Source organism: Camelus bactrianus, chromosome 10 (assembly GCF_048773025.1).
Source record: "Camelus bactrianus isolate YW-2024 breed Bactrian camel chromosome 10, ASM4877302v1, whole genome shotgun sequence".
Lineage (NCBI taxonomy): Eukaryota > Metazoa > Chordata > Mammalia > Artiodactyla > Camelidae > Camelus > Camelus bactrianus.
Window position 1 is genome coordinate 10,539,860 of NC_133548.1, and position 143,164 is coordinate 10,683,023.

General features: G+C 43.3%; 6 protein-coding genes, 2 long non-coding RNA genes and 1 pseudogene across 16 annotated transcripts; 5 read left to right on the top strand and 4 right to left on the bottom strand.

Annotated features, from left to right (window-relative positions):
- Positions 1-1,188: 1,188 nt before the first annotated feature.
- LOC123617241 (uncharacterized) lies at positions 1,189-48,062 on the bottom strand. The gene is made up of 4 exons (XR_006725375.2): positions 47,906-48,062; positions 47,573-47,696; positions 9,342-9,475; positions 1,189-7,737 (listed from the first exon to the last, which is right to left on the bottom strand). It is a non-coding gene; the product is annotated as an uncharacterized LOC123617241 (long non-coding RNA).
- TCN1 (transcobalamin 1) lies at positions 5,783-18,278 on the top strand. Of its 2 annotated transcripts, none has more exons than XM_010956361.3 (9): positions 5,783-5,916; positions 8,173-8,352; positions 9,372-9,512; positions 9,884-10,039; positions 11,460-11,647; positions 14,466-14,652; positions 15,871-16,051; positions 17,427-17,545; positions 18,198-18,278. In XM_010956361.3, the coding sequence occupies exons 1-9, from the start codon at positions 5,838-5,840 to the stop codon at positions 18,257-18,259; spliced, it is 1,293 nt and encodes a 430-aa protein (XP_010954663.2). In that variant the 5' UTR covers positions 5,783-5,837; the 3' UTR covers positions 18,260-18,278. The 2 variants fall into 2 exon arrangements, with proteins under 2 accessions (XP_010954663.2, XP_010954664.2); XM_010956362.3 differs by lacking the exon at positions 5,783-5,916 and adding an exon at positions 6,990-7,137.
- On the top strand, positions 23,659-39,002 carry CBLIF (cobalamin binding intrinsic factor). Its single transcript, XM_074373009.1, has 9 exons — positions 23,659-23,780; positions 24,967-25,143; positions 25,837-25,950; positions 26,380-26,520; positions 28,076-28,257; positions 32,357-32,534; positions 33,924-34,125; positions 36,280-36,398; positions 38,781-39,002. The coding sequence occupies exons 1-9, from the start codon at positions 23,702-23,704 to the stop codon at positions 38,840-38,842; spliced, it is 1,254 nt and encodes a 417-aa protein (XP_074229110.1). The 5' UTR covers positions 23,659-23,701; the 3' UTR covers positions 38,843-39,002.
- A 68-nt stretch (positions 48,063-48,130) lies between the features above and the next one.
- MRPL16 (mitochondrial ribosomal protein L16) lies at positions 48,131-52,006 on the top strand. 2 transcript variants are annotated; one of them, XM_074371969.1, is made up of 4 exons: positions 48,131-48,318; positions 48,648-48,713; positions 50,382-50,530; positions 51,336-52,006. In XM_074371969.1, the coding sequence occupies exons 1-4, from the start codon at positions 48,264-48,266 to the stop codon at positions 51,819-51,821; spliced, it is 756 nt and encodes a 251-aa protein (XP_074228070.1). In that variant the 5' UTR covers positions 48,131-48,263; the 3' UTR covers positions 51,822-52,006. The 2 variants fall into 2 exon arrangements, with proteins under 2 accessions (XP_074228070.1, XP_074228071.1); XM_074371970.1 differs by lacking the exons at positions 48,131-48,318; positions 48,648-48,713 and adding an exon at positions 50,914-51,212 and having other exon boundaries at positions 50,394-50,530.
- Positions 52,007-55,052: 3,046 nt separating this feature from the next.
- On the bottom strand, positions 55,053-89,646 carry STX3 (syntaxin 3). 6 transcript variants are annotated; one of them, XM_074371968.1, is made up of 11 exons: positions 89,335-89,639; positions 73,963-74,046; positions 67,423-67,522; positions 66,783-66,857; positions 65,599-65,666; positions 63,851-63,959; positions 62,924-62,997; positions 62,676-62,810; positions 60,590-60,700; positions 59,212-59,325; positions 55,053-56,851 (listed from the first exon to the last, which is right to left on the bottom strand). In XM_074371968.1, the coding sequence occupies exons 1-10, from the start codon at positions 89,362-89,364 to the stop codon at positions 59,242-59,244; spliced, it is 870 nt and encodes a 289-aa protein (XP_074228069.1). In that variant the 5' UTR covers positions 89,365-89,639; the 3' UTR covers positions 55,053-56,851; positions 59,212-59,241. The 6 variants fall into 6 exon arrangements, 4 of the variants coding, with proteins under 4 accessions (XP_074228069.1, XP_074228068.1, XP_074228067.1 ...); XM_074371967.1 differs by having other exon boundaries at positions 55,053-56,928; positions 89,335-89,632; XM_074371966.1 differs by lacking the exon at positions 60,590-60,700 and adding an exon at positions 60,820-60,930 and having other exon boundaries at positions 89,335-89,574.
- On the top strand, positions 89,047-102,398 carry LOC123617240 (uncharacterized). Of its 2 annotated transcripts, XR_012509579.1 has the most exons (5): positions 89,047-89,390; positions 89,803-90,071; positions 94,284-94,487; positions 96,824-97,042; positions 101,407-102,398. It is a non-coding gene; the product is annotated as an uncharacterized LOC123617240 (long non-coding RNA). The 2 variants fall into 2 exon arrangements; XR_012509578.1 differs by lacking the exons at positions 96,824-97,042; positions 101,407-102,398 and having other exon boundaries at positions 89,060-89,390; positions 94,284-94,560.
- Positions 97,036-98,658, bottom strand: LOC105070172 (olfactory receptor 10V1-like). The gene has a single exon (XM_010956486.3). The coding sequence runs from the start codon at positions 98,656-98,658 to the stop codon at positions 97,720-97,722; it is 939 nt and encodes a 312-aa protein (XP_010954788.1). The 3' UTR covers positions 97,036-97,719.
- Positions 102,399-112,404: 10,006 nt separating the features above from the next.
- Positions 112,405-113,633, bottom strand: LOC105070171 (olfactory receptor 10V1-like; annotated as a pseudogene).
- A 14,279-nt stretch (positions 113,634-127,912) lies between these two features.
- On the top strand, positions 127,913-128,884 carry LOC105070169 (olfactory receptor 10V1). Its single transcript, XM_010956485.1, has one exon. The coding sequence runs from the start codon at positions 127,913-127,915 to the stop codon at positions 128,882-128,884; it is 972 nt and encodes a 323-aa protein (XP_010954787.1).
- Positions 128,885-143,164: the final 14,280 nt, after the last annotated feature.

The following is a 143,164-nucleotide window of genomic DNA, read 5'->3' on the forward strand; positions in this document are numbered from 1 at the left end:
ATAAGAGTGTTTTGACTGATAGAGGTCTGTGACATCAGCTAATAAGTCATCATGTATCTAGGAATGAAATAGATGTTCCGCTTGCAACTGCTTAAACTATGTTAGTAGAAGAAATTCTAAGGATGGTATATCAGTTATCTACTGATGCATTACTAATCACTCCAAAACCTACTGGATTAAAACAATCATTTTCTCACAAATCAGCAATTTGGGCTGGGTTTAGCTACGTAGTTATTCTCTTAATCTTGCCTGGGGTTATTTTATTCATCTGGTAGCTCAACTCATGTGTAATGATCTAAAACTACCTCACTCAGTGTCGGGGGTTGGCAGGCTGACAGCTAGACTGTCTCAGTTCTGCACTGTATGGCTTTTCCAGCAGGCTAGCTCATGTTCATACACATGGTGAGTCTCCGGATTCAAACCACAGAGCTTTTTCAACCTTCTACTTACATCGTATTTGCTAACTTCCTATGGATCCAAGAAAGTCACAATGCCAAGCCCAAGTTCAAGTCTAGAATTAAGATCTCCCGTATGGAGATACAAATTTAAGGAATATCTAGGGGTCACTTAAAGGAGATTTAATGAGATCACAAAAACTCAAGGAGAGTTCCAGGAACTGAACCTTAGAATATTACGATTTTCAGAAGATTCAGGCACATTAGGACGAACCGGCAAGAGGAAACCAAAAAGGATCAGTCGGAAAGGTAGAGAGAAAAAACTCCATAAATATAGTGCTCCAGCCAAGTAAAGTAAGTATTCAAGGAGAAAAGAGTAATCAACTGTCAGTTGAGATAAAGGAGAATTTTAAATCAACATTGAGAGCAGCAACATGGACACGACTTGGGATCTTGATAAGACCAGTTTCAGTGGAGCTGTGGAGGATATTTAAGTATAAACGAAATAGTTTTAGGACAAATGAGAAAGTAGTTTGTAGCTGCAGGATGTTGCTTCTGATGCAAATAACTAGGAAAAATGACAAAATTTTTAAATCATATTTTGAAGAGGCTGGAGAACTGTGGAAGTGATGAAGACCAAATGAATTAGACGTAATAAAATGTGACCAATAAATGGATCTGTCCACTATAATAGACAACAGAGACAAACCCATAGGTGATCAACATATTATCATGACCAGAAGAAGAAAATGCAGGAAAAGACGTCATAATTAAGTCCAGAGCTAAGCTGATATATTCTTTTTCCCCAACTTTATTGAGATATAATTAACAAACAAAAACTGTATATATATGTGTGTGTATATATATATATATATATATACACACACACATACACTACGGTGAACAACAAGGTGATTTAATATACATACATACTGTGAAATGATTATGACAATCAAGCTAATTAACACATCCATCAAATCACATAATTACCATTTTTATATGTGAGGAGGAGAACACTTATGATCTACTCTTAGCAAACTGCAAGCCTACAATACACTATTATTAACTACAGGCACTATGCTATACCTTAGATCCCCAGAATATATTCATCTTATAGCTGAAAATTTGTACCCTTTATCCAGCATTTCCTGCTTCCCCACCAAGTCCCAGCCCCGGCAACCACCATTCTACCATCTGCTTCTATGGGTTTGACTTTTTTCAGATGCCACGTGTAAGGGATATCATACAGTATCTGTCTTTCCCTAATTTATTTCATTGAGCACAATGCCTTCAAGGTCATCAATTTTTTTGTTGCAGATGGCAGGATTTCCTTCTTTCTCGTGGCTGAGTAATATCACATTATATATCACATTTTCTTTATCGATTCATCAGTTGACACTTAGGTTGACAACATAATCCCGGCTATTGTCAACAATGCTGCAAAGATCATGAGAGGACAGTGTCTCTGAGAAATTGTAACCTTGCTTGTTTTACAGTCAAAGGCTTATTAATAGTCAAAGCTCTGCGGTTTGATGCACTGGTTCCTGTTTCACTTTGGCCATTTTGCTCTGTTTCTGCCTTTGTTCTTGTTTTTCCAGAACTGTATAACCACTGAGCCCTAGAACAGATGTGCTGATCTGGACAGTGTAATGACCACACTCAAGCTCTAATGTCAGCAAAACACCTCATGATTAATGAACACATTCTCTGAAAATAGGAGAGCCGCCTACCCCCAGCCCTTAGCCTGCAGCTGTTTCCTCATTCACTTTTTTATGTAAATCCTGGCTAAAATGTGCAGAGTTGGGAGCTGCTTCTTAAGGACAGCAGTCCATCTTCTCCCCAGGTTGACGGCTTCCTTAAAATAAAGCTACTTTTCCTTTACTGAGCGCTTGTCTCTCAGTATTGTTTTCTTGAGTTCGGCAACAATACTGATTTCATTTCCTTTGGATATATACCCAGAATTGAGGTTGCTGAATCAAATGATAGTTCTGCTTTTAACTTCTTGAGAAAACGCCATACTGTTTTTCATAATGACTATACCAATTTACATCCCCACCAACAGAGCACAAGGGTTCCCTTTTCTTCACATCCTCTCCAACACTCGTTATCTCTTTTCATTTAACCATCCTAACAGGTGTGAAGTGATAGCTCACTGTGATTTCGATTTTCATTTCCCTGATGACAGTGACACTGAGCACCTTTCTGTGTACCCGTTGGCCATTTGTGTGTCTTCTTTGGAAAAATGTCTATTCAGGTCCTTTGCCAATTAATGGAATTATTTGGGTTTTTTGTTATTGACTTGTAAGGAGTTCCTTATATATTTTAATTGTTAATATCTTATCAGATATATGGTTACTGATAAATGTATTTTTTCTCCCATTCCCTAGGTTGCCTCTTTATTCTACTGATGGTTTCCTTTGCTATGCAGAAGATTTTCACTTTTATATAGTCCCAATTGTTTATTTTTGCTTTTGTTATTTATGCTCTTGGTGCCATATCAAAAAAAAAAAAAAAAATCACTGCCTGATGGCCAATAAGCAAATGAAAAGATGCTCAACATCACTAATTATTAGAGAAATGTAAGTCAAAACTACAGTGAGGTAACACCTCACACCAGTCAGAATGGCCATCATTAAAAAGTTCACAAACAATAAATGCTGGAGAGGGAGTAGAGAAAAGGGAACCCTCTGCACTGTTGGTGGGAATGTAGTTTAGTGCAGCCATTATGGAAAACAGTATGGAGACTCCTTTAAAAACAAAAATAGAGTTACCATATGATCGAGCAATCCCACTCCTTGGCATATATCTGGAGGAAACTCTTAATTCAAAAAGATACATGCACTACAATGTTTATAGCAGCAGTATTTACAATAGTCAAGACATGGAAATAACCTAAATGTCCACCAACAGATGAATAAATTAAGAAAATGTGGTGTGTCCATATATACAACAGAATACTACCCAGCCATAAAAAAAGGATAAAGTAATGTCATTTGCAGCAACACAGATGGACCTGGAGATCATCATACTAAGTGAAGTAAGTCAGAAAGAGAAAGGCAGTTATCATAGGATATCACTTATATGTGGAATCTAAAAAAAAAAAAACCAGAATGATACAAATGAACTTATTTACAAAACAAAAATAGACTCACAGACATAGAAAACAAACTTAGAGTTACCAAAGGGGAAAGAGGGGAGGAATAAATTTGGAATTTGGGATTAATAGATACATACTACTATATATAAAGTAAACAACAATGACCTACTATATAGCACATGGAACTATATTTAATATCTTATAATAATTTATAATAGGAAAGAATCTGAAAAAAAATACATGTATATATATAACTGAATCACTTTGCTGTACACCTGAAACATTGTAAATCAGCTATACTTCAATTTAAAATATATATATAGCTTATATATAGGGAATATAGTCAATATTTTATAATAACTATAAATAGAGTATAATATTTAAAAATTATGAATCACTATGTTGTACACATGTAACTTATATAATATTGTACATCAACTATACATCAATAAAAAGATAAATTTAAAAAATCATTGCCAAGACCAATGTCAAGGAGCTTCTTCCCTATGTTTTTTGTATGTGTCTGTTCAATCTATTGATTAGTAAGTTTCCTTCGGTGGTGTCGTGTTTGCCTGCTTCTTTGGGATCTCTGTGGCCTCACACTGGTGTCTGTACATTTGAAGGAGCAAACATGTCCTCGTCTTTACATATTGTTTCTGATATGTAACGATTTTCTCTTGTCAGGCCCCTGAGCTGATGCGATTACCTCTGGGATCAGTCAAACAAGGTTAGAACTAGTCACCTGGCTGCTGCTGGGTTCTCAGTTGGGTCTGCAGACAGCAGGCTTGTTACCAGGCACACAAATGATCATGGCTCCTGCTGGGTCACTGGGCAGGTCTCTGCGTGGACAGAACTGGCCCTGAACCACAGCTGAGAGGGGCTGGAGCCAAGTCTCAGGGTCCCTTCAGGATCCACAGCTGAATCAAAGTCAGGGAGCCTGCCTCCTAACTTTGATGGGCACGCCTCCTGCCACATCCCTGGGCTGGCAGGACTGCTCCCAGACCATGGCTGAGGCTAGATCCAGGTCACAGGCTGCTTTGGGGTCCAAAGACCCAACCAAGATGGGCAGGCTTATTACCCAAGGCTCAGGTGGGCATGACTTCTCCGACATCCCTTGGCTGATGGTACTGTTCACAGGACCAAGGCCAAACTGAGCTGTAGCCAGGTCCCCTAGGGGAGGAGGCTGTTTTCGGGTCTGCAGCCAGGACCATGGCCAGTGAGCCTTCCTTGTCAGGAAACAACAGGGGAAATAACAGGCCGGGAAGAAAAATTAGAGTTGGCAGATCTGTGCTTTCGCTCGTATGAATGCAAGTCTGTCTTCTTTGGTTTGCCTTTTTTTTTTTTCTTAAGGATCATATACTTTTTTTTTTTTCACTTTTCTTTTCTTTTTTTAAATTTTTTTCCCCTTAACAGGGACTCTGGGAACCAAACCAAGGACCTCCTGCATGCCAAGCCCGTGCTCTTCCACTGAGCTAGAACCCCCACTCTCAGGTTTGCTTTCTCAATACAGCCTCCTTGATGGCTCCACTGGGGTTTCACAACCTCCTACCTGGAACCCAAAGCTTCCACACAGGAAGTTCTGTCCATGAACGGCTGCTAAAATTATTATTGCTTGGGTAGGATATAACAGGGGACCTCCTATTCTGCCATCTTGCTGACCCAGAGCAAACATTTTAAAACCAAACTGAGAGTATTCTCTAATAGTTCTTGGAAGAACTATGATAGACTACATTTCTCACAGGTAGCATCCTTCCTGGCACACCGAAAGTCCAGCTTTGATGTATATCCTCATGGGTTTCCTCCTGGGCTGGAAAACTCTCGGGGCATCTATCTTAGGGAAGAAAAATCATACGTCATAAACCACTATGCCAGAGATCTTCCTGTGTGCCAGGCTCCCCACCCTCCCTGCCCCAACTTCAGACTTAAAACTTCTACTTCCATTTTTATGTGTTATAAGCCCTTTCCCTTCATCAAATCTAATCTCTCAAGAGACATAAATAAAATATAACAAAGTGGAATGGGAAAGGAGGAAACATTGCTGACAACAGTCATTCACAGAATTTATTCTCACTGGGCTGAAGTAAGAAGTGTGGATCCTGAAGGTTTGGGATAGGAAATAAAGAAAAACTATTGCTTCATTCTCCCTGACCATACCTTTCAAGACTTCTTCCTGGTTTATTACATTATTTGGACAAGCACACTTGACCACACCTCCTGACATTGCTCAATATTTGCCTGAGTGAAAGAGGCTGAGGCAAACTGAAGGAGGAGCCCTCACTACCCTCTGTCCATCATCCAGTAAAAAGCCAGCCAAGCCCTGCGCATTCTCGTACACTGTCAGAGAGATGAGACCATCATACCAGCTGCCCCTAGTGGGGCTCCTACTGTCTTCCCTTATCCCAGGCCAACTATGCAAGATCTGCGGTGAGTACGCTTTGAGCTAAAATTGCTCTAGGGTGACAGTCTCCTAAAGGCTACTGACATGGGACTTTGTGTAGAGTCACCTGAAAAAAGCCTATTCCAGTTCTTTCTGCATTGGACTCTATGAGTAACGTGAAGAGTGGCAGGAGATGGTGAGGCAAGTTCCACAACGTACGTTGTCTTGAGAGGGATCATAGATTCGATGTTAACTTGCCTGACTCCTCTTCCTATGCTAAGAGCCTCTCGGCCACAACAGCCCTACCAAGTGACTTCCTACCCTTGATCACTGTCAGTGATAGAAAACTCACGATCCCAAAAATTTTTCAAGATCATGGAAAGGAATCTTCTGATTTTGAGGTGCAAACTTTCTTTCTGAAGTTCAACCCATGGGTTTTGGGTTAACTCCTTGTAACTACACAGAAAAAAAAATGTTAATCATCTCTCAAATAATGGAGACAGCTCTCTTGTCCTTACTGAGTTTAGATATTCCAAGCTACACACCTCTCTCTTTTCAGCTCTTCCCCACAGGACATGGGCAGAAGCCCCATCATCTCTCCTCGGGGTATAGGCTCCAGAGAGTGTGTGATTCTATTTTTAAAAAATACTAAGTGAGAGAAAGAAAAACTGGGTTCAGGTCTAGTCTGACCCCTTAGTAGCCAAATGATCTACTATTTCTGATGTTTTCTAGCTTCTTAAATGGAGAATAATCAAGGAAGTGTGTTGAAGCAGATGATTGCCTAAAGTCTGGTCCAGCTTGCAGGTGCATGATTTCTCTTTTCCAAGTATTTGCCCTGGATCTGAGCTTCAAACCACTCTGCGGTGCCATCTGTGGCTACATCTTCCTGGCACTCTCTAGCCTACAAGAAGAGATCAGCACCGCAGCAGAAGGGCTAATGCTCAGAAGTGGTCAACTCCAATTTTTTTTTCCTGGCCTTTCATTTCTTCTGTTGTATCCGAAGAATAGAGGGTCTCTCTGGAGGCTTTGAAGTTTAATTCATTGCACAAAATAATTAACTTTGTCTTTAATGGTTAAGGAAGCTGATTTGAGTTGTTGACTAGGAACTAAAAAGTCTATTTCAGTGCCAGAAAATCTGCTGAACTGGATGCTTCCACCAAATCTCAGAGATGACTCACAATTGTCCCATTGTGCCTGTAAGAAAGCATGACCTGTCTACAATCACTCCATTCAGATCCTCCTGACTCTCTCCTCTAAAGTGAAGAAAGGTGGGCAAGGGAAATACCATTTCCTAGAATCTCTACATATATTGATAGAAACTCGAGTTGAGCTGGGGTAATAATAAGTACAGTATTCTTATCCAATATCTATGAAGTAAGCATTAATATTCACAATTTTAATGGAGGTCAAGAAAGTTACATAACTTACCCCCAGTTATGAATTAAGTAGCAAAGAATCCAGCCTGAACCCAGAGTTTGTGTTCTCACTATTCCACAAACCTATGAGATAATCCGGAGATGGACAGGATTTTCTTGGGATTATGGTCAAAGTCTATTTAGAAGTGTTTGAAGTGATAGTTAACTCTTCCGACTCTCCTCCAGTTCCTGGTGGTGGGGAATGGCTTTGGATTCCCTTCTTATTTCCACAGTGTAATGTGACTCCCTCCGTCCTTGCTGCTGGGATTCTGGCTTGTTGTAGGCTGAAACTGGAAGTTTTCCAGAGGGTGTGTGCTGCTGAATAATAATCCTGGTGTCTGGCCAGTTGAACAGTGAGACATGCAGCTTGGGAGTCAGTCGTTACCAATGACACATAGCATTTTTGCCTCCTTCTTCTTCTCTCTTCTTCTCTTCAGTATGAATCCAGTTGAACTAGAAGAAGACAGAGAAGGAAATCATGGAATCCAGAAAGCAGACTGGGCTAGGGGCTGGGAGCCAGGAGACGTGTACTGTAGTCTCAGTTATGGCTCCGATTACCAAGGTCCCTTTAAGGAGACCCTCTCTGGGCCTCAAATTAGGTGATGGTTCTAGATCTACCAGGCAGGACTGATACTCTGCCAGGACACAAGGGTGAGGCTGAAACACTTGTTAAAACATGCAATGCTTCCATGCTGGTTAGCAAAAAAGCAATACCTGGCAGAGTGGGGCCCCAGGCCCACCTACGTGTTGTTTCAGCAACAATGCCAGGGGCCTCTGGCTGGGTCTAGGTCTGTGCTGTATCTGTGACTAAGCCTTTTAATATCGTCCCAGTTCCTAGCCCTAATATTTTATGAGTGTGTTTCTTATTTCCTCCCTCCCTGGCCACAGAGGTAAGCAAAGAAAACTACTCTGACCTGAAGCCTCTGCTAAGCACAATGGTCAATTCAAAATATACCAGAGGAATCCAAGCTGCCAATACCCTGCTGTCCCTCAGACTTGTTGGGATTCAGAACCAAAGCCTAGAACATCAGCTGACCCAGGGAATCCAAGAAGATATGAAAAGGAAAGGTGAGTGCCCATATTCCCCAGAAGACTTAGGGAAAAATTTACCTATCGATAAAGATTGTCTCCAGTGAGTCCTAAAAAATTGTGTGTCCAGAGCATCCACAATACATCCATCTTAGTTGTAGAAAACTCGAGGTGAACAGAAACCGTGAGGCAAACAGAAGCAGAAATAAAACACTGGACACATAAAACTTATATAATGTTATATACCCATGTTACCTAATTTTTTAAAAAATCTAATACACATGTGTATTTTTTTAGATAAAGTTCACATGAAATTAAAAAAAAAAGTGAGGTGACAAAAAAGATAGCTCCAAACATCAGTGCCCTGCCACTTGCTCTAGAGCTAAGCTTTCCCTCTCTCTGGGCCCCGAAAATCATTTTCCCTAAGAAGGAAAAGCAAAAGAAAGTATAGACTCTCATCCATTTCGATTATTGTATAATCTAGCTGAGTTCACCTCCAGACAGGGGTGTGGACCACACTCAGGAAAGCTGACAGCAGAGAGGCAACCACAGAGCGATGGAGATGTGGGCTGGATCGGAGACCAGGCTCCCCTTTGAGCCTTTCATGTCCACACTGAGCCTCAGCCTTCTAACGTGTAGGAGGGGAAATAAAGCCACTTCCACCTGCCTAACCCTATTATTGTGAGATTTAGGAGAGTTCTGGTACTCCATACGGCAGAGCATACAAGCCAAAATTATTCCCATCCCGGCAAGATGGTACCCACGAGGAGAGAAAATCCCAAGGTGTTGCTATTTATCTATTCTCATTCTTTGTTCACTTTTATAAGGATGGCATGCTTCCAAAAAGAGCCCATAATTTCATGGGGAAAAGTAAGATCTAACTTGCATTTACTGCTAAAAAAAAAAATATGCCTCTGCTCTGGGGATAAAGAACAGAACAATAAAACACACGGTGGCACTGGAGAAAGAAGGGGCAGGCATGTAAGCACAAGGAAGACAGGAGCTCCATAAAAATCATGAGCATGTACCTTGGTTAACTTGAGTGCTTTTCTTTTCAGGGTCCGACTTAACCTCAGGACAGCTTGCCTTGATTATTCTGGCTCTGGGAGCATGTAAAAACACCGATGAAGTGTTTATAAGTGATGCCCATCTGGTCAGAAAACTAGAAGAGAAATTCCAAGCAGAAATTGAGAATATGGGTGAGAATCAAAAGTTCAGAGACCCTGGACAACCTTGTTTTTCTCTTCTGCTGATTTAGAACTGTGTGCCGTTTCCCTCCACTCTTCTCTGCTCCTCTTCATTTCAATCATCCCCCTACACCTTGGAAGATCACTCTCCCTTCTTCCTCCTTTCAACATGCGTCTTGAATTTTCTTTTCAAGTATGTTCAACAGAGTGTGGACCCTACGTCAAGCACTACCTTCTATAGGCTGATGAATACACACACACTCACACACAATATACCTCTTTTTAAATGTAGAGAAATGGAAATAAAGGAAGTAGAAATGAACTGAAAATGTACTATTCCGGTACCACTTTCCTGAGTAAGGTGTGTCTTTTCTCTCTGCCAGAAATACACAATGGCAATCCGCTGACTAACTATTACCAGCTCAGCCTGGACGTCTTGGCCTTGTGTCTGTTCAGTGGGGACTACTCAGTCACTGAAATTGTTGACCGCTTCACTCCTGACAATAAAAACTATTATTTTGGTGGCCATTTCTCAGTAGGTGAGTCATTAAACCCAATTCCCAGGGAAAGGATATAGTTCGGTGGTGGAGTGGGGGCTTAGCATGCATGAGATTCTGCATTCAATCCCCAGTACCTCCCTTAAGATAAATAAGTAAGTAAATAAACCTAATCCCACCCCTTTAAAAAAAAAAAAACCCAACTCCCTTGGTTTAGAGGAAATGGGCACCAGTAGGTCTTGTCCTTTGAATCTTTCTACCAGTAAGTACTTGAATTTTTTTCTCTCCTCTTGACCCTGGTCTCCTTAGAAGAGAATGTTTTTTAGAATAGATACTGACTTCTATTTAAGCCTCTTTCCAAATATGCAGTCTGGTAGAAAGATCTGGCTCCTACTCCTCCTTTTCTTTGAGTAACCAATGGATGTTAACTCTTGACTTTGATTTTCCCATCTGTAAAATGAGGATAGATCATGAGAATCGTCATAAAAGACGTCTGGGAAGTATAAGCGTTTGAGAAAAGGAATGCAGTGGAATTCATTTATCTTAACCCTTCATCTTTCTCTAATCTACTGGGACCATTTGGATATGTGGGTTTACTTGAACAGTGCAACCTCTCCAGTGGTAAAGCCCAATATGATGATCAATAGTGTGTTCACCATAGAGAAGGACCAGAAAATTTCCACTGGATCAGCTTACACATCCAAAAAGAAGTCCCCTTCAGACAGATAGAACTGGGGTTCAGCCCCTAGGGAACTAGATACCCAAGCTCACTTCTCTCCAACACACTCAAAGAAGATCACCATTCAGTATTTCAAGGTAGTAAGGAGAACTTGAGATTTCTTGTACTCCTTTTTCTCTGAGAGAGAGAAGGTGCCATGCCTGAAGAACATGGAGTGGACAAAGTAATGAGGCAGAAAAACAGACCTTATCATCCCTTCTTCCAACACCTTGTCTCATCCTAACCCCTTAAGGAGGCTGATTGAACAACAATTCTCTTAAATGCTATTTTTAAATCAGTCTGATGGAAACCTTGGAACCTCACAAAGACATATTTGTCTGGTGCCTCTTTCTGGATTTTCTTAATTTCTTCACCAATATGGCTGAAAGATGAAAAAAAATAAAAAAGAGAGAGAGAACAACCAGGATGTAAAAGCAGAAGACTGTCCATGTATTTGCACCTACAAATCCATATGTGTTTCTATGACCAAGATGTGAGTACCAGGTACATGGCTTCTCAACATAAGGAAGGATTGCGGAAAATTGCAGAGGTTAGTGCTGGAGGCATGATTGCTATATCATGAAATTCTTCTCTCCCATCATTAACTAGCATGACCAACCATGCCAGTTTGCCAGGATCTGTCCTTCTGTTAGTACTGAAAATCCCAGATACCAGGAAATTGCTCAGTCCAGGGCGAAGTGGGACGGTTAGTCACTCTATCACGAATGTTTTGTTTCCTGGCAGATACTGGAGCAATGGCTGTTCTTGCTCTGACCTGTGTGCAGAGGAGTATAACGAGTGGGAAGATTGAAGCAGATGAAAAGGATTTAAACAAAATCAATCATTACAGAGAGTCGCTGGTAAATAAGACTCTGTCTGAGGAAAAAGATGGTCTCTTTGGAAACACATATAGTACAGGAGAAGCCATGCAGGTAAGTCAAAGGGTAAAACGGGAGTCAGAGAAGAAGTGATGGAGGAAAGCAACATCTTTATCCTTCTTTATTGGCCTTTTATAATCTTATTATCCATTCTGTTTCCTATGGTAACTTTGATTTTATTCATGTGATTCCCCTCCCCTGCCTGAAATGAAATTCTCCTCACCTTCAATACCTACATTTCCACATCCATTGCTTCTGTGAAGGTTTCCCCGACTACAATTTTTTAAAGAAATTCTAGCACCTGCTACAATCTAGACTTTTGTTCTAACAAATGCATTTTCACAACTTACCATATACCATTATTTTATGCTTTCATCTTACCTCTCAGAGTAGGTTATTATTACAGAAATAATAAATGTTAGCGGCAGTAACAGCAATTAGTATTTATTTTATTTTTTTTATTGTTTTTGGAGGGGAGGTAATTAAGTTTACTTGTTTATTTTTAGAGGAGGTACTGGGGATTGAACCCAGGACCTTACGTATGCTAAGCATGCGCTCTACCACTTGAGCTATACCTTCCCCGCAATTAGTATTTATTGACATGAACTCATTAACACACATACCAATCCAGTGAGGGGAGAATTATTACCCCCATTTCCTAGAAAAGGAGGATGAGTCACAGAGTACCAGTAACTTGCCTAATAGTACCGAGCCAGAGAGCGATGCAGACAGGGATGGGGTCCAAATGGTTGGTTTCAAATCTCACACCCAACACCTAGACTCTGCTGTGTGGGTTCCTTGAAGTCTGAGACTTTATTCCAGCATCCACTCGCTGATCTACTCAACTCTAAGAGGTAGATACAAGAAGAGATCAAAGAAGGTTTACAGGGGAAAAAAAAATTCACTGGAGCTTTCGTATGCTTTGAGGTCTGTTTAGCTGACTCAGGATGAGAGGACTTTCAAAGAGAGAGAAGAGGCAAGAACAAAGGCCAAACGCATGAAAGAACATTACATATTTTAGGATGATCAAGGTATTCAGCCCAGCCAGCACAGGGTCCTTGGGAAAAATCACAGGATGAGGCTGATGGTGTAAGCACGGATCCAATCATATAGGCTGTCTGTATTCTTAACAGCTTACACTCTTGTCTGCCTTGCTAAGTTTGAAATTAATATCACACTGTGGTTTCCCGTTCTGGCTGCACATTTGAATCACCTGGAGGAGCTCTGAGACAGCACTAATGTGTCCACCCCCGCAAGCCAGTTAACACAGAAAGTTAGGGGTGGAACGTGGGCCTTGGTCTTGTTTAAAACCCTACAAGTGGCATGAATTCACATGAGTATCAAGAGCTGCTCGTCTACCAGACAGTTTGTAAGTGGAGATGTAATATGATCGTGGGTTTTTTTGTTAAATATCATGCAAATTCTGGGTGACTGCTTGGTTAACTTTAAGGGTCTCTAATAAAAGATAAAAAGGGAGATTGCTCTTCCCTAAGAAACTACAGAGCAACATCTTCAAGTTCAGCCCATTTTAGTCCTTGTCTTACTCTGATACCCTCCTGACTTTCCCTGCCCCATAAGTGTACGCCTTCAGTTCAGTTTACATCTGCTGCCTGGATAGTTTCTGTTCAAGACCCTACTGGACTCCCGACTGTCGAGCAAATAATGGCAGACACCTCCCGGTGAAATTCAAGGGTCTATCAACCTGGCCACAACCTCCTCCTCCAGGCTGTTCTTCCACCGTGGCCCTCGGAGTTCCCTCTACACCGGTCCTCCTAAACCAGGAGGAATCCTCTGGAGATTTTACTAAACTGCGGAAACTCTCATTATGGGCAGGCCATCCCTTTGGTCATGGTGTTGCCCCTGCTGCTCCCTCCTCACATCACCTCCTGAAATGCCGTCATGTCATCAAAGCCTGTTCAAGTATCACCTTCTCCACCAGGACTTTCCTCTGTCTCACTGAACGTTTATGAGCTCTTCCTCTTTGGAAAGGCTGTGCCACTAGACATTTCTCTTAGGGCATTCATTGCAGGGACTCGTTCACAATAATCTTGGTTTTTTTCCTCTTGAAATAATTTTTTTTTAATTTTAAAATCATAGTCAGTTACAATGTGTCAGTTTCTGGTGTACAGCACAATGTTTCAGTCATACAGATATACACATAGATTCCTTTTCATATTCTTTTTCATTATCGGTTACTGCAAGATATTGAATATAGTTCCCTGTGCTGTACAGAAGAAATTTGTTTTTTACCTATTTTATATACAGTAGTTAGTATTTGCAAATACAATAATCTGTTAACAATATTTATGGAGTGCCCTCTATGTGACAGCTACTGTTCCCGTGTAGGTGATACAAGAGTGAATACGGTAGAGAAGGTCTGTTTTCATCGATGCTATGATAACTTGTGTTATTAAGCAATTTCCACCTCCCCACCCAAACTAGCTTATAAGCTTCTTTTTAAATTTTTTTTCTATTTTTCTCATCAAAGTTCTTTGTCTTTTGGTTTTGGGGTTTTTTGTTTTGTTTTGTTTTAAATTGAAGTATAGTCAATTTACAATGTTGTGTTGGTTTCTGGTGTACAGCATAGTGATTCAGTTATATACTTTTTTCCAATTTATTCTTTTTCATTATAGACTATCACAAAATATTGACTATTGCTCCCTGTGCTACACAGTAGGACCTTGTTGTTTATGCTTATAAGCTTCTTGATGGCAGGAAAAGTATCTTAGTAGGTCTAAGGGGGTTCCTATGTAGCCAATGTCTAATAAATATTTACTGAATTAGTTAGATGTAGGCTTTCCCCTTATCTGAAATTTCATTTATTCTCATTCTCTCCCTCCCTCCCTCTCTCTTTCTCTCTCTCTCCCATTAGGCTCTCTTTGTCTCATCGAACTATTTCGAAAATGAACAGAATTGCCAAAAAACTCTTCACACAGTGCTTCGCAATGTTTCTCAGGGAGCATTCCGTACGCCAACTGCCGCAGCCCAGATCCTACCTGCCCTGATGGGAAAGACCTACCTGGACGTTAACAAAGACTCTGCCTGTGCCCACAGTCCAGGTATAGCACTGAAAAGCAAACTGCTTTGCCTTCCACCATAACAATTCCCAGATAGAACTCAGTCCTTCTGGGTCATCAGGGATTATAACCCTCTGAGGATTTGTTCTTGATGGGGCAGTATATGACGTTCTTGGTTCAAACACTGACAGATAAGGTAGACTTGATTCAAGGATGTCTCTCTACAAAGAGATGTTTTCTGATTGCTGGATGCAGAGAGATTTCTGAGCATTACTCCTATCCTAAACAAAGTATGGTGCCTCTGACTTGTCATTATGCTCGATGAGTGAACATAAGCTATCTATGTGGAAAGAATACGGCAGTATTGTAAGAAAACGGCAGCATGAATCGTAATCAAACAACCAATCTTCCAACAATGTATAAAGAAAGGGGACATTTCCTTCTATCTAATTCAGTTCTGGTTCAGCCATTTATAAGTTTAGGGACCTTGGACAAATGTTCAACCTCCAAGCTTCAGATTTCTACTGTAAGAAGTGCAAATGATACTAGTATGTAACATAGGTATCTGTAAGGACTGAATGAGATAATCCATGTAAAAATGATTAGTACAGGGCCTGGCACTTAATATTTTCGTTAAATGTTAATAAATAAAAAGGCAGGGGATTGGGCAAAATAGGGGAAGGGGACTAAGAGGTACAAACTTCCAGTTTATAAAAACAAATGTCATGGGAGTCTAAAGAACAGCATAGAGAGTATAGTCAATAACATTGTCATCACTTTGTATGGTGACAGATATTACTAGACTTCCCGTGGTGATCAGTTCGTAATGTATATAAATGTCAGACCACTGTGTTTTACACCTGAAACAAAAATAATGTCGTAGATCAACTATACTTTAATGAAAAAATTAAAAGGCAAAAAAAAAAGAAAAAAGAGGGAAGCATTATTGTATGTTGCACCAAGCAAAGGAAAAAAAAAATAGAACAGGAGCCCCTGTGAGAAGTGGAGATGGGGCAATTGTACTGCTGAAACAGCTGGAAGTTGAGGCAAACACAAGCCTTCACAAGCTGGTGAGTATCTGGCTTTAATCTGTGCTTTAGTCATCTGAGAGATCTGCCTCTCGATTGCTCCTGGTACAGACCCTCTTGCGCATCAAGGAAAGGGGTCTTCGGATAGAGCTTGGAGAGGTGTGCAGACGCTAACATCATGTGTATTATTCTGAATATTAATTCTTCTCACCTTTTCTGTCTTTGCTGGTAGACTTCAACATCTCCTCTGATGACCCTGTATCTGTGACACCGACTGCCTCACCCTCGAAGATCACAGTCAACTACTCCGTGCAAATCAATAAAACATATTCCACCAGTGTCACCGTGAAAAATGGTTCTGTCTTCCTCGATGTGATGGAGGCAGCTCAGAAGAAAAATAGGACTCTATTTTGGTATGTCTGTATCTAACCTAAGGTTAAGGAATTTAATGTGATTATGAAAGACACAGCAGGAAGACCTCTGCACCTGAATATAAAGTACACTTAAAACATTTCTTGGGGGTTGAGGGGAGACTTAGTGGTACAGCACATGCTTAGCATGCACAAGGTCCTGTGTTCAATCCCCAGTACCTCTATTTAAAACATATATATATATATATATATATATATATATAAAATAAAAAAATAAATAAACCAAATTACCTCCCCACCCCCCACCAAAAAAGAAAAGAAAGAAAGATTTCTCGGTCAGTGCCTTTGTTGTCCATTCACATCTCACAGCAGGGGTTAAAAAAACGGTGAAATGTTTCATCTTCTAGCACACAGCAGATATTAAATTACTGCTCCCTTAGTAGATAAGTAAGTACCAGGCTCTCTCTTCTGTCAGTAAACCTTCTCCAATAAATAGAACCTCTTAAGTCAGACATTTTGTCCTGGAACAGTGGTTTTTCACTATTTTTGAATCACTGACCCCTTTGAAAATCAGTTGAGTGGGATTCTCATCCCAGGAAAATGAATATGTGCACAAAACTTGTCCTCTAAACCAGAAGTCACACAAATGCCCAGAAGCTCCTCCACGCCGCCCCCCACCTTTCAGGAGATTCGTAGACTTTAGATTAAGGTTCCCTAGCCTAGAGAGGTCAAATATTAACATTAAGATATTGACTTTGCCTCTAAAAAAATATGGCTTATTTGGCTCCTTAAACCTGACAGTAGTTTATTGTGTCTAATAACATGACATAAGATGCTACAGAGAATCTTATACACACGAAAATACATGTCTGTGTGAATATATAATTATAAAGGCTGCTTTCAAGTGTCCCCAGGAAGGCAGAGAAATGTGGACTAAAGAATATGAAACAGACATTGACAATACCACTTTTTAACAAACAGACATGAAGTATAAATTATCCTTTTCTGTTCCCCTTTCTTAAGTACCTCCAGGACAACAGGCTAACACTTTCTTGTGCTGCTTTAGTATCTTCAACAATTACTGTCTTGGGTAGAAGATTAGAAATGGTTGATGGCAAAGTGTCTACTGTGGTGGGAGGGAGGGGCAGAAACCATGGGCATCACTTCTCTAACTTTTGCACGGATTGTGGAGTGAGTGCCTGCAACAGAATCACTTGGTATGTTTATGAAACGTCCAAATTCCTGGTCCCAGCCCAGATCTACGGAGTCAGGGTATCTGGGGATAGGGCCAGGAGGTCTGCATTTTTTTTAAAATATCTTCAAGTGATTCTTAGGTACATTGAAGTTTGAGAAACACTCATGCAGAGTTGCCTTTGAACATTCTAAGTTCCTAGAACCCATTCACTTTCCCCCACAGTTTCACAACGGAGGAGAGCTCATGGGGCCCCTACGTCACCTCTGTCCAGGGCATACAGGCCAACAATAATGACAGAACCTACTGGGAACTTCTGAGTAATGGCAAATCCCTGAGCCAAGGTAAGGGCAGACGTGCCAAACAACCCCGCAGAGTGAGATGCCCAGAGCATTCAAGTCTGAGGGTGTATGTTTTGGTGGGGAATGTGCCAAGGAGTTGGGAGAGTCATACCTATTATTTGATGATTTGGTGGCCAGATCATTTGATTCACTTCTTTTTTTTTTAATTTAAGTATAGTCGGTTTACAGTGTTGTGTTAATTTCTGGTGTACAGCATAGTGATTCAGTTATACTATATATTCCTTTTCATATTCTGTTCATTATGGGCTATTACAAGGTATTGAATATAGTTCCCTGTGCTCTACAGTAGGACCTTGCTGTTTATCTATTTTATATATGGTAATTAGTTCCTACAAGTTCCAAACTCCAAATTTATCTCTCGAAACCCCCCTTCCTCACCAGTAACCACAAGTTTGTTTTCTATGTCTGTGAATCTGTTTCTGTTTTATAAATAAGTTCATTTGTCTCATTCCACATATAAGTGATATCATATGGTATTTTTCTTTCTCTTTTTGGCTTATTTCACTTAGTATGACAATCTCCAGGTTCGTCCATGTCTGCAAATGGCATTATTTTATTCCTTTTTATGGCTGAGTAGAATTCCATTGTATATACATTTACCATCATTTGACCCACTTCTCTTCTTCCTTTTCAGGAGTTGGGAGTTATGTTGTCAAAGATGGAGACAATTTGGAGGTTCGTTGGGCCAAATATTAATAAACTGAAACCTTCCTTATCTGGGTCTAATCTTTTTGTAGTGGAATTCCACATGAAAATTGGTCTCACGCCTTCCTTCTGATTTATCTCAGTCTCAGTAGACAGTCAATAACCCCTGCTTCTCTCTTTGCATGTTCAATCAAAGATCAACAACAATATAGAAAGAGTATGTTCTAATCATTTTCCATTAGAAGGGGTTGATTATTAGACAGAAACCCACCTCAGGAAGAAGTGCAGTGAAAGAGATCAGATCAGCATGTCTAAGAAGCTGAGTTCTACTCAAGGTTCCCCAGCTAACTGTCTGGGTGACCTTGGGCAACTGGGGAAAAGAGACCAAGTTCTGGGTCTGATGTTGTAGCAGCAGCCAATGAAATCAAGGAGTAGTTGGCAGGGAGACTGGGCTCTCTGAAACCCAGATGCAAAGGAAGACCCAAGTGGATACATTGGCTTCATACAGGCAGTTGGTAGGGAGGAAAAGATAGCTCTGGAGAAGGAGTAAAATGTAAGGTTTACACATAAAAAGTCAGTCGAGGGTGGGGGGTATAGCTCAGTGGTAAAGCACAGGCTTAGCATGCACGAGGTCCTGGGTTCAATCCCCAGTACCTCCACTAGAATTAAAAAAAAAATAGTCCATAAAGTTTAAGGAACAGTATCACCCCCTCTTCCAGCTGCCTCCCCTGGGTCCCACCTGTTCTTTTCCCACATTTATTTTCCTTTTATTTCACTACCCATGCACGAGGTCCTGGGTTCAATCCCCAGTACCTCCATTAAACAAACAAACAAACAAACCTAATTACCCTCAAAAAAGTTTTTAAAAATACACATGCAAAAAAAAAAAAATCACTCCAGTGTTCATTTCAGCAGAATTCTCTCTCTTTTTTTTTTTTTTTTTAAGTTAAATCATGTCTGAGCAGCACGGGCTGGGTTACACTGTTAACCAAGCACCTGAGCTACGTGCACATGCAGTCAGGAACCAGAAGGGCCTTTAAGTTGCCAAAGGGCAAAAGGTGCTTCAGATAAAGCATAAAGTAACCCATTCAAAATAACCTCCAAAAAGAAGAGGCCTTTACGGAGAATTAGTTAAAATATTTTGGCAATGTCTCCCTTATTTCTCCCTGTGCTTTTATGATAATCTTAGCTTCCTCCCCTCCACCAACAACCCTGCTTCTCGGGGTTTGAACCCTCTTCCTACACAGTGCTTTCTGGTATGGAGCCTCAACTCTCAGTTCAGCTCTGCCCTGGCCTTCAGTAACTGGGTGAGACAGGTGACTTCACAACTGGGCATCAAGGGATTCTATCCTTTTGGGTCTGTGTCGCATCTTGAAAGCTAAGTTAGAGATGAGGGACCTCCACGGTGCTGTTAGCAAGGGGTACCAGCTGTCAGATCTGTTTGTTACCTATACAATCTACGTGAAATTGAAGGATAATGGTTTGAGGTCATGAATATGCAAAATCTTATACCCGGCCTTACTGTCCATCATAAATAGTGTGACCATGCAGTTTATCATCCACCACAACACTATTAAGAGGGAAACTGAACGCCATTAATAATTACACTCAGGGAAAAAAAATTAAGAACTAGGACTATCTCGGGAAAATCAGCACCTATAGTCAATGTTGTCCATAAGGAAAAATAAGAAAGCTCAGGCAAAAAAACAGAAATGCAAATATGTCAAAATAACAGAAAGTATCGACACCAAAATTAACCTATGAAACTGAATCCCCATAGAACAAAATTGGAATCGGTCTCTCTGAAATCCCTAACTCTCTCCACGATTCTAGCCAATTGTCAACAATATTCCATCAATATCAGCAAAGACACCAATTTGTATTAGACCTATTTTCCCAAATGTGATACAAGAAATTAGTCTAATTGGTACACCGACATGGAATCAAATAACATGCCATCACAGCATTAAAGTTATTTTCTTTGCGATTCTCATATAATTCTGATTGGATCGAATATCAACTCTCACTTTAGGCCACTATGTTTTCCAACACTCTCCTCCAGTTACTAGCCTCCATTTTTGACAGAGAGATGAGAGTCTCCCAGCCAGTGGTCTCTAAGCAGAAGGTAGTAACACTGCTGTCTGATAGAAATGCCTTTAATCCCAGAGATGGACTTGAAGATCAGTGGAATACCTCTGCTGTGGCATTCCACTAACATTGGCCAGTGAACCTAGCTCTGGCCGCACTTGCATTCTGAGACATCCCTACCGATATGTACAAGCCCAGTCAAGAGTTAGCCAAGGACTGTCAAAACCTATTAGTTAAGAAATGTAGGGTATCTGTGGTTCCTGTTCTGGAAGTTGTTTGCTAATGGAAACAACTGTGTCAACATTAGTCTTGAAGCAACTAGGGCCGTAAGTGATCATTTACAAGAAAATGTCTGTTTAAAGAGAAGGCACACCAAGGGTGCATGGGTCATCTCAGGATGGTTATGAGCGGGCTCTGGAACCCACGGTCAGTGCTATACTGGTTCCCGATCCTGTATGAGATTCTTACTACTGCTGTAACAAATTACAGCAGGTGTACTGGCTTAAAACAAAGGCAAATGTATTCTCATACACTGTTGGAAGTCAGAAGTCTGAACTGGGACTCACTGGGCTAAAGTCAAAGTGTTGAAAGGGCTATGTTCCTCTGGAGCTTCTAGGAGAGAATCTACGTCCTTGCGTGTTCTAGCTTCTGGAGGAATCCTGCGTTCCAAGGCTCACAACTGACGCCATCTTCAAAGCCAGCAATTGTATCCCTCTGACCTCTCCTTCCATCATCATATCGACTTCTCAGACTCTAACTTTCCTGCCTCTCTCTCCCACATATAAGGACCCCCGTGATGACCTTGGGCCCATCCAGATAATCCAAGATAACCTTCTGATCTTAAAGTTGGTTTAACAGCAAACTTAATTCCCATTACCATGTAACCTAACATGTTCACAGACTCCGGAGATTAGGACACAGACCTCTCGGAGGGGAGTGGGAGTGGGGATTCATGTACTGCTGACAGTTTACATATTTCAGATTTAAGCATCATCCTGGGGGGTCATGAGACCTCTTACAAGATCAAGAAGGAGATTGTCATTCTAAGTAAAGGAAGCCAGAAAGAGAAAGAAAAATACCATATGTCACTCATATGTGGAATCTAAAAAAGAAAAAAGAAACTAAAAATAGGACACTAATGAACTCATTTACAAAACAGAAACAGACTTGCAGACATAGTAAACAATCTTATGGCTACCAGGGGAAAGGGGGCAGAAAGGGATAAATTTGGGAGTTTGTGATTTGCAAACATTAACCACTATATATAAAAGATAGATTAAAAAAACCAAATTTCTTCTGTATACACAGGGAACTATATTCAATATCTTGTAATAACCTTTAATGAAAAACAATATGAAAATGAATATATGTATATATATGCATGACTGGGACATTGTGCTGTGTACCAGAAATGGATACATTGTAACTAACTATATTTCAATAAAATTTTTAAAAATTTTTTTAATTTAAAAAGAAAAGAAGAAATGTTATCTTCTAAGGAGCTGTCAGTGTCAGGAGAATGTTGCTCCTTATGGCTGAGCAGGTATCTCTGCTGACTGGGGAGGTTTAGTTGAAGTACAGCGCAGATACACAAGGCACAGTGGTGGGAGGGAGGAGGTCAAAGCACAGAGAAAAATTTTTATGCTTAAATTTTTTTTGTCTTGCTATAAAATAAGAATTTTATTTCATCTATGCAATGATCTGGGAAGGCATCTGTCAGCTGAGGGAGGCTGAAGTGGGATTCGAGGAGGTGAGCAGCCCAACCAAAAAAATGCACCAGGAGCTGCCATGCCGCAAAACAGACTTCACCCGGAGCAAACATGGAGTTTACAGCACTTTATTTTATTGCCATAAGGGGGTGCGCGTGCTCTATGGTGCAGCTGTCCTGCTTTTATCTATTTTCTGCCAACACATGAGCAATGTCAATTTCTTTGTTCGTGAAGCTTACAGAATATCTCTAGCGCATGCGTACTTCTATTTTCTTTGTTCTAAATCTTGTATAATTGACACATGCGTACAATCATTATCTGCTGCGTACTACAAACATGCTGTGATCGTGGCCTTGGGTCCCACGGCCTTAACTCATCTCAAGGACACTGACAGCGTCTCTAAAAACTGACCTTTGAGCAGAGACGTGAAAGAAGTGAGGGAGCCACCGTGAGAATATTTGGAATAAGGATGTCCCAGGCAGAGGGGACAGCAAGGGCAAAGGTGGCTGATAGGGTCAGGGAACAACCAGAGACACTAGACTGCGGAGCCGAATGAGCAAGGATAATAGGGAAGAGCAAATCTGACCCCATATTAGATCTGTCCCTTTAGCCCTAACCCTGTTCTCTGTCTCCTGTGCTCAGTCATGCTGGTTCTGCACCTTTTGTAAAAGAATGTTGCCTAGAGCCTGAAATATACAGGACAGCCCATTCTCAAGGCTCTGACCTTTAAGGGCCTAACATTTTCCCATTTATATAAAGATTAAAAGTTGCAGAATAGAAAATAACCTTTGTCTTATTGGAAGTTTGCAGGGACACCATGACCTGACCTATGCGGACAGCTGCAAGAACAAAGGATTCTGACACCAAGAAGTTTACAACAACCAACCACCCCCCAATCCCCATTTTAGTATAGAAAGAGCCTGAATTCTGACTTGAATGAATGAATGAATGAACAAACGAATGAAAGGTGAGAATTGATCCTACTTTTTCTAATTTACATACTTTAAAAGATAGTATCTGAAAGCCCTGGGAGTTTGAAACTGCTTTCATCCTCAGATAAGGAAGGAGAAACAAAATAATATCTGGAAAACTGCTCCATTGCTTGCCTGACATCAAACAACTTCAAAGAGCCTAGGCTGGACCCCAGGTCATGTCAACTAAATTAACTGTAGAAAGCCAGGCCTCACCTGGCCAATGCTCACCTGAGAGCCTAAAAGGGCGTATTGTAAAGAAAGTGTCTCAGATCGTAAGTGAGGTGCTGCCTCAGGAATCACCCAAAGTTTAGTGACGTGATTGCCAATAAACCATCTGAAGGCTGTCTGGGTGTGAAAAGGCTTAGGAGGAAGTCTCCTTTGTACTCACACATTAGCCAACCTCCCAGGGTTTGGGTAAAGGACACTTTGTCACCATGGCCTTCATCACATACGAAGCCCCAAGTGTCTCATATGACCGTGCTGCCTACAGGTCACCTTCAGACACCTTGGAGGGTCTGTAGGAGGTAAACTTAGATAAGCAAATGGCGATTTGTTCTATCAGGGAGAGAGAGGTCAGCATAAGTGGTTAGGAGTGGCTGGGGGTGGGGAGGAGGGCGGACCATTTCACAAAGAGAAACACATATAAGAAAAAGTAGAGAAAAACTCATAAACACTGGGTCTTGTGAACTGGAGGCGGGTACCGGACAGCAGGACAGAGTGGCATGGCCTGGAGTGCCTTCCAGCTCCTGACCCTTCTCTGGGCTCTGGTTGGGGCCAGCACCCAGACCCGAAGTTCATGCTGTAAGTAGGATGTTTTTTCCGAGAAGGTCAGGGAAGCAGTGACACTGCGGACAGGCAGAAGCCTCAGACACTGATGTCTGCTGATGAGAAAGTGCCCGAAATTAGCAACCACTATAGGAGTTTCAAAATGGGTGAGTCAGGGCGTGAGTGTGTGGGGTTCATCTTTCCTGACTGCAGAGCATAAGTTCTTTGAGAGGCAAGTCTGTGCATTTTGAGAGACTGAAATATTGTTGCAGGAACAATGGTAATTAATGGCTGATGGTACAAGGAGAGACATTCAGTGGCCGTTGTGACCAGGTACCACTATGAGTGGGGATGCTGGGTACCTGCTGAAGATATGTCATATTGCAGATCTTTCGTTCTTTTCATATAGGAGTGAGGAAGGAAAAATGGATGCAAGGATATTAATGGAACCTACTCAGAACAGGATGAAATGCCTGTGAGTTGTTGACTGAAATAAATGCGCAGCCTAAAAGTTGAGTTATGTTTATTTCGCGGGAGGACTCGAGCTGAGATGACAGTCTCTCAGATCGCTCTGAGGGACTGCTCCGAAGAGGTAGGGGAGGAGCTAGGATATACAGGAGCTTCATAGTAAAGACCAGGTAGTTGGAACAATAAAAGATTGCTTGTTATCTAAAGAAAACCAGGCATCTCAAGTTAAAGAATTTAGTGCTTTTCTATGTATGGGAGGAAGCAAACACTTGGGCTCATTGAATTCGTTCCTTTGACAAGCACCTAGCTATCTAGGGCCAGTGTCCTGTCTTTTCTTACTCTGAGTCCCCTCAGGGGGCACCACTGTGAGTGGCTGCAGGCTGCAGAGGCCGGGCTACAGGCTTGTCTTCACGGGGGGGGGGGGGCAGCTGCTGATGATTTGATGGCTTCAGCATTCTTTGTTTACTGATGTGGTTTGCAGTATTTTTCGGTCACAGAGTCTTATTGTTTGACATTACTAAGTGAAAAATCACTTTCTTAAAGATAAGGTTTATTTGGGAAGAGGTAGGGACTAACTGGCCTCAAAAGAAAATCTCAGTGTTTTCTCCATGTCTCTTTAATAATCACCCCTAATGTGGGCATCCTTGGGGATGCCAATGCTAATCCTATCATCTCCTAAAAGAGTCAGAAAACATGTCTTCTGGGAAGAGGGAGTGAGGGTGAGAGGTTTAGTAAATGGCTTTGCTCTTCCCAGCTGTCCCCTCGGAAGATCAGCCCTTGGTTAATGACATCCAGGTGCTCATGGAGAGTTCGGTGACTGACTCAGCCTTCCCAAACCCCAGCGTCCTGATTGCCATGAACCTGGCCGGAGCCTACAACTTGGAGGCCCAGAAGCTCCTGACTTACAAGCTCATGGCCAGTGACACAGCCGGTGAGAAGCCAGAGTCCCCTCTGCATGCTCTCTGAATCTCCACCCCCAGACCCAACTCCATGGCCCCCCACCCCAGCGCTACCTGTGATTGAACCTAAATCACCCAAACACCTTTCCGTACGCACCTGGAAGGACATACGTGTGAAGTCAGGGCGTTCACAGAAAGCGTTCTAGAGTAGATGTAAAAGACAGGCTTCCGGGTCTGGCTCCACCACTTATTCACCCTGTGACCTTGAACAGGTCCCAGATCCTGAGCAACCTCACTTTCCTCGTTTGCAAAATGCAGACGATTCTAATAACAGTAACACTGATAGCAATAATAACAATGATGAAAACAAAAGCCTTGTTCTGCCTACCTCTCAGGAGCTGCCTTGAGGCTCAAGTTAGACAATAAAGTTAAAATTATTTTGTAACCACACATTTTTCTACATGAATTTGTATGGGCATTCTTGCTACTTTTGTAAACAGATACCAGGGATTCCCGAAGGAGTCGTCAAGTTACACAGAGGCCACAAGATTAAACATTCCTTCTGTATTTTCCCATACTTCTTTCCTCAAGAAAGATCAAAAATTACCTAATCACATTATTGTAAAAAATCAAAATGATCTGGAAAGAAACAGAGAGCTCAGCCCTGGCCCCTGGTGCTCTCCTAAGAACAGCTTTGTTTAACAATGCTGTCCTCTCCTTTACAGACCTGACCGCTGGTCAGCTCGCCCTCACCATCATGGCCCTCACCTCCTCCTGTCGAGACCCCGGGGACAGAGTATCCATCCTACAGGAACAAATGGAGAACTGGGCACCTTCAAGTAAGACCTCATCAGAAGGGAAGGGGAAGTGAGGCAAATGGTCCTTCCTGAGAATTTTAAATCTATAAAGAAAAGGATGGGAGAGTGGAAGTCTAGGAAGAGACACAATGTACCTCCACTCAGTTCCACTCTGCTAGTCCCATGAGTGAGACATCCACTTCCAAGCCAGTGGACTGGAAAAGACCTCTATCCCAGGGACACAGACTTACGACATCACCTGAAGACAGCCACACCCCTTTTACTCTATTGTCAAACCGCATGACATTCTCATTCTAAGACCATGGAAGTTCTCTCTGACCAATATGGTATCTTTCTTTTGGGACAGGTTTTCTGACAACTTCAATGTAAACGCTTTGGCTTTTCCTTTTTCACAAATACATTCCCTGTGGGGAACATTAGTCTTCTGAAAGCCCTCTCTCCCCTTCCAAGGCACCGATGACCATGCGTCAACCTTCTATGGACCCAGTCTGGCCATCCTGGCGCTGTGCCAGAACAACCCGGAGGCGGCCTTACCGACAGCAGCCCGCTTCGCCAAGACCCTGCTGGCCAATTCCTCTCCCTTCAATATGGGTGAGTAGGTCACCACTTTCAAACACTGCCCTGAGCCAGGACCATCAAGGGCACCGAAGCACTGAGATGGAGGGGAAAGTGGGAGAGGGGAGCTTTCCACGGAGGAGGAGCTGAGGACCATGAAAATGTCTATAGATAAGAGATACTTAGCAAATATTTCTTGGACCAGTGAATTAAGGAATAGATGAACAAAAGAAAGTGAAACACAGAAACCAGGACAATGCTTGACACATCTGGCAGGTACAGAATCTCCACTAGGAATCATAAACATGTTGCCGAACTCGGGAGCCATCCCCAGATAAATGATTAAATTATTAAATCAGTGTCTAGATTCAGCCCCACCCTGAACGCTTCCACACTCTATTCTTCTCAGTGCTTCCCCTTACAACATCCAGACATTCTCTTTCTATTAAACAGCTGCTCTCTGAACCCTAAACCCATGATGCACCCCTCCCAGGCTACACTAGAAGCATCTTGTTCCTTTCTTCTGCAAGCCCTTGGCTGCTTGCGAATGGAAGCTTTATCCTCTACAACACCATCCTTCTGTCCACTCTCCTGCGCCTAACGATCCCTTCTGTGTATGACACCCTCTCTGAGGGCCACCGCATCCCCCCATTCGCGGTCATCTTTTCTCCCCTGCCACTCTCTAAGCAACCGCATGGCTATTTCACCCCTTATGCGTGCCTCATCAGCAACCTGGCGCATTTCAGGCTCTATCAGACCAACAGGAGGGTACATATTTACTCAAGTACCTTCAAACAGACTGGCCTCTGTTTCCCAGCTGGGACCTCAGGCATCCCTGCGGCATCTCTGCCAGTTCAGGAAATATGGACTTCCTTGAAACACCGTCAGCCTTAATGAGGTTATGCAACTTTCAGTTGGAGATTAGGGTGGGGAGGAAAAGATCAATGAAAAAAAAAAAAAGCCATCTGGCACATCTTTGATTTGTTCTGGTCTCATCAGGCAAGAGTTTGCTCATTCAGTTCACACATAATAAAAATGAAATAGCCAGAAAAGCCCCTGTGCTGGGTCCCACGGGGGATGCAGAGCCCCCCACCATCCAAGAGCTCACGTTGCACAGTAACAGCCGGGAGTGCCGAGACTGGAACCCAGGTACAGACAGCAAAGGCTAAAGGAATCCAGGAAAGAGACCACGCCCACTGCGCTGGGATGACCGAGGAGGCTTCACTGAAAGGTGGTGATGGCTGGGCGTTCAAGAACTGCTGCCATCTTGAAAGATAAACACTGGGCCAAGAGAAGTGGGAGTGAATATACTGCTAGTCTCTTTAATTCAGAGCCCAAGCTGTGGAGTCATACAGACTGCATTCAGGCCCCAGTGCTGCTACTTACTAGCTGTGTGCCTTTGGGCAGTTACCTAACCTCTCTGAGCCTCCATTTCCTTATTCCTTAAATGGAGATAATTATAGGTCTTCTTTCACAAACTGTCCTGAAGGGTAAAGGGGATAATGTACCAGGAACACAATAAGCACACAATGGATGTTACTTGTTCCCCGCTGTGCTTGTGGTGGTCTGATTCCCCCGCTGTGATCCACAGACACAGGAGCAGTGGCTACCTTGGCTCTGACCTGCATGTACAACAAGATCCCTGTAGGTTCAGAGGAAGGTTACAGAGCCCTGTTCGCTCAGGTGCTGAAGAACATCGTGGAGGACATCAGCACGAGGATCCAGGACGATGGCATCATCGGAGACATCTACAGCACTGGCCTGGCCATGCAGGTGAGCGCGCCGCCGGGGCTCCTCGCGGGGTCCACGCCGGTGAGCCTGGGCTGCGGGACGGAGAGACCAGGCTTCTGCCAGTGTCTCCGGGGAAGGCCAGCCAGTGTGACTCGGGCTAGATTCCTTATGGCACCTGTGCATCAGTTCCTCTAGCAGCAAAATGCAGGTAAGTGTTAATTTCCCCCCTACCTCATAGACAAAGTATAAAAACTAATAAACATGAACTCTTCTCCCTTACGAAAAAAAGAGAAATAAATAAATCCAAGAAACGTATTGGTCTATTATTAATAATGATCAATTTGTTCAAAATAATTATAGACTATTGAGAAGTTGAACATATAAAAAATAAGGATATTAAATTAGGTTCTCAAAAAATTTTAAATCTTCTGACTCCATCTTGCCAATCAAGTGTTCTTTTATTAGCCAGTTATCTTGATCCAAAAAAGGCGGGACTGTGGTCAAAATGATTAATGAAAATAATCTAAAGCTGACTGGACAGCTAATCTTTGTCAAGCTCTTTTATGTCTCAATCTCATTTCAGCCTCACAAAGAGCCCTAACATGGCAGAGCCAGGCGTGTCTGGTCATCAAGTCCGCACTCAGTCCTGTGAGTCCCTAGTGTAGATTCTCGGGCTTGGATTCTATAAGATGCTGCTTGGTATCACTCCAAATACAACCACACACACAGATACACACAGACACACAGACACACACCCCTCCCCCTCTGTTGATTAGGGTAGCCTCCTCCCATGGAAGACACACCTATAATACTGGGGAGAGAGAACCAACTAGAATGAGAAATTAAAGGCCAAATCCTTCAGTCCAAACTAAGAAATCTGTGCTCCAAAGGCTCAAAATGCCCTATGGGATTAGTAGAAAAAAAAAAAATACATCATGACCTTCCCAACTTGTAAAGCCCAAGAAACAAAGAATCATAATATTATTTTTAGTAAACTAAATCAGACTGAGAAAGACAAATGCTGTGTGATGCCACTGAGACGTGGAGTCTAAAAAATAATACAAATGAATGAATACGCAAACCAGAAACAGACTCCTAGATGGAGAAAACAAACCTGTGGTCACCAAAGGGGAGAGGGAAGGGAGGAGGGACAAACCAGGGCATGGGAATAACAGATACAAACTGCTGTGCACAAAATAGATCAGCAACAAGGATACACTGTATAGCCAGGGAGTTATAGCCATTGTCTTGTAATAGTCTATAACGGAGTAAAAGCTGCAAAAATACTGAATCACTCCACTGTTCATCTGGAACTAATATAATATTGTAAATCAACTATACACACATCAGGTTGAAAATAAAGAAGAAAAGAAACATAGTCATGGAGTTACAATGCCAGCTCTACACCTAATTTGGCTCTGGACAGTGCAGACGGATGGAGACTGGTTTGATGTTGCATACGTTAAAAATTAGCAATACCATGTACAGTGTGGTGACTACAGTTAATAATTTTTACATTTGAAAGTTTCTAAGAGAGTAAATCTTAAAAGTTCTTACCACAAGAAACTATGTGGTGATGGATGTTAACTAGATTTATTGTGATCATTTCACAACAGGCACAAATATCAAATCATTACGTGAAACAAGTATGTTGTATGTCAATTTTATCTCAATTAAAAATACTTTTTAAAATTCAAATTTAAAAATTAGCAAAGGGCATAAACAGACTAAGAAATTAGCTCATGTTAAACACACGAAGTCCCCTGCTCCAACGTTCCATAGGAACAACTCATGAACACAAAGCCACTTTCTACATCATGTCGTGGTCAATGAAAGTTTGCCATAGAACAAAAAAAAACACCGTTTCTATGGCTGAGTCATACAGGAGCATTCCCAGGGCTCAGGTCTAGAATGCTCTGTGGAGGAACAAAGGCAGTCTGGAAGGAATAGAAGACAAGCTTTATTTATGACTCTCTTAAAATAACCTTAAAATAACCTCAGTGCCAGACAGAGAAGTGTTTGCTTTTGCTAATTTGCTTTCTGAACTGTGTTTGGGGTGTTATCACCTGCGGGGTGCACCCTGATAAGCTGTACCTGGGAATTAAAGCTGTTCTTTGGAAAAAGGCAGGACCACAGCCAGATAGCAAAGACCACGTGGATGTCATGTCAGTTAGAATACAGAACCTCTCCCTCCCCCTCATGGCTCACAGCCACAGTTCACCCAGGCAGTCTGAAGTCTGAAATCACCAGATGTCTCACATATAACCCTTATCTAATCTAAAATGTTCTGTTGTAGAAACACAAAAGCTTCTAAGGCTGTGACAACTTGGGTTTGAATCCCAGATTGGCCATCATCTTAGGCAAATAATGAATTTCCCTGAATTGCATTTTCCCTATAATAGCAAAGGCATAAAAAAAAAAAAATCAGGCTCAGGGAGGGGTTTAATAATTGTCTGTGGTCTCTCCCAGGAAGAGAGGTGACATTAAGCTTCCTTTTCAGCCTTCACTCACCCTCTCCCAGCTGGCAGTGCCCTTCAAGTGGCCTAGGCCACTCACATTGCTTCCCAGATGCACTTAGGGGCAACTTCCCCTGTTCTGGAATTCCTCCTCTTTCTTCCATCAATATTCCAATGCTTTCAAGGTTCTTCTTCTGACAGTAACTCAGCTTGGAGAGATAAACTTCTTAATGCAAAGTTATTAATGACTTCTAACAGTTAATGCATTACTCCTCTCCAGAGGGTTGGTGTGGGTAATGTTTTATCCCAATGGGATCCATCTTGCTTGGTGGGATTTGGAAGGTGACTGTATGGCAAGTGGACAAGATATGGTAGCTGAGTACCTACCTGATGCCCTGTGACCAAACTGCCCTGTAAAGTGACTCTGGGAAGAGCCATCATCATGGTTACCGAGGTGAACAGTGCCTGTCAAAAACCTCCTGGTTGCTCATACCACCGCCTCTAGCTTACAGAGCCATTTCTAGATCCCCTCTCTCCTCTACCACATCCGATGTGAAGCTTCAGGTGAATCAGTCATCAGCAGTTAACGCTGATCCATTAACACGCCCTTGTGGCTGTGCTCAGCACAACCCTAGAGGGAGGGAGGTGGTGAGGACAGCTTCCACATCACACGGGACCAAATGCTTCTGCATAGCATCCCATCTGAATCCCCAGGGACCACCCCAAAGGTAGGCAGGAATTATGATGTCTATTTTACCCATGAGATACAAAATTCAGCAAAGTAGGATGACTTGCTAGGGGTATTAATCAAGACTCTGCAAATAACAGAAACCCAAATAACTTTTGGTTAAGAAAAAGATGAGGCTTCATTATTTCACATTAACTGGGGGAACCCAGGGCTGGATTAGGTGATTTCAGGATTAATCAGAATAAAGGGCTCAAATCATGATATCAGCAATCACTCTTTTATCATCTCTCAGCCCTGGTTTTGCTCATTCTCTTCTGCTGGATGGCTTCTTCCAAGTGACTGAGAAAGATGGTCACCAGCAGCTCAGTGATTACTAACCCCAGCAGCGGGACAAGTGCTCCCCTCTTCCAGTGTCTGTGTGTCAGGGAAGGACTCTGATTAGTGCGTGTGCCCCCCTAGTCACTGTCAACAAGAAGATGGCCCTCTGTGATCAGCCCTGCCCAGACAGTCAGTCCGCCCTTGTAGCCAGGGTTGTGGAGCTTCTGGCTGACAGTCCTGACATGGCCACCAAATGTGGGAAGAGTCCACCAAAGGGCATGCAGTACAACAAAAACCCACAGACGTCTACTGCCGGTGGGCGGCCAGGGTGTCCTGGACTGGGGCTTCCCCGAGAGCTGGCTTGTCTCAGCTCTTGCCCTCATTCTGCGTCCAAGAACTGTCAGTAAACACAGCCGTCCCAGTAGCACTCCCTGAATCTGAATGTTGCCCAGACATCTGTTGTGTGACTACTACGTGATGGGCACTGACAGACACACGCGATGGGGACACATCTGTAGAGAAGACAGATGTTGTCCCCAACTTTGTGCAGCTTTGGTTTTGGACTCTGGTGGATCTCAAAGGTTAGTGATCAAGTCTATCCCTTAGGAAGGCCAGCTCTCAGCTATGCCTAATCTTTCTCTCTCTCTCTCTCTCTCTCTCTCTCTCCCCCCTCTCCTAGGCGCTCTCTGTGTCACCTGAGCAGCCTAGTAATGAGTGGGACTGCGAGAAGACCATGGATGCTGTACTCACGGAGATTAAGGAGGGGGTGTTCTACAACCCCATGTCCATTGCCCAAATCCTCCCTTCCTTGAAAGGCAAGACGTACCTAGATGTGCCCCATGTGTCTTGCAGCCCCGGTAAGAACTCTTAACCTCTGCCTCTCCCTTTGTCATAAAGTGGCAACTTACACCAGGAATGATATGGGGGGCCAATTTTAAGTGGCATAAGGGCTTTCTGTATCCATGACTCCCAGGTAGGCAGAGCCACATCTGATTTCTCATCCCCAGGAGCTGTGTGCCAGCACGCAGCCATGCTGCCCTGCCCTCAGACTTCAGCCCCCACGCACACATTTACTGAGCGCTTCTACACAAAGCATTTCATGGGATGCTGGTGGAGAGAGAAGGTCTATGAGCCTAACAATCAAATTATATACAACTGCATTTATTTGACAAAGCTACTAAACTTAATGCAGTGTCTTATCATATCTTCTCTTTACAAAGTCAGGAGACAGTAGGTAGACATAAACTACACTATTTGAGAGAATGAAATAGGAATAGAAGTCACACACAGTGCAAAAGCAAAGAAAGCGTGACCAATTATTGAGTTTGTCTGGGAGGCTTAGGAGAAGAACAGAGCTGACCTGGAGATCTCAGTATGAAGCCTGTGTGCTCACAGCACATCAGAGAAATGGAGTGGAAACCTGGCATTTTACCTTTTTACTTGAAATACCTATATTTTATCCAATTACAAATATAATACAGAAATACTTAAAATTCAAACACCACAGAAATGCACATTTAGAAAGTAGGGTCCTGCATGAAAATTTTATCATTCCAGAGATAGCTAGCCTTTGGTACAGATTTCTCAGACTCTTCTTTCCAAGCAAATACTAACATAAAGTGTTATTCATTGTATGTTGCATGGACTTCCTAAGATGAGCAGAGATTAGTAAGCTCCTCGTCTGTCTCAGGACAGAATCCACCGAGACCACAGTTAAGCAACCTGACCCCAGTCATACCACACACAGTCATATTCACCTAACTCCCTGGGCTGCTTCCCAACTTTAACAAGGTGGCCATGAATTTCCTCCTAGGATTCTACACTAGTTCCCCAGGTATTCTGTTACATGGTCTGAAACTTACTACCTCTGCTCCCAGATTCTTCGGGTTAACAAAAGTGAAAGAATTAACAAAAGTTAATTCTTCGGTTAACCACAAGTGAACAGTGAGTACCGTGTAAAATACAGGACTAAAGGCTCGCAATTCTCCCTTCGGGTTACAAATTCTTTTAACAAAATTAGTGTTTGTTATAAAGCCAGCTGTCAGCCGCCAGCTCTGATCAGCTCTCCAGAATGGAAATGAGAGCTTCCTAGATCAAACTAGTTCCTCAGAACAATCCACAAAGGACACAAAATCATGATCGTTTCTTGACATGTTTTCTGGGATGAGTTGCCAATAACAGAGATTTTGCACCTGAACTACAAACCCCGTAATCTTTAACAAATTTGGCCTCTCTGCTCTCCACAGATCACGAGGTGCAACCAACTCTATCCAACCACCCCAGCACTGTCCCCACCTCAGCTTCCAACATCACCGTCATATACACCATAAACAACCAGCTGAGGGGCGTGGAGCTGCTCTTCAATGAGACCATCAGTGTCAGCGTGAGAAAAGGATCAGTGCTGCTCGTGGTTCTAGAGGAGGCACAGCGTGAGAATCCCAAGTTCAAGTGAGTGCTACAGGTGACAGTCGCCCTGTCCCCGAGACCAGCCTGAATTCCATTCTCTCTCTTTCCTTCCTTCAATTTCTTACTTTTTTCCTTCTGATGACTTAACAGATCTTTACTTAATAGTCCCTTGAGGAGTCTGCAATCTAGTAACTAGGCAAGGCTCTCATAGAAATTAAATCCTACAAGTCAATGTATGATGGAATTTTCAAAACAGGAACTCAAAGGAGAGAGAGCCCTTGGTGGCTCAGGATAGTCAAGGAAGGTTCGTGGCTTTGGACCACATGCAAAGAATAGCTACTATACCAGAAGATATGGGAGGATGGGATTCTAGGAAGAGGGGATGGTGAGAACAAAGCATTGGAGGCAGGAGTGAGCAAGGAATTTAGGGTCAATGAGTAGACCAGCTTGACTAGAGAAGAGAATACAGGACCGAATTAAGTGAGGGATGTCTGGAAGGATAGGCTGTGTGATATTGTAAAAAGCCTGAAATGCCAGGCTAAGGAGGTTGGACTTTATGTTGCATTGCAAGTTTTGAGTGAGGAAAGTCATGTTGCAAAATGTTAATTGGGTTGGAGAATGAGAGACAAGGAGGAAAGTGAGGGCGTGACTACAGGAGTGAAGCTGTGAAGTGATGAGGACCCCATCGAGGATAAATGGACTCATCCCAGGGAAGACTCCCCAGGGCTCATGTGTGACTGGATGTGGGGGTCCAGAGAAAGAAGCTTCAAAGCTATTGATAGGAGTGTCAGAAAGAGAGAATGTCCTTCAGGCAAAAACACAATTCATCCAAACACGTTTAAATGTCAGTACTTGAAACAGACAGAGAAGGCAGCTTTGTAGGATATAAGGGAAGTTCTAGAAAAAGAGGGCAGGACAAGCAAAAGAGATTGTGTAATCGTCTAATAGAGGGGGTGGCTGAAGTTAAGGACCATGTAGTAGGTGGCAGATAGGATGCTTCCAACCAAACCATGAGACATACAATTATGCCCATTTTACAGCTCCAACCACTTAGACCCAAAGAGGTTAAGTAATATTCTGAAGATCACATAACGTGTAACTAGCAGAGTTGAGATCTGAACCCAGATTTCACTGACTCTGAAGCTCGTGCTCTCCTGTCCGATCAGGAAAGGCAAGAATATAGAAATAAATCACAGAGGAGCACATTAAACTTTGAGGAAAGTTTATCGTCTGTAAAAAGAGGAAGCAGGAGAGAAATATGGAGAGGACCAAGCTAGAGGAGGAGGAGAGGGGAGATGCCAGGTTTTGGGAAAGAAAAGAGGCGATACTTTCAAAGGCAAGATGGCACTATCCAAATTCTTCAGAGACGTCCAGGAGAAAGACTGACAAAGGCCAAGGAATTGACGATTGAGCGACATGGGATCTATTCCCCAGGGGTAGGGTAAGTATGTGCGTCTGTTGCTCCTGGCCACCTCCAGAACTTCCTTGACTTCTGTACAACAGGCCAGGATGAAGATCGCATTTCAAGAATACTTCATTTTCTACAAACCCTCGGAATATACTTTACTTCTTCTCTAAGCTTAGCTTTAATTTTGCCTGACTTTTCTTTTTCTAATTATAAATGTAATAAAAATATACATAGTAGGAATTTTGAGGGGGAAAAACATAAAGAAAACAGCATCTCTATAGTGTAGCTACCATATAATCACTGTCAATATCTTTTTATAATTTTGTTGATGTTTTCAATAATTTTTTAATAATTTTTTCTCCATGTGTATTACAAATAGTTGTGGTTCATAATATACACAGGATAGATATTTCTTACACAATGCATGTACCACATTTCATTTAAAATTATTATTGCATGCATTTTGCATTTTCCCATGTCACTGAAAGGTATCATTTTCATAACTGCAAAATATTCAATCTTGGATATTCATCCCATCACTCACCTAATTTTTTGCCCATTGTTTGACATTTACATGTTTTAAATTTGCTTATTGATTTTTTTGAATCCATTTATTTTTATTTAACTCCAAGTGAAGTAACTTCATGCGTATTGGTTATTTACATTTTCTCTTTAAACATGACTTTTCTGATCTTTAAAGCATTTAGAATGTCTCTGTCCCTTCGTCTTAACTTCTTATTGCCTGATTTAAGATGAGGTATTAATTATATCTGATTTTATTCTTACAGATTTGAAACCACAATGACATCCTGGGGACCTATTGTCTCTTCTATTAACGGTATCACTGAAAATGTTAATCATAAGACATATTGGCAGTTCCTGAGTGGCACAACACCTTTAAATGAAGGTGAGAGACAGGAAGGACTGAGGGCAATTTGACTGTAGCCTCCACAATTTGAAGGCTACAGTCTTTCAACTCCTTATTTAACTCATTCATTCATTTAATCAATAAATAATTATGAGGTTGTGTGTGTATACACTGTAATTGCATGTACAGTGGCTACATATGTATGTACATATGCAAATAGACTATGAATATATATACAGTCATGATAGGTAGATGATAGATAGATGATAGACTGCGTGGGTGAATATCTAAAATAATTTTTTTTAAATCAAGAATCCTGGGGTGAGAAAGAATAAATTGGGAGTTTGAGATTTGCAGATACTACACTACTATACATAAAATAAATAAACAACATGTTCCTTCTGTCTAGCACAGGGAACTACATTCAATATCTTGTAGTAACCTATAATGAAAAAGAATATGAAAAGGAATATATGCGTAGATAGATAGATAGATAGATGATTGAAATATTATGCTGCACACTAGAAATTGACACAACATTGAAAACTGACTATACTGAAACGTGAAAAAAAAAAAAAAGAAAGAAAGAAAAATTGACACTGAAAAATAAAAAAGAATCCTAGCTCTGCTCTGAGCCAGTGGGAAAATATCCAGGAAACAAGTGGCCAGACCTACTTAAAGCAATAAGAGTTAAAGAAGGAAAAAGCAGATAGTGTGAGAAAGACCAAAAACAAACAAGCAAAAACAACAAAAAAAAGTAGTATGTGATCTAAGAAGATCACATTGGGATTAAAAAATTAAACATGTGTGTGTAAAACAAGAGAACAGGGAATTCATAGCCAATGGGAAATAAATGTGAGGGATAAGAGTAACAGCCGTTTATGTAGTAACCTTATCTTACTTCACACTCGCATCACCTCTGTAGGTGTCAGTGACGGTCTTTTTGCAAAGACACTAAGTCTGAGACGCATGAGGGGCTTGCACGAGTCACTGCTGTGGCCTGTGACAGAGCAGACAATCACGCTCCAGATGAGTGTGCTCGGGACCACAGCTTCCTCCAAATCCATTCTTCGCCTTCTTTTGTGGTATTTTTTGTTTCGTTTTGTTTTGTTTTTAAATTTCCAAAAGGAGGAATGTTTGTGGGGGAAGTGGGAAGAATAAATCCAACTTCAGCAAAACCTTAACATTCTTTAAAATTTTTGCACAAATCCTGAAAGATCCTCTGACTTAGAAGCAGCACCGGTCTCTGGTTTTGTCTAAGGATGGTGCTGCTGGTCAACCTGATGCTAATTCCCACTGTGCGCAGTGATGTGAGGTCCATTTAGTCATAGCAGAGCCGAGACTGGGGCTCTGTCAAGATGCTTCACTATCCAAGATTACAGAGGCATTTTTTCTTAGAGCCCATCATGGATTGAACGAAATCTGGCCAGTCAGAATCTGTGGAATTGCAGCAAAGCATGTAGTAAACATCTCTGAGTCACAGAGGCTTCAGTTAGAAGCCCCTCCTTGTGTTTTCTAGCTTCATTAGGGAAACAGTGAATCTTCTCTGAGCCACAGTTTCCACAGCTATCACATGGAAATAGCGAAAACCATTTCATACGTTATGGTGAGGATTAGAAATGATGTGTTTGAAGTGAGTAAGTACAGTGTCTCTCGCACAGCATTTGTTTTAAAATGCTGATCATTACGGTTATTAGCTCTTCTATCGCCTTCATCTCCAGAATTGCCCCGGGAACTCCAATCAGGCGGATTCTCAGGTCTGCCAGTTACTTTTCTTCTCTGTCATTGTGGCTACTTCAGAGTTAAGCATGGATATTGTCATCATCTGTCTTTCCTGCCCAGAAAGAAGAATTCTCAACCCACCAATCTTCTTTATTTCTTACAAAAATCTTCCAGAGTGAACACGAGTTCCTGCCTTGGATGCTCTAAATTTGGCTTAAATAAGCCATTTTAATAATAACCACCGTTTACTGCACATTTATTATGTGTCAAGTACTGACTTAGACACTTTGCAGTCATTGTTTCTAATCTTGAAGATAACTGTTCAGCGTAAACGCCAGTAGTACAATTTTATGTATGAGGGAAGGAGTCTCGTGCAATCTTTTTTTTTTTAATGGAGGTACTGGGGATTGAACCCAGGACTCATGCATGCTAAGACTGTGCTCTGCAACTGAGCTATACCCTCCCCTCATTGCATGATCTAAGGGGCTTGCCCAAAGCCGTGCTCCACATGACAACTGAGAGCCTGCAACCAAGGACCCCCTGAATCTCAATTCCATGCTCCTTCCATACAAATTAAGCTGCCCATTTCACTCTACGGAGGTTTTGCTCCTCCAGCCAATCTAATGGGCTGATCCTATGGGAGGTGGGAGTGGTTATAGGCACCACAGTCACCTCATGTTCTTCTCTGCTCATTTCCAGGAGTTGCTGACTACATACCCTTCAACCACGAGCACATCACAGCCAACTTCACACAGTACTAAGGAGGAGGCGGGGTCAGCTTTGATTGAATGTCTCCAGAGGACAACTGGAAATTTTTTTCACATCATTTCAAATCTATGAAAAAAAGTGGATCTCTACAACACTACCATATTCCTGGTTAAAATATAGGAACTTCTATGTAAAATAAAGGATGCAAACTTCCCTGGAGTCTCAACATCCATGAGCCATGAAAGAAAAAGTCCAGCCTCTCGCAGCAATGACCATTTAAAACCAGGGTGAGGTGAGAGGAGGGAGCCTGGCTAAAATTTTTGGAGGTCATTCTGACTTTTTTGATTAATTTACGACCACCATCTTTTATTCTATAAATGAAATGATATTTTTTTAAAATTCCTATTTTTATTGCTTATACCAAGTACTCCTTTTCAGATCACCTAGTGTAAACATATATACAGACATACATACATGAAATGACCCAAATTATCTCATATGGAACTCCCAGGTGGTAAATGATGAACTAGGTAAATGATCTTATATCATAACTTTCCCCTTCCATTTCCAACATTTGTTCTGGGTAAAATATATATGTTATATAATTTATATATATATGTTTAATATATAAACATAATGTACATTTAATATATAATATAAAGTTAACATATATTTTATATATTAAATGTAGTTATATTCCTATAACTGTACCCCATAATTAATACATATAATATTTTAGATATTAAATATAGATCTGTGATCTCACCCTATCCTATCTATATATATAGTGAAGTTATAGATCTTTGAAAGAAAAATTTAAGACACTCAAACTAAACTCTGCTTGTTGGAGTCAACATTGGTACAAACTTTCTAGAGAAGAATATGAAATTTTGTTATCAAAAGACCTGAGATATACTCACATATCCCATCTCCCCGCCCCTAGAAAAATCCCAATTCTGAAAGTTATAGAAAGGGGGAAGTCGAAGGGGATACAGATATACAAGAATCAAAATGTCACCTGGGACGATTAGAGAATAAATCTTGGATGTGCAGCCACAACATACTTCCTAACATTGATCCCCGTAAGTGGACAGACTTAACTGCCCACTCACATGACTCCCTTCCTGGCATCTCAGAGCAAGAACCTGCTTTCTGGCAACAATCTGGTTCCCAGGAGAAAGAGGTGTGAACCACACCAGGTCCTCATCCCCATCACAGCTATTAGGTAAAGGCCAGGACTGTCACTGTCATGGAAGGAACACTCAGAGTGTGCTGGATAAGTGCTTTCTCATAATATATCAATGTAAGCTGTGGGAAACAACGGAAAAAATCTGTATGTCCAACAATACAGCAATGCATAGGTAAACCCTGGTGGGTCTTAAAAGTCACTAAAATTCACCTGGAAGATAAATACTTGCTGATGTGAAAAGACAGCATGATGCATAGCCCAAGGAAGGAAGCCAAGGACACAACGTTACAGGGCCATCCATGCTGGAGCTGGATGGCGGCCATCCATGCATAATGGCGACTGATTTTTGTTTGTTTCTCTCTTTTCTAAGTTTTGTCCACTCAATACATAATAATTGAGCAACTGGAAAATGGAGAAACAAAATATTTTACACAAAGATGACGTTTTCTTGTTTAACAATAAACTGGGCAATCAAAGGAAGGTGTTGGGGGTGTGGGGGGGATGTGAGTCCCACACTCAGCTTTTGCTCTAATGATAGAAATTAAAGGAACAATGGATCTGCTATGACGAGTTGCAATCCCGCTTTGAGGAAGTGTCTTAATAAAACGTAGTCTGTGAGCGCTTCCACCGCCCCGCGCGCTCTCACCGAATGCTTGACTGCATTCAGTTAGGGTTTCAGTGATTATAATAAGCGCTTTTATGACCTCTAGTGGTCATGGCTGGTAAAGGCGAAGATACACAGATCAAAGGAACAGAATAGAGTCCAGAAATAAACCACACTTATGTGGTCAATTAATCTATGATAAAGGAGACAAGAATATACAATAGGAAAAAGATAGTTCCTTCAATAAATGGTGTTGGGGAAACTGGAGAATTACCTGCAAAAGAATCAAACTGGACTACCCTCTTCTACCATATACAAAGATAAACTCAAAATGGATTAAAGACTTAAATGTAAGACCTGACATCAGCTTTAACAATAAATTTTTTTTGACTATGTCTCCTTCTGCATGGGAAACAACAGCAAAAATAAACAAATGGGTCTACATCAAACTAAAAAGCTTTTGCATAGCAAAGGAAAGTATCAACAAAATGAAAAGGCAGCCTACTAAAAGGGAGAAGATATTTGCAAACGATGTATCTGTTTAATATTCAAAATACAGAAAGAACTCGTACAACTCAACATCAAAAAAAAAAAAAAACCTGATTAAAAATAGCCAGAGGACCTGAGTAGACATTTTCCCAAAGAAAATATACAGAAACCAACAGGTACACGAAAAGATGCTCAACATCATTAATCATCAAGGAAATGTAAATCAAAAGCACAATGAGATATGACCCCGCACCTGTCAGAATGACCATCATCAAACAGACAACAAATAACAATCGTTGGCAAGGATGTGGAGAAAATATAACCCACATGCACTGTTGGTGGGATTGTAAATCGATGCAACCACTATGGAAAACAGTATGGCGCTTCCTAAAAAAATCTAAAATAGAATTGCCATCTGATCCAGCAATTTCACTTCTGGGTATTGACCCAAAGAGAACAAAAACACTAATTCAAAAAGATATAAACACTCTGATGTTTACTGCAGCATTATTTACAATAGCCAAGATATGGAAGCAACCTAAGTGCCCATCAATAAATAAATGGATAAAGAAAATGTGATATATATATATATATATATATATATATATATATATATATATATATATATATATATATATAAACTGGACTATTATGGGATAATGGAATATTACTCAGCCATAAAAAATGAAATCTCGCCATTTGTGACAACCTAGATGGGTCTAGAGGGTATTACAGTAAGTGAAATGAGTCATAAAAGAAAGACAAATACCACACTTGTCTGTGGAATCTAAAAAACAAAACTAACAAAGAAAACAAAATGGAAACAGACTCATAGATACAGAAAATAAACAGGTGGTTGCTAGAAGGGAGGGGTGAAATAGGCAAAAGGAATTAGGAAGTACAAACCTCAGATATACAATAAATAAGTCATGGGGATGTAATATACAGCATAAGGAATGTGGTCAATAATATCATAATAACTTTGTATGGGTCCAGATGGTTACTAGACTTACAGTGGTGATTATTTCATACTGTATGTAAACATCAGGTCATTATGTAGTATACCTGAAACTAACATAATACTGTATGTTAACTACAGCTCAATTAAAACAGTTTTCAATACAAAATAAAATTAAGAGTATGCAATTGTATTTGCCTTTAATCAGCTATATGAATGACCCGTTGTAAGTTCATGATGGAAGATAACACACTGATAAGAAGGTAGAACTAAGTACTTGACTCTTCCAGCCCTTTCCAACTGGAAGCCTATAGTTCTTTGAAATAGAAAAAGCCTTGAATCTTGCTCAGAAGTGCAAAAGATTCTGAGATTAAAATGAAAAAAAAAAAAAAAGAAGAAGAACAAGACTTCTGGCCAAGAAAATAAAACTGGAAAGAGAGAGAAAATGGAACTTAACAAAAACAATTTTGTCTTGAAGACCAAAAAAGCAAAACATATCACAATGTTTTTTGCAAAGTGCAAAAATGAAGAACTTGATCAGATATATATAAAAATGTATAATAAAGTAAAGATAATTAAAACAGTGTAGCACTGGTTTCAGAACAGAGAGAACATGTGGATGGAATAAAATATAAAAAGGAACCCCCTAAAAATTATGTGGGAATTTAGTACATGATAAAGTCACATATTAAATGAGGATTTTTCAATTTGGAAAAGAATTATGTTAGATCTCTACCTCTGGCCCTTCTCAGCATATCTGATTTGAGTCAAAAACTCTTAAGAAAATTACTGGCAGATTTTACTGCCCCTCCCCCAAAATGTAAAGGACATAGTGGAAAATGAAAAAAATAATAATTGAAACATATACAGCCAAACAGGAGCTAACATACTTATACATAACAAGCAGTTTTGAATTGATAAGAAAAAAATGAACAGTATGACTGAAAAATAGAGCAAGTACACAGGGGGAGCAAATCACAAAAACAGAAAAAGAGATGAAAACAGGTAAAAATATATGAAACAAAGACATGAGAAAAGGTTCAACATCACTAGTTATTTTTTAAAATGCAAACTAAGTATAACCAGCATGTAAGTTAAATTACTATGTAGAACTCAGAGAATGCGATCAGAAATCAACTTTAGTTCCCCCTGCTACTCCTTACCCAAACCAACTCTGTAAAGCTGCATCTTCTCATTACTCTACAATTAAAAAAAAAAAAGTTGTGTTGTGTTGTACTCCTAGTCAGGAAATATATTGCTTTCAGTAACTAAAGTGTCCAAAACTGTGTAATAATCAAAAATTTGAATTTCATTTTTTAATTGAAGTATAGTTGATTTACAGTATTAGTTTCTGATGCGTAGCATAAAGATTCAGCTATACAGTTTTATATATACATATTCTTTTCATATTCTTTTTCATTATAGGTTATTACGAGCTACTGAATGTAGTTCCCCATGCTCTGCAGTAGGACCTTGCTGTTTGAATTGCATTTAAAGGTACAGCTGCTCCCCTCTCCCAGCTCAGCCCTGCTCCAGCTAGAGAGAGAGTCATGAAAACAAAATGGAGGCATGGCAAGGGGTATCTGTTTCCTCACTTCCGCATTTACCAATCACTTAAGGTCTTTTCTGCCCCGACTTCTCACCTCTGACCCCTTTGCAATGGCTTACTGTCACAGCACCTGTTATGGGTTGACCTGTATCCTTCTCTCCCCCCAAAAAGTGTGACTTGGAGTCCTAATCCCCAGCTCCACAAAATGCAGCCATATTTGGAGAAAGGATCTTTACAGGGGATGTTAAGTTAAAATGAGGTCATCAAGGTGGGCCCTAATCCAACAGGACTAGCGTCCTAATGAGAAAGGAGGAATTTGGACACACGACAGATACACACAGAGAGAAAATAATAATGGAGAGACACAGGGAGAGGACGGCCATTTACCGGCCAAGCAGAGAGACCCGAACAGGTCCTTCCTCACAGCCCTCAGGAGAAACCAGCCCTGATGACACCCTTCATTTCACGCTTCTAACCTCCTGAACTGGGAGGCAATAAACTTCGGTTTATTGCAATAAACCCACTCCGGGTTGCTTTGTTACAGCACCCAACAGTATTGACTCGGATCCGGGTATAGTTTAAAGTATACTCTCCACCTGAAACTAACACTGTAAATTGACTACAATTCAATTTTTTTAAAAAATAAGAATTAAAAACATTTCAATTGTGCAAAATATCTGACCAAAACAAAGTATCTCTTCATTGCAGATAGACTCGCCGCAGCCCCCTACTCTGATCCACAGGATGCTTTGATCAGCCTCTGAACACAGACTTCCCCAAGCATGTATCGACACCAGCCTCCTTCCAAGTGCAGCGAGCCCACACCAAGCTCTCTAAGTGGCCCTGACATGTCTCTCACTAAGACTGAAGGCGCATCCCATCCCTAGCTGGTGGATAGAGGAGGTGAAACTCACAGTACACCAACTCTGTCCAAAGAAGTCTTTCTGCATTTTTCCAAGGCTTTTTACAGGATGAGAGTAGGTGGCTGAGAATTGCAAAGCCAGTTCCTACCAGCTCCTTTGGAAGTCCTGCCTGGGAGGCCCAGCACCTCACTCTGTCGTATGGGGATTACCACATACCTTGGGGCCTCAGGCAAAACTGAGTCAGAAGCAATTCTATTTTAAAATCCTGGCATAAACATAACATTGGAGGTGGAGAGGGTATAGCTCAGTGGTAGGGTACATGGTTAGCATACATGAGGTCCTGGGTTCAATCCCTAGCACCTCCACTTAAAAGTAAATAAAACTAATTACCTCCTCCCCACTAAATAAATAAAAATTAAGTGATGTTATTCAAAAACAACATAACATTGGGTGTGGTTTTTCACCTTTTGTACTGGCAGAGCTCTAAAAGAATGACACCCTTTCTCAAAAAGGGTGTAGACAAACAGGCACTCTGACACAGTTGGTGAGGGCCAATTTTGCACAACCGTATAAAGCAAGATGATTTTAAATGAATGTCCCTTTGATCTGGTAATTTTTCTTTGGAATATGCCCAAAAGAAATATAGAAACAGTACCAAAACGGTATGTATAATGATGTTTATTACAGCGTGGTCTATAATAATAGACTTGTCAATAACTTGACTAAGTCACAGTTGGTAATCATTTATTATAGTGAAACCATTCATATGGATACCAGGGGTCTAGTCTGTGAATGCCAAGACAAAAGCATGAGCAACAGCTGGCATTGTTCCCTCTTCTTGGTCAAACAATTAGGAGTTGATCCATTCCTCGTGCCTGTTGAGTTACACCATGTGAAATGCTGGGCATAGCTCTCTTGTGAAACTTTAGTAACTCTCTAAGTTGGGACTGACTCTAGTTTAGCTTTAAAGCTCTGGAATATGGGGGGGGGAGTAAATTGGGGGTTCAGGATTTGCAGATACTAACTACTAAATATAAAATAGATAAACAACAAGGTCCTACTGTATAGCACAGGGAACTATATTCAATATCTTGTAATAGCCTATAATGAAAAAGAACATGAAAAGGAAAGATAGATAGATAGAGAGACAGACAGACAGACAGAAAGAAATATATATCTGAATCACTATGCTGTACACCAGAAACTAACAAAACAATGTAAATCAACTATACTTCAGTTAAAAAGAATAAAAATAAAGATCTGGATTATGTGCAGACACATGAGTTTTTCTTATGGCAAAAAGGTAGATGCTCAATAGACATTTGTGGAAAGAATGAAGACTTCTCTATGCCTTGTTTCCACCACTCTCATCTACAAAATAGGATTCTAATAAGATAATCTATGTGTAGATGAAAGCCCTTTGTAAACAGCAGATGACTCCAATATTTCATTATGGAGTTATCGATACAAACGTATATAACGTACATTGTTTTCCATTGTGGCAAAAAAAGACGGTACTACTGCTCTCTTACAAGAGCTCTACACATCTGAAAGCTAAATTGATAAAGAAGCTAACATTAACTAGCCCCTCGAGAAGTTTCTGTGGGATTCCTGAAGTGAGGAAAATCTTTAGTCATTTATTGCATTTTGATATTATGGTTAGAATCTGATACGTAAAAATCCATTCTTTTTATTAAAATGAGAGTGCGTGCATGCACACACACACGTGTGTGTGTATGTGCCATTTAGTCAACAACTAGAACTGGGACTGGGCTACAGTTTTCTGTTATCTCTTCATTTTAAAATAAGAAGATTAAAAACTGAGGTGCTAGATAATTTTTATACAGATGAGGAAAAAATATAAATATCCCAGTAGACAGAAGCCTGGATAATCCAGAAACAATGCCTCGTACCTGTGCTCTACTTTTTAAATTTTCAAAGTACTCATAGAGCACTGATTCCCAAACTTGAGTAGGCATTAGAATCACTGGTGGAGATAGTTCACAATAGAATTCCTGAAAACCCCACCTTTAGAGTTACTTAGTAAGTGAAAATCAGCTATTTACATTTTTAACAAAGTCCTCAGGAAAATCTGAAGACAAGCTTTTAGGAGATTTTAGCAAACTCATGCCAATAAAAGTCCATCAATGTTCTTATCCCAACTTTGCACCATACTAGCCATGTAGCAAATTATTTAATCCCTGAACTTCAGTTTCCTACAAATAGCTACCACTGAATTATCAGAAGATACATGTAAATAAAGAGCTGTGAGAAACTGAAGGAGGGGAAAATCATTTTCCATGATCAGGGAAGACCTCAGGTCCATCCTTCGATTTTTCCAAACCCTTTATTTATACTTCTTATATCTCAGCGTTAGTTATTTGTATTCTCAAATATTGTCCCTACATAAATTTAAATTCATTAAGAATGGAATCACTGGTTTTTTATATTTGTATCCTCCATTGTACTTAACACAACTCTTACACAGAAAAATAGACATTGTAGTTACTACTTAAATGTAAAACTCTGGTCTAATTTTTAGTTCTTTTACAATCAACAATGAGGTAGAAGTTTTAGGGCACCAAAAGACTTAGAGACCAATCAAAGAGTGATTATACTGCAGTTTTATTCTCCTTCCAAAACAGTAGTATACAATATTCATCTTGAGGTTTTTAAATGCCTGAGCATATTTGAATCTCTCACTTTTGATGGCGGGGAGTAGGGAGCACAGAAGAGCCAAGAATCTGACACAGTCTGACGGGGTGGGGGCAGTTTAACTTTAGAACTGCTCTTGGTACAGAAATGATTGGCTGCAATAAAATCCACTAACTCTTCTGATAGTGATTCAGTGCGCAACTAATCAAGAGGCACGTGAAACTGTGGACAGGGAGAGTTCTCCCAGTAGCTTTGCGAGCAGGTTTTATTTGTTGCCATTTAGGAAATTAATCCTTGGGGAAAGACCACGCACGGATTCAGCATGATTTAGCATGATTTAAGTACAACAGACATCGGCCTCAATTGGTAAGCCCATTTGTGTCCTAGAATCTTGGGAAAAGATCCTCTCTCAGTCTAAAATATTAAAAAGGCCCATCAAAAACGAGCTGCCCAACATTCCCCCAGAATAAGTATACCTTTTTTCATTTTAACTTGAGATCGCTTACGATGTTGTCCATTCACTGGGGCCTCTGGAATCACACAGGCTGCGCTCAAATTCTGTTGTACTGTTTTCCTGCTGTGTGGCCCTCGGGATGGAACCTGGAAAGCGGGTGTAATGACTTAGTTATTGCACGAATTTGTTGGGAGGACTAAACCCACTGATGAGGTACTCAACGCCTGACACACTGCAAGCACCCAGTAAATGTTACGGCAATGATAAGTCGGTCCTATTTCCCTAACGTCTTGGCGGGGTTGGGGAGTGGGAGGGTAGAGAAGCAGCTTAATGTAGTTAATAGTAAGAAACTAACTTGTCATGTGAACTCAGGCTTTCTCAGAGTGGTATTCCGCAGAGAAAACTCCTCGCCCTGCCTCTCTCATGTCTGGAAAGACCCCATATTGGACCGAGACCCCTCGACCGCCGAAGGGGCTACCGGGCGTGACGCGTAGGCACCAGGCCGGAACCCAGGCCCCGAGGCTCCAGTTTCCTGCCCTCCCACCCGGACGCTCTGCGGGGTGGACCGGCGCAAACGCAATTTCCGGCCTGACCGAGCGGCGGCTGAAGCCGGTTTCGGGGTGGTTCCGGCACGCAGCGCTCGCTCCCTTCCCGGGTCGAGGTGTCCGCTGCGGTCGCCGTAGGGAGCCCCGCGCGGCCGCACGCGCGTGACCATGTGGCGGCTGCTGGCTCGCGCCGGCGCGCCCCTCCTGCGAGCACCCTTGTCAGGTCAGGAGTCCCCTTGGGCCCTCCAGGCCTCGCCTGCTTCCCTCCCCAGCCCCCATCTGCAGACGGTTGCTGAAGCATCGCGGCGGGGGGCTGCGCTTTGCTGCCGCCCCTCCCGCTGTAAGATTCGTGCAGAAGGGTCACAGCGCTCCTGCATTGTGCGGGTCGGCGCCCAGAGCCCCCAGCTGGTCTCTTTGGAGGGCCAGAGCCTGTGAGCCCCTGCAACCCGCGTCCCAAGCCCACAAGACACCTCGGTCAGGAGCGTCCTTGGCCCACAGCGTACCAGGCCCTGGACTTGTCGCCTTCATCGTTTAACTTATCTGTCTTTGTAGATTGTTGGGCAGCCCCGCCCGCCAGTGCTGGCCTAAAGACGCTGCTCCCGGTGCCAACTTTTGAAGGTGAGAGCTTACCTGCTGTTTTCGTATTTGTAAGCCTTTTCAGTGATGAAGCCCAGCAGAGGGCAGTTGAAAAGTAGGAGTGTTTTTGTGCCCCCGGTCCCCATTCACTCATTCAATAAATATATATTGAGGGCATACTATATGCCTAGCAGTGTTCTAAACGCTAGAGAAAAATCAAAGAACAAGAGACCCCAAAAGGCCCCTGATTTTAAGGAGCAGACGTGTAATGGAATATCTCCCCTATACCCTACCACTGGTGTGTGGCCCACAGCCCACCTCAAATTTAGACTTTTGATGTTTTCTCCAAATGAGGTTACAGATACGCAGTCATTTAACAGTATTACGTGAAAAGCATTAATTTGTTAGATATAAACGTTTAAAGCAAGCTACAGTTTGGGGAATCTAATTCACCATTTCCTTTTTTAATATATTGGAAATCTCAAAAGGGGGAGGTGCGGCTGGACCTCCGAGGGCTTATCTTCTGCACTTAATTGTGAAACTGCTTCATGCTCTGGGGTCCATACAGACTTGAAGGCAAGAGAAAACATTACTAGGTTTCTCTGTAGCTACATATAGAAATGGGGAGGGGGAGGCGGTTTCTGTAACCCTTAAAGTCTCCTGTTTTATATTTGACTCCATCATAGAGTCATGCTTGTTTCACTATCAAAAATATTTAAATGACTTAAGATAATTTTTTCCCCAAAATGTCCGATTAGATAAAGATGGAGCATTTGTAGCCTACTCTCACCCAGCAAGCTGTTGCACATTGCAGGATATGGGCAAGTCTCAGAATGAAAAGCCCCTGAATATTTAAAGGAAAGAGCATTGATCAGAGGAGTACTGGGTTGTAAGTTCCCAACAAGAATGTGGCATTAAATATTTTCATGTACAATATATTTTCGTGTGTAATATATAATTCTTTCCACTAACCCTATTAACATCCGGAGAGGCAGTGTGGTGTCTTCTCTTAAGTGTCATACTGTCTGTCTTTGCTGTTTCAACTTGATGGCCCAGACCGAATTATAAAATGTCTCTAGGCCTGCAGTTCTTCTTCTATAAAATGCAGATTAAAAATACTGCCTGCCTAATGTCCTGTTTCTCGGTCTGGATGATAGTTATGTGGGTGTGTTTATGGGTTCGTTTTGTGATAATTCACATTTTTTTATTGGACCCTGTGATACATGGATGTTAAACTTTTAAACGTTTGAACATTTTTAAAAGGAAGCCCAAAAAGAAATACCCAGGCAAAAAGTTGTTTTAAAGATTAAGTGAGATAATGCGCGTAAGGCATCCAGCTCAGTTCCAGCACTTAGGAGACATTTCACCAGAAACATGTTACCTAGTGTTATTTTGTGACAGTCATATCTCACTGTCTTCCCTAACAGCCCCTTTTGTAGTGTTAAGCACAGAGTAGGCATTTCATAAAAGCATTTTGGCTTGAAGGTTAAAACTTTGCTAAGATTCAGAAACATTTGCATCAGCTACTGTCACAGCCAGAAACTTCCAGTGTCAATGAAAGTATCCACCCTATAAACCTAATGTACATTTGGAATTTTTGAGTAGTAACTTTGAGACTTTGACCTGATTATGAAAAATATTTCTAGGAAGAAAATGAACCCTTTGAGGTGCATAGTTGGACTTACTCTTGGTTGTCTGTGCTCCTTTTAGATGTTTCCATTCCTGAAAAGCCCAAGCTTAGATTTGTTGAAAGGGTCCCACTTGTGCCAAAAGTGAGAAGAGAACGTAAGAACTTGAGTGACATACGGGGACCTTCCACCGAAGCCACCGAGTTCACAGAAGGCAATTTTGCGATCTTGGTGAGTTCAGCGTCCAGCAGATGAAAGCCAGGGACTAACAAAATAGACTCCTTGGGTTAATTCTAGGCTCTTCCTCCACGGGTTTTACTAAGACTGCCACCAGCTGCTCTTCAAACTGATGTGCAGTACCCAGTAAGCATTTGGAGTCATAAATGGCTTTTGTTTTCTGCGGAGTGAAAATAATGTAAAAGCAAGAGAAGAAAAAGGCTACCTAATGTCTCCCATAAGCAGACCATGAGGTCTTCTCAAGCCTCCGGTCAAAATAAAACTATCCAGATTCAGTATGTGGAACACATACTTCCTCACTCAGCAGATAGCTCCTACAAAGACTTGATGTCAGTCATGACACAAGGGGCTATGGACTACTTTTTCTTTCCCATCAGGCAGCCAGAGGAACGTTTTCAAGCCCTCATCTCACAGCCTGCATGATTAGCCCCTGCCGACCTCTCAGAACCACAGCCTGTCCCCCATTCCTCTCCCTCCACTGCAGCCACACTGGCTTCTTCTCAGACTCATCAAGCCATTTGCTGCGCCAAGGCCTTCGCGTATGCCGCTCCTCCGCCTGGAACACTCACCTCTTCCGTCTTGGCTAGCCCCTACCTTCCTCCTCAGAGAGGTCTTCCAGCGAAGCGGGTCCACCCCTTGTCCCATTTATTACTGTACGCGAGGCTTTTCCTCCATGGTACTTATTAGAACTTGTATTTTCAATGTCATGTGTATCACCGAGGCCTCAGTTGCTATGAAAGAATATAGCCCACCAGGATGTGTACATCCCCGTGTTTCTAATTTTTCCATTTACTTTCAGGCACTGGGCGGTGGGTACCTCCACTGGGGCCATTTTGAAATGATACGCCTGACAGTCAACCGCGGCATGGACCCCAAGAACATGTTTGCCTTGTGGCGAGTGCCAGCCCCCTTCAAGCCCATCACCCGCAAGGGTATGGGGCAGCGCATGGGGGGCGGCAAAGGCGCCATCGATCACTACGTGACTCCCGTGCAGGCGGGCCGCCTCATAGTAGAGGTGGGTGGCCGCTGCGAATTCCAGGAGGTGCAAGGCTTCCTCGACCAGGTCGCCCACAAGCTGCCCTTCTCAGCGAAGGCCGTGAGCCGTGAGACTCTGGAGAAGATGCGGAAGGATCAAGAGGAACGGGAACGGAACAACCAGAACCCCTGGACCTTCGAGCGCGTCGCCACGGCCAACATGCTGGGGATACGGAGAGTGCTGAGCGCTTACGACCTGACCCACAAGGGGCGGTATTGGGGCAAGTTCTACATGCCCGAACGCGTGTAGCCCGGACGTGAGGCGTCTTCGTCTTTCCTCCCCGGGGCCAGTCCCTGCAGTCTTTGGGTAGCTCCCATGTCGCAACCATGGAGAAGCATACGGGTTTTCTGAAAAATATCACCTTATACTATGTGTTGATTTTTTTCTTAAGTGAATTATATTTATATAATAAATAAATGAGCATCGCCTCAGGATGTAGCTTCTCTTTGGTCCCTCACTCCCTTCAGTAAGAATCAGGCCTGCCTGACTGTTGGGAGCTCTGGCTCTCCCCTGCTGTAAGATGTCTTCAAGGCTGAAGCAGACGTTTGCATCTCCCACCTCTTACACAAGTCAGACTTACTAATGTTTTTGGAAAAGCAAAGAAAAAAAAACAACAGTACAGAGGTTAACTGATTTACTGGATATTTATTTATGCCCAGCTACCCATCTTCTCTTCTCTTAATCCTGGAAGGGGGGGTGTTGGACAACATGGCAAGAAACATGCGCTTCCTTGCCTTTTAGCGAAAGGAACTGATAAAAACAAAGCTGAAATTGATCTTTCCTAGGCCTGAAACCCTCTGCGGAGGGGTTGTTTTTGACTCATCTTTGCGTCCCTGCAGGTCCTAGCCCGGTGCAGCACGCCACATGACACTCTTAGTAATTGCTGAATGAACAAGGACCCTGCGTGATTCAAATCCCTGTGGTTCCAGCTCTCTGTCTTCCTTTCACAAAATTAGTCTGTTTTTCAGAGCTAGCCAGCAATGGTTTCTATCCTGTATTTAAACTAAAGGAAGTACAGATTGATAGAAATATTAAACATTTGCTTTGAAAGTGGGTAGAAAACAGCACACTGACTAAAATGTCTTTTTAAAAATCCCACTTTCTTAAAAAGTAAGATTTCCAGCAAAGGAAGTAGCTTACTTTCAAAAGGACAAGTTTATCCTGAGCAGTTATGCGGCCCTCAAGAACTGTATACTGTGCTTTTTAATATATTTCTAGTGAACCTCTTGTAATATGAATAACCACTGAATTGAATTAGAACACATTTGAGCCTTGGGGACAGTTAGGAACAGTTTCTTGTGCACACGTTGCTGGCCAACAAAGGCAGTTTCAGCTGGCAACGTGAATCGGCAAGAAGTGACGCGTGACAGCCTTGTTTCACCTTCTGACCTACCACTGTGACCTCTTGTTAGGGCTCACGGAGCATGGACGCTACTGACTGGGGCATTCATTCAATCACGTCATAAAACATTCTTTTGTTTTGGGGCCACATTTTGTTATTGAGCCACAATCCTGGGTCTGGCCATCTTCGCAGAGTAAGAGGCTGTTGACAGAACTCTGTTATCATTAGCTCCCACAGAAAAAGGACTTGGAAGTGTATGTTGTGGTTTAGGGGGCCTGTTGTATTTTTGTATGGGTGGATCAACCCCTTCCCAGGCATTTTTACACGGCCTCTGACACTAACAAACCATTTCCCACTGACGCCTTTAAAGGTTTAAGAGTCAAATCCAAGGACTCATCCATAGCAGAAATCAGAGCTTAATTACAAATAATTAAGTGAGCAGATAGTTGAGCGGCGGTAAGTGGCAGGCGCTGCGCTGAGCACCCGGGACACAGCAGTGAGGGAGACAGCATGGTGCCCACCTTAGACATCTACCATAGAGGCGTGGACCCTGAATGAAGAAGATGTCGGGCTGGTCAGAGGAGACCTAGAACTGCAAGAGGAAGGAACGAGTGCCCTGACCTTGACCCTGACCCTGACCTGGGCCCGAGAAACCGCGGGTGCTCCAGTCCCTGCCTCCTCCCAGCAGTGATGGCAGTGTGGGCTTGTGTGTTTCCTAAACAGGAACCTGTAAAGCTTCCTCTGCCCTGCCGCCTCCTCCTCCAACCATCTTCCCAACCAGCCAGAGCGCTGTACCCCTGTTCCTTCACCCCCACCTGCACCCAAGTCCGGGTTTCACAAAGCTCCCTTTGCGTAACTGAGTTGGTAGATGGCTGGTGTCCTGTGTCATAAGAGGTTTCAGAGCGGAAAGAAGAGAAGCTGTTGAGCAGTCTGCAGTGGAGAGGCGATGGCACCAGAAGTGGGAGGAGGGTACAAGTGCCAGCTGAGGATCCACCTGCGAGGGCTGAAGGGTGACACAAACGGAGAGAGTCACAGATTATTCAGCAAAATGCTGGCGGCCAGGACCACCACGCCCTTCTACAGGGGGAGAGGGGCCGCTCACAGGGCTGCAGAAACGTGTCCTCGCCTCGTAAGGGAAGAAACGATTTACTCGGGTTCACCGTGGCCCTCTTCCAAAGAGTTCAGGGTGCTTCTAAGGCAATAACTAACTTTCTCCTTCAGCCGCTCCCCACGTGACAAGCCCCAGGTTTTGCTGCAGGAAATTGACACCCTTACACAAAGCTTTCTGAAAAACTCCTTCTGCCACCAGACCTAGTTATGGGACAGGTCTCCACCTTCCGTCTCCCCACCTACCTACTACCGACTCAGTCTTCACTCATTCTTCTCTCTGTGAAACACCTCTTTGCTTGCTTTTCCCCAACCTTTATCAATCGCAGCACAACCCACCCAGATGAGGGCACCAAGTGACAAACACTACCCTCGGGACGCAAGAGTCCTCAGGGCGTGGAAACGGGCCCGACCCTCCCCACAGATGGCTCACCTTTCGTTTTTTCAGGCAAATATGCCCCCAATAGTGGAAGCTAAGATGATGGCAAGGATAACACAGCAGATCATGATCATGATCTTCTTCTGCTCATCCAGACAAGGAGAGAAAAAGCAGGTGAGAAACGACATCACTGCAGAGTGTCCCAAAGGGAGGGAGACAGAGCTGGGTCTGGACATGGACGAGGGTGTGATGGGAACAGGAGATGGATCTGGCTTCTAGAACCCAGAATGCTAACAGAAGTTCATTTCTCGGTGAGAGAATCAAACATCAGACCGACAGCAATCTCAGGACGTTTGGTACGCCGTTTCGCCTTCCAGATAGCTTCACATCAGACTGACCCCCATCTCCCTCGGGGTCCGGGTATTCTCAGTGAGTAAGCCAAAGTCTTTGGGGGCCAGCCCTTGAAATCTAAAACTCAGACACAGTCACACTGCATTCTTTGAGAGTTAAACCACCTTCAAAAATCAGAATTTTTGATCCCTCTGATCTAAACGCATGGTTAAAAAAATGTAACCCCTTTCCAAAACCTAAACAAAACCCACCGCAGGGTGGCAGCCAATCACTGTGTCACAGGGAAATAGAGCCAGAACTGTTTCACGATCAATATAAAGTCATTTATTTTTAAATTAGCAATAAAATAATCAAGTTTACATTTAAAAAAATACAAACAACAAAAAAAACCTTCACTTGTATTCCAATCTAGAAGCCAGGCCTCCATCTCCGGAGAGCAAAGGTCTGTGATTGGAGCTTGTCTGCCCTCACTGCTGGAGCCAGGCCTGTGTCCGACATCATAGCCGTGGGCAAGAGGGGGTGCCCTTGGCTCTGTCCGAGTGCTGGCAGTGGCTGAGAGTCAGTGGCCTTTGCAAAGGAAGCCGATGGGCTGTGCATGGACTAGGGTGCTCACCCTCACCCTATCCTAGAAAGCATGTGAGTCAGAGATGAAATATCAATCAGGAGGCAGAGAGCAGCAGAATCAAAGGGGCTCACCACTGGCTCCACACAGTCACTACACTTGAAAACTTCCTGGCTGCTGTCTCCTGCATGGCAAGAACTGGGGGCAACAAAATCGGCCGAGTTCAGTAATCTGGCAGCAGGAAGAGCTACTGAGCAGTCCTTGGCCTCCCCCAGCTGACTCAGTCCTGAAGCCAAGACATCCCAAAGGTCACGTGAATGAGATCAAATGGCTGCGGGATGCGCTCCAGACAAGCCCAGCCCGGGCAGCAGGTGGGAGAGGCGCCCAGCTGGTCACACGTTCTGTCTGCTAAGCAGAAAAACCCAATGGGGATCAACCTAGTCCTCACCCCACCCACCCAGGATTCTCCCAGCGCTTGTGCAGTAAACAGCGGGTCTCTAGGTGACATGGGGAGGTCACGTTTCTACTAGGATTCGCTTGCAGGTAAGCAAATGTCTCTTACGTCATTTTTAGCACAGCTCAAGTTATGTTTTTTGAGGTTATAATATCCTCTACTTCCAGGTTCCTCCTTCCTGAGAGACACATGCCTATATGTCCATACACCTCACACACACGATTATAAGCATTCCCTTGGAACACACGCAATGACTGAATACTCATAATCGCACCAGTCTGAAACACGTCCAGAGCCTGAGACTCAAGCACCTTGTCCCTGGCCTAATTTTAAGTGCCTGGTTATTTTTAGCCTCAAGGCAGCGGCTTCGCAAAGCATCACTCTAATGGTAAACAGCGAGTTCCCAAGGCTGAGACATGGAAACCATATCCCGCAGCCTCAGGCTTTCCCATTGTAGCCTCAGACAGATGATGATATCATGGTGGCGCCCCCCTGAATAAACATGAGGGAATACAACACAGACAGATCAAAGTTGGCCATCCAGCTGTACACACTAAGAGCTTAATTTAAGGCTGAATTTCAGACAGGTCAGCTCCAAAGAGCAAAACAGCATCGGTCAGTCCCTCCGATTTTCAGGACAGGGATCCTGCCGGGAGGAGACTCAGAGCCAAGCCTTACTGCTGCCAAACTTGGAAGAATCCCTTTGCTTTGTTAAAGGTGCTCCCCTGAAAAATGAAAATTAAAAAATTGCAATTTGGGGGAGAAGACTACTCCATGAGGTAGAAACAGCACCTTGGGAAGGTCTCAGACGGGCTTTCCAAGTGCAAGGCATAATTTGACACGTCAGCGGGGAGAAGGAGAGGCTGGGTTGGTTCATACAGTCTGGGAGAAGGTTCAGAGGACGACTCAGGGTCGCAGCAGGCAGACTGGATTCCTCCAGGGCTAGACTGTGTGCTGGGTCAGGTCCAAGGATGGTTACAAGGAAACAAAGGAACAGGTCCCACTCTCTCTCAGGAAGGCCATTCCCGGTCCGTTCCCATCTGAAGACAAGGGTGGCCATGCCAGGCTGGAGCAGAATCGGGTTCTACAAGAGGCAGGGGGAGGAGGAGCTGGTCACTGCTCAGGGTGACGGTGAAGAGCGACAGTGAATCAGCCGCACACCTAGAAGGCGGAGAGGAAAGATCAGAAGTAACTGCAGAAAGTCAACACAGAGCCTGAGGAACCCAGCAGGCACACCCACGACAGGACCTGGAATGAACTATCCCACTGTGCCAGAAACAGAAAGCCCTGTTACAAGAGGGGGGAAAAATTAGGAAAATCCCTGGGTCTTTGACAGCCCTTCACAGGGGAAGGACTCGTTGAGGGGGCACAATCACTGGTGGAAAACACCTGTTCTCTTGGTGGGGTCACGGCACAGCTGCTCTGACTTGTGAGCTATGCAGGTTCTGGGCAAGTTTCTCATTTTGTTGAGCTTTTGAGCTTCTCCAGCGACAATGTGGATGATGAGGATGTTACGCTAGAGCGGTCGCTGGTGCACAACTAGGGAGCACAAACGTAGGCTGGCTCCCTTCCCTCCTGTTCAGAGAGCTCTCTCCCTCAGGTCACACGGCGGGAGAGAGGAGTCCAGGCCGACATGCCCGTTACTCTGGACTTCATTAGGGAATAAGGAAGACACTGTGGTAAGCGACCCACCAGGGCCCAGCACTGAGCGTCTTGGAGACGAGGTAAGTCAACTAAAAACAACGCATGAAGCAGTCTCCTCATTTTAAAAAGTGAGTCACCCCCATTCTGAATTCCTAGAGTCAGGAATGGTAAGGGGCACTATGAATTTGGAAGACACCATTCATCCAAGGACATGGAAAAGATATTGACTATTATAACTTCTCTTAACGTTAACATCCTTTCCAACGGGATAGTTAAGGGTCGGAACAAAACACTACAAGCCAAAAAAACACCAAGCATGAGAGTCCAAATGCCGGGGAAAAAAGAACCAATCACTTAATGTTCTATGAGAGATCGATCCCTCACCGCTGCTTATGTCTCAAGAAGTTGAATGTTCAGGGTTATAATAATCTGACTTTCAAACCCTCTAGTCATATGGCAGGAGGAGGAAGGAAGAGGCACAAAAGAAAGTGAAGGATCAGCTCTGTATCAGGTCTTTATATCTGTTACCTCCATAACCCAACTTCTATGACTTTGTAACAAAGGAAAAACCGGAATGAGAAAGATACTATATAAATTATACTGTTAGTCCTGGCAAAAACAGTAATAACAAACCTCCAATATTGGAGCCACATTAAAGAATTGACAGTACAGTCACAATCTTGTCTTGAAAATCAGATTTATAAAGAGATGTAGGTGATGTGGACTGATGTGTATGATTTTATAACAGGGTACAAAACTAAAGTCTGACTGATGTGAAACGATGTCTGCGTGGGCAAACATGCCTTAAGGCTATCTGCAATAATTTTAAAAGTTAATTCTGTTCACCTTTTCTGTGTTTTATAGGTTTGTTTTTTTTTTCCAACAATACATGTTATGATTTTTCAGGAAAATAATACTTAGGAAGTCACGGAAGTCTTAACAGTCCCTGTAACTAGGTCATGCTACTGCTCTACGTGTGAAACCCTGAATCAGTGCTCAGCTCTATTCTTTTCACCAGATTTTCAAGAAGTTACTATCCTAAATTTTAAAGTCGGTGTCCTCTAAGGTTCTCTAGACTCTGTAGACAATGAGAAGTGGCTACCTTGTTTTGCAAAGAGAAGACGCAGAAAACTCTGCTAGGCTGACTATTAGCTGTGAGTTAAAACTTGGCCCTGTTACTTCTCTCTAAGCCTGAGTGTCTTCATCTGTAAAACGGGGACAATGACAGGTGTTGAGAGGATTCAATGATATGTGGATAAGGTGTTTAGTAACTGCCTGGCACAACTCCACACTCAAAAACGTTAGCTGTTCTACCATTCGAGATGCAACCAGTCAGCCACAAACGAAACCCCTGCAGACCCAGAGCCCAATTCAAAGCTTCGTTTACACTGAAAAGGACACGGAAGACAAAGCCCGGCATCCTCGAAAGCCAGTCAGAACTAAGACCAACCCCAGATCCCAGTCACTGACTGTCCCCCGCTCAGGAGCGTGCTCGCCGGGGAGGGCAGTGAACATGAGGCGCTCAGAAAAGCAGGAGCGGTGGGGAAACATGTTACAGGACAAGGAGTGGGGACAAAACCCGAAGGAGAAGAACAAGCAGCAGACCCAACCCCGGTACTGCAGCCAGAACCCGAGAGTAGGATGTCACAGAGAGGAAAGAATGCACGGTACAGAAAGTTCTAGAGAACCCAGCGTGTCCACGGAATCCACAGGGGCAAGAAGCAGAATGTGAAGCCACAGGCTAGATTCCCAAGAGGAGCCAATCCAAAGCCAGTCCCCAAGAACCTTCCACGTACTTACATTTCAGCGCAGGGGCCTCGCAGGCCGCCCTTACTTCAGACCAACGGAAAGTCCAATAATCAACGCTACAATGCCCAGCAACACAACCACTACTACAATGATAATTATCAATTTCTGGAGGGGGGGATAAGAGAAACAAAAACAGGTCATTATTACCAACAACCAAACGGCCCTAAGAAGTCATCCAAACCACCCCTCCAAAGCCTCTACACAGGCAGCATCTTTCCAAATAAAAAGCCAACACCGCTACATAAAGACGTTCCATGAGGACATGTTACGTGTCTCAAGTTACTTCTGGGCGAGCAAGGCCAGCGGTGGAGATACGGAGTTTCCATCAGCTCTCAGCTCACACACATGGACAGAGCAACTATCACCAGGTCTCCAAGCAGCGACGGGCCAAGATATAAAGTCACTGCTTGTTCCTTTTCAAGGAGTGTAGAGACATTTTTGACATCATCCTACTTTCAAATTTCTGCCCATCTCCTCCCCAAAATACACCCCCACCTGTCAGACCCAGCACAGTGACCATGGGTTAGAAAGCAAGATTATGGTCCCCTTGCAAGCCAGCCCAGATTCATCACATAAAATAACTCCCCAGCTCCCTGGATACCTGCACCCGCCACAGGCAGAGTTGGAAGAAAAAGAAAGAACTGAAGAACAAATCTATCAGATCCCAAGAGAAATAGAAAAGAGCAGGCTGAAAAAAGCACAAACCACCAGGGTGGACGACCACAGCCGCTGGGTAGAGGAGCTCAGAAGTCCTCAAGCAAAGGGGGCACCAGCACAAGGGGGCAGGGGCGGGCAGTAGAGATGGTGTGATGGAAAGAGCCTGACTGAAATCTGAATTTGAATCTGGGGTCCTATGCCTACTAAGTGGCCTGAAGCCAGTGACTTAACCTGATTCTCAACTGTTTCATCTGTAAAGTAGAAACAACAGGTGCTCCAAGAGACCGGAGATAATGTTTACATAGCAATCCGAGCACCGCTGGGTTCACCTTAGAGAAAAAAAAGAAATAAAGGGGGGCGGGGCCTGGGCGACTGGAGGGGAAGACAATGACGAGGTTTCTAAAGAGCAGAGGAGTCAGGTGTGACATCGGAAAGGACCCTGAGCTCCGTCCAGGAGATGAGCAGCAACCCCTGGGCAATGATGCGTCCACGCCGCAGGGCTGCCTTCACGCGTGGGTTCTCGGGCAGAGAGCACGCGGGCCAGATCCATGCACAGCACAGACGGGAAGGCAGGGCAGCTACTCTCTAGGGAAAGTGGACGGGGGCTCCGGGGTGAGGCCAGGGCAGAGGACACGGGTGGGGCTCGAGGACACGGGTGGGGACGACCACAGCTAGGAGAGGCAGGTCGGTCCGGCTGAGACTAAGGGCTCACCCTCCGAGCTTCACTCTGATACTTGACGGCCTTTTTGGTATCTGCCACGGCCCGCTCCACGAAGCCCACGGACTGGTCCATGTTGTTCTCAATACGGTCAATCATGGCTCCCTTTCCCCGGATGCAGGAGGTGGTGGCAGCAGAGACAGAGATGGGGCGCGGGAAGAGAGAAAGAGCGAGAGACAGCGCGCGATGGGCGCTCTCCTCCGAGGGCGGCGGGAGAGCCTCACCTTTCGGGCCTGGCCCTGGTACTTCAGGGCTCTTTTGGTTTCATCCCGAGCCTTATCCACGTGATCCACCGTGTGCATGACGTTCAACTCTATGTTATCTATCATCTCACCCTGCAGAGAACAGGCACCCGTCACACCCGAGGAACCCAGCCCAGGACAGTCCCGAGCTACTGTGAGCAAGGGCTTCTCTTTCCTATCGTCCTCAGTGCCGAGAGGAGCACGTGGAAACGTTCACGCACAGCCTTGCGTGGGGCACACTTTCCCACCTTCCGCGCGATTACCTACGGTCCCCCAGGCCTGCGTGGCTGTCGCTTATTCCAGAAACATTCACTCAATTACGTTCCCGTAAGGGGCACTGCATTGGGCACCGGGAGCACCTTGTCTAGAGGCCTGGTATTTTCTGAAGAATGCCACCACCACTTCTTTTTTTTCAATTAAGAATGCGAGGAGAGAAGCCAAAATAATTGTCTTGTGCTCTTTGGGCATGACCAGGATGCTGGCCTCTTCCTGGTCATTCAGAGCTGAATCAAGTTCATCCCGCCTGAACTGAGTTTGTTCACTACCGTAGAATAGTGCCCAGCACACAGCAGGTGCTCAATAAACAGCCCAGGCTGGGAACAGACACTTTCTCTAAGATCTTCCCAGACCCCAGAAGGGATGGACATTGTTTTACCCAAGCTACTTGGCTATGACCCAGTGGTCTCAGTAGGATTCCCAGCCATCTCCCAGCTATTACTTCCTGGCTGGAAATGTGGTCTCTCCAATTACTGTCTGGGCATCTGAGGATGGGAATTCCCCTCACCCACCCAGACCTTCTTCAACCCGAGCCATCACTTTACGGAACTCTCTAGCCAGAGACAGACAGACACTTACCATAACTTGACTCTCAAGCCAGTTCCTCGGGAAGGCAGTGTGGGGAGAAAAAAGAAGAAGGAGGATGGAGGGACAGGAGACGTGGTCTCAAAGACCAGAATGGAGTGAAGGAAAGGTGCCTGATCCCTGAGCAGGGAACCAATGTCAAAACCAGTCAAGCCATGCTCGGGCCTCAGTTAGGTTTCCTTCTACAAAGGAAGCAGTTTTCGGTCCTTTCCAGGTGGCAGAGCCCCTGGGAGTTCGTGGTAATAGTGGCACATCCCCCTGGTATACTTAACTGTATCAGAAGAACCAGGAGCCATGTGACCAGGGGACACTAACACCATATGCAGGTGATGGAGCCTTCCATCCCTGAGCAAGTTTACCCGGGACAGAAAAGGCTGCGAAGCTAAGCACCACGAGTGTTTCAGGTTTTTCTTTAAATATTATTTTGTGGTTCCTTTGTTTTGTTGTCTGCTCTTATTCCTTACCAAAAAAAGAGTGTCAAGTTTCTTTGGAAAAACACACAGAAGAAAAAACAAAAATGGAAAAACACAAAAACCTCTGTTAATCCTAACTTTCCACTGTGAACTGGGGAAAAGATCCAGTGTTCTCATTGTCACCAGTGTAATGGTTCCTATCAAGATACTGTTTTAAGGCATCATCACTAAGAACCTATATCTTTAATTAAAAAAAAAAAAAAGACAGGGATCCTGAGGCTGGAGGGAACCAGGTACTTGACAGGGCACATCCAACCCCATATTAATTAGAAATAACTTCTGGGCCAAAGTAACAGGCACAAATGATGAGGCTGAGATGGCCCGAAGTGTCAGCACTTAAGGGAAAGCATCCGTTTCCCTGGGCTACTAGCATTCTGTTACTCCACTAGGCAAGTTCCCAGTGTTTCTCCCACCCCACTAGGCTGTCCAGTGGCCCCCTGCCCCCTTCTCAGGAGAACCTAGGCTTCCTCGCTGCCCGCTCGTGCTGGTGCCCACTGCCGTTACCTGGTTCTCCACCAGCATGGCGATGTCCATGAACATGTCGTGAAGCTCCTTGATGCTGCTCTCCAGCCTCACGATGTCTTTGTGCCGCCCCTCGATCTCGCTGAGGGCTTGCTTGGAAATCTGAGAGTCGATGATCTACGTACAGAAGACCACATAGAGACTGACCATCAGCCACTGTGCCCCCTACAGCCCTCACACATACCCCCGTGGGGTTCCCCGAGCCCCCGACCTCCACGTCCATCACTCACCCCCGAGGTGAAGATGGCAGGGTTTCCACTCTCCAGCATCTCCTCCAGCTCCTCATCTGTTGTTTTTTTGCCGGCTTTAGAACAAAAGAAGGAGAGCCTCAAATATAAGCACATCATTTCAAAAGTTCCCTGAAAATGAGGAACAAGGTCACTTCACTACAAAACCACAGCCTCTCCACCACTCCCCCAGCAGCCTCCAGACTCGCCTTTCTCCAGACTTCTCCCCTAATCCAATCCATCCTTAACATTATCAGTGATCACCTTCCTGAAGCACAAGTCAGATTACATTCCTTCCAGGCTCAGAATGTTTACTGGCCCCCTTCGCTCAGTCACAGAGTCCAAGGTCCTCTGGACAAGGAGCCGGTTTCCTGGGTGAGCCCTCCCTCCGTCCATTTAGTCCTCCCCCTGTTCCCAGGCCCTGGACAGCCTGCCACTCCGGAACACACGTGCTTTGCTCTGACTGCATCCTGGCTCACGTGGTCCCTGCGCTCAAAGCATATTGCGCCCCGCAGCGCCCGGCACTCCGTGTTACTAATTCATAAAGGGCGTAGCTTTATTAACATCTTTATTTCTCCCGGCAACCAGCACCGCACCTTTGATTTCATAAATGTTCTTTGCTATCAGACAGACAGCCAAAGATGGCATGAGTCCTGAGGAGGGCATCTGTGGAGCAAGTGTTTCCCTCCACGGGGGAGGGAACTCTGGCTCCAACAGCAGCAGAATGACTTGGGCCCGATCAGCAGTGCTGCCTTTCAGTCTAAGGATGCGCCAGGGCTGTGAGGCTCGCTGGTCCTCGGCTTGGGCTCAAAACACACGGCAGAAGCCACCGAAGGGGCCGCCCCTGCTCCTCCCCAGGCCTCCCAGCTTGGGCGGGGCCAGCACGTGGCAGGAAAGGGGGCGGGGCCACGCCCGACTTCAAACACCCACTGATTTCGAGCTGCCGCTGGATCCGCCCTTTGCTGCGTTCACGGAAGTCCACCTGCGCCTCGTTGTATTTGGTCATCACCTCCACGAACTTCCGGGAGAGGACGGAGTGCTGCGGGGACAAGGTCAAACGCTGAAAGCCCCCCGGCGGGGAGGGAGGCGAAGGTCCTAATTCTTGTAGAACCCCCACCCCACAGAGCCTCGTCCCCGGCGTCAGGCCTGGAGCCAGAAGACCGGGCACAAGACTCAACCTCTTGGTTTCCTAACTTTTTGGTTTTCCGGACCACTGAGAATGTCTGCTGACCTTTCCAAAGCACGTTTTCAGCATCTGTTTACCTGTCCTTCTGAACCCATACAGTAATTGTGAGGCCCAAGGAGATACTCTCTGAATCTCAAAGGTCCTGCTTTCTTTTCTATTTTTTAAACTGAGGTTGGTTTACAATGTCATGTCAATTTCTGGTGTACAGCATAAATATTTCAGTCATATATTCCTTTTCTCTTCCTGACATCTCCAGGTGCTAAGAGCATGTGCATCGGATCACGTCTTCCTTTGCTGCTCTCCTGTTGGTTTTATGTCATAGTTTCCTTGTGCCACCTAAACATCGTGCCAGTTCTTCAAGGACAAGGATCATATCTTTGATGACCACCAAACAGCCTGACTCCAAACTGGAGAACTAAGGACCAACAACCACTGGAGAGACTTCAGTTTCCTCACCTGTGAACCAGGGAGGCACACTAAACCCTAACCTGTGCTCGGGGAGCCTCAGGGGCTTCCTTAGAGGAGCGAGTGAAAGAGGGGCCCCCAGAGCTGGGCTCGGCCCCTGTTCCCTGCTTCAGCCTGCGCTGCACCCCCTACCTGTTCTCAAACTGAGTTCCAAATAAGTTGAGGGTTTTTTTTGTCTTGTTTTTAACTCTATAACTAGAAAGGGGAACCCTCCTACACTATTGGTAGGAATGTAAATCGGTGCAGCTACTGTGCAAAACAGTATGGAGGTTCCTTAAAAAACTAAAAGTAGAGCTACCATATGATTCAACAGTCCCACTCCTAGGCATTTTTCCAGGTGGAAAAGATGAAAATTCTAATTCAAAAAAGATACATGCACCCCAATGTTCACAGCAGCACTATTTACAATAGCCAAGACATGGAAGCAACCTAAATGTCCATCAACAGATGACTGGATAAAGACACACACACACACACACACGAATATTACTCAGCCATTAAAAAGAATGAAATATTGCCATTTGCAGCAACACGATGGACCTAGAGATTATCATACTAAATGAAGTAAGTTAGACAGAGAAAGGCAAATATTATATCACTTATATGTGGAATCTAAAAAAAAAATACAATCAACTTATTTACAAAAACAGAAACAGATTCACAGACATAGAAAAGAAATTTATGATTACCAAAGGGGCAAGGGGTTGGGGAGGAAAAACTTAGGAGTATGGGATTAACAGATACACACTACTATATATTAAATAGATGAACAACAACGGTTTACTGTATAGCACAGGGAACTATATTCAGTATCTTGTAATAACCTATAATGGAAAAAAGTCTTAAGAAATATATATATAGTATGTAGATAACCAAATCACTTTGCTGTACACCTAAAACTAACAATATTATAAATCAACGATATTTCAATAAACATCTTTAAAAAAATTTAAAAGACTCCACAGCTAAGAAAAACAAAGAAATGTAAAGACGGGGCTAGACGGTTGTTGGACCAGGGAAATCTCACCTGGGATTTCCGAATCCGAAGGTCTGCTGACGACCGGACCTCATCTTCTTCAATATGCCTCTCCATGCCTGGAGAGGAGAGAAGGTGATTCTAGCTACACACCAGCTCCTCTCCTCCAAGACACAGGCTGTTCAGCTCGACCTCATCTCATGCTCACACACCTGGCCCAGGAGACGTAACGGCAGGCAGACCCAGTCTCAGAAGATCAGCTCACACATGAGCCTCAGGACTCACACACCACTCAGAACTGGACACAGGTCTCCCCAAATACATCTCAGCACAGGGGTAACAGCATGAGTCTCTGTTGCCAACAGACTCGGGCTCAAATCCTTGCCCTGCCACTTACTAGCTATGTAACCTTGGAAAAGCCACTTAACCTCTCTTAGTGTTCCCGTCTTCTCGTCTGTAAAACAGAATAAATCTCGGTGCCCTCCTCACAAAAGCGACATGAAAATGACATGAGAACACACAAGGAGTGCTTGGTTCCGTAGCGGGCGCACGATCACTGCTCTGATTGGAGGCTGCCACTAATGACCTCCAGCTCCACCCCCGTGAAGACAGGCAGTACAGTCTGTCTTGGGGGAAGAAGTGATAAATGAGGCTGAGCAACACTGCTTTCACTCTCTGACCAATAGCAAATACAGTGGGGCAAGAGTGCAGACCAGGGCCATGGAACTGAGAAACCCTCTGGGCCCCCAGAGGAACGGACTCTGTGACAGTGGCTTCACTGAACAATGCCCTAAACTGCAGGGTGGGAGTAACAGGAGGGAGATATACCCCCGGCCCCCAAGAAATGTCTGTAGACTGAAGAACCCAGCTGGCATCCACGTATCTCTCACATCACAGTTCAAATGTACATAGGTGCTAGGGAAACGGGACCCGGAAGAGAAAAGTCAGTCACACAAGTGTTCAGTACCTGACAGCACACTTTCATTCCCATCTCCCAACTTCAAGTCCAGACTCTCTCAACCACAGTCATGACTCAAGGGCAGGTAAAATTTCTGGGGCTCTCATAGTTCATTCTGGGGACACTGCTCAGACCATAAGCCCAGATGCCACGAGTGGTGTCACTCCCAGCGGGAAGAGTTTCAGTCCAGAAGGTGGGACCCCGTGGAAGTGAGATGGGGGGGCCGGGGGCTTCCCGGGCGGGGGGGGGCTTCCCATTCTCCGTGTTCCCTTCTTACTTTTCAGTTTGTTCCGGACATTGTTGGCTCTTTTCTTGATCTCAGTTGTGAGCTGCTCCAGGTCATCCTTGGTTTCTGGGTACACAAAGAATCACGGAAGACAGATGGCTTAGTCAGCTACAACAGTCAACAGAGTGGGTGGGGCGCTTCCTCCGGCACCCACTGCCCAGAGCAGTGCATATCCTGGTGGGCTCCCCAGACGTCCGTCATTAGAATCACACAGAGCTCGTTTTGAAAAGGCATTTTTTCTAGGCACCCCATCCCAGACCTACAGCATGAAAATACCTTGTGGAAATAAAAAGGGTGTGGGGAGGACTGGGAAAACATTTCAGGCAGAGGAAACAGCACAAGTGCAGCGGGGGAACCAAGATGAGGTATGTGAGAAGCAGTGAGAGTCACTGTCAGTCATGAGAGCAAGGAACTAGAGGGAAGTTTGGCTAAAAGGGTCAGGTGGGACCAGGAAGAGAAGAGCCATCAGCAGCGGGGCAGTGTGAGCTCAGAGAGGGAGGAGGATGGGAGCTGAAATGGCACGGAAGATAATACATCCCTTCCCCTACTGTTCACAGAGGGAGGAAACCAAGGCTCGGCTCCAGTGGCCAAGGGTCACTGTTGGGCAATTTGCTTCTCAGTAAATACTCACTTGGCTCTGGAATGGGTGCAGACAGAATGATACTGTAGAGCTTCTTAGCTTCCTCCACGTGCTCTGAGATCTTGTCAATGTTGAGTCGAGTTTCCTCAATCTAGAGTTAGAAAGACAACAGCCTTTGTCACGAAGAGGGAGAATAGATCCATGACTGAGATGAAAAATCAGCAGAGCGCCCTGTCCACCTTCTGGATCTGCAGAAGATGCTGGGGACTAGAAAAGCTTTCTGAGGACCAGTCAGCCCAGGGAGTACCCTTTCCATCCACAGTCAGACAGACTAATGTCAACAGAGCAGTCATTGAAGATCCATCCTCTTTGCTCCCTGAGAGGAAGCCATCTGTTCACCTTGGATGGGACAATTCTGGCCACAATCAGGCAGAGTCGGGAAAACCCATGAGGAATAATCAGAGGGAAGGGTCCAAAAACCTTTATCAGGCAGACTTTCAGCTCCTCTGAAAGGGGAACAGCAGAGAGTGAGGATGGGAGAGAGGGAAAAGGAAAGAAGGAAAGAAAAGAGGTGAAAGGGAGAGAACAAACCTAGAGAGTGAGAAACAAAGGGAGAAACATAAAAGGAAGAAAGAGGAAGAGAAGAAGAGAGAAAAGGTAGTGTAAGTAATGACCATCTCGGGAGAAGCCTGAGCTTCTCCTGGACACACGATCTGGGGAAATGCCTCTAACGAGCTGACTGCCTCAGATGCTCAAGACCCAGGAGCTCGAGCCATGGGCTGTTTCTGCCCATTTCTAAGGTTCCTGACTGCACGGGGTGCGTATCAGGAAGCACTTCCCGGCGCCGCTCGTTCCCAGATGGAACACCCTCCCAGGACGCTGCTGCGGGGACATGGAAAGTTCCGCCGTGGCTCCCTCTTCAAAAGCACGGGCCACACCGGCACCATGGGCATTTTGATTTTGATTTAGTAACCTAGTAATTTAGTCAGTTCACCAGATCACCACAGAGCCCCTTCAGGACCTCAGGATGGGCAAATGGCCACTCACAGAGCCTTTTTTCTTTCTTTCTTTCTTTTGAACTTTGTGTCTTGGTTTTTTCTTGGAAGGGCTGGCTTTTCTCAAAGGTGACTTTCTGAGTATTTCATGGTAGCAGTACATGCAATTAACTTCCTTTTGTGCACTTGCCAGATAACCAAAGAATGGGGGTGGCGGCGGGGTGGGGGTGGCAGGACTGGCAGGAAACCTGCAAGTACTGAATCTGAAGGCTCAAGAGCTACTTTTCTGTATGTTTGTCTGGGGTTAAGTACACTGACAATGATACATTTAAGACTTAAAATGGATGTAACATAGACCTGTATCAGAAACACGCCTTTCACTGTGTCTGTGAAGTCACCCTCACTACCTCCTTTTTATACATGAGAACACTGCCACTCAAAGATAGAGGAAGTGGCTCAAGGCTATATATACAAAGAGGCAAAACTCAAGTCTGAACCCAAGCATCTGTTAGATTCAAACCCCATTGCCACATCCAAAAAAGAAAACCTCATAAGAGCATTTTCTGAGATGTGCTCATTCATCCTCATTAACAGAAAGGGTTCTGTGAAAACATAAATGCCGAGATAGGCAAGTTAACCACGTTTCTTTATTATAGGACCTCTTAGAGTCGTTATCAGGTTCGTGTGCATTTTAAACCTCCATGGGAGGAAAAGAGTAGGAAGCATTTCTCAAATGTATTTGATCATAAAAGTCTCTGTGCATCTCATCCTGCCGTCAGCCCCAGACGAGGAACCAGGGTCGGTTCTATGGCAACCCTGACAATCCTGTCCCTTTGCTAAGTTCTCACTTTCCTGGTCTCCCTTCCAGCTCAGAGTGGCCTTGGACATGTGATCCACTACCAGCAGATCGGCCACAGCGGAAGTCAGCATGGAGGATTTGGGTAGTTTTCCTCCCTGATCAAAGGATCATTTTTTTATTGAAGTACAGTGTATTTACAATGTGTTAGTTTCTGGTGTACAGCATAGTGATTCAGTCATACATACATACACATACTCTTTTTCATTATAGGTTATTATAAGATATTGAGTACAGTTCCCTGTGCTACACAGTAGGTCCTTGTTGTTTATCTATTTTATATATAGTAGTTTGTATCAGCTAATCTCAAACTCCTAATTTATCCCTCCCCCCAATTCCGCTTTGGTAACCGTAAGTCTGTTTTCTATGTGTGTGGATCTCTTTGTTTTGTAAATAAGTTCATTTGGGTTATTTTTTTTAGATTCCACATATAAGTGATATCATATGATATTTGTCTTTCTCTATATGATAATCTGTAGGTCCATCCATTATTCATTATTTCGTTCTTTTTTTATGGCTGAGTAGTATTCCATTGTATAAATATACCACATCTTCTTTATCCAGTCATCTGTTGATGGACATTTAGGTTGCTTCCATGTCTTGGCTGTTGTAAATGGTGCTGCTATGAACATTGGGGTGCATGTGTCTTTTTAAATTAGAGTGCCCTCTGGATATATACCCAGGAGTGGGATTGCTGGATCATATGGTAAGTCTATTTTTAGTTTTTTAAGGAATCTCCACACAGTTTTCCATAGTGGCTGTGCCGTTAAAGGGGTTTTTGAACTTTTCTAGCTGCCCCCTTTCTTGCTGCCCGCCATGCTGGCATAGGTGATGCCATGTGGAGCTGTGGCTCTGGTGATTTTAAAGCATGGCCCAGACCCTTCAGAGCTCCTCTCACTGAGAAGTGCTATCTGTGTGTTGCTCTCTTGAACCTGGCGACAATAGCGTCAGTACAGTCGTGGGCTGTATGACTTCCACAGCCCCAGCACTTGTCCTGGAGCCCTGAGCCTCCTGTACCAAGCCGACGGCCCAGGACTGGTCATGCTGAGAAGCCCAAGCCACAGAAAGAGGTCAAGTACACCCTGGTCCAGGCATCAGATGTGAGAATAAAGGATAAAGAAGTCTCTGAGATTCTAGACTCTGGCTGTTCAAGTGTTCCCAATGAAGGCCCCAGAAATTGTGGAGCAAAAATAACCCACCTCCACCGGGCCCTGTCTGAATTCCTAATCCACAGACTCCATCGGTGTTATAAAATGGATGTTTGATACCACTAACTGTTATATAGCAATAGACAATCAGAACAGACTCCATCTCTCAGCTCTGCCCCCTTAGGTAGGTTCTGTTTCTTCTGAAGCTTTGCTCTCTCTGCCAAGTGAACAAAGAGGTCCCAGGAAAAAACAGACAACCACTAATTAGACAAAAATCTGAGGTTTATGATTTACTAGACCCTGACCTAGCCAGCCAAGGAGGCCTGAAAACCCAAGGGCCAGTTCTGTTCTGTAACAACGGAGAGGCTGGAGAAACAATGTGAGTTTCACAGTGCAAAGCACATTTTGAAAACATCCTGGTCTTGTGACCACATCTACACCTTGCAAATGCCTCTCTGACCAAGCTGTGATTCACAAGATCAGTCCTCAGCAAATAACCAGGGGTCACCAACTTGCTGGAACCAGTCCAAAAGGCAAGTTTTATGACAAGAGTGATTTCCTACTCAGCTGTATCCTGCAGGATGTGCTGGGTGTGTTCCGCAGACACACACAGAAGGAAGTCTTTTCATTTCCCCAAGTCCCCATTATCTGGAATGCACTTTAACCCAATTTCAAGAATATTTCCAGACCACATTCTATGAAATAGACTTTGTTTTTCTTATAGTCTTTTTAAAAAAATTATTGTTGAAGTATTGTCAGTGACAGTGTGTCAGTTTCTGGTGCACAGCATAATGTCCCAGTCATGCATATATATATACATATATTCGTTTTCATTAAAGGTTATTACAAGATATTGAATATAGTTCCCCGTGCTATACAGAGAGATTTGGTTTTTTTATCTATTTTTATATATAGTAGTTAATAGAAATAGACTTTGTAGTCTACTTATTCACAAATGAACTGGGAAGCAGAATGGTGATGAGAACTCAGACTTACTGAAGACACACTGACTGTATGTCAGGCCCTGTGCTGGGCACATCCATATACTTTCTCATTTTCTATTTATAATAACCAGCAGGTAATATCGCTATTCCTGTTTTAGAGGAAACTGGGGTTCAGGGCAGTTAAACAACGCTCTTCAAAAGCTAAACCACTGGGAGTGGGCAGAGCTGAGACTGAGACCAGGCTCCATGGGGCACCAGCGCCAGTGTGATCTCTTTCCATGACCTGTTCCCTCCTGCCTCCACCCCACTCCAATACTGCTCCTCTCTGTGCTCGATCAGGTGAGAAAGAAGGAAAGTAACAATGACCCAAGCCCACTCAAAGCACTTCCTGAGTGGTGGCTCCTTTAATCCCCAACAAAGCTGTGAAGTGAATATTTTTCTCCCCATTTCAGATAAACCCATGGAGACATGTGCCCAGGATCACACAGTTAGGGACAGGTCAGGAACTAAGTCTGAAAATCATGCTGTCCCCTTCACCCTAAATGTGACAGGGCTTTTTTTACCCCCCTAACCGACAGAAAAGGATTTAACAAAGAGACAGCAATAAGGAAAGCAGCAGCCCTGGAGACCTGAAGTCCCCAAAAATAACTCCATCCATCTGGCGCTGTTCTGTTCAGATAATGCTTCCCAGATGCATGAGCCTCACGTGATCTCCTGTGATGCTCACCACAGCCTTGAAAGGTAAGTACTCCGGTTCCCGATTCCCGGAGCAGGAATTACAGCCCAGATGGGCTAAGTAACCTGACCAAGGTCAACTGCTGTTAAGTGCCCGAGGACAGACTCCGACCGTATCTCAGAGGCCAAAGCCCACCATCTTCCCACCTCACAGGGATACTGCCTCTCTTACTGGTTTAAGATAAGCAGCAGAAACCATTATTGGAGAGGAATCCTTATCTTAGGAAAGAAGCTGATGTATCTGGATTCCCCCCCGGGCAAGAGCAGAGGTATGATGAAAACCCAAGGGCCAATTCTTTTCTGTAGCAGTTGAAAAGCTGAAGAAACCATTTGAGTTTTATAGTGCAAAGCATATTCTGAAAACATCCTGGTCTTTCTTGTGACCCCACCGGCAATGATGTCACACGTCTCCTTACATCCACCTCCCCTGCCCGGCACTGAAGAGAAAGACCTTTTCCTGCCACAGTCCACACCTGGAACAACACTGGACTCGCAAAACTCAAGCATTATTTGGTCTCCCTGGGACGCCTCGATCAAGGCGATGGACCCACCCACGGAGAGGGTAGGGAACCATGCAGCTTCCACAGTAAGCTTCCCGATCAGGCCAGCACAAGCTCAGGCTGGCTCTTAAACCCGCTTATTATGCTAACAGATGAACATGCATAAGCCATCAAGTCCCACTCACCCCACTTAGAGAAGAACGAGAGGGCGGCTTTTCCAGCTCCACAGTCTAGAGGATGGGGAGCATCCACATCCCCCCGCCAACCCCGGCAAAAAGAACAAGAACAGGGTACCTTTTTATATGAAATAAAAAACCTAAATTAAGAAACCCTAGCACAGCAAAAAAAAAAAAAAAAAAAGTGACAATGAATATATGTATGTTCGTGTATAACTGAAAAATTGGGCTCTACACTGGAATTTGACACAACACTGTAAACTGACTATAACTCAATAAAAAAAAAAAATGTTAAAAGAAAAAGAAATCCTAGTATGGTGGCAGAAAATTCAGTGCCTGAACTTTTTGTGGTTTGGTCTGGTTTTGTGGAAGTACCATTCATGGAGCACATATATGGCAGATGCAACACAGAATGTTTTGGAAACATTATTCCATTGAATCCTCATAACAGCCCTGTGGGGAATTATATTAGCAATCCCCACTTATAGATAAGGAAACCAAGCATGTTAAGGAACGTTCAAAAGATCAACAGCTGTCAGAAGCAGGGCTGAGATTTGAGCCCGAGTTCACCTGGACCCAAAGCCTGTGTTTCTGTCCATGATGCTCAACACACTGCCCCCGGCCCACCACCCACTCAAGCCTTCCACCACAGCATCTTCCTAAGAGGATCCTCAACAACAAAGACTATGTGAATCTGTCAACATGAGCGACTCATTTTTGCCTCTGCTGAATTTCAAAAAAAAAAAGAAGAAACTGGAGATTTCTTAGCTTCTCAAACATCACCAGAAATAAGTCAAAGGGATTGAATTTTTAGAAACAACAAATCTGATCTATCTGAATCACAGAATCAAAGGCCTAAAAATGCAATGTTTTTATTTGTTTTACACTCAAGGCTGGACTCCCAGGATTGGTTCTATATTTAAATTATATAATTTAGGCAAGAAAAGATTATCATTAAAATGCTGTCATGTAGCATAAGACTCTAAAAGCATGTCTTTAATTACCTACAGTTTACCTTCTCCTGACTTTCTCAGTAAAATTAAAAATCCAAATCCTCCCAAGCATGGAAGAGACTCTCCTTTTTAACTTCTTGGTCTGGCCACCCCACCCCAGCAAAAGACTGACTGTCTTCTGCTTCCCTTGAAAGATCTGCGGTTTTTTATTCTTTACTAAGGAAGCTGTTTCCTTATGTACATTCAGGAAAGAAAAAAAAAAAAAAAACCGGAAGGGCACCTACCTCAGAAAAGAACTCATCCATAAAAGCTGTGTTGTCAATAGCAATCTCGACCTCGTCGGTGTCGTCATCCTGTGTCAGCTGCTTCTGTGAGAGACGAAAAGGAGGAGGGTGAGACAGAGACCAACAGAAATAACACGCAGAACTGAATGCTCACTAGGGACCAGGAGCTGCGTCTACAGTAAGCATTTTATGTACATTGTCTCCTTTCAAACTCAGGACAGCTCTGGGATGTATCAAACTCTGATGTCACACTGTCTGAGTTTAAATCCTAGCTCTACTCTTACTGAGAGTTTGCAGGGGGCGGGGGCAGGAAGGGAGCAACAGACAAGGGACTAACCTTGCTGGGCCTAGGTTTCTGTGTGTGTGAAGTGCCAATAATAACACTGCTTATGTCATAGGGTTGTTTATGAAATAAATGAGATAATGAATATAAAACACTTTTGCACAGCGTCTGACATACTGTAAGAACTCAACAAACGTTGTATTTTGGTGGTGGTAGTGGTGGTGGTGGCATTGGTGATGTTAGTATAGCTCAATCCAGTTGGGAAACCTAAAACAGAGAGGTTAAGTAACTTGGTCAAAGTCACACAGCTAAAATATGGAGACAGGCAGATTCAAGCCCGTCTTTTAGATTTGGACCCCATGTTTTTAATCCCTTCCCCATAATGCTCAGCTTCATGGTCTACTCTACTGGGGATCAACATTAGAACAGTTTCTAGCCATGATTCCTCCAAAGCACTAGCTTCAAATCCTCACAGCAGGAGTGAAGATTTTCCTGTTTTCAGAAACCACCTATTGCAAAGGAAACAGCACCGTGTGCTGTTCCCCATCAGAGCTCATGTTTATGGGGAGAAGGAAGCTCTCTGCCCAGCCCTCAGCAATGCCTGGGGACCCCAACTTTCTTAATCTCATCCAACTACCTCTGCAAGACCACAGACGGGCTTTATCTAAAGGCAGCGCTGCATTCCCACCCAGCTGCAGGCGCATTCTCCCCAGACGCACTGCACACAGCCCAGCCCTGAGCACAGCGCGACAACTGGTAGTTGGGAGTGGAATTGGGAAGCGGGTTAACCCCCAACACCTGCTTCTTCACATCCTTCAGTGGCCTACACCTTCTAAGCCAAGACGTGTCGCTCGGAAATGCTCACAACTCCACCGGCAAGGAAAGCCACCAGGGCCTGTTTCCTTCCCCCGCTACCGTCCCCCTGATCTGTTACAGAAGATGGAGTTACTGGGAACTCTCATGGTAACTTGGGACTTTCCAGCCATCCGGGGAGCCTCTTTGGACTGACTCTCCATCATCTTCGCTCTCCGGCTTATCTGGAACCATCAGCAGCCCCAGCTTAACGGCCACATTCAAAGGAGCTGGATTTGAGGACACTGCTACAGCCCCACAATCATCTTCCTGAGACTCCAGACTGACTGTGTCCTTTTGCCACTGAAAGCCATTCAATGATAGTTCACCTCCCAGGATTAAAAGTCCTCATGCCTGACGGAGCACATGGGGCCCTTTGGACCAGGCGCTTAGAATTCCCTACATTTCCCGGACACACCGTTCCTTCGTATCGCTGAACTGTCACACGAGAACCTCTTCCTGAAATGCGTCTGTCCAGCTGGCAAAATTTCATTGAGCCCTTAACACTTAATCGCAAACAAACTTCTCTGTCTACCTGACCCGTGCAAAATTTAAAACCTCCCTAAGCTCCCAAAGCATTTTGTGCAAACTTTCCACGGCATCCATCCCAGCCTAGTACTCATCACCCCTTCACTTTGCCATCCTTCCCCACTGACCACACGCCTGGAGGCTCGATGTTGCCTTGTGCCATCCACTGGAGTAGATGCCGGGAGTGCGTGCCTGCCCGGACCACCTTCCCCATGTGTGATTCTGGGAAGGTTATCCATCACCACCCAAGCTCCCTGAGGATCTGAACCATGACATGAACAGAGCCAAGTCAGCCTTTGGCAGCGCCCAGCAGAGATACCTGCTAGGTTCCCAGAGCTGTCCTCATTTCTGTTGGCTTAGGACAAGTTCCACGGCTATTTCCCAGTAGTCTTCCAATGAGCCCAACAGTATTCTTATAATTTTTTTTTAATTTGTTTAGCCAGAATCGGCTTCTGTCACTTGCAATGAAAATCACTTGTATTTGCCATTAATTGACTTATTCTGCATGTATACTGAGCACTTACCATACACTGTATATAGAAGAGAAACTGAATCAACTTTAGCTGAATAAATAACAAGCTTCCACAGAGACCAGCAGCCTGGATCCACCCCTCCCCCAAGCAGTTTCTAAAGTTTGAGACAAAATGCTCACTGTCGTCAATACTTAGGCCTCTCAGCAGTCTCCAAAGAGCTCCATCTCCCAAGAAGGAGCTCTGTGATCCTTGCTGGAAAATAGGAGCCCAGGCTTTCCCCCAGAAGGTGAGTTACCGAACATCTGTTAAGTTTCCTCTCTTTGGAGGTCTTGTAGAGACCCCCACTGAGGGGGACACCCTATGTGTGCGTGTGTCCACATAACACCCCCACACACAGACACACACGCGTGTGTCAGCTCAGTTTTCTTCAAATAGGCACACATGCGAAGGAAGTGGGATGAGGCCGCCATAATGGGAGGGGCTAAGGAACGTCTCTGGGAGCTGGAAACGACTGTGTCCTGGAGCGTGGGAGGCAGGCACCAAGCCCTCCATAGTGACATGCACTTCGAGACCCATAGCGTTTGTACAGGGGCTCCCTAAGTCCGAGACGGCCACCTCTTGGCTTTGCACAGACTCTAGCAGGACAGCCTGGTCCACCTCCAGTGAGAGGATGTGTGAACTGGGAAAAAAGAAGTCTTGATTGACTCATAAGCAAGGTCCGAAACCTTTTATTAGCAATTAAGGGCTGTGAGACCTCCATCAAGTCCCTTACTGCTCAGAGGTTTTCACTATAAATGGTAACATCACCACATACCTTGTGACTTTTACGAGGATTAGATGAGCTCACACGAGAAAAGCGTCCAGCACACAAGGGCACACACCAGTGCCTAGTAAGTGTCAGCTTCCCCATCACCTCGTCATAAGATGTGCTATCTCAAAATATGAGTTCTTAGAGGGGTGGGTACAGCTCAGTGGTAGAGCATGTGCTTAGCATGCACGAGGTCCTGGGTTCAATCCCCAGTACCTCGATTTAAAAAAATTTTTTTAATTAAAAAATTTTAAAAATAAATAAAAGTGTGAGTTCTCCGCAGGAAGCACTTATGGAAAGGCTGAGTCAAGAAGATCAATCCTGCAGCATCATGAAGACCGGGATTCCGTAGCTGGCTCCATCTCGCGCTAGTTACTGAGCCTTAAACGTTCGGTTCAACATCTCTGAGCCTCACTCTCCTTATCTATAAAATAGGGACATTTTTCCACCAGGGCTTTTGTGAGGGTTAAGTAAGATAATAGCTTTAAGTTCCTTACACAATGAATAGCACATGGTAACGTCTCAATACAACAACCAAGTATCAGATCTAGCGAAGTCATCTTCTCTATGGCTTAAATCTGGTCTGAGAACCTTGAAACAGGAAATTTAAAAAAAAAGATATCTGAGGGCTGAATGCAACCCTCAGATTCTATCATCAAATTCTCCCACCCAAGAGGTGGGTAAACCGAGGCCCAAGACCAAATAATGAGTTACTGCCACAGCCAGGAATAAAACCCAGGTTTCCCGATTCCTGACTTCCCACGCGGAGTTTTTCCCACTGTAGCGTGCTGCTTCCAAAAATTTAAAACAAGGGCAACAACACCAACAAAATTTAGTCCAGATCAGAAAATTCAAGAGAGAGGCCAGCATCCCAGGGTATCCAAGTCACGTGACCCTTGAAACAGGCTTCTCCGGAAGGGGATCTACCGGATCCCAGGGCAAGGGGCCTTCCCTCCTGACACATCCGTGCTCTTACAGACCCAGCAGAGGCCTCAGGGACCCCAAGGGCAAGGAAAGCACACAGTGTGCTTTATCTCCAGCCCACATGACTGAGCACAGCCTAGAAGAGGACTTTAGCATCTTTATCAAAGAATCAAGGTATGTGGTAACAGAACGTTAGGGACAGTAGCTGCAACAAAAAATGTACATGAGAACCCTGAGCCCGGCAACCCACTTCCTCTCCCCTTGACCTCCGGCTGCCTCTCTGCCGGGAGATGCGAGATACCACCCATGACTTTGGCAGCACTAAGCTTGAACCCAGGCTCTGTCCCACCCCTCAAAGGTGCCCCCAAAACTCAGCGAGGACAACTGGGGCTGTGACCCCCCTCTCTGGACAGAGTGGAAAGAGTTCAGGGGCCCAGGACTCAACTGAATCTGCAATTCCCCTCACTCCAGCTGCATCCTCTGCACCCTAGGTCTGACTGTGGGCCCCTCTTCCTTAGCTCCTGTACTAAAAACATTCGCCATCTGCAGAGCCCTAGGAGGAGCTGGGAGGCCACGATGCTCCAGCAGCTTCATGTGCACCGCGGCCGTGATCCCCTCCTACATCCTGTAGTTGGGACCCTGCAGGGCAGAGAGATTCTAACGGATTCAAGGTCTCCCAGCTTCTGCAGAATCAGACTCAAGCTTCGGTTGTTTGCCTCCAGCCCTTGCTCATTCCTCTGCACCCTGCTCACAGCAGCCCAGCCCTGCAAAAAGGTGGGCTGAGAGGGAGGCGCCGTGGGCTTGGGGACGGCGCTTGTCCCCACTAAGCCTTGGTTTTCTCACCAAGTAAGGAGCTTAGCTTTCCAATGCGGCTTTGCGGAAGCCCAGGAGACCTCAGAGGTGCCTCGGAAGCCACCCAGGGAATTCGGGGAGGGGGAAGGCAGGGTGCAGGGGGTGCCCCCTCCTCAGTCTGCAATAGCCTCACTTTTATCTGCTTCGTATGCTGAGGTTGAATACGAGACTTCATTTTAAGGAAGAGGCCTCTGGCCAACAGAGAAAAGAAAGGGAGAAAAAAAGAAAGAAGAAAGCCAGCCAGCTTAGCTAGCTAGAAAACCACCCAAGTAAACGAGTGGATGCCTTCCAACAAAAAGGGAAGGAAGAGTCCCCTCGCTCCTTTCCTGGTTAAAACACGGCTGCTATGTAAGTTGAAATCATCAGCCATTCCTGAAGGATCACCACACATCAGAGCAGCAAGAAAGAAGGAAGGGACCTCTGAAGAGAGGAGGGGAAAGCCATCCCAAATGAAGAGGTCACCCTTTACTGGCTCACTGATGTCCTCCGGGCCACAGGTGTCAGACCCCAGGAAGACGAGAGGGTCCCGGGATGAGAGAGAGGACCAGGAGCCCTGTGGAAAGGTTGGGGGTGCGGGAAACAATAACAGAAAGGAAGGGACCAGCAGCCTGGACTAAGAAGGAACATCTGGTCCTTCACTTCCCACAGTGGGGTAGAAAGGATTGCGGCTGGTGGGCGGGGGCCCTCCGAGCACACGCAAGTGAGCACAAATCCTGGCACGTTCTCCTCCCCACCTTTAAACAGCTCTTTGCCTGGGAGACACTCGTCTAGATAAACCCAGCTCTTCACCCAATAAATCTGATTCAAAAAGACAAGGACGTGTGATTTTTCTGGTCCCTGCTGCCCTCTTCCCCCATCAGCCTCCTTCCAGGATGAGGGTCTGTGGAGTCCCAAGGACAGACAAACATCGCCATTTCCAAGGATTACACACACACACACACACACACACACACACACACACTCTCTCTCACTCTCACTCTCTCTCACTCTCTCTCCCTCTCTCTCTCTCTCTCTCTCTCTCTCTCTCTCTCTCTCTCTCTCTCTCTCTCTCTCTCTCTGCCCAACATCTGTTTTTTCCAGTCTCTCTTTTCTAATTCAAAGAGCCAGAAATTCAGAGTGTCAGCTCTCAACAAGCACTCAGTGCTCTCTGTTCTCATTTAAAGATCTAATGCCTCTTCTCCCCTCTACAGTGAAACCCTCCCAGAGGGCACACTTCCCCTTTCCACTGACCTGTGTCTTCCCTAACTCCCTCGCCGCATGAATCAAGAGGAAATCAACCGAGAACCATACCCTGGGTGCAGCCTCGCACTTTTACTTTCAAGATGTTGTTCTAGCTGAACAGTCTGAGGCAAGAATTGGCCCCATTCGGAAGTGAAGACACTGAGGAATAAACTCATTACCAGACTAGCCCAAGGCCAGTGAGTCCGTGGACAACTGGACAAAAGCCAAAGTCCGTGATGACCCCTCCATGAGTTCTGTCAAAACAACCACATCAAATACATTTTTTAAATACATGCTTTTTTTTAATTTTTAAAATTTTTTTTTTATTTTGGGGGGGAGGTAATTATGTTTTTTTTTTAATGGAGGTACGGGGGATTGAACCCAGGACCTTGTGCATGCTAGGCATGCACTCTACCACTGAGCTACAGCCTCCTCCTTATTTTTTTTAATTAAAATATAGTCAGTTTACAATATTGTGTCAATTTCTGGTGTTCAGCATAATGTTTCAGTCATACAGATACATACATATATTCCTTTTCATGTTCTTTTTCATTGTAGGTTACTACAAGATATTGAATAGAGTTCCTTGTGCTATACAGAAGAGACTTGCTTATCTATTTGACTTGTTTATCTATTTTATATATAGTCGTTAGTATCTGCAAATCTTGAACTCCAATTCTCACAGCAACCTTATGAGGGACAAATGGGATTTTCTCCATTCACAGCTGAGACAACTACTTACTTAGGGTTAAATAAATTGTCCCAGGTAAGTCAGCTAATAGGTGGCAGCATTAGGGCTCAAAAGTGGGTCTGTGGGCCCCTGGGGCCCCCATGCATACCTTCCGCACACTATTTGAAGATGCCTTTTCCACGCTGGCTCTGCTACACACCCTCACTCATGTCAGGGAGCACTGCAATACCAATAAAGGTAAAGTGGACTTATCTGTATGCATGAATGAAAAAGATGCTGGTGCATATAATCCTACAAATGTGCACATATGTAGAGATACATCTGCCCGCCTGAGTTGAAAACCTCGCCCTGAGACTTAAGTTGCTGTGTGACAAGTGACTTAACCTCTCTGAGACTCAGTTTCCCTGTTTACAGCATGAATAAATCCGCTCACAGAACTGTTGTGAGGATTAAATTAGTGAGTACATGTGGAGTGTTTAGAGTGATGCTGGGTACATGTTAAATTCCCAAGACCGTGCCATTAAGACAATCAGTTTTCTTTAAACAGAGTTTCTGCTAAAGATGCAATTCGAATGCCAGTTCTCAGAAGGTGACAGCAGGTCCCTTAAACTAAAATGTAGTTCATTTATTTGAATGAAGTCATTGCTCTACTATATGCATGTAAAGAAATCAAGCTCCCTCTGAATTTTTGTTCAGCAAAATAAGGGGTTTTATTGCAAGGTCCTCTGAATTTTGTTTCTGCTACATTCTCACAAATTTTGACATTTACTACTCTTGTTACCATTTATTTCTAAGTAGTTTGTTATTTCCATTTTGGTTTCTTTTGAACCCAAGAGTTATTTAGAAAGGTGTTTTTAAATTTCCAAAGCAGGTAAAACCTAGGGAGGACTATTAATGTATTGTTAATTTCTAATTTTGTTACCTCACTGTCAAGGAACATGGCCGATATGATTCAGTATTCTGTGGAATTCGACATCTTCCTTATGTCTTAGTACACGGTCAGTATTTTTTTTAATCTTATGGATGTGCTTGACAGGATCTTGCATTTCCTTCGTTGGATACAAAAATCATCAAAGTTTCATCCCCCCATGCCATGTTAATTCCAATCTGCTTTTGCTTCTCAGGACCTGAGCTAGGTCTAAGAGAAGGAGCAGCAAAAAGGGATGGAAGTTCATCTAAAGAGAAGAAGGAGGAAAAATAAAACAAAAAAATGCCCAGCAGGTAGATGTTATCTCTACTGATGAGTAATCTGTGGTTGGGGAGGCTAAGTCTTCCAGAATCACACAGCTAATGAGGAACAGGTCAGGACTGGAACCTGGTTTGGTCCAATCCACTGTTCACAGTAGATTAATTTAAAGGATCCTGGGGGCTCATAACCGACTACCACGCCCACAGCATTCTCCTCACTACCACGTCCCACCCAGAGTAACATATTCACTGGCCCATTCACTCATCCAACAGTATTTATGGAACATCTATCACTTTCTAAGCAATAGTGTGGAGGCTGGAGAAACACAAACCAAACTCAGCATCCCCTGCTCTCCGGGACCTCACAGTGTCAGACGGTAGGCAGACAGGCACACAGGTCCTTACAACACCATGCGGTGAGTGATGACAGCCCTTACTACACAGAATTACACATCCAGGAGAAGATGCCTGAATTCAAAGCAGCGCCTGGGGCAGAGGGACTGTGTGCAAAAGTGATTCCTCAGGGCAGTTTTGAAGGTCGCGTGCATTTATCCAAAAGATACCGGGAAGGCCATCTGGCGTAAGAAGACCACACCTTTTTCCTGCTTGCCCCCTCATCCCAGGCGTCCCGCAAGGAGAATCAAAGAAAAACCCTCTGCTTCTTCCTCAGCCTTCTCCACTCTTCCCTGACTTCCTCCCCTCCTCCCCCCAGCCCCCCAACGCCCCACAGCATCCGGTTCTCAAGGATACAGGAGGAAGGAACTAACCCCTTCTTCTCTATTCCATCCTCAGCCTTCTCCTCAACTTCCTTTCAGCTTCGGTCCCACAAGCCCCCTCCCCTTCATGGTTCTTGTGGAACACGTCACTAAGAGTTTAAAAAGGTAACATTTATGGAGCACCCGGCCTGTGCTGAGGATTCCTCTAAGACACATGCTTTCTATTTACTGAGGCGTTTAATTTCCACAAGAATCTTCTGGAGACACTCCCCACCTTACAGCTGAGAAAACTAGAAGATAAAGATGCCAAGCAACCCCCCCAAGATCACACAGACAGCGAGTGCCTGAGCTGGGAGGAGACCTGGGCAGCTGCCTGAAGACCCTCATTCTCCAACTCCGTGGAGTGATGCCCGGTAACGGCAGACACCCCCCACCCCCCGGCTGTAGCATGGAGCGCCGGCCCCTGGAAACACATATCCAAGGCACCAAAACACAGATCCGCACCATTGAGGTCATGAAAAACAAGGAGAGACTGAGAAACCGTCACAGCCCAGGGGCTGCAAAGGAAACATGACAGCCAAATGCAATGTATTGCCCTGGGTGGGATCCTAGGTCCGAAAAACGGACATCCGCAGAAAAACGAGTGGAATCCAAATCAAGTCTGGCGTTTACTGCCTAGCAGGGCACCAACCGACATCAGGTTCTCAGGTTTGACAAACGTCCCATGGTAACGTAAGATGTGAACAATGGAGGAAACTGAGTAGACAGGAACTCTCTGTATTATCTTTGTAATCTTTCTGTAAATCTAAAATTAGTCTAGAATAAAAAGTTGCTTTCTGGAAAAACAAAACAAAACAAAACAAAACAGCACAGCTGCCTAACCCAGGCATCTGAACATACCCAGATGGTATACGCTCCACTAACCGCTTTAGGTGCGGGTTGAACCTCAGGTCTCCCACCGGAGACAGGGGAACGTTGCCATGGAAACGGCCCAATGCCAGAAAATCGGCTGACTGAACAGTGGAGACAGTGGTGAGGGGAGGAAGTTGCAAAGGGACCTAATATAAAAGGCTAGAGAGAGGGCCCCTCGGGACTACAGACTCTCCGGGTAAGCTCATCTGTAGACTGTCCCCATCCATCCACTGGATGGTGTGGTTTACAGCTCTCTGGGCTGTGGGCTGGGAAGTGAAAATACAGAGGGATGAGGCGTGTGTGGTTTGGGCTCTCTCAGAGAGCAGGACTTCAGAGGCAGGCAGCTTCCCAAACCACAGCACAGAGGGGCTGCTTGTACATGCCAACAGAAATAGTTTGTAGAAGCGCTTGGTGAACGATGTTAGCTCAGGCCTGGAGGCCTCCCTGCAGCGCTGACGCTGCGCCTGGCCCTTGGGGGCTGTGTTAAGATTCCCCAGGGGAAGAGTGAGGCAGCTAGATTGTCACTGTGGTTCCTACATCTTCTCCTTCGCGGTCTCTCTGAAAGGGGGCAACTCGCCATGAGGTATCGGGCAGGGCGTTAAGGTCACCTAGGAGCCTTGGAATTCATCCACCCTTGTCCTTGAGGACAGAACCAGTGACTTCTGTCTTTGTTAGCAAATACATGGGTTCCCAGGTTAAATGCTGCACTTCAGGAAGGTAAAGTTTCACCAACCCAGAAGGGTTGGAGCCAGAAGAGTAGGTCCCAGTGATGAATAAAAGATGTACAGGGGCCAAGGTGCTGCTGATCAGTCAATAGTCAAATGCTTAACAGATAATGCAGAGTGCCAGGCACTGGGGCCCAGAAGAACATTCTACTTGCCAGTGCATCAAAGGGCACACAGGCAGATGTGTTCAATTCTTGATCCCACCACTTCCCAGCTGGGGATCGCAGTCACGTCTGAGCTTCAATTTCCTTACCTGCAAAATGGGAACAATCTATACCACCACCTTGCCTGGCAGGGTTGAGAGGATTAGAGACAAGGTATTGAAGGCCCTGAACACAAGTCCCTTACGATAGTAAGTAGTGGCTCGGTAAATGATCACTGTTACTGTAGCTGATATGGTGACAACAACAAGGAATAGCACCATCCATCTTCAAGACACTAGGATCTAGGAGACAAAAAAGTACAACTCACAAAAAACAAATGGGAGGTGGGGTCGAGCCCACTCCATGGTAACGAAAAACCCCACTCCCAAGAGAAGAAAGTATTTCGCTACAAAGCAGCACGCAGCCATGCCTGCTGCTGGGATGGAGGGGGCGTGTTTCAGGCTGCGTGGAGGGAGCGTCACCTAGAGTTCTAGTAGACGGGCAGGAGTCTTGACAAGAGGGGAAGGAGCATGGGGGGAGCCAGGACAACATGAACCAGCGCTGCTCCCTCGCCTCCTGCCACTGGACTAGCCCCCCCCTCCCCACACGCGGGAATAAAAATAAAACTAATCCCCTTCTCTCTGCCAAGCATTTTCTCTCTGGCCCCTGGCAGGCGGGTCCCTAATCCCCACTCAATCCTTTATCACTCTCATCTCAGCTCTGCCTCCTGTCTGCTCACAGCAAAGCAGCTCTCCCAGGGCACGAATCCTGCCAGGGAGAGAGAAGAGGTCAGGAAGGAACCATGGCCCAGTTAGAAATCTTATCACCAAAGGATGGACGCTGATGAAGACATTCTCAAGTCAGACCAGGTGATTCCGAGCACCTGGCCAGTAGGAGGGGCTCAGTAAACAGTCATCAAAGGAATTCAGCTTTAAAGGGGAAGTACGGCTCCTTGTTTGGATGGGGTTAGACTGCAACCATTCTCCTGAAGAACTTGAATGGGGGAACTTCAAATAAAGAAGGAGGCCAAGGACAAGCCGTTAAGGATGCAGCAAGACACCAGGCAGGGCAGAAAGACTGAAGTCAGTCTGATCCTTAGCACCTCAGGGGGTTGATTTCATCAGTGTGTCCCTACTGGTGCTGGCCGTGGAGGGGCCAGCAGACCCCAAGACATTCCCAGTTCTTTTTTAGATCAGTCTCCACGGGGGTCCAATGTCCTTGACCTCCATTCCACACATCACTGCTTCTCTGGGATCACTGTCTACATTTGATTTTGGGGGGTCTCTTTTCATGCAATATTTCTCTTTGTTTTCCCTATATGACTATCTATCCTTTACGACCAGGACTTGGTATATAATTCTATACAATTGTATAGGATTCTATGTAATATAAATATAATTTACGACCAGGACATGGTATATAATTCTGCCCAGCATGATGCCCAGCAGGATGCTAGGCACACAGAGGTCCAGAAGCACCGCTGGTGTTGTACCCAGGAAGCCCTTGCCCACTAGAGATGGGTGAGAAAATCCAGGATCCTTGTCTCTCTTCTTAGGGGACTGTCCACAGCTCTGAAGAGATTAAACTGGAATCTTAACAAGGACTTGAAGAGGGACCTGAGTTTTTTCTGGGAAGAGCCCCCAGGCCAAGAGGGTCTTCCCGTGGTGGCTTGTGTCCCAAGGATGGTATCACTGTATCTGTTTCCTGTGTGTCTCCCTATCTGACTGTGACCTTCTGGAGCCCTGGGAATCAGCACTGCACCCAGCACCCAGCACCCATTACAGGGCCTGGGACGGAGCAGGTGCTCGGTCAACGTTTGCCGAGTGAAAAGAGGGCCAGGCAAGCCGTTCCTGGACAGGAATTGTCTGGGCTTGGCAGATCCAAAGTCCAGCGAGTGAGAAATCGGCAGGTACCGCCTTGAGAGGCGGGCCGGGTGAGGCACTGAACATTCCTGGCAAGCCTGGGCGACGTCACTGAACAGGTAGGCTACTGAGACCAGGAGCAGCAGTGCAACAGATGGGATGAGTCAGGTCTTGTGGCCTCAGGAAGGTGTGTCCTTTGATGGTGGGGATGCTGCTCCCGGCCAGTCAGGTGTGACGAGCTCACCCTTACTGTGGTGGGGGATTATCACGGACTGTCTCCTTTCCCCCTTGAGGACCCCGTGGGGAAGGTATGGTGGTCCACTCTGCAGGCACAAAACTGAGCCCTACAGACACCAGAGCCTCCCACTGCTTGGGACAGGCGCACAATGAAGCATTTCTAGAAACACGCATCCTCAGGGTTGATGGAGGCTTAAATGTCCTCATTTGCCCACTACCCTCCAACCCCCGGCAAAGAGATGCTCAAATGCCTACAGCATCCAACATCCCAACAAGCTTCCTGCCTCCCTCCTGCGCTTGAGGGTCCATGACCCGTCCCACCAGGCCAGCCCAGCCTCAAGCAGCTCTGACTATTAAAAATGCTTCCTGCCAAGTCCTAATGTCTCCCCATCGGCTTCTGTCTCCTTCTGTCCACACCGAGAAAAGCTAATTCCCCACACACAGCTGCCCTCCAGCTATCTGGAGGCGGTTATCACCTCGCCTCCCCCGGGGTTTAGAAAGATGCCCACAGAAGGAGATTGCACAGGCTGCTCAGGGTGAAACTGGTTTCGTGCAGGTCAGCAAACGTTGATAAAAGGAATCAGAGGAGAAGAGAGTTATCTTGCTGCAGTGAGGGAGATCTCTCTCCTGAGGAAAGGAGCAGATGATCAGAGGAGGTGGACTAGAAACCAAAATCCAGCTCAACCTTAACAACAGTTTTAAGGAAAACACTGATAATGCCAGAAGGGCCTTCTGAGAGCTACCAAACTCTGTGTTTTACCAAGGGGGGTTAGAGGAGCAGAGAGGCAAAGTGACATAAAGGAACACAGCCATTAAGCAGCAGGGCAACAGTTAAGAATCCTTTGGACCCGCAGCCCTGTCGTCCTTGCACAGCGTCGCTCCCCCATCTTCCTGTTCCACAATTCTAGCACAGCACCGTGATTTGAAAACAGCACCCTCCTAATAAGACCACCATCTGTAATCTCCCTTTCACCACATCCCCAAGGGGTAAAGGGAGAAACACAGCGTTAGCTCCAACTTACAGAGGGTAACACAAGCTCGGAGAAGCAAAGGGACTTGCATGGGTCCCCTGGCAAACGGACTTTCTACTTGGAACTCAAAGCTCAGGTCAAGCTCTTTGCTATTTTTTGACAATGGCTATTGAAGGGGCCGTGGGGTGCCTTCCTCCGGAAATGGACTTCCTAACTTGAGGAAGGGAGCTGCCTCTGCCTGCTGTCCAGTTTTGCACTGTTTTATAATCGCCGGACGTGCTATACAGAAGAGCCTCAAAACCACGCTCCTCTTCCCTTTCTGCCTCCCCAGCCAGCATACTCCAGCAAGAGCATGGGGTGGAGAGGTCAGGGGCCTGGGTGCCTCTCCCGGGTGCTCTGTGACCTGTAGCACCCCTCCTTCCCAGGCTGTGCTCTAGTGTCCTCGCCTTTAAAGACAAGGGCAACAAATCCTGCCCTGCCAGTAACGGGGATGTGGTGAGGCTCAGATGACAAAGAGCAAGTAGGAGGCAGGGAGGCCGGACTCCCAGTCAGCGACTGTCCCTTTGTCTCACCTTCCCATCAGCCCCCGCCTCCTCTGAGGCCCTCCTACCCTACCTGGAGCAGGAGAAAGGGTCATGCAGGCCTCACCCAAGACAAGGGAGGAGAAAGAAAAACCACTGTGACGTCATCCCGGTACACTGCCCACTTGCACAGGGCCTCCCTCTATTTTTCCAAAGAGCTTTTACAGTTACCAGCATAAGGTTTACCATTTATTAGTCCTGTGTGTGTCACACACCAAAGGGCGCTGCACCCTCTCTTGGGTTTTGTCCTCACAACTACCCGTTTTACAGACGACAAAACTGGTTCAGAGGTGAAAGGACAGCTAGGAAGCGGTGGAACCAGGAGGCAACCAGAGTTCTTCCCAGTTCCCTGCTCCCCAAGCTTTAATGTGCTCACGATCACCTGGGGAGACGTATGAATAGATTCTGATTCTGTAGGTCCCGACTGAGGCCCGAGCTTCTGTGCTTCTGACAAACTCCCGAGTAGATGGACTACTTTGTATCAAGGGCTAGCATTTAAATTCTATTAGGACAGAGCCTGAGTCACCCGATCACCAGGGCTTAGCACTGGGCCTGCCCCGCAGAACGCGCTCAGTAACTGTTTGTTCAATGAGTCAGTGAGTCTTGGACTTAAAAACCCACGCTTTAACACTTCTTTCTACTAAGCCCCATTATGTCACTAGATCTCATAATAAATCTCTAAGGTACCATCAATCTCCACTTGACAGATAAGGAAACAGGCTCAAAGAGTAAGTAACCTAAGGCTTTACAGCTGGAAACGGTCTACCTTCAGACCCTTTGCTCTGACCACAGTTGTCCCAAGGATGTGGGGGTGAAATTAATAGTTATAGACAGCCGGACGTTGAGGAGCTGGCCTCATCGGAGCACGTGACCAGCTCACAGCTCGGGAGGTCACCCAGGACCTCTGAGCTGTTCTCCCCGGCGAGGGCAGCCGGCTCAGCGCCCCCACCAGCACCCCCACCCCACCCCCACCAGGGAAACCAGGGGGAGCGCCGTAGGGGGAGGCCGATCCTGGGCACAGTGCCAGGCAGCAACCAGCAGGTGGTGAGTGACCCTTGACCTCACAGTGAGCCCCGCTGGGCCCAAGCACCCCCCACCTCCCGCGGATTCCAGCTCTGGACTTCTGCCGTCCAGCTTGGGGCGGGGGCGAGGGAGGTGGGACGAGGCTGGAGGCATCCAGGGAAATTGCAGCCTAGCGTGAATCACCCGGCACATGACCCCAAAGAGAAGGGGTGGATGCGGAACCCGCTTGTGATACGGCTGGGGCTCGGGGAGGGCAGGCCTTGCGCCCGCCCCCACCATCACCCTCCAGCCACGATTTGGGAATAGAGGGAAGCCCCCCTCCCGTCCGGCTCCACCCCGGCAGCCCCCGGCCCGCCCGGTTGCTGGGTGAGGCGGGACTCACGGCCTTCAGCTGCTCCAGCCGGTCCTTCATCCTGCTGCCCAGGCGCCCGCAGGCAGGTGAGCACGTCCCAGGTGAGCGGCCGGAAGTGGCGGCCGGGCCCCTCCGGGGCGAAGGAGCAGGAGGCGCAGGCGGCGGCGGCCGGCGGCCGCGGGCGAGGAGGAGCGTCGGAGGCCGAGGGAAGCTCCGTCCGCCACGCCGCCCCCTCCGGCCCCGCCGGCGCCGCGCGCTCCAAATCCGGCTCCCGGGCCGGCGCCGGCGCGCAGCGCTGATCCGCCCGGCGGACCCGCCCCTTACCTGGGCCGCGCCCCGCGCTCCTCCTTAAAGGGCCCGTGCCCCGCCGCCGCCCCTCCACCGTCGGCGCCTCTCCCTCCACCTCCCCTAGCTCCAGGTCCCTCGAGGGACCAGCACGGCGAGATCCCGCTGCGAGTCGGTCTGTCTGACCTCAATTCCATCCTTTCCATTCGACAGCCATTCACTGTGCTAGGATCCGGCCCTCAACAGACTCATTCATTGCTAAGCGGCGACTACATCCCGAAAACAAGAAACTCTAAGACAAAGTGATTAGGTGGGAGAGACAGCAAGGAATTCTGCCTGGAGGAAGGGCATTCCAAGTAACAGAATGTGCCCGGTCTCGGGGGTCTGCGTGTTGAAGCTGAAAGAGTGAAAATGATGGAGGCGAGGCTGGGACGAAGACTTCGGATCTTATGATGTTGACAGTGGGGACCCATAAGAGAAATGTAAGCAGTTCAATGATGAAATCAGAACACCTGCCACTAACAATGTGTATACCTTTGGAAAGTTATTGTTTCTCTAGGGGACCCCCATTTCCAGATCTATAAATCAGAGATATTACCCACTTCACAGTTTCCTGGGAGGTCTGTGTGACAGAGGAGGAATGGCTGATTTGTCACCTATACAGCAGAGTTGTAGGATAAAGATGTTTCTATTGTAAAGCTTAAGCTGTTACTTCCTACCTCGTGTAGAGTTCCCCATGTGTGTAGCTCTTTCTGACACGATGGGCGGGTCCTTCGCACTGCCCCTCCCTCTTTATGCCCTCTCCTCCCCCTCCACCCCCATCCCACCCTCTATTCCCTCTTCCCTATTTGTCTTCCTAAGTTAGACTTCTCAAATCAGGCAAAGAATCGGCTCCGTGCATCCAGATTAAAGGACTAAATATTTTCGTAATCCTAACAAAACTTTGCCCTCTTCTGCGATCTTAGTGCGTGCTCCATTGCCTCGCATAAAGATACCGTCAGTAAGCTATTGGACTGTTCGAAGCCTGCCATTGTCAACCCTAATCCTCCCTCTAGTCCTGTACTCAGGGAGTTCGCTGGGTCAATTTCCCGTCTTTGGGAAAGGGAAGGCTTCTGCGCCCCCTGGTGGTCATAAATGGAAATAGTGAGCAAATCAAAAATCGTATCCCACCTCCTTCCCTTCAATTTTTGTTACTAAGTCCCCGCTTCAGGAAAAGAGAGTCTTCTGAGGAAGACAGATACGTGAACAACTCTTTACAACAGGCGTCTGAAAATACCATAAGAAAGGATCAAGGAGGATCATTGAGCCTCTGCCTGAATGCATTTTCATTTTCTTAGCACTTTTTCCCTAACACTCTCCAGGAAGCTTGTTCTCTGGTTGAACAGTTCCAACTGTTGTTAAAAAGGTTTTTTGTTATACAAAACAAAAGCCTGCCTCCCTATAACTTACACCACTATTTCTTGCTCCTTGCCTACCCCCGAACATTTAAGAAATTCAATCTGTCCTTCACAGGATGGGCTTTCCATGAAGGGGCAGCTGCTGTGGGGCTATATAGAACAACGCACTGAGTTTGTGACATAGTTTCTGTCAGAAAACAGCTGTCACTTGACACCGCACAGTCAATTTTCTCTTCTGTGAAGTAAGGGGGGCTGATCGAAACTAGTGATTCTCAAACTTTTTAAGATCAAGAATACCATGCATTCTTTTCATCTGTGGACATCTTGTTTTGAATGATTCCATACCCCTTAGAAAATACATTTGCCAGGTAATCAGAAATTGGGTTTCCTCAAACTCACAAATAAAGAGAACAGATGATTGCCGGAGGTGGGGCTGGGGTTGGGGGAACAAAACAGGTGAAGGGAGTCAAAAGGTACAAACTTCCAGTTATAAACTGAATAGGTCCTGGGGATGTAATGTACAGCATGGTGACTATAGTGAATAATACTATATTGTATATTTGAAGTTGCTAAGAAAATAGATCTTAAAATTTCTCATCCTAAGAAAAAAATTGTGACCATGAGAGGTGATGGACGTATTGTGGTAACCATTTTGCAAAATAGACATAATGTCAAATCATTGTGTTGTACATCTTAAACTAATGCAATGTTATGTGTCAATTGTATCTCAATAAAACTAGGAAACAAAAAAGAAATTTGGTTTTCTATGAGAGGATGTTTCCATGAATTTAAAAAAAAAAAAAGATCTTTTGGTCAGCCTGTGTGGCCATAACAAAAATGACCATTTGATTTCCTTTAAATTTTTTACAAATTAAAAACAGCATAAAGAGCCCTTTTAACTGGGTTGAAGTCTAGGAATTCAGTTAGGGAAGCATCAACAGAGCTCATTTCTTTCTTTCTTTCTTTCTTTCTTTCTTTCTTTCTTTTCTTTCTTTTCTTTCTTTTCTTTCTTTCTTTCTTTTAAAGAGGTACTGGGGATTGAACCCAGGACCTTGTGCACATTGAGCGTGAGCTGTGCCTATCCCCCTGCCCCAGAGTTCTTTTCTTATATTCTACTTAAAGGTAGTTATCACAAACGCTAAGTCTTTTTTTAAACTTCTTTTAGGTATGGAGCCTATTTTGATCATTTTATATTAATAGTTGCAATTCTATGACAGGCAGAAATCTGGATTCCAAAAGTTAGTTGTACAGGTATATATATGCGTGGCTGGGACATCATACTGTACACCAGAAACTGACACATTGTAATGACTATACTTCAATTTAAAAAAAAAAAACATTTAAAAAAAAAAAAAGCTAGTTGTATACAAGAGACTAAAGAATGTCGAGTTACTGTGGAACAAGGGACCTGGGCAAGGGGAGTCCATGGGCTGGTCAGGAGGACTCTGGCGTTCAGCCCCAGTGCACTAGACGGTCTCCATGTAGACGGACAGTAACTTAAGTAACTTAGTAGGACCCCCTTCTCTCTGGAGTATTTTTTTTTTTTTTTTGGCTCCACCATGGTCCTTGGTTTCCTACCATGTCTAGGGCAGCGGTTTCCCCATTAAACAAATATAACAAGGTTAATTTAAGTGTTTGCATTTTGGCCGTAGATAAATCAGCCAACACTTAATTTCACCTTTACAAACAAACCAAAGAGAAGATCCTGGGATTTGGGGGGCTCCACTTCTCTCTCTTTCCTCTAAGCCTGCTTCTTTCCTGCTGGAGAAAAGGACTGAGCCTTACCCCATCTTGACCAGTAAGGGCTGGTGGTGGAACAGGTGAGACCACTTTCCGGTTCTTGTACCTGGAGGCAGTGTCTCCAGGGTATGTTCAGCAGAAAGAGATAAGGGAGCTAGAGAATCCAAGGGGAAGAGTCCTTCTGTTCCCCCACAGTGATTCTTCCCCACTGCAGAAAGGATGGAGAATAAACTCCCTGACTGGCCATTTTCACCCCCTTACAGTTTGCGTTAGTTCTCTATTGCCACATGACAAGTTGCCCTAAAATCTAGCAGCCTGAAACAGCATGCATGTATTATCCTATGGTTTCTGTGACTCAGGAATCCAGATGCAGCTTAGCTGGGTGCTTCTGCCTCAAGACTGCAATTAAAGTGTTGGCTGGGAGCTACTGTCTCATCTCATGGCTTGACTGGGGAGGGATCTGCTTCCCAAGTCACTCACGTGGTTGTTGGCAGGATTCAATTCCTCAACGGTCGTGGGTTGGAGGCTGTCCTCAGTTCCCCACCACGTGGGCTTCTTCACAGGGCAGCTCACAACCTGGTAGCTGGATTCTATCAGACGGAGCAAGTGAAAGGGATAAAGAGAGAGAGAGAAGCCGAAGTGTTTTTCAGTACTCTCAGACGTGACATCACTGTTGCATATTCTTTTGATTAAAAACTAAGTTTAGTGCAGCCGTTACTGAAAACAGTATGGAGATTCCTCAAAAGACTAAAAGATTTACTATATGATCCAGCAATCCCACTCCTGGGCATATATCTGGAGGGAACTCTAATTCGAAAAGATACATGCACCCCAATGTTCATGGCAGCACTATTTACAATAGCCAAGACATGGAAACAACCTAAATGTCCATTAACATGATTGGATAAAGAAGTTATGATATATATATATATAATGGATATATATGAGATACACACACACACACACACACACACACACACACACACACACACATATATATATATATAATGGAATACTACTCAGCCATAAAAAATGAAATAAAATGCCATTTGCAGCAACATGGATGGACCTGGAGATCATCCTAAGTGAAATAAGCCAGAAAGAGAAAGAAAAATACCATATGATATCACTTATATCTTTTTTAAAAAAAGACATATGAACTTATTTACAAAACAGAAACAGACTCATAGACAGAGAACAAACTTATGGTTACCAGGGGGTAAAGTGGGTGGGAAGGGATAAACTGGGAATTCAAAATCTGCATCTCTTGGGGAATGATGGAAATGTTACATATCTTGATTGTGGTGGTGGTTTCGTGGGTGTATACACGTATCAAAATTCATCAAACTGTACATCTGAAATATGTGTAGTTTACTGTATAGGAATTATACCACATGAAGTTGTTTTAAAAAATTTTAATGTGTTTTGTTTTTGAAGATGTTTTATGTTGTGTTGTTCAGGTGTTTTCCTAACATGAATCCCCATATACCACTTACCTATGCCTATGATTTAACAATATAAGTAATTTACACCATATCCATTTGTTTTTATGTTTAGACAAACTCCTCAACTCCTGGAGCCCTTAAGCACGAAGTTCTCCTCTAAAGAGCCTGGTGCAGGAAGTGGGAAGACTCAATGCGGAAGCTTCATCATGAGATGCCCACTGTTACCCCTGAGCTGCGGAAGACACGTGCACCTGTCTCTTACAACACCCGTGAAACACTTGTCAAGAGTAACAGGACAAACCGAGTGAAACCTTAGGTGAAAGGAAATTGAACAATTATGCCTTTAAGCTTTTTCTAATTAAAAAAAAAAAAAGTCATCGAGTACATTTCTCTATGTGGATTGTTTGAATAACCATGCTGAATCTTTTCCTGTACTTCTATGGTTTGGATTTTTTTTTCCCTTGGAGATCTCACAATAACCTAGGGAGACAGAGTAGATATTCCTGTCCCCGTTTTATTATACAATTGAATTAAGGATAGAAAATTGATGCGATTTTCCCAAGCTCTTGTAGAACAGTGATAGCATGCTGGGAAAGAGAGTGATTTTTGCCCAGACTTTGAAACCACACTGCTCAAGTCAAATCTCAGTTTTATGTCTACTGGCTGTGTGACTTCAAACAAGTTACTTAGTCTCTCTGTGTCTCCATTTCCTTATATGTAAGGGGGAGTTAGTAACACCCATTTCATGGGTTATCGTGATGATAAATGGCCATCATTAATTCTCTTATTCAATCACTGGGAAAGAAGCCTGCTAATTCATAACTACACTATTATCTCAAAGGGCATGGTGGATTAAAAAGTACATCAAATATTTCAATCACTAGTGAAATCACCCTCTTGGTATTCAGTCAGCATCAGCTGGGGCAGCATTTTCCAAAGTAGGATCAACAGAATAAAATATTTCCTAAGATATTCCAAGGGGAAAAAGGAGTTTGGTGGTGACAGAATTTAGAAAACATCACAACACACATCCCTCATCTTGGACAGTCATGACTGCACAGTCGCCCGTCACGGGCACTGAGTAAACCCGCAATAAATCCCTCATTTTATTTTGATCGGCACACTATTCTTCACATTTGTTTGACCATATAATGTTTATTTCCCCCCAACACCAATTATTCAATCGGTAGCCTACAGAGAACACTGACCCAGTAGAATATTTCGGTAGAACACAGGAGGGACCCAAGCGTCCGTAAGTGAACTAAAGAAGATGCTTTCGGGTTCTTATTTTTCAAAGGAAGCAGGTGACATTTTAGTTTCACGTAATATGAATTCTGGTCATGGTTTCTGCCTTTTAGGACTGTGATACATTTCAGAAAAAAACAAGAAGAGAAAAATATCGCAGCTCACTTCTTATACTTTTCCAGATTGGGAAACAGAGACACAGAGCTATTCTGTTTCTGTGCCCTTGCAGACACTTCCTCCAGAAATGTCCCTCCTGCTCCTCTGTGCAACCCAGACCCAGAGACCTGCACTGCAGCTCTGGTGCCACCTCCCCCATCAGCCTTGCCTGGATTCCCTTCACTGACCCATCTTTGGCAGCTCATAGTATTGTAGCACTTGGCCATTGGTGTAATCCTAGCTTGTGCTCTTAAATCCCTCCAGATGTTCAATGTCCTTCCAGGCAGGAGCTGCTTCTCACATACCTTTCCATTTCCTGCCCCACCTACCACAGGTGGGAGCAGAGTACACAACAGAGCTCAATAAATAATCGTTTACTGTCACCTTGAATGTGTTTGAATAAATAAATCCCGCAATTGTCAGTGGGTAGAGGAATGAATGAGCTTCCTCTGCGGTACAAAACAAAGATAAAGCATCCGTGTTGTGGCGCCGCTGCCCTGGGACAAACGATTGTCACTGGCACCCTGCTCAGGTTGCTCAGAGCTGCGTGAATGAATCTCTTCCCCTCCTCACTGCGTCCAGTGTTTGTCTTCACAGAATTAGCTTTGCTTCACCTGAATCCAGATCTGAACCAATATTACCTCTCTTCCACACAGAGAGCCTCAACTAACAAAGCAATCTGTCCATGCTGTGCATACCTAGCTAGTGTCCTAGACCGTTTTGGCTGTTATAACTCAGTACCACAGACTGGTGGCTTATCAGCCGCAGAAATGTATTTCTCACTATTCTGGAAGATGGAAGTCTGGGAGATCAGGGTACCACTGTGGTCGGGTAAAGGCCTCTTCCAGGTCACAGATTTCTCATTGTATCCTCACAGGGCAGAAGGGGCTTCACCCTCATGACCTAAGCATCTCCTAAAGGCCCCACCGTCTCATACTATCACCTTGGGCATTAGCATCCCAAAATATGAATTTTAGGGGGGACACAAATATTGAGACCATATCAACTAGGAATAGACGGAAAGGGAGACTATGAGACATGAATGTGTGTGTGTAAGGGAGAGAGAATGAGAGAAGAAAGGACAGAGAATGGGAAGGAAACCTAACAGGCGTGGGCAGGCTGATTTAGAAGCAGACTGCTATGGAGTCAGAGATGGAGGTGGAGACAGAGTAGCTCCAGGTATAACAGCAAGAAAAGAAAAACTCCCAAAACTTTTTAAACTCCAGTGCTTTCCCCCATCACTTTTCCCAGGGAGAGAATTGAGGATGAAAGATAAATAATTCAAGACGGCAGAAACTCGGCACTTACACCACGGGAATCATGAGACAGTAGTTGGAACGGTCCCAGTTTGATCGGCAACTTACGCTTGTGTCTGCGCCTGCCCAGATGTGCAACGTGCGAGCCTGCTAAGGGCCTGAGAACTACACCTGGAGCGAAGTCCGAAGCAGGACACAGACTCTACCTGCGATGGTGAGGATGGTAATAAACATTAACTGGTGCATCTTTCCTTTCTTTTTTTTTCTTTTTTTAATTGAAGTATAGTTGGTTTACAATGTTGTGTTAATTTCTGGTGTACAGCATAGTGACTCAATTATATATACATACACACATATTCCTTTTCATATTCTTTTTCATTATAGGCCATTACAAGGTATTGAATAGAGATCACTGTGCTGTACAGTAGGACCTTGTTGTTTATCCAGTTTTGTGATGATTTTCCTTGTAGTCCCACTCGTACAAGGCCTTCTGCCACAGTGCAGTAGGTATTGTGTGAGAATTGGTCCACATGTAGCTGTATTTTGGATGTACTGTGGGTGAGGGTGAGCTCTGCATCCTTCTATTCTGCCATCTCGAAGCCGCCTCTCCTGTATCTTTCTTTAAAAGTCACAAAGTATTTTTTTCACTTAATGTATCTTTTGATCCTCATAACAACCCCGGAATTGAGGTCTTATGGGCATTTCCATCCCCATTTTAGAGATGAGGAATCAGAGAATGAGTAAAGGAAAATGACTTCTCAAAAATAACAGAACCAGGAAGTAGTAACAGTGTAAAACCAATGACCTCTCAGCCCCCTGTCTTTCAAAGAGCATAGCCTTTCGTCTCCACCCAGCAAAGCTGCAGAGGGACATCCAGGGGGGCTGCTGTGTTTAGGACGACAGGAACCTCCTCATCGCTCTCTTCACAGCATCCTTAAGCTCTCTGTTCCTCATGCTGTAGATCAAGGGGTTCAGCATCGGGGTGATGAATGTGTAGACCACAGACACCACCTGGCCCCTCTCTGGAGAGTAGCTGGAGCTGGGGCACAGGTAGATGAGGCTTCCACCGCCATACTGGAGCAGAACCATCGTCAGGTGGGAGGAGCAGGTGGAGAAGGCCTTGTGCCTCCCCTCGGCAGAGCGCATCTTCACTATGGCAGCCACGATGAAGACATAGGAGAGAGCGATAAGCAGGAAGGGGATGGTGAGGACAGTGACACCCACCACAAAGAGAGTGGCCTCATGGACCCGGGTATCTGCACAAGCCAATCTCATAACAGGAAGGACGTCACAATAGAACATGCCGACTTCTTTGCTGCTGCAGAAGGGGAGTCGGAAGATGAGTATGGTCAGCTGCACGGCTGAGATGAACCCCAGCACCAGCGAGCCCAGGGCCAGCTGGGCACACAGCCTCCAGCTCATCAGGAGGGCGTAGCGTAGAGGGTGGCAGATGGCCACAAACCTGTCATAGGCCATGGCGGCCAGCAGCATGCAGTCGGCACTGCCCAGGAATATGAAGAAGAACATCTGGGCAGCACAGCCAGGCAGGGAGATGAGGGTTTTCTCTGGGGACAGGACGCTGGCCAGAGTCAGAGGGGCGATGGTGCAGGAGTAACAGATCTCCAGAGCCGCCAGGCTGGCCAGGAAGAAGTACATGGGAGTGTGGAGAGAGCGGCTGGTCCCGATGATGAGAGAAATGGAGGTGTTGCCGCTGACGCTGACCACGTACATGATCAGGAAGGTCACGAAAATCAGCACCTGCACCTCGGGGAGTTGGGAGAAGGGGCGGAAGTGGAAGTGAATCGGCCCAGTCTGGTTGGCATCCTCCATGGATTCAAGGCATCGGGCCTGCCAACAGCAGAGGCGCTGCCCCCCGAGGGCAGATAAATGTCAGGACGCACAGCTCCGGATGGATGACCCCTTCAGCTCCTGGCCTTTCTCTTTCTTCCTCAACTGCGACCATCTTCACCTCCAGTCAAATTCAGTGGCTCACTCCTGCAACAACTTTGTTGTTGTTGTAACCACCCTGAAGTAGCCCCCACTGAAATCTTTTATTTTTTAATTGTGTTAAAATATACATTCCATAATATTTATCATTTTAACCACGTATAAGTGTACAATTCAGTGACATTAAATACATTTACAATGTTGTCTAACTACACCTCTGTCTATACTCAAAACTTTTTTTGTCACCCCCAAACCAAATTTCTATCCAGTAAACTGAAGCTCCCCATGACCCCCTTCCTCCAGCTCCTAGCAACCTCGGTCCTACTTTCTATCTCTATGAATTTGCCTATTCTAGGTACCTCACATAAGTGGAATCATACAATATTTGTCCTCCTGTGTCTGGCTTATTTCATTAAGCATAATATTTTCAAGGTCCATCCATGTGGTAGCATAGATCAAAATTACTTTCCTTTTTATGGGTGAATAATACTCCATTGCATGTGTGTGTGTATATACCACATTTTATTTATCTGTTCATCTGTTCATGGACACTAGGATTATTTCCACCTTTCGGCTATTGTGAGTAACGCTGCTATGACTATTGTGTATGAATATCTGTCCAAGTCAGCATTGCGATGTTAAGCCACAGTGCACCATTCCCAGACCACAAATCCCTCTACCCCCTCAGTCCCTTGCCTGGTTGTCAAGAGCACAGACCGACCTGCCATTAACCAATGGTATGACCTTGATGCCATTAACCAATGATATGACCTTGATGCCATTAACCAATGATATGACCTTGAGCAACTTGCTGAAGATGTTTGCTTGAATTTCTTCATCTATAAAGGCAGCAAGAGGACACAACTCTCAGGATTGTTGTGAGAAGTTAATGTGTCTGGTCCCTAGGAAACTTCCCATGAATGTTGGCAATGATCATTAATACTACTCTTCTTCCACCTTTTCAAGACAACCTTAATGTCTCTAGTTCCCCCAGATAAGCCTCCTTTGGGCTTTACTCCCTGCTCCATCCAACTAAGACCTATGGTCCAACTCTCCCATCCGTCTTTTGCCAATACTATCACTATCCTTGGCTCCTTGACCTTCTGCCAAACCTGTTAACCTTTGTAATAACCAGCATCTTCATTCCAGGTTGAACATGATTAAAGAAGATCACAAAATTCTGCTGCCTGGTGCCACGATACAGAGTAAAAAGCATTATCGGAGGGAAGTAATAGCTCAGTGGTAAGAGTGCATGCTTAGCATGCACAAGGTCCTGGCTTCAATCCCCATGACCTCCATTTAAAAAAGAGGCAGGGGCATTATCAACCCCAGTATTGTTTCTAAGCCTTGGAGTCAGCTGCTCCTTCTGGTTCCCACCAAGACTAGTGCAAATTTCCCTTGTCTCTTCAAGTCTGCTCTTCTGATATCTCCTCTCTCCCAGTAGTCATGACCCAGACTCCAACTTCACAGAAAAAAATTACAGAAGCCACCTGGAGGCAACTGAGCATCATTCTCACTAGCTCTGGACCTGTGCCATCCTCTGCCTATCCATACATCCGTAACAAATTCCCATATGCCTTCTAGAAGTGTCCCTTCTCCTCGGCAAAGCTGGCAGTCTCAGCCCCTCCTGCTTCCTCTGGGGTCTTGCCCACAAGCTATTCCTCCTCTCCCCGGTATCTGCCTCTGCTCCCACTCTACGGTAACTCTACCTCCCGTGGTAAAAAGCAACTTGCCCCAATCTTACGTGATCCTCTGAAGTCTCCTGTCTCCTTTCCATTTCAGCTATTTCCTTCTTTAGCACAATCTGGTTTCCACCTTACACCCTGAAACCCCTGCAATGAAGGTCACCAATGACTTCCAAGTCGTTGAATCCAAGAGCTACTTTTTTACTTCATCTGTGTTGCATTTGGGGCTGTTGATACTCCCTTTGCCTTGAAATTCCTCGCCCAAGGCCTCTGTGATACTCTGCTACCCAAACTGCCTCCTGACCTCTCTGGACACTCTTGTTTCCATCACTTCCAGGGACTGTTCTTCCTCTTAGGGATGGTTTTGTTGGTTATTCCAGGTCTGCCTCCCAGATCCACTCTCCACCCTGCTCTGCCCCACGGGAGGCTGATCACTAAGGACTGAATCATCCAGGCTCACTCACCCTATGGTTTCTGGTTAGCTTTGGCCAATGAATGGTACTTGCAGAAGAATAAAGGGTAACATAAAGGGATGTTAGGGTATTTACACCCTCCCACACACACACACACTCACCATTACCTGCTTCTCCCTCACCACCAGGGTTCCGTGACCACAGTTCTGGGTGGCCCATTTTCCATGTTTCCAGCTTTTTCTGGGCTACAGAAACACTATTCTCTCATTTTGCCACTTCATGCCTAAGGATGGAAACAGCTTCCCACCATTGCTAGCCCTCGAGTGCCTCCCCATCCCTTACAGCGTAACAGGTGAAAACAAGTCTGACTTCATAGTGCATCTGTTTCTTGTACTTCAGCCTTTGTATTCTGTTGTTTTGCTACAAGTTAATCACTAAAGGGATGTTGCCTGTGGCTTAAAGCATACATAATGTTCCATCTCTGGGAACCCTGCCTCCCCTGCCTGAGCTTAAGCTAAAATACCTTTGTTTAGTTCACAGGAAGCATCCTGACCAGGCCCACCTGTGAATGGCTGCAGGAAAGAAGAAATTAACACATCCCTTCCAGAGTCGGAACAGAACCAGGAAAGATTTGCAACAACGTATCACCTTTTTACCTTACCTCCTCCTCTTTTTTCTATAGAAGAAACTAGCACCCAAATCCAGGCAAGATGGTTCTTTGGGACATTAGTCCACCGTCTTCTCAGTCAGCTGGCTTTCAATATAAAGTTACTATTCCTTGCCCCAACAACTCGTCTCTTGATTTACTGGCCTGTCTTGCTGCAAACAGTACAAGCTTGGAGTTACTTAATTCTGCCCTCATTTCTGTCCCAACACTTAACTCCAATTCCTGTCCACAATTACTGGCATAGAGAAGGTTTAATAGATGTTTGCTGAATGCATAAAGGAAGAGAATTTATATTTTAATTTATTTTAGACTCTCTCTATCCAGCTTTCTTTCTGCTGCCCATAATCAGTGGGAAAGAATTTCAGGGTAAGTTTGTATGGTATCTAAAACAATATATCCCAAACACACACACACACACACACACACACACATCACATCACATCTACTATAGAAACAAAAACTGACAACTTGGCCTTGCTTTCCATGATTAAGCATGTCACATGCCAAGGTAGAGGGAAAACACTTTGCACCCTGAATTAAACCAAAACTAACAAGGTCACCTGACTGGTTTTATTCCCCTCGAAATAATGTATTTTTGCTGTGCTGATGTCTGAACATATATCACTATATTTACCAATACAAAAATTATGCAAAGACATTGTTGTTTTCTACCGTAAACAGAAATAATGCAACCTTAGTATTCTTGCTGATTTGTAGTTTTTTCCTTTGAATATTTGTTGTGCTTTTGATTCTGGCAAGCCAGTCCTTTTAAAGTCTGGCTCCCTGCAGGCTCTACAAGCAAAGTTTTTCTTTCCTTTCCTAACTGCTTCTACCTCTGCATTGCCATTTGTTGGGCCCAGCCTTGCATAGGGTAAGAGGGTTGGAAGATGGATGGAATCATGGTAGGAAATTTTTCACCTGGAAGTTTCTAAGAGTATTGTTCCTTGAGAGTTTTAATTCCTATTTTGGGGAGCAGCATTGGAACACACACCTACCTGTCTTCCTCCCTGTGCAGAGTAAGTGAAGATTTCCAACACACCCTCTACCCCAAATATTTAATCTTTGGAATTAAATGAGAAGGGGACAAGTCAGCCACAAGAAACAGAACTATTATCTGTAACCAGGGAGCTCACCACTCCTTCAATGATGTGTTTGCTTCTATGTTCCCTGGACCTTAAGCTCCATGAGGGTAGGGACTGATTGGGTTCCATTATTCACCAATGCCCAGGACCTAGCACAGTGCCAGGCACCATCCAACTCTATGGACGTGAACTCTGGACAGTTACTGAGGTCCTGTCAATGCCAATGACTGCTACCCAGTACTTCTGAAATAGAAATAATAATCTTCAGCTTAGCACCCTGGTGCTAAAAGAGCATATCCTTTCTAGAGAGAAAATAAGCAATTTTCAAGAAAGTTTAAAATGCTATATGCATGGAATCACTACTCTCACATTGAAGGATCTGTCCTGAGGAGATCTTCTGAAATATGGAACCAAAGACGTAAAGATATGTGCAGTCTGCTTTAATAGTCATTTTTATAAGGAAACAAAACAATACTTAACAAAAGCTGACATTCCATCAATTGAGGTATATTCAAATGAGCTTTTGTATTGCCATTAAAACTGTTATAATTACAAGGTTTAATAAAGTGAGAAAGTGCTCAGAATATAATGTTAAACGAAGAAAATGAAGGGGAGGCGTTGCACGCAGAGCATGACACCGGGGTTTTTGAGGAAAACTGGGAGATCACTATTTTCCTCATGCTCTTCTCCATTTTTCAAATTTTCTGTGAAGAATATGTGTTTATTTTTTTCATTATAAAAATGTTATTGATTTTTTTTTAATTCCCATTTGAGAGGCAAGGAAACTGAAGTTACATAACTCACCTCCAGTTCTAAAACCAGTGATTGTCAGAACCAGGATTAACACCTAGACGAGGTGGGGGAAGGGTATAGCCCAGGTGGTAGAGCGCATGCTCAGCACCCAAGAGGTCAGGGGTTCAAACCTCAGTACCTCCTCCAAGCTGAAATCAATATAGAAGCCTAATTATCCACCCACATAAACAAACAATACAAACACGTAAATACGGCGACAAAATGTGCACACTTGTCAGTGATGCAGTCCAAGGTTGTGCTAAATTCAGGTATTTATTTATGTGCTTGTTCATTTCCAGACATACCACACTCTCGACTTGGGCTGGTCTGTTGTGACGTATTTAGCCTTCTTTCCTTCCTTCCTTTCTTTCTCCCTCCCTCCCTTCCTTCCCTTTCCTTTCCTTTATTCCTATGTTCCTCCTCCCCCTCTCTTTTCTTTACCTTCATCTCTTTTCAAAGTCAACCTTTTAGATTTAGCTCATTATTCTAGCCCACTGAGATCTAATGCAGAATTACAATCCTTTACTCCAACAAAGAATCCATTTCTCCCCACTGCCATCTACACATTTAATGAACATGTTTTCCAAAGTTATAACTGTGCATTAGACCACAGCTCAAGGAAGCCACATCCCTCAAGCATACTGCTCTTAATATCCCTCAAAATTTCCCTTAGGACATCAGTGGTTTTCAAATAAATTTAACAATTCAAGGCTGTGTGGACTGTCTCTGGAACACTTAAAAACTATAGTGAATTCCATTGCATTAAACATGTTGTTCATAGAATGGATGCTCAACATACCTTAGATAAAGACTCACCTGAATTCTCAGTGCATTCCCACACCCTAACCAGACACAAACTTTCCTCCTTAGTAAGCACATGTATCATTCTACTTGTCCATGAGAGTTACATAAATCATCTTTCCCTTTTTGCCTAGGAAGCCCAAAACTAAGTTCTATATTCAATTGCTTAGCATTTCTCAGCCCCCAATATCTTCGTTTCTATTTAACTTCTGCCTTTTATACTGTGCAAGTTGATTTTGATTTCTTTGAAGCCAGGGTTCTATTGTAAAACACTCTATTTTTAGGAGCATTCAAAGCATAATAAATATATCAGACAAATAAAAAAATTATTCTTGCCTTTTGTGTCTTCATCCAAGGCTTTGAAGAGTGAATGAGAAATCTCTCCTCTCTTAACTCCCAAGTTTGCTCTTCCTCTAGGGTCTTGTCAGTGGGATAAAAATGACAATACTGTGAGCTTTGGTTGTAGTTAAACATTCTCTTCCATTGTCTGCTTTATTCTGCCTTTGCTTCCCCACAATTCCTTGCTATTTGAAGGCTGGATCAGGAAACACCAGGTCTCTGTTTACCCAGGAAACAGAAACCCTCAATAATGTTGCACCCTCTTTGATGAGTCTCTTTTATGGTACCAGTACTGCCTCCAAAGACTGGGCATTCTTCACACAGAGAGCCCTTCCTTTTCCACAAAGACCTTTGCACACTCTACCTTCTCCTTCACAGAAAATAATGAATCGGACTGTTCGTGCATTTGCTTGTTGGACAAGAATTTATTGAGCATCTACTTTCAACTAGGCATTGGGCGTGTAACTTGAAAACTGAGTAGATTGCACTATATTTTCTGGGTGTCCCAACAAAGCACGTAATCCTCCTACAGGGGAGGGTAGACAACCCTCTCTCACCCCTCTCAGGTGACCTAAGGAACTGGTCACATTTCTAAGGAGAGACAGACTTGCCTTCTCTCACCCTCAACAGTGGGGTGTCTTTTCAAGACTTGTTCGTTGTTAGTATATTTGACATAAATAGTGTCACTTCATTAGCTCCAGGAGGTTACATTAAAGTTCGGATTCATGTGTAACTCCACACCAGGATCAGGAAATCCCAAGGTCAGCAGGGGTCATTGGTCCATTCCCCAGGGTCTAGACCACACAACTCAACCAGCCTGGTCTTCCCTTATCCTCCCTACCTTCTGCCTAGAGAGGTTGGCAGCCACGTCCTCCTTGAGGCTGAGTGAAGCCCAAGGTGGAATCCTCTTCTCAATACCTTGGGAAGCACTGAGATTGAACCTCTGAGAAACCACCCAGCACTGAGGGAAGCACACATCTAGATACCATTCGTCCTTCCCCACTGCTTCTTCTCAAGGGAAGAATGTGGGACTTTGGGACATGCAGAGACAGAATTCTGGGCTCTCTCTCAATTCTCACCCCTTCTCATCTCATTTCTGGAGAATTCCCTGCCTACTTTGGTTCAGCAAAGTCCCAAGAGGCTAACTTAGCTTTTAACTTGACTGTCCCCTGTAGGTCAATGCTGGAACACAAACAGCAATTGTTTGGGGACATGGTATTCTAAACTGGTTTAATTGCTGCTAGACTTAGCTATATTTTAATTATTGCCTACATTTTTACTCTCCAACAAAAAAAAAAAAGAAGAAAAAAAAAACAAACAAAAAAATTAAAAAATTAAATTTATTCTCTAAATTTGAGGTCGTTTAGGAAGATACACAGTTTTAATTTATCCAAGTAGAGGATAATTTTGTTCACTTAGACAAATTCTAAGAATCCTTCAAAACTCAGCCAAGTGTTACCTGTTACATGAAGTCTTGTTCTGATGTACATCGTCCCCCACCCTCCTCCAAAAGGGAAAAATCACTCCCTGCCCCATGCTCCATGCTGGCTTTGTGCCCACCCCAGCTAATAGCACTTCTCACTCTCTATTGTGTTTATATTACTCATTATTTCACCCCTGCTAGGCTAGGTCCTCAGTGGGAGCAGCTAACTCAAGTCAACTGCATCACCTTGCCCCGTGTGGAGCGAAGCACCTAGCAGGTGCCTGGCATTCACCGATCGCAGGATGCTACAGCATCCTTTAGGTACTCACCAAATATTGTCCAACACCCGATCACACTCCCTATAAATGATGTGTTTTACGCCAGCAGCTGCTAGTGATTCTGGTCAAGGCCATTATAAAACGTAGAAACAAAATTTTTTCAAACTTTGGCCATTCACTAACACCCTTCATAATTCATGTTCTATCCGAGTTATCAGTATTATTAATGTTTTTCTTGACTTAAATTAAGCTCATTCACTTTTTTCTTAACAGTAACAATGTCATTTAACTGGTTATATTTTTTTATCCCTCACTTTTAAATAAATACAAAAAATGTTTAAATGCTCATCTGTGTATCACCTAAAACTTTCATTTCAAGGATGAGTAGCTCTGAAAACTCTGGAAAATTTTTTGAAATGAAAGCTTGTGTATGTGTGTGTGAATGAGAGAGAGAACTTGGCAGGAGTTTGTCAAAGCAAACTTGAAAGAAAAATGCAAAATAACTCCAGAAGAATCAATCACCAGCCCCTTGAAAGAGTAATTGTATATATGCTGAGCTGGAACATATTTCAGAAAGCTTCAGTGGTCCACTCAGAGCAGAATAAACAAAAAACCCTCTTGTCTTAGAGCAGAGTTTGCAAGTTGCTGACCCACCAGCTACCAACCGGCCATGGATGGCGTTTCCGATGGGTTGTGTTCAGCGATTCAGTTACACCGCTCAGCACTTTAGGACACAGCACAGCAGAGCAGCTGCCCTGCTCGAGCTGGAACCCAGCTTATTTGGAGCCTAGACCGTTTCCACTGCAGCCAGAGCCACGGTCATCTCTGAGTGACACTGCAGACCATGCTGGGCGGTATACTTTATTATACCAGCCACACAAAACATCTTTAACCTCTCTTCTCTAAGTTCTCCATTTTTATCTCCCGCCTCCATTTGTATTTCTTTCTCTTTTTTTTCCCTATTCCCCTATGATTTTCTACTTGCTGAACTTAATGTTCCTATACCTTATAGTCGCTAAGTAAATATTTATTTTTTAAAAGCTGCAGGGAGAAAAATCTACCACCTCTGAAACCGTGCCCATAGGGTTAACAGAAACTGGTGACTAAAAGAAACTCAAAGCTTGTCCTATAGCTTGCTAACACCCCCCCCCAACTCCCAGCTTGCCTTCGCTGAGCTAATTTGCCTTAATTATTTTGTTGCAAATCGTATACCTTTCAAGCTTCACATAGCCTAAACAATAAGATGTTTGCCCAACAGTAAGATGTTTGCCCGAGAACTTGGAGTCACCTGTGTCTGGTCTGGCTCAAGCCAGCTAAGACTACTTGGAACCACCAACCCTAAAACTGGGTCTGCACAGGGGTCTGATGAATGACTTTTTGATGCCAGAGGTCCAGAAACTCCACCTTCAGATCCTGCTAAGCACTGCCATTTTTGAACATACAGCCCATGAAGAAGCACGTAACTCAGATGCGCCTGCACAGAACACCAATTACCTCAGTTTTCCTGTACCTGCAGTCACCTTTCCCCATCCCTGAGACCACCCAGATTCTGCATCCCATGAGTATCTCAAGCCCCTGGCCTTCAGGGAGGCAGATCTGAGGCTAGTTTTCCCATCTCCTCACTTGGCTGCCTTGTGAATAAACCTTCTCTTTGCTGCAAACCTTGGCGTCTCAGCGTTTTGGCTTGCTGCATTTTAGGCAAGCAGACCTGGTTCAGTAACAACGCCTTAGCAGGTAGCACCAGCTGCTAGTCATCCTTCTAGAATCAGACTCCAGGGAGTTTGGAAGAGAAAGTGACTGTACCCAATGAGGCCGGGAGGCGATTTCAATGATCAATGCACCATTTTCTTCCAGGGTGCTCTCTCCACATTCCCCACTGGCTCAGAGTCCTTCCAGCTGTTACGGAACCAAAACTTGGGTCTGCTCGCCCACGCAGTGAAGTCAAGCTATTGACACTTGGCTGTGGTGAAGGAAAGTGCAGGATGTAATGTTAAGGTGCCATACAAGGATTCTGGGACAGCTGATGCCCACAAAGCCCAAACTTCCCAGTGGATTTCAGCAAAGCCTTTTTAAAGGCAAGGCAGGGGACAGGAGTCCCTAGATATGTGATCAGCTCGTACACAATTCTCTGGTTGGTGATGAAGTAGCAGGATGTCACAGAGTTATTATATTTTATTATTATTATTATTATTATTATTATTATTATTATTGTTATTATTGTTATTATTATTATTAATTTCCCATAGCCATGAGGCAACATGCTCACGGTCATCAAGCAGGTAATTTCTTCCATTTGGTGAGGGTTTTAGCATCTGTCAAACTCAGGAAATGTGCATCAGATACTGTTATCTGGGTACTTCAGAGAGGACATGGGGGAGGGTTCTGTCCTGGCAAGGCCCCCTAGGATCCTGCCCACTTACACAGCTGACCCCAGCATTCAACCTGGTTCTCCCCAATGCAATTGCAAACCACAGTGGACATAGCTGGCAGGTAAGCGCAGTGTCTCTGTGGGCAAAAGGGGGCCAGCGAATCCTGCTGTTCATAGGTGAGGCCTTGACCTTTATCTTAACCCATATCTCACCTCTCCAGGAAGAGTAAGCTTCTGCTGTGTGGCCCCAAAGATCTTTGTTTTCCTTGCTAAGAGGAAAGAGCTATAGTGGCGAGCTCTGAATGTCACTACAAAAAAAAAAAAAAAATCACTAAATCATTTGGTTATTACTCTTTGTTCCTGAAATTTTTTTTAGTTCCCAGGTCAAACTTAGCTGGTTAACAATCAAATCTTAAAATGTATCTAAAGGGATTTGTATTAAGTAATAGGAAGAGGGTGTGGGTCTAACGGCTGCATTTTCAGTTTGTTCACTTGTTTTTCTTTCTCATAGCCTGGTTTCTGTTACAACACACTCAGTTCATCAAGACCCTGAATGACTGACTGTGTAGTGTCTTCCTGAAAGACGTGCTTGCCAATCAGGCTCCAACAGTTTAGGTTTATTCCCTAAAATCGAGTCAGAAAACTGGAGAGCTGTATTCTTTTGTTGACTGCGATCATCTCTTCCAGAACAGCTTGAAGTGACTTGACCATCAGGGCCACACCATCGACTTACATTGAGAAGTAGCCCTAAAGTTTCATTTCACATTTACTGTGTGTTATAGTGGTTAAGGTCACAGGCTGTGGAGTGAAACTGTGCCAGCACTTACTAGCTGTGTGATCTTGGGAAAACGACTTAACCTCTCTTAGCCTCACTTCTTGATGTGTAAAATGGGGATAATAATGGTACCTACCTCATAAGATTTTGTGGGAATCAAGTGAGTTAACATTCACTAAGCACCTGAAGTCAGGGCTCAATAAATGATAGTGTTAGGATTATAATTGTTGGTATGTTGTTAAATATGTTGTATTCTCTGTTGAGAAGTGGTGAGAAAAGATTCTTTTACATCAGAGATTTAACCCCAAAAGTGTTAGATTTCTCCATATATCTGTAAATTATTACATGACCTCTGAAATTCTCCAAATTAATTGTATTTATTCTGTACCTTGGCTACTAGGAAGCTCGGATACCTCTAGTGAACACAATACAAACTGCAGAGAAGCATATGGTTTGCATTTCTGCATAGAAATCTTACTATTGTGTTCTTCATAATTTTGCCTGAATCTTTTCTTAACCCCAATCTTCTTGACTATGTGCTTTTAACTTTTGTGTTTAACGTTATTTTTAAGCCACTTGACATCTTTTGTGGAAGGATATTGGGAATAGAACAATTTTAAATAGTGAGAGAAGTAACTTGTTAATTTCAGCAAATATCGTTATCAATAAAATATTTATTGAATCTCCACACCAGCACTATTCAAAACACTGTATGCCCCTGTACTTCTTAATGTTGCTGCCTGGCCAAGGGCAGGGCCCCAAGAACTCTTGCCATCAGGTTCCCATATTGTTTTTCCCCGTTCTCCTCTTTCTTGTATGTAGCACAATCAATAATGGAACAGAGTGGGTTTTATCATCTATTGCATTTGCAACATCAAGACAAGAATGCATTTATTTTCTTTTTCTCCTTTAAGGATAGTATCTTGGAAATGTATTTCCCCACTCTCAATCCTCCTTCTGGTCCTCTCCACCAATCTCCATGACAGCCCTGCTCATTGCCCGTTGCAGCTTTGGGATTCTCCTACCAGGGTCACAGGAGCCAATCTCCTGTGATGACAAGCAGCTGACTCTACTCAGATAGGCTGGGACCTGGGACCCTTTACTCGACTGCTTGCTCCTGGATAAATGTCTCCTTGAGCAACAGGATACAAAGAAACAGTAAGGGATGAAACATAACTGCAGGCAGGCACAGTTGGGGCAATTATGAACAACAGGATGCAAAAAGGCCACAAACCAAGTGCCAATTCTGAAATGCTGGGAGCAAAAACAGTCTGTGCATGATCCCTGCACACAACACCACCAAGGAGGTGAGCAGACCACCTAAGCTACGCTCCTTCCCAACCGATGCACCTGCCCCCACTGTTACTGCATTTAAGGACCCAAGCAGCTCTTTTCCGGGGAACGAGCAAGGGCACCTGTTACTTGTTTTCACTCCGTAGTGCTGCAGCACAAGCCCAAATAAAGAGTTGCCTGAAATTCTCATCTAGCCTCTTATCAATTTCCGTTGATTAAAGAGTCCAAGGGTCTGCCTGGTCAGTATATAATGCTATAACAGAGAGAACAAACCTGACTCCCTATTGGATCTATTCTTTTAGCTCTAACCCTTGTGTCCTGTTGCCTGTGCTCAGTTATGCTGGCTCTGTAACTTTGTAAAACAATGTTACCTATAGCCTGAAATATACATGATAGCCCAGCCTCAAAGCTCTGCCTCCCAGGTTTGACCTTGAAAAGTGTAACACTTTTTATTCCTATGGAGATTAAAAAATTACAGAACAGAATAATATTTGTCTTGTTGGAGGTTTACAGGAAAGTTATGACTAGACCTATATAAACAGTTGCAAGAACAAAGTATTATCACATCCACTCCAGGGTCTGCCTGGCACCAAGAAGTCTGCGACACCAGCTACCTCCCCTCCTTTTAGTATAAAAGAAGCCTGAATACCAACTACAGTAAGATGGTTCTTTGGGACACTAGTCCACCATCTTTTCGGTCTGCTGGCTTTCCAAATAAAGTTGCTATTCCTTGTCCCAACACCTCGTGTCTTGATTTATTTCTTTATTGGTCATGAAGCAAGCAGTGGGAACTTGGACTCTGGACTTGGTACTACTTCTTTGGGAAGGGCCAATATGGCCATCTGGAAGGCAGGATTTGAACAACTTAAAGAAAGCTGTTCAGTTGGAAGTAAGTAAGGACTTAAAAGAAATAAATATATGTCATGGCTTATTCTGTGCTATTACATTTGTACATATCCATCATCTCATTTGACCGTCGTTCCAACCCCTTGTCATAGGAAGGCAGCTGTTATTATTATCCCTTTTTAACATAAAGGAAAGATTAGGGCTCGAGTTTGTGTCTTGAGCCTAAGGCTAAGTATTTACTATATGCCCAGCAAACACAGGAATGCCAGAAAATACAAAGAAAAAAGAATCCATTTCTTCTGCTCCAAGGGGCTTTTGTAGACTTATTACAGAGGCAATACCAAAACATATGAAACTCAGTCATGTAACAAGAAGTATGATTTCGTGAAAAGAGAGAGATCACCGCCGGATTGTCTGGCCAGTGATTTCAAGATTTTAAGGCTGTGGGGCTTGAACAGGCTTTAAATGACAAAGAGAAAAGCCAAAGGACACCTGGATGTGTGAATCCCTTGGGCCTGCATGCCTTCAGGTAGACAGCCCTTAAAACAGGTAACAGGATGGCATCCACTGTATCAACCACCGTCATCATCTTACCCATCCACTCACTCATTTTTTTCTTCACTGACATCCTCGTGCTAGTCCTTATTCTAAGCACTATGATGAGAGAGAAGGCTGGTGACACAGGTAGGGACCAATCCAGGATTTCATCTTTGGAATCTGACTTAAAAAGTGGACGAATTAGCACCACTTAGCATTTCACAGGCGAGACAGCCATGGGACAGTCATTTCTCCATGCCCTCCCTTTTTCCTTTTGAGCATCCTGTCCTTCAGATCAGGTCCCTACTTCTGGTATTGGGAATATTTTTTTCAAGGAAGGAATAGTTCTGGTTCCCTGAACCAGCACATTCCTGCCATGAGTCTCCTCACTGCATCGGTCACTTCTTGATTCCTTATGCTGTAGATCAAAGGGTTCAGCACTGGTGAGAAAAAGGTGTAGACAACAGACAATGCCCGGCCCTCTTCTGGGGAGTAGCTGGAGCTGGGGCGAAGGTAGGTGAGGGTGCAACACCCATACTGCAAGAGAACAACCATGATGTGGGAGGAACAAGTGGAGAAGGCCTGGCGCTTTCCCGAGGCCGAGTTTATCCTCACAATGGTGGCCACGATGCAGCCATAGGAGATGCAGATAAGGAGGAAGGGGATGGCCACAGCGGCCACACCGATGACATAGAGGGCTGCCTCATGCACGTGAGTGTCTGCACAGGCCAGGCGCATAACTGCAGGCATGTCACAGAAGAAGTGGTAGATTTCGTTGTGGCCACAGAATGGAAGGTGGCAGATCAGAATGGTCAAAGGCAATGCCAACAGGAATCCCAGCCCAAAAGAACCTAAAGTCACCCTCCCACAGAGCTGCCAGCTCATGATGCGGCTGTAATGCAATGGATGACAGATGGCCACATACCTGTCATAGGCCATGACAGCAAGCAAGACACAGTCAGATCCTCTGAGAAGGATGAAGAAGAACATCTGAGCCCCACAGCCAGGTAGAGAGAGAAGCAGCTTCCCCATGGAATGGACACCAGCCAGAGTCAAGGGAGCAATGTTGGTGGCGTAGCAATCTCCAGCATGGCCAGTGCAAAAAGGAAGAATTACATTGGAGTGTGGAGGGAGGGATCTCGCCAGACTGTGAGCCCAATGGTGATGTTTCCAGTGAGGCTTCCTAAGTACAGCAGCAAGAAGGCCACGAATATGAGGGAAGCCACTGCCGGGTCTGTTGAGAAGGGGCGGAAGTGGAAGCACACCACTCCCGTCTGGTTTCGCTCTTCCATCAGCGCTGGTACGAGGAAGGAAGTCATGGGCAGAGTGACCGTCCTGCATCCTTGAGCCTGGCGCAGGTCCAGCTGTGTTAGAAACAGTCTGCAATCGCTGAGTCCCTACCCTTATTGCTTCCTTCGGAGTTGGGTTAACATTATCTTTCCTCCCCCATGACTTAACCTACTAGCCGTGTGACCTTTGACAAGGTACAGATGTCAGCATTCTCCTCTTAGATGTGGGAAGGGGGTGACACCCACCTTGGAGAGCTGGTGTCTGAAAGTGCCAAGCCCCACACCAGCCCTGCAGTAGGTTCTCAAATGGGTTTCCTTTCAATTTCATTTTTCGCTTGATCGCCACTTCTCTTTTTTTTTTAAGCAAACCCACCTGACCATTCTCAAACCTCTTCATTCCTATGAATGTCCAATCACCCCTAAGAACACCTTAAAAGTACGTATTTGTACAAAGAACCTATGATTCTCGTATCGAACCTGGAAGGCTGGCAACACAGTTGTTTCCTTTACCTGCTTTAGAAATGTGGAAACCAGAAGCCCAGATGCACTGCTATTCGCCCCATTCCCTTAACTCACAATTTTGGTATCATCTTTTTTTTTTCTTAAACCTTCAACTATCCAATTTTGTTCTGTTCTACCATATACCGACCCTACTCTTGTTTCGCTTTTCTTTCACATATCCGCCTTCATTTGCATTATTACCGTGTTCACCCTAAATAATGCCTTCATTCCCTCACATCTGGTTCACCCTTCCCCCTCCCCAATTTATCATACTTTTAGATTAACCACTTTTAAATACTTTAAAAATCATATTACTCTGACCCTAAACTTAAAAAAGCAAAGGCACCTCAACTTAAGTCAATTATTCCTCAATAAAGCTGAAACAAATTATAAGCAATCTCTTATTCTAGTGATATGACCTACAATTATCACAAAATATTTTTATAAGTGAAACTAACACAACTCGCCTGAGGTATAACTTCAGGAAATCCCTCAACAACCATGCTCCACTGCCCCACCTCAGCCACCCCAGCTTTGGTCTAAGCTGCTCAGTCCTTATGCACATGACCCTTAAATTGTGTTGTTTTAATTTGCTGCAAGGTAGACACAACTAGAGTCTTGTGTTTGTAGATTACCTTTTCAATGACGTTCAAATGGCCAAAGGTAGCAGCCTGCAGAAGGGTTTTTGCGTTGATCTCCTGGGGGGGTTCTCAGAGAGGCCAGGCCATGACAAAAACACTTTCCATCTTAAACAGAGGGATGGAGCCAAAAACGTGCAAATTGAAACATTCAACCACCATTGTTTTTTGGTTTAACAAGTGAACAAGTTTTAACATTGTGTTTTCTTTTGGTTTAATTTTTAACAATGATCCTCAGCACTGGCAAAGTCGTGGAGAAAGGAGCAGCGCCAGGCTCACTGGAGGAAAGGGGAAAGGCTCAACGCTGTAGGAAAATAATAATCTTTTTCAATGCTCACATTTTGTCAAAACTGATAGTTTTCCAGGCTGAGTAATGCATATATAAGCGTTCATTACACTAGCCTCTTAATTTGTGTACATTTGAAATTTTCCAAGTAAAACATTAGCGTTTGACTTTAGTTAGTAAACTTCAGGAGTCTAAAATTAGAAATGAGTCTAAAACAGAATGACAATGACAACAACAGAAATCTTTATACACAACATAAAAATCACAGCATAATTTTAATAGGTAATGTGAATGGAAATGAAAGAAATAATGAATAATAGGGAAATAATAGGGAATAATGAAAGATAATGACTTAGTAGAAAATGCTCAATTCAGTTAATGAAATAGTATGCAATTGTTTAAAATTATATTTATAAAGACAATGTAATCACATGAAAATATTTGTGATGTAATTCTAAACAGAAAGTGAGGTTTAAAAAATTACAATCACCATACTGCAGGGAAAATGTTGTCTTTGAGTGACGAGCCTGAAAGGTTTTTTACCCTGTACTGTATTTTCTAATATTCTTTATGTATATATTTTTTTATTGAAATGTAGTCAGTTTACAATGTTGTGTCAGTTTCTGGTGTACAGCATAATGCTTCAGTCATACATGAACATACATACATTCGTTTTCATATTCTTCTTCACCAAAAGTTACCACAAGATATTGAATGTAGTCCCCTGTGCTATACAGTATAAACTTATTTATCTATTTTATGTATATTATTTAGTATCTGCAAATCTTGAACTCCCAATTTATCCCTTCCCACCCCCTTCCCCCACTGGTAAACATAAGTTTGTTTTCTATGTCTGTGAGTCTGTTTTGTAAACAGGTTTGTCTTTTTTTTTTTTTTAGATTCCACATATAAGTGATATCATATGGTTTTTTCTTTCTTTTTCTGGCTTACTTCACTTCGTATGACAATCTCCAGGTCCATTCATGTTGCTGCAAATGGCATTATTTTGTTCTTTTTTATGGCTGAGTAGTATTCCATTGTATGACTATACCACAGCTTCTTTATCCAGTCATCTGTCAATGGACATTTAGATTGTTTCTATGTTCTAATATTCTTTAATAAATATCAATATTCTTACCATTTTAAAGTACAAACTTATAACATGATATAAGCAAGCAGTGTTGCTCTCAAACTGTGGAATACAATATTTTACAAATTTTTAGAGCAAAGTAAACAATTTATACAGAATCTTTTCTTAAGAAAAATCTTTGTCTAATCCCTCGATCACTATATTTTCAGTAAGAAAATTGTCATTCCAAGAATGCTAAGTTAGTCCTTCATTCAAGTAACTTATAATCAATCACTCCTGGAATGGAACTGAAGGAAGTCTGTTTTTCCAGCCAGCCTGCTTTCCCTGAATACCCACTGCAGCGCAGTCCCTGCACCAACTATTCTATGGAAGCATCTGAACCAAAGCCATCGTGGCCAGAAGCGCCACGCACCTCAAAGGAAAGTGCTGATTTGGAAGCTTGAAACTGGCTCTTTCACACTCGTAGTCAACACATTCCTTTCATTCTGCTCTATTCACTCTTGAGTTATTTGTGTATATGCCATCTCCCTGGCTACACAATACACTTTTAGGATCTTTGAGGGCAGCGTCTATATTTTGTTTGTCTTTACACACATACTCACACGTAGTTTCCATTTAGTAAATGCAATTCAATTTTTAAGAAAATTATTAAGCTAACTTGACAAAGCCAAGTATCCTGAGTCGCCGCAGGGGAAACTTGAAGAAAGAATAAAATTAAAATATTAGCTAATGTGTATTGAGTGCTTCTTGATGCCCACTGCATTACAAATAATAATAACATTTATTGGGTTTTAGGTATTTTCCAAGCACTTTATGCCAATTAACTAATTTGCTCCTCAAAATAAACTTATGAGGTAGGAGCTATTATTGCCCTAATTTGACAGATGAGAAAACCAAAGCACAGATTCCAGCTCTGGCCAAAAGACTGCAGATTTCACGCTCTTAATCACTACTCTGCGCTGGCTTGCCATGAGTATGTCCTCATATTTGTCTCCTTTGCATGTTTAAGCTTTATATATATGGTCTTGTGGGAAAATAATGATTTGCCACATTCTATCTATAAGAGACAGGGCATCGTCTCCTAGCTGGGAATCTTAAAGAAAAAATATTAGGCACTTAATATTCCTACTGCTGGGAATTAATTCTAAAGAAGCCAGTCAAAAGGAGGAAGAAAGTATTCCTATCAAGCTATTTCTAGTTGTATTGTTTCTGTAGCTAAAGGAAAGAAGCAAATTATATAACCTACAGGGAACAAAAATGTCTAATTGTCCAAGAATAATCAAATCATCTGGTGTATGAATTCAGTGTGCTAAAAGGTCTTCACCAAGGATCAAGAAGAAGTGGGAAAATACAGGAAGTGTAAATAGAGGAATGTGAAAATACGCAAAGCAAAGGAGGCTAAATCCTCTGCCCACCACCATCACAGCAACAGGAAACGTCTTTATAACCAGACCAAAGCAAGACCATAGACGGTTATAAATATGTATTAAGACAAATGAATATTTTTGCATGTTTTCTGTCAGCTTTTTATACATTTGTTTAATTGCCTAAACAAAAAAAATAGGAAGAAAAAAAAAAGGAGGGAACCCCTCAACAGAGAGGCTTTTTCTAAACAAAAGCCAAAACTTATCTCAGGCTCATTGAAAATCAGAAGGAGGCTAAGTTAGCAGAGTGATCTTTAAGCATTTATCTCCCTCAGAGCTTGAAAGCATCACCTATCATTTGGGGACCAGAGAGGCAGGGCTGCTGGAGTCTCCTGAAATTTCTCCTCTCTGAGGGATGCCAAAGCCTGACATTAACTGCATCATGTCCTTCCTTCACAAGGATCGCCATCGAGTTCATTTACTGAACATTTATTTACTGAGTACCTACTCTGTGTTGCTGACACTGATGTAGGGAGTGGAGACAGCAGTGAGGAAAAGCCCTAGACCTGATGATGCTTACGTCCTTGTGAGGAAGAACAGACAAAGAATAAAACAATAAATAGAATCATATAATTTTAGGTAGTGATAAGTGCTATGTGGAAAATAGTGTAATAGAGGGTGGGGTGGCTAACTTTAAAGGAGTGGAGGATGACCTTTCTGGGAAAATGACTTTTGAATAGAGGTCTGAAAAGCATAAATAAAAAGAGGAGGGGCAAGTATGTTCTGGAGATCTGCTGTACAACGTCATACCTGTAGTTAACAACACTGTGTGGTACACTTAAAAATCTGTTAAGATATTTCTTCTGTGTAGCACAGGGAACTGTATTCAATATCTTGTTATAACCTTTAATGAAAAAGAATATGAAAACGAATATATGTTTAGACATATGCATGACTGGGACATTATGCTGTACACCAGAAATTGATACACTGTAACTGACTGTACTTTAATTAAAAACATTTTTTGCTAAGAAGCTAGATCTCATGTAACGTGTTCTTATCACAATAAAAAGTAAAAATAATTTTACAAGGTTTCCAGAATGTGTGTATATGTATATACATATATATATGGAAAGAGCATTCTCAGGGGAACAAATTCGGCATGTGCAAGAGTCCTGAGGCAGGGATTATTTGGCAGGTTTAGTGAATCACAGGAAGAGCAATGTGGATGGAGAGATGGAGAGGAGTAGGCGATGGGGCCAGAGAGGAGGTAGTGGCAAATCATGCAGAACCTTAAGGACCATGGTTAGATGTATGGATTCCATTATAAGTGTTAAAAGTTTCTGCACAGCAAGGGAAACAATCAAAAAATAAAAATAAAAAGGCAACTGCAAAATGGGAAAAAATATTTGCGAACCATATATGCAATAATGGGATAATATCCAAAACATGCAAGGAAATCATATAATTCAAAAGCAAAAAATACAAATAACCCCATTTTAAATTGGCAAAAAAACTGAATAGACAATTCTCCAAAGAAGACATGCAAATGGCCAAAAAGTATATAAAAACATGTTCAACATCACTATTCGCCAAGAAAATGCAAATCAAAGCCACAATGAGATATCACACCTCATACCTGTTAGGACGGCTATTATTAAAAAGTCAAAGGTAAGTCTCGGCAAGGATGTGGAGAGAAGGGAGCCTTTGTACACTGGTGGTGGGAATTTAAACTGGTGCAGCCATGATGGAAAGCAGCATGGAGATGCCTCAAAAAAATTAAAAATAGAACCACTATATGATCCAGCAATCCCATTTCTGGGTATATATCCAAAGGAAATGAAATCAGAATCTCAAAGAGAGATCTGCATTCTCATCTTCATTGTAGCATTATTCACAGTATCCAAGGTATGAAATCAACTTAAGTGTCTATCGGTGGACAAAGGATAAGAAAGTTTTATGTATATACATACATATAAAATGGAATATTAGCCTAATGAAGAATGAAATCCTGCCATCTGTGACAACATGGAAGAACCTGGAGGAGATTATGCCAAGAGAAACAAGCTAGGCACAGAAAAACAAATAGTGATATCACATCCGTGTGGGAGCTAAACCAGTTGAACTTAGACAGTAGAAGGCTCGTTACCTAGTGTCAGGGAGTAGGGGAAATGGGGAGATGCTGGCCAAGGGGTACAAGCTTTCAGTTATAAGGTGAATAAGTTCCAGAGACCTAATGCACAACATGGTGACTAAAGTCAATAAAACCGTATTGTGTGCTTGGAATGTTCTAAGCAAGTAGATATTAAATATTCTCAACAAACAAAGAAAGCAACTATATGAGGTGAAGGATATATCAATTATCTTGATTGTGGTAATCATTTCACTATTATATATATATATGTATGTATTACAAAGCACCCCATTGTACACCTTAAATACATACAATTTTTATTTGTCAATTATACCTCAACAAAGCTGAAAATAAAATATTGGGAATGAATATCTGTAGTGGAAGTAAGGTTGAATAAAGTCAGCAGCTCTCAAGATTCTCTGTATGATACAAATTTTACAATGTTTTCTCCATAAACCCCACAATAATCATTGTAAAGCTAATAAAGGTTAGGTAACATGATAAACACCGCAGATGCATCATCTCATTCAGTCTCCACAGCTGTTTTGCGAGGGGGGAGCAGTACTATCATTGCCACTTTACAGACAAGGTAACCAAGGCTTAGAAAGTTTAACTCACACAAGGACACACATACAGTCAGTGGCTGAGCCAAGGTGTGAGTCCAAGTCTGTCTGAATTAGACCTACTCTTTTAACCATTCTTATATATTGCCTCCAACCTCCAAATTCTGAAAACTACTATCTGCCTAATGCTATCTTTTAAACAAACAATAGGAAAAAAAAAAAAAACCCAAGTAGTGGTAGTAGTAATAATTATAATACATGTATAAAATTATTCCAAGAAAATATATGATATAAGTTAGGGCTTTTGAAATAGTAAAAGTACATTGAAAACTCCATTAATTTTCTTGAAGGCCCTTTGAGATATGGGGATTCAAGATGATGGCCACTAGACAATCTCTAAAATCCCTTCCAATTCTGTGATTTCATGAATGACCTTTAAAAAAAAGAAAAGAAGTTCTAGATGGTCCCTCATTTTCCCAAGGGACACTGAAAGAAAACCACCTCTTCAGATGTTCTATATGAAATTGAACAAAGAATTAGTTTCATTAATTTCAACAAATAATACTAAGAGATTACTTAATGCCATTTGCATGAACATGGATGGACCTAGAGATCGCCATTCTAAGTGAAGTAAGCCAGAAAGAGAAAGCAAAATACCATATGATATCACTCATATGTCAAATCTAAAAAAAGAGAGAAAAAGGCACTATGAACTCATCTATGAAACAGCAACAGACTTGCAGACATAGTAAACAATCTTATGGTTACTGGGGAAAGAGGGTGGGCAGGGATAATTTGGGGAGTTTGAGAGTTACAAATGTTAGCCACTATATATAAAAATAGATTTTAAAAATTTCTCCTGTATAGCACAGGGAACTATGTTCAATATCTTGTAATAAACTTTAATGAAAAAATATGAAAAAAAAAGAGACTACTGTCAGGATTTGAATGGTCCAATACATAACACCAAGTAGATGGTGGGAGAAAAATTCTGGTTTTGATCTGCTAGATGTGAGATACTTAATTAGTAATTCAAACAGAGATTTCAGGTAGACAGTGGATATACAAATCTGGAGTTCAGGGACACAGTTAGGCTGGAAATAACATATTTGAGAGCTTTCAGCCTGCTGTTTGTATTTAAATCCAAACAACTAAATTGGATTGCCCACCAAAAAATATAAATAGAAAAGAGGACCTGGGACCAAAGACCCAGCTTGAGCGGGAGTTAGGGAAAGTAGAGAGGCCAGCAAAGTAGACCAAGAAGGAATATCAAAAATGTGAGAAGAAAGCAGGAGGAATTAATTTCCCAGAAGCAGAGAGAGAGGGGGATATTACAGAAAATGGAAAAAAAAAAAAGCAAACAAACAGCAAATGATGCTGAATGTGGAAATTTTCTTTATCTAAAAACGTGAGTTCCAGGTAAATCAAATGAAAATAATAAGTTTTATTTCCCCCAACTGACCCCATCATTAAGTTCATCAACAAGTTACTAAAAATATAAACCCCAGGGGAGGTAGACCAATGGCGTAATCCCGAAGCAATTTTAGCTCTCAGGAACACTGTATTCAACCTTGTTGCTTCGTGCTTCCCAAGCAGACCTTCCCAAGTCATCTCAGGGGACCAAGGATGACACTTTAGCCAGCTTAGTTATCATGAATGTCATTATTTGGTGTTAATTTCAAGTCTGAATGTCAAGGGAACTTCAAAGGTAAGTTCCAGGCTACAGAGGAATGACAAGTAAAGCTGGACAGTACCTTATTCAAAGAAGAAACAGGATGGAACACAAACTCTCAGTCCAAGAGTTGATCAGAAAGGAGTCAGGTCTAGTTTGAGAAGTGCTTTACCACAGTGCCCTGAATCAGTGAGATACGTGAATCTAGAAGCGGTCAGCATGCCAGCCCGGAGATCCTCTGAGGACTGAGCACTGGGGTCCTCCGCGTTTAGCAAAGGATCCAAGTAAAATGATGATGGCTTGCAGTCCACGTGAGTCCAGTAAAAGGTAAGACTCTCCTTCTAGACTCTAGATTTTGGAAGAGGAAGGAAATCCCTAGCTTGTAACTAGGTCAAGCCTTGGGGTGGACATTGGCCAGGGAACAGAAACTAAGTATGGAGCTTTAAACAGAAAGAGTCAAAGATCAGTTTTGACTCAGAAGCAATGTCCTGTCTAGATCTTTTAAGGGGGAACTCAGGAATACATTCTGTGAAGTCCAGGCTCTTCAAATCGATGACCTGTAATAGGAGGTTCTGTCCAAGATGGTGAAGGGTCATGCTCTAGATCAGAGTAAATGAGTTCAGTCCTAACTAGCCTTGAACTACAGAGATAGTCCTTTCAACATTTCTCCAGTTTAAAAAAAAAAAATCCATCGTCACAAATGTCCAACTAAAGAAGTTGAAAAATTAGAAAAAGTCTACTTCTGTTATAAAATTAATGGCTAGAAGTTTCCTTCTCATTGAGACTCCCCTGTATGCATTAAAAAATAATTCTAATTGCCTACTATTTTTCAACAGGCATTATTGCAAAAGGAGAGGATATGCCTTTGCTTTTCTAGTACACTGTCCTTTTATAACAGCCCTTAGTTGAATTTGACTTGTATTCTTCTTATTAAAACTATATTTCTTATCAGTTTTGAGATCTTTGAGCATTGACACCCTCTCTCATTCTCTACACTTTTTCCTCTTCTCCCAGAAACTAGAGCTATGCCTTACATGGAGTAGGGTCTTAATAAATTATTTTTTAAAGATTTATTATTGATTAAATGAGTAGTTGGTGAGAGAGGAAGAAAAGGAGTAAAAAGGAAAGAGAGGGAAATTACAAATTAGGGCACTGAGCACTGACTTTGTAATGACCTGAGAAAGGCTAGTGGTACCTCACTATTCAGTGAAATAGTCTGTTGATGAAGGACGTAAGAATGAAAGGATTTTGTCTTTGTGGGACACCCATCTTTCAGCCTTACACACAACACATTGCTCGGTAAGGTACACTTTATTTTAATGATGGAAGTTCAGACTTGCTTCAGACTGACCTAGGAAGTAAGTGTTACTTTGCCACTTACTAGCTGGGCAAGTTGGTTAAATCTTTAAGCCTGAATTTCTTCATCTGAAAAAAAATATAGACAATAAAGTTACCTGTTGTCTAGGACTGAGGGATCACTCAAGTGAAAGGATGCTTGTAAAATGATGGGCACAATGTATGGTACCCAATAAATGTTACCTATTATTGTGCAGTAAGAGAATAATAACTTTTTGTTGAGTGTCTTAATACTTCCATTTTATATACTCAAAGTCTGCTTGTAAAAGTATTATGTTGAAAAGAATTATGTGAGATTGCCTATATGCAACCATTATTGACTTTCAGATGATTCCACAGTTTAGCAGTAGAGGGACACAACTTTGTCTTGCTTTCTTTTTGGATGCTTCTGACAGAAAATACTCTTAGAGTCTCTTTTAGAATGTAAATTGTCCCTTCAAAATATATCATCTCTTCAGATATACAGACATATGTAAAATTTGAATTTCATTTTATGAATTAATTTTATGAATATTTATGAATTCATAAATTTGTATATAAAATTCATTGTCCTATAGAAAATGTGACTCAAGAACATCTTGTAAGGACAGATATATCTTTTGTCTGGGTAAGTCTGATGTTGGAACATTTTCCTTGAATAGGCGGGAATACATCTTCCAGCTGGTATGAGTATCTCCAGAAGCCACCAATACCTGTGCTCCAAGCAGGGTTTGTGCCCTCTGAATGATGGTTATAACATTATTCTTTCCTCCCTGTTTATCCCACAGTCAAAACTCCCAAGTGAAGATTTTATGTTCCCCTTCTGGTGAGTCCAAATTTGATATAACACAGAGGTCAAGCAGGCCATGTAGATAAACCTAAAGTCAGAACATCTTATATAAACTATCTTCTAATGGTAACAACTAATTTATAAGTAGATGAAACAGTGGTCATGCTTCACTCTACTTAAGGAGGGATTCTGCAATATACGGTGATGTAAGAAACTAATGGTAGAGCCAGATGTGATGACAAAATTTCTCCCAGAAGACACTGGATAGGCCTGCCAGGCATTCAATCCACTCAGCAATATAAATCTTTTTCAGTCTCAGGGTAGATAATGAAGGAATCGATGAATCATTATACTTTATTGAGCAGTTAGTATGTGCCAGACATTCCTGTAGGTTCTCTTGTGGCTCTTTTTCATTTGCATCTCACAATCACCTTGTAAAGTAGTAAGGTGTTGTTCTGAGCAAATGGGGTCTTCAAGAGGACAAGTCAGCTAGCAAGTTCACAAAATTAGTAAGTAGCAAAAAGCTGGGATCTGAATACACATCCTTCAATTCCAACATAGCCTACCTTCTACCATCTTTCTTTCTCAGAATCGTCATCTCCCCCCAAATTTCTACACTTTTTCACATGTACATTCTCCTAAAATCAGATTGTATAATCAAAAAGACAGTTTATTGACTTAGTTAAAAGACCACCTTTTAACTACCCTTTCTCCCTTGTTATTAACATTGTCTACAATTTAAATTGAGAGAAACTGACAAGAGAGGGTAGGAAGATGTTGCAAACAGAACAAGAGTAAGGGAGGATCTGTCTGACATTGTCCCTATGACTCCATAAAGAAGATGGCATCTCAATCATCTTTACATCCCCTATAGTACCTTGCATATTTAAATGATGAATTTGAAAATGACCCATTTGGGCAGCCTTGGACACTCGAGGCAATCTCTTTGGAAGAGATGGATCAGATAACTTGGCAGAGCTCTCGTCTGTGGGTGTCTGCAATCTTCTCTGGCCACTAGTCAACTTGTACAGGGTTTCCTTGAAGGACAAGGAACTCACAAAGCTTTGTTCTTGGTCACATAATGGTAAACAGCCTCAAGAGATAATAAACCAACTTTCCAAAGACTAGCTATCTCCTGGGTGCTTTCTCTGGGCCATACCTATCTTAGAAAATGTTGACTACTACTTTAGTTGCGTTCTTTGCTATAATAAGAGAGGAACTGTTCCAAGTCAGGATTTTATATTTAGGAAGTTTGAGGGATTGTATTTTCCAGTGAGTAATAACCAATCTAGGGTCTAAATCAGCACTTCTAAATCTCTTCTATTTAGGTACTCTAGTTAGCACAAGAGACAATTTACATTCCTAAAGGACTTGGTGATCAGCCACCAAGAAATCTCTTGGAAATCTCTTGTCCTTCAAAATTCATGCAGATCTTTTTTTTTTATGTATACTATCTCCACTTTTGTCTATATCCAAATATTTTCAAGTTAAAATGGACTTTTTCAAAACGCTGTGCCATGTTGATACAGGACTTTGTCCTGATCACAGCTTTGTACCTTCTAGATTCTAGAATATATACATTCTAGTTCAGGAAGCACACATGGATCCAAGTAACCTCTACCATCCTTCCAGATTTACATAAAGAATGAAGTAAGCAAAGTACTCAGTTATTTGTTTTCATGATGCCCAACATTTGGCTCAATATTTTAGCATCACACAGAACAAATATCTGAGTGTTCTAGACTATCTTTTGAAACATGTGTCTGGTTAGTTTCTTATTTGCAATAGCAAAAGCCCTTCATGTAATCTAAAGGTGATAAGGTGATATAGCTTCCAGATAAAACCTAACTTCCATCCTTATCTTACCACAATAAAGAAACCACAATTAGTGAGAAACTTTTTTCATAAAGAAGTTAAGAGAATGGTTAGACGATGTAACGGATAATGTAATGCTTGGATTTCCTATACAGTACCCTGGATTTCACAGTATTTCTCTGTGTTTTATTTCCTCTTCCCTTTTCTAGATCATGTAATGAAATGAAGCCAATGCACTGAGAAAATTGAGACACAAGTGCTTTGAGGAGATTAGGTGGATGTATGCCCAAGAGGTAAGGTGGACTTTCTGAGCCCAAGGATGTGGTAACTAAGAAGAACACAAACACAAAGCACCACTGGGACTTTTTATCTCTAGTGTACTTATGAATTGAGTAACTCATTTGTATCACTGCATAGGCTTTGTTCAACCCAAAGCAACCCTCTTGGTTTAGGGGCTGGACTCTAAGCCATCAGGAAGCAGATTAAAACTGCAGGCACCTATGAAAACTCTTTGGGCTCACTCAGTACCTCAGGTCCTGGGTCACAGAGGATTCTGCCTTTTCTTTGTTCCTATAGTCTCTTTCATGAAGGATAAATTAAACCACTCCCCATCCATCCTCACCCAAAACTAGTTTTTAACCAAAAGGTTTCCCTCTGCTCCTTATAAGGGAAAGAAGGGAGATTTTGTTGTTGTTGAATTGGCAAGGGTGGCACTTACTAGATAAGCCACAGTCTGGATTATAATTATGCCTCAACAGTCCGGAAATACTGTAATCCAACATTTTTGGTCTCAGATCTTAGGTGCTCTTTTCCCAATAAGAAAAGAGCTCCTTAACCCATCTAGGGTTCTACCTGTGGCTGAACTATAAGAAATTAAGTAACAAAGCCACTTAGGAGACATAAAGTATAATGAGAGGCAGCGTAGTATAAACGAAGATTAAGCCCAAGAGTTCTGTAGTCAAATAGACTCTATTCAAATCCTGGCTCTCCCACTTTCAACTTAGGTGACTTCAGAACACTTTTTAATCTTTTTAAGCCTATATGTCTTCATCTATAAAATGAGGATGGTAATAGTGCATGCCTACGAAAGTGATTTTATGGATGAAGTAAGCTAACACATACCACGCACTTGCAGGATGTCCAGCACTTAAAACGGAATAAATGATCATTTGTCATAAGACAGAGAGACCCTGTCCTCCAGGAACCTAGACTGTAATTTGGGACAGAACACACAGATCCAGGAAAGACAGTGTATTAGCTCTAAAATCATAATGCTGTGAGCAACACAGAATTTCAGAGAAAGAAGAGAGAGATTTAGACTGGAATGACCTTAGATGGGGATGGTCTAGAAAGATTTCGCAAAAGAACATAACCTAGAGTTTTTAAAGTGGGCAGAATCTGAATTAGGCAAAAGAGAGAAGACAAGATTTCTAGCTGGAAAGAGAACAGAATTATATGAAACAGGACAGAGAAGATGGATAAGAGGCCAGTGAGCAGACCATATGGTACATAACAGGATAACTGAGGGCCACAGTGCAATTAGCCTGAAAGAATCAGACCCAAGAAAGACTGAAATAATCAGTAGAGGAGTGTGAAAGCTGACATTTAATAAATAGAAAGGCATTGAAAAAATGTTAAGCAGATAAATAATATGATAATGGAGAGCAGGATGAATTACAGAAGGAAAAGAAAGGAAATAGGAGATTTGATTAGATAGGAGAGCATAAGAATCCAAATGTAAGAAAACAGTGGACCAAAGCAACAGATAGAAGAAAGTTTTGAAGGACAAGCTATCAGTATGTAGGGAAAAATTGGGTAAAGCAGAAGAAGCAGAATGAATCAATAAAGTGTCTAGGTTTTGAGCTAAATTGCAGAGTTTGCAAGGCAGTACACGATGTACCACCAGCTCAATTTTCTCTAAATTATGATGTATACTTATGACATTCCTAAATTTTTTAATTTCAAGCTTCACATAATGAATTGATACCTTACTTTATCCATTTTGTAACTTTAAATTGACTTTATTCATTAATTCAATCAGCACATACTTCTTGGAAACCATTCCATACCAGGCATTGGGCTAGGCTCTGGAACTAAAGCAAAGATGATCAGAATTCCCACCCTTGAGGATTTCTGAATCTTCAGTACTTGAGGGTAAAGGAGGAAAGGTGAGGGAGGAGGTGGCAAATGAATAAATTGTAATATCACATGATCTTCTCTAAAACGAGAGTGTGCACATAACTGCTGACTTCAGAAAGTGCTCAACGCTGAATGGAGGAGTTGAGAAAGCATCCTATTAAATGAGAGACACCTAGAGAGACGTGTGTCATCTTTCCTTTAAATAGATCCAATGCAGTGCCCATGGAAGAAACAAATAAAACTGCAAGGATACAATTCTTTTTTCGTCCCTTCTCAGCGGACCCTAAGGTGCAGGTGGTGATTTTTGTGGCCTTCCTGGCGATGTACCTGGCCAGCCTCAGTGGAAACGCCATCATTGCACTGACTGTCCAGATCAACCACTCCCTCCGCACCCCCATGTACTTCTTCCTGGCTAACTTGGCACTTCTGGAAATCTCCTATACCTCTTCCATCGCCCCGTTGGCCTTGGCAAACCTCCTTTCAATGGGCAAAACTCCTGTTTCCATCACCGGATGTGGTACCCAAATGTTTTTCTTTGTCTTCTTGGGCGGGGCTGATTGTGTCCTGCTCGCAGTCATGGCTTCTGACCGGTTTGTAGCAATCTGTTACCCACTACGATACACCCTCATCATGAGCTGGCCCTTGTGTGTGGGGCTGGTGGTGGGGTCCCTGGTGCTGGGGTTCCTGCTGTCGCTACCGCTGACTATTTTAATCTTCCATCTCCCGTTCTGCAACAACAACGAAATCTACCACTTCTACTGTGACATGCCCGCAGTCATGCGCCTGGCTTGTGCAGACACACGCGTTCACCAGACCGCGCTGTGTATCATCAGCTTCGTCGTCCTAAGCCTCCCCCTCTCACTGATTTCCGTCTCCTACATCTTCATCGTGGCGGCTGTTTTACAGATCCGGTCAGAAGGAGGGCGCCACCGAGCCTTCTCCACCTGCTCCTCTCACGTCTTAGTGGTCCTCCTGCAGTATGGCTGCACCAGTTTTATATACTTGTCCCCCAGCTCCAGCTACTCTCCTGAGATGGGCCGGGTGGTGTCTGTGGTCTACACTTTTATCACTCCCATTTTAAATCCTTTGATCTATAGTATGAGGAACAAGGAATTGAAAGACGCCCTCAGGAAGGCGCTGAGAAAGTTCTTTGTAGGATGGTTCTATAACTTATTTAAATCAGAACACATGTGAGAGCGGACGCTAGTAATAATTATGCTGGGATGAGCTGCATGAGCCAGGAATGTACTCAGCAAACTGAGACCTGGCTCATTATTCAAGGAAGTGAACACTACTGTCTAACTGAAATAAAGCTACATCACACAGGGCAACGTGATGTCCTGGGCATGGGTGAAGGAGCATCAACACTGACTGGACATCTGCTAGGTACCAGGTGCTGTGCGTGGGTTATCTCGCTTAGCCCATAACATGTATCACTGTCTTCATTTTTTTAGAAACGAAAACTAAAGGCTAACAAAAGACATTTCTAGGATGAGAACACAAGTATTTAAAAATCTAAAGACTAAGCTGTCTTCACACAATGCCCCTCTCCTTGTTCTAGGCTCACTCTGCCAGGGGGAGAACATGTTACCTTGTGCAAGTCTGGTCTCCCTAGGCTTCAGTTTCCTTATTTCTGAAGTGGCAAAGCTGAACTAGAAAATTCCACATGTTCCTTCCAAGGTCGTAACATTATGTCCTAAATATTGGCCAAATAGACCCTAAATGGGGGAGGAAAAAAGAGGCTTTGCAATTAGCCAAAGGAAAGAGACTTTTTTTCTTTTTTTACATTTCCTGTTTTGTTAGCCCAAATGAAAACTCGTGATTCTGTTCATAACACTTAAGCACAAAAAGGATAGTGGTAATGGAGGAAACTGTTACTTAATTTAATAAGGGAAAATCTAGGAAGAGAGGAAACTGGGCATCGCTGAATTTGGATTCCTCAAGAATCTCTTCCACAGCATGTCAGAGAATATTCCAGACTCTGCTTGAACTTCCAGGGAGAGAGGTCATTAACTTGCAGGACATTCCATTCCTTGTTGGACAACTCCAGTCGTTACAGTGCTGTACCTTTCGTTCAGCTGAAGTCTACAAACCCTCCCACTGATCCTATTTCTACCCTCTAGAGCTTTCTTCTACATGACAGCTCTTCCCAGGTGTTAAGACAGATGACGTACCTTCTGTTAAGTCTTCAGTCTTCTTTTCTCTAGAGCAAGTACTCCATCAGCTTTTCCTCCAGGAGATTATATTTGAACCCTCTCATCATATCAGCCACTTTCTGGATTTTCCCTAGCTCCATAACCTTCTACAAATTTTCACCTAGAAATAAACACAATACACTGGGAATATTTTGTTCTGGGGAACTATTACTTTTACCTGTGAACTATATTTGTATTAGTTCATCTCAATCATTTTAGCCTCATAAATTTGGTATCAGATAAAACCTCCAGATAGTTTCCATATGACTCTCAGTGCCACCTGACCATAATTTATTTTACTAATATGCATGTAGGACTTTTCATTTAACACTGATACATTGTGTTTTTATTGGTTTGGGCCAAAGTCATCTTCAGGATTTATATTATTCATCCTAGGTTTACGTTACGGTCAAAATTGCAATTATATTTCATTTCCTTTGTCCTAGTCCTTAACAAATATCCAGAAGCAGACAGGGTGATGAATGCAGCATCTATGGACGTCCTTCTCCTTGGGAGCTGTTGTCCAACTAGATGGAAATCTGCTCAGTTAATACCATCTGTGGTACTGTCACGATCATGACCTCCCCAGTGGAACCTACTGTCCTGTATCCACGCCTTTAGGTGGCCCCCTTCCCCCATGGCTATGTGACTTGCTTTGGCCAATGGGACATTAGCAAATGTGCTGCAGGCAGAGGCCTACCCTTACCTTTTGGTGCCTGTCCTCTCCCGCTGCCCTGAGACTGACATGTGAGGAAGGCAGGGCTAGGATGGCCCCTCTGGAGCACAAACAGGATATCTAGCTGAGCTCCCTCAACTAGCCCTAGTCAGTCCACCAGATGACTGCAGCCACATCAGGGACCCAGGGAAGACTGGCAGAAGAACTGCCCAGCGGAGCTAGGCCAAAATGCACAGAAACCTGGGCAAATAAAATGATTCCTATTTCAATCCATTAAGTTTTGCAGCAAAAAATAATCAGTTCACCATCCAATGCATAATAAACCATCTCTCCCAGAAGGACATAATGGGAAGCATATCAAATCCTTTCATATGATCAAAATACACCACAGCTCTTATCTAAACTCAACCATTTAGAAACCTTATTTTTTTTAAGTCAATTTTTAAAATTTTTTTTCTTGGGAGAAGATAATTAGATTTTACTTATTCATTTATTTATTTTTTGGAGAAGGTACTGGGGATTGAACCCAGGACCCTGTGCATGCTAAGCACTCTACCATTTGAGTTATACCCTCCCCTCTAGAAGCCATATTTTTAAAGTGAGGTACATTTGGCATCATTTATCTTAAGTCACTTCCTATGGGCTCTTAGTATCCCCAAGTTATCTGCCAATTCATGCATTTCCAGAATTTTACAAGGGATTGGCATTGAGATCACGATCTTATTGTTTGGGATCCCACTAGTGGCTTATAATTTTTTTTTTTTTTTTTTTTTTTTTTTTTTTTTTTGGTATCTGTCGGTTCATCTGGACGGGGAAAGAAACATTTCAGTCGTTGTGAGTGCCCTGGGAATGGAGAATGTGGCATTCATCTTTGTATTCCGAGTACCTTGTACAGTGGGTAGCACTTATTAGACTCAGATGATTCACTGTTAAGAGACAAATTACATCTAGGGAGGTGTCTTGCCTCTCATAAAAATTGTACAAGAGGCCTTGTTTCATCCAAAGGGATCGTGTTTTATCCTTATTTCTAACACTTATATTCTTCACTGCTCCTTTCACAGTGATGGTACTTCATAAATATTTGTGGAATTGAATGAGACTTTCTTTGGAGATAACTTCTTTCTGGTTTTCAGATTTTTTAAATGCTATTAATAAATGTACATGTTTATTAAAGACCTTATTGAAGCATGTATTGCTAACACTATTTTTAATGTTTTATTCGATTCTATCTGTAAATCCTACATTCCCTAAGAACTACAGATAATGAAAAATACAAATGGGAACCATACAATATCCATTTCAAGGAAGTGAGCGCTATTATTCTTGCATATTAAAGAAAGATCTTATACTTTGCCATATTTAACCCAATTTTAGCAAGGATATTTTCAAACTTCAACCACTCATAGAGAATGTTGAATTTTGTAACTTTCACTTGCTGCAGAGTTGATGTTAATTGCTGTTGCTCCACTTTATCCCCAAAATTCTAGAGCGCTAAATGGACAGGCATACTCTGCAATTACACCCAGAAAAAAATCCCAGACTCTCGTTTATCTTGTTGTCCTTTTATGGTGTTGCAGTGTTTAGAAGCAGACAAGTTCTATTATCCAGAATGGAAAAGGGATAATGAAGAAAAGGTGAGTCAGAAGACACCAGAAAAAACAAATCAAGTGAGGACACGGGACAGGGCCGACAAAGGAAACCAGGATATTCGAGGAGTCTCTGAGACTCTGAAAAGATGAGGCGTTACGGGTGTTTGCAACAGGCAGCAGGGACTGGATCAGACATCAGAGGCCCCACCATCGCTTGTCTGGAAGGCACATCCTGAGATCCAGGAGACATGGTTTCTAGGGCTTTCAACTAGGAAGGCCATTTTCATCCTCTAATCCTCAGCCTCAGAATCTAGAAAACAAGAGGATTAAACTTGTTAATATCAAGCACTGACTTTGCTTCATCACTTCTCCCATTTCTATTTTCTTCTAGCTACACTCTGGCCATTTCTTCTCACATTGGAAGCCTTCTGTGCTGCTCTCCAACCACGACGGTAAGTTTCTTAGCTGCTTCTTAATCAGCAGGTGAAACAGAACAACTTGGGTGTGAACAAATGGGACACAGTCACCCTTCTCTTCTCCCAAGTAGGACAGAGAGACCAAGTGCTAGGACTCTGTGGGCGTCTAACTTGGGAAACAACCCCCCCCCCCGCCCCACGCTCCAAAGTGGTTTCAGCCTGAGGTCTTATGAAAGTCAAGATGTTGCCCTGTGACTTTCTCATTATTTAAAAGAAACGAGTATTCACTTTACAGTACATATACTAAAAGAGGAACAAAGCACTCCATGTTTTTAAAAACAAAAAAGCAAATTCACAGATACAGAGAACAGACAGGTGGTTGCCAGTGCGGGGGGTGGGCAGCAACATGGGTGCCCTAAGAAGACTTCACAGAAGATGTGGCATTGCCGCATCTGAGGAAAGATGAACTGGAGTTTCCTGGGGTGGGGGGGATGGAGATGAGCACTCCAGAGAGAGAGAGGTCGGCATTTGGACTGCCATGAGGAGCTAATAGAGTTGTTTATTTTACCATTGGGGGGAAAAAAGTGTATTTACTCTTCCCAAGGCATCAAGACTACAAGGAATAAAATAACCAAGATACTAGAGCTTTGTCAGACATGCGGAAGAGGGAAAAGAATATGAACTGTACACAGACTTAAAAATGAGTTGTGCCAATGCATGAAACAAGTAAGTATCTCAGAACTACTGATCCCAATATTTGGAAACTGGCATCCTTTATTTAGATGTGTGCTGAGTCTTTGTTTCCAGTTATTATCCGAGTTCTCTTCGTTAACTTAACACAAATTCAATTTTATTCTTGAGTCTGATGATTATGCCTTAAGGTCACACTGTGTCATTTGAGCATTATTATAACATGCCCACATATATATCCCTAAAGGTTCTAACTTCATTTAATAGGGCTCAGGATAATGAATCTGAGTGGATAATTGCTGAACTGAAGCCCTGGTCTCCTGACAAATCTCTTGCTCCAACGTCAACATTCAAAACTCCAGCTTCCATTTCTGGTTCTTGTCCAGGTTTTGAAAACTAATTATTTCTTTTGTTTACTTTTTTTTTTTAATACCCATAGCCTTTGTTTTTTTTTTTTTTTCCTTTACCAGCTACATTCATTAAGATGAATAAAAACAGGCAATGCTATACTTCCAGAATACCTACCCCTTTGACCATCAGAGTGGAGACTGCATGTGTACAGTACTTTTCTGTATGCAAAGCTCTTCAGAGAATATTATCATTTTTATCCTTTTAACAGAATCCCTATGAAGTGGACATTATAATACCCCTTTGTTAGAATGAGAAATGGTGCATCAAGACATTTAAGGGATTTGCCTAAGGTCACCCAGGTTGTAAGGAACAGGAGCAGAACTTCAACTTAAATGCCCTGATTCAGTCCAGCTCACATTGAAGGCAGCATACAAGTTCCCAAAATGATGTTTTGGTATATTGCCTGGTTCTTAATATGAAACTCCATGATCTACTCTGTCATCTGCTTTATGAAAACTTGGATTCCACATTTTAATCGGTCCATTTCCTCTCACCAGTTTTGCACAGATTTGCATGAGTATCAACCCAGGAGACAGCAAACAAATCAACCTAATGACTGTAAGCAAATGTTGGTATCCTGCCATCACTTGTTTGTCATGGATAGAGGATGCTTAAAGATCATCTAACCCAACTTCCTAAATTTTGCAAAAAAAAAAGGGAAGGAGGATTCTCAGAAGTTAGTGTCAATACCAATCCTAGAACCCAAGCCGAGCTTGTCATCAGCCCAGTGCTCTCCCCAACTGACCACATGAAACTAAAGAGCAAGACAATTTCCCACAGCCTGCTGTCTAGAATGTGCTATCATGTTTATCAACCTTCAGGTTCTAGCTAGGAATGTGGCCTTAAAAATAACAGTAATAGTTTACAATTGTATAGCAAGTTTCTGTTTAAAAAATGGTCTCACATGCACTTGATCCTCAAGACCAAACTGTTCTAGTTTGCTATTATATTACCCTCATTTAGTAAATGAGCAGTACATCTAAGTTCTATGAGTTTGAGTGATTTGCCCAACGTCCTCTGATGGCAAGTACACTGTTCTTTCTAACTTTTTATGCTTCCTTTTCAGTAAACTAGCAAAAGGAATATCAGGGAAGATTGCACATTCAAATAAGTAAACTGCCTTGCCTAGGAATTTAAGTTTATGTTTAAATCTAAATTTGACATCATTATTTTCATTATAAAAGTAATCCATAATTATTAAAGTGTTCAAACAGATAAAAAATTAAAAGTTCTTAAAAATCATCTTTATTCCCACCACTAAAGAACAACTGTTATTAACATTGTTAGATTTCCATTTGATCTGTTGTTACAGCATGTTTTTAACATATTTGTATTAATACATTAGCCTCCTTCACTCAAAGCTATATACACTTATGTCATTAAAAACCTATTGTTGATATATTTTTTGATAACTAAGATCCTGTCATGTTCTTAAGAAATTATTTGTTCAAGGTTTTAAGACTACACTTTAAAAAGTATATATCTCTATTAAAATTAGATCCTGAAATATGTGATATACAGATGAAAGGAGAGAAACCAGGAGGTGATTGTACTGAAGCTGACTGACGGGAACCCAGAGGTTTATGGAACTCTTCTTGCTCCTTGGACATTTTGACATTACTCAACAATAAAAGTTTAAAAAAAAAAAAAGAAAAATCTCATTACATGATTGTAAAAGTGTGTGGTAGACTTAGATTGTCGTTCTCAATTCTTTACTCACTCTCTCTCTCCGCCAGGTAACCTGGCTGTAGCCTAGACTGGGCAGAGTGGGCAGAGTAAACTGGTCGGTTCCACTGACGCTGGTCTTGTTCATGTGACTCTCTCTGACAAATGGGATGTTAGCAGACCTGGTGGAGCACAGATTTCAGACATGCTCGCTTGGTTTGACTAATCCCCTTACATTCCTGTATCACAATGAACAAACCGTGCCCCGGGAAGCATGACTCTTCACTTTGATCCCCGAATGAGACATGGGATGTGCGGCAGACCTGAACACAGTCCGAAGCCTGAAGCCAAGTCTACCCAACCTGCAGCCTGAAACAGAGCTGCCTGAGCTGGCACACAGTCACCTGCACAAACACGTGGAAAAGAATAAGTAAATAAATACATAAAATATATGCTTATTAGTCACTAGGTTTGGGATCAGGTTTTTATACAACATCTTTGCAGCAATAGCTGATTAATACAGAATCAAACCATTGTCACCAAACTGCACGATTTAGGCGTTTCCAGTTTTTTAATAATACAAATCATGAACATGCTTCTGTACATAAAACTTCTCCACTATTTCTGATCATTAAGTTCAGAGATGATGTTATGATGCTGTTTATAGAGGTAGGCTGAGAAAGTTTCATCGTGGATATTTTTCTTAAAAGGAATATTATGAAAAGAATTAGAACAAACTCATTCTTTGTTTTTTGATGTCAGAAAAGATTGTAAAGATAGTTTTTGTTTTCTTTCTTGATGTCGTGGTCTCAGTTTTACTCCAGATAAGTTCTGCAGCAACTCTGGTCTCCAGTTCTTGGTCTCTTAGAGGAAAAGATAACATACATTCTTTATGGCTTTTGGCAACTCTATATTGACCTTATATTGACTTTTATCTCTACTGGCAGCTTCAATGGCTCTAGGCTCCAGAAAATCCAATTCTGAACCTGATTTGTTCAGTTTGCCTGCAATATATTTACTGTTTCTTTTTTAAGTTGTTGTAAGTCTTACTGTAATTTGGCATGTTCATCCCTGGCTCTTCTACAGCATCTACACCTAATCTCCCTAGGTTTTCCTGTCGGCTCTCATGCTCTCATTAACTGATGCTATTTTCCTATGAAGTTTACTTCTTTTAAAATCTCTCCTCTCACTAAGAGCAGTCCCCAAATTTTTTTGTTTCAAAGTTCTGCCCCTTTGGGGTACAGTTCCTCTAGATTCTTGTTTACTGTCTCCACTTCTCGGGTCAACTGCAAACTTAAATGCTAATATATCACCTAGCACAAAGAAAACACTCAAAACAAATACTTGTTGAACAAAAATCTACTATGAGTCTCCAGATGTAGAGAAGGAACTAGTGTTTCCCAGTGGGAAGAGAGAAGCGGGAGGGACAAGATGGAAGGAGGTGGAGGATTAAGAGGTACAAACTATCAGGTATAAAATAAGTTACAAGGATGTATTGCACAACGTGGGGAATATAGCCAATATTTTATAACTATAAATGGAGTATAACCTTCAAAAATTTGTGAATCACTATATTGTATACCTGTAATATATCATATTGTACATCAACTATACTTTTAAAAAATATATTGTAAAATAAATACATAAATTAAAAAATGGAAAATAATTAAAAACATTAAAAATGAAAAAAACTTTTGAGATATAATTGACATATAACATTGTATTAGTTTTCAGTGTACAACATAATTTGCCATTTATACATGTTGATAAATGATCACCACATGTCTAGTTAACATTCATCATCACAGTTACAAATATTTTCCTTGTAAAGAGAACTTCTAAGATTTACTCTAACCACTTTTCAATATACCACACAGTATTAGCAACTGAAGTCATCATGCTATACATTACATCCCCATGGCTTATTTATAACTGAAGTCTGTACTCTTTTATTCCCTTCACCCATTTCACCCACCCCTCACCCCTTGCCTCTGGTAACCACTAATTTGTTCCACTTATGAGCTTGGGTTTTTGTTTTTGTTTTGTTTTAGGTTCCACACATAAATGAGATCATCTGATATTTGTCTTTCTCTGTCTGACTTACTTATTTCATTTAACCTAAGGCCCTCAAGGCCCATCCATGTTGTTACAAATGGCAAGATTTTCTTTTTCTTAATGGCTAACATTCCATTGTATATATACATCATGTTTAAAAAATCCATTCATCCATTGATGAACACTTAGGTTGCTTCCATGTCTTGGCTGTTGTAAATAATGCTGCAATGAACATGGGGGTGTATATATCTTATTGAGTTAGCAGTTTTGTTTTCTTCACATTAATATCCAGAAGCTGGATTGCTGGATCATATGGTAGTTCTATTTTTAATTTTTTGAGGAATCTCTGTAATGTTTTCCAAAGTGGATGCACCAATTTACATTCCCACCGACAGGACACAGGGTTCCCTTCTTTCCACATCCTCACCAACATTTATTATTTCTTGTCTTTTTGATGATAGCCATTAGTAACACAGTAGCAACAGGTGTGAGGTGATATCACATTGTGGTTTTGATTTGCATTTCCCTGATGATTAGTGAGTGATGCTGAGCACAGTTGAGCATTCAAGCCCTTACTCCACTGAAACTACTCTCACCAAGGTTACCGATGTGCTGACAAATCCAGTGGATGGTTCTCCTTTCCTGACTCAGCAGCAGCGTTTGATGTAGTTGATCACTCACACCTTTAGCTTGAAACAGTTTCTTCTTGGCTTTCCCTGTTCCCCTCCTATAGCACTGACTCTCCTTCTCAGTCTCTTTTGGGGATTCTTCTGGTTTTCTGGACTTCAAATATTGAAATGCCCCAGGGCTGGGGCCAGTCCTCAGACCCTTCTTCTCTATTCCTGTCCTCATTCTTGGTGATCTCATCCCACTGTTGCTGAAACACAGCCTCCGTACCCTACTAACCAAATTGAGACTTGAGGACATACATAGAGAACTGAAAGCAGGAAAAAATGATCATCAGGGTTTTTATATTCTATTATATCAGGGTTTTTAATATTCTATTTTATACTCTATTATAAAGTGTATTGTATATTCTATTACACAATATTCTATTCTATTCTATTCTATACTATACTATTCTATTCTATTCTATTCTATTCTATTCTATCAGAATAAGAACTCATGTTATCCAAGATTACACAGGGCCACTAGCACAGCTTTTGTAAAATCAATTATGATAATAGCCAGCTTGTAATGGCAACACCAGCCACTGTACAAATCACTTTATAGGCATTACCTCACTTAATCCTTACGACAACTTTATGGGATAGATGTTAATTATTTGTACTTCGGAGTGCACAGAGATAAAACTGTCAAGGTCACACAGCTGGTAAACAGCCGAGCCAGGTGATGGCCCCAGGTCTGCTGGACTCCCGGACTCAAGTTCTTAACCTACTAGACTTTATCGCCAATTTTGTAGGCCTGTTGGCATGACGGTGTTTTCAGGAACCAGAGATTGGTGCTTTTGGTGCCTGTAACCACAGCTTTGATTCTGAGTATGTCTGACCCCTCCTGACAGGCTAAGCCAAGTTTCACCCATGTAATTTTTATTTGAATCAGTAGTATTTTTAGAGTAATCCCAACCACAGATGCCCTGTAGGTTCAGGGAATTCGCTAGAAATTCTGCGTGGAATTCTCTTTATCTTTTCCTCCAGCATCATTAAGGTCATTCTTCCATGTATATAAGAGACTTGACCTGGGAAGAGCCATTTGCTGGTTTGTCCTGTGTTCCCTGGGAGTTTTCAGTGACAAGATCACAGACGGTTCATGGCCTGGTGACAAGAATCAAGCCAAGATTTACGCAATCGTTGAGGAGTACAAAGAGATCTAAATGCTAGCCTCTCTCTTCCACCTCTAAGTCACTACAAGGTGATGAGTCAAGTCAATCACACTTTCTGTGCCCCAGCAGCAAGATGAAGGTGTTAGTAGCCATCTCCCTACCTGCTCAACATTTTAAGAATATTTAAAAAGCTAGTGGGACATAAATACAATGAAAAAGCGTATAGTGGTGTTTAACAAACTGTCCCTGAGCTGTTGGAAGACATCTAGTCACTCTCCAAGGTTTATGTCACTCTCTCCTCCCCCACACACAGTGCTCTAAAATGTTACCTCTTTCTGGGGCCCGAAAGAGAAGCTGAATTGATTCTGGCAAATAAAATCAGGTAAGGTACTGCTGACAGATACAAAGGTATGATATCTGACTCTCTTAAGTTACATTCCCACCCCCATCCATCTTAGTTCACATTTTCATTTTAGCTGGGTAAATTTTCTTCTTACCAGGGAAAAAAAGATAAATTTTATGAACGAGATTCTTCACGAGGCCCTTCAAATACACCCCCTTAAGTAAATGTCTAAACTCTCTTCCGGGAAGGATGAGCCTGCAGGTCTAAGCAGTAATTAACAAAACACATGACTGTTTGGGTGACCTATGTGATGACTGCTGGGTGGAAAGAATGTGTATGGGTATGACAGCAGCTACAAAGCATCTGAAACAAGACTCTCGTTGTTTCGAATTCTCTAGTTTCCCCTTTGAGAGTCTATTCTAGGCTAATCAATAGTCTAGAGAAAGCTGTTCAGCCAGTGTTCAGTCCCTTTTGTGGTGAGGTTCAGAGCAAGGCAGTGTTCAGATTAGAAATGCACATCCGTCTGATCTCCTTCAAACAGAGATTCAGGGAGATGGAGAGAGAGGATATTTTCCTTGCACACGAAAACAGTTGGAGATTTGAGTACTGAATTATTTTAAATCAAAGTAGTGAGTGCTAATAAGATGGGCAAATTTTCAGTGACCATGTTTTCTAAACGCAAAAGAATTAAGCAGTACCAGGCTTGTAAGAGGAGTATTTTCCACCCTTGAACCCTAAGTCACCCTTTACAAGAGCATGTGCTCTGCCTAAATGAAAACCCACCAAGGCTGTGAAAAAGACATTAATTATTTATGTATTCAACTAACATTTAGGCATTAGAAGGGGAGGAAAAAGATACAGCCCTTACCCTGCAGGAGATTATGTATCTATGAGAAATAAGACATACATAAAACAGGTGATCATAAAAATAGAATAAAAGTTTATTTTAGAAAGGTATACAAGATTTGCACTTGATTGACCATATATAAGAATGCGGGCATTATCCAATTATGATGGGGAGAAGAATTTTTATAAAGTCCCCAAAGCTAGAAGTCTGTACTGATGCTGTTTCTAAAACTGCTGTACTTCGCTTGACTCTGGTTAGAAGCATTTAAAGCTTATGAAAGGTACAGGGGTGTTGTGCCTACAGTTGAGGGCCAGTGTACTGGAAGGTTCAGAACTTCCTCTGCAACCACAAACCAGTAATGAAGTCATCATGCTCAGTGCTTCAGAACTGGCACAAGCTGACCTCTTTTTCTCTGTGGGAAGATAAGCCTTCAGAGAAAAATGAAGCATCCTTTACAAGGGACACTATGACCCCGAAGTACATTATAGGGCTTGGGATCAAGATCACTAGGACTTTATATTTGATTGCCAGTATATTAATGCTAGGCAATGTATAAGTTTAGAGGCTCAGGGTTTTTAGCTCTGCTTGTTCCTGCAAAACAAAAATGAAGTCAAAATCCTGAGCTCAGTTGCCTCAGGGGGCAAATTAACTTGGCTCTTACAGTGATTAGACTTCATAGTTAACTTCAGCCAACTCTCTTGAAAATGTGAGCTGATTCTTGTGGTTGCCAAGGAGGGGTGGGAAGGGACAGACTGGGAGTTCAAAATTTGTAGATACTGACAGGCATATGCAGAATAGATAAACAAGGTTATACTGTGTAGCACAGGGAAATATATACAAGATCTTGTGGTAGCTCACAGCGAAAAAAAAAATGTGAGAATGAATATATGTATGTTCATGTATAACTGAAAAATTGTGCTCTACACTGGAATTTGATGCATTGTAAAATGACTATAACTCAATAAAAAAAATGTTAAAAATAAAAAAAAGAAGAAAGAAAATGTGAGTTGACCGACAACACAAGTGAGAACAGAGAGTGGCCTGCCAACATAAACTCATCTCCAAATTTCTTAAAGCTTTAAGTGCTAAAACAGTATCATCACCTTCATCCTAAAGCACACAGCACTTTCTTTCCTAGCGGATTTCTTTCTTTGGTCCTAGAAAATCCAATGTGCCACTTTTATGGGGGATGAAAACCAAACTGCAGCAATCCAGTTCCACTTTCATCCATCCTGGAGGTTCAACTGTTTATTTTTGTGGCTTTCCTGCTGATATATTTGGAAGTCTCATCGGTAAAGCCACAATCTTTCTGTCTGGGCAGACCGTTTGCGCCACACTCCCAGGCATTTCTTTCTGGCCAACCTGGTGGTTCTGGAGAACTTCTCCTCTTCCACTGTTGCCCCTGTGGCTTTGGTCAACCTCCTGACCGTGGGGAGAACACCCATCTCCTTTACTGGCTGTGGCACACAGGTGTTCTTCTTCGTCTTCCTCTTGGGTATCTCGGCTTATGATCGGTTGGCAGCCATCCGGGATCCCTTGGTCTTACACCCTCATCGTGAGATGGCAGCTATGAGCCCAGCTGGCTGTGGGAGCCCTGGACGTTGGCTTCATTCTTGTGAGATCTGACTTTTGTTTCCAGCAGTTTCTTAGCCTGTCTTATTTCAAAAGCCTTATCTCCTATTCCTTGGCCCTTGTAATGGATTGTATTTTCCAAAAATGACCTCAATGACATATTCTTTCCCACATGCTCTCCTCACATTATGATGTTGACACTCTTCCTACCCAGAGTGGGGTCCATCTTTCTTTCCCGTCAATCTGGGTGAGTCTATTGACTACAGCAGAAGTGATGGTATGTAATTTTCTACACTAGGTCATAAAAGGAGATACATCCTAGAAAGGTTTACAGCCAGAGCATTGCATGTGGGCTTTCTATGAGATTTCTTACTTCTTCACAGCATGGTGGCTGGGTTCCAAGAGCAAGTGTCCAACAAAGGTCAGCTGGAGGTGTATGACCAGAGAATGAGTAAAACTTCACATGATTCTCACAACCGGGTCACTCCCAGCCTTCAAGCAGTACCAGCTGAGGCTGCCTGGAGCAGAGATGAGATGTTCCCGTTCATGTCCTAGCCAAACTGCAGATTCATTAGCAAAATAAGTCATTACTGTTTTTTTTAACCTACTAAGTGTGGGATGGTTTGCCATGTACATTATATAATTTCAAGTCTACCATCAAAGTCCTAATATTTTGTGTTTTACATTTTAGATATTCTAACTCACTTAATAGGGAGGAAACAAAAGAAAACCATAATGCAAACATCTCCCCGATCAAAAATTTCCTGTCTTAAATGTCAGCTAATAGGTGAGGGAAGCCAAGTGTGCCTGAGTTCTTAAGCATCCTTGTAATTTTGCCAGGCTTCTTTATGATTGTTAAGAGAATACTTCCAGACTTTCAATAGTGTTTATGGAATTTTGACAAATTTTCAGGCTTTGTTGAACAAGCTTCTCCTCCTTTCGCAAGGTTTGCCCAAAGAAACACAGCCAAGGTCCCTCCAGTGTTGCAGTCCCAGGAAACAGTCTGAATCTGTTTTGTTTCTCCCAACTGCCCCAGGAAAAGGTCAGAAACTAGAAGCTAACCTCTCCTCCCTCAGTTGGGTGTGGGGAAATAACGGGAGTCTGACTAATGCCAGAAACAGAGCACCAGGAAGCCTCAGGCATAGGGGGTGCCAAGGTGTTGGACAGGGAGTGAGGCGGTAGGAGCTGTTAAGCTTTCCCAGGATTTCCTCCCTTACTCCTGACCCTTTTTT

What these genes read in the sequence shown, in the direction of transcription:
- TCN1 (XM_010956361.3), top strand. Translation starts at nt 5,838, where the DNA reads ATGAGACCATCATACCAGCTGCCCCTAGTGGGGCTCCTACTGTCTTCC. An exon ending in AGCAGAAATTGAGAATATGG is followed by an intron (nt 9,513 to 9,883) that starts GTGAGAATCAAA and finishes TCTCTCTGCCAG; the next exon opens with AAATACACAATGGCAATCCG. An exon ending in TGCCTGTGCCCACAGTCCAG is followed by an intron (nt 14,653 to 15,870) that starts GTATAGCACTGA and finishes CTTTGCTGGTAG; the next exon opens with ACTTCAACATCTCCTCTGAT.
- CBLIF (XM_074373009.1), top strand. Translation starts at nt 23,702, where the DNA reads ATGGCCTGGAGTGCCTTCCAGCTCCTGACCCTTCTCTGGGCTCTGGTT. An exon ending in TTCCTCTCCCTTCAATATGG is followed by an intron (nt 26,521 to 28,075) that starts GTGAGTAGGTCA and finishes TGTGATCCACAG; the next exon opens with ACACAGGAGCAGTGGCTACC. An exon ending in CCATGTGTCTTGCAGCCCCG is followed by an intron (nt 32,535 to 33,923) that starts GTAAGAACTCTT and finishes TGCTCTCCACAG; the next exon opens with ATCACGAGGTGCAACCAACT.
- MRPL16 (XM_074371969.1), top strand. Translation starts at nt 48,264, where the DNA reads ATGTGGCGGCTGCTGGCTCGCGCCGGCGCGCCCCTCCTGCGAGCACCC. An exon ending in CCCGGTGCCAACTTTTGAAG is followed by an intron (nt 48,714 to 50,381) that starts GTGAGAGCTTAC and finishes TGCTCCTTTTAG; the next exon opens with ATGTTTCCATTCCTGAAAAG. An exon ending in AAGGCAATTTTGCGATCTTG is followed by an intron (nt 50,531 to 51,335) that starts GTGAGTTCAGCG and finishes ATTTACTTTCAG; the next exon opens with GCACTGGGCGGTGGGTACCT.
- STX3 (XM_074371968.1), bottom strand. Translation starts at nt 89,364, where the DNA reads ATGAAGGACCGGCTGGAGCAGCTGAAGGCC. An exon ending in TGCACCCATTCCAGAGCCAA is followed by an intron (nt 66,858 to 67,422) that starts GTGAGTATTTAC and finishes TTGTGTACCCAG; the next exon opens with AAACCAAGGATGACCTGGAG. An exon ending in CTGCCATCTTCACCTCGGGG is followed by an intron (nt 62,811 to 62,923) that starts GTGAGTGATGGA and finishes TTCTGTACGTAG; the next exon opens with ATCATCGACTCTCAGATTTC.
- LOC105070172 (XM_010956486.3), bottom strand. Translation starts at nt 98,658, where the DNA reads ATGGAGGATGCCAACCAGACTGGGCCGATTCACTTCCACTTCCGCCCC.
- LOC105070169 (XM_010956485.1), top strand. Translation starts at nt 127,913, where the DNA reads ATGGAAGAAACAAATAAAACTGCAAGGATACAATTCTTTTTTCGTCCC.